The sequence below is a fragment of the Manis javanica genome, chromosome X (genome assembly GCF_040802235.1).
Source record: "Manis javanica isolate MJ-LG chromosome X, MJ_LKY, whole genome shotgun sequence".
Lineage (NCBI taxonomy): Eukaryota > Metazoa > Chordata > Mammalia > Pholidota > Manidae > Manis > Manis javanica.
Genome location: NC_133174.1, coordinates 82,066,931 through 82,211,109, shown reverse-complemented (window position 1 = coordinate 82,211,109; position 144,179 = coordinate 82,066,931). Strand labels below are relative to the sequence as shown.

Below are 144,179 nucleotides of genomic sequence, written 5' to 3'. Positions count from 1 at the left end.
TACAGTAAAATGTTAACTGAATGGATGTGGAAGTGGAGAGTCGGTGATGATACAGAATAAAGATGCACAGTGTATATTTCATTGATGGTTAGATTGAATAGAACTGGAGAAAGAGGTGCCAAGATGCACAGCTCACTTTACCAAGCATTCCCTTCATTTGGTCTCTTTCTACTTTAGATGTAATTTAACACAAAGATAGCTACAAAGTACAGGGAAACACAGGCTCCCTAAGCAAAATGAAACAATATTGACTAAGTGTTGTATCACTGGAAGCAGACATTCAGACTCCCCAATGTTTTAATTTTTGATTTAATTTTTTGATAGTGCACACAGTTGCATCTCTGTGTCTCAGACAGCAAAAAGAAAAAAATGATGAGCTAAACCATTAGGGGTTTATATCTACTTACCACGTTTTTTTTATACTTTCTCTATTTTTAATATTCCAAATCCAAAAGCCTCCCAGGATAATAAAAGAGATGTGATTGGGTTATTATCTGTCAAAGATAAAATACAGTGACTCATACAAGATTAAATCAAAGAGAATTATAAAGTCTAAAATGATATCGCTTTCTCCACATTCTCATAATCAAGTTCTCATTTACCTTGGATATATAAATATGCAGTTAGATGCTTCATGTTTTCCTATTTCCTCCTCTCTGATCAATATCTTTATGACCTGTTGCTATGTAGAACACTTCTCTTTGATAAGCACTTGTTTAGGTCATAAAATGAAATAAATAGAGAATACTTTTTGATCCTAAAAGCATCAATTCACCATATAAAAGTCAAGCTTAGAGAAAGTTTAACGATTGTTTGATTTCCAAAATAAGAGCAAAGGTTCAACTCCTCCACACTTTTAGCAGATTAGGAAGTTTTGTTTTGTCTGCATCAATTTGAATCACTTGATTTTATAATTCAGATTTTTAGGTTGGAAAATTGTGTTTTGCTATATTTACTTCAGCCAACACTAAGGCCTTTTAATAGCAAAATTGCTCTATTAGTTTTAGGATCAGAATTAAAGAGTGGTGAGGGAGAGACAAGAGCTAGAAGAGGGAGTAATAACAACTTCTGAAATTATCCATTTATACAAAAAATAGAAATAAGAAAAGTCTGTCATCATAGTCTTTCTGCTTACTGTGTGATGATGATGAACTTTAAGTGAATAACAAATTTTCTTTATTCAATGTTTATTATGTGCCTCAGTATCTACTATATATAGGTATTATTATTCATGTTTTACATACAGGTCACAGAAGTAAGTAGTTAGACCCCAAGTCTTTCAAATAATAACAGCTAAGATTAAACCCAATTCAGTTAGACATCAGGGCCCACTCTCATTGTTTCTGCACAGCATTGAAAGAATGGGGATTAAACTACTTTTCATGTACTAGTGAAATTCAACTTCCTCGTTTAGCACAAATCAGATAAATTTGTACTTTCTAGTAAAGGATTTTGCTTTATGAATCTGTTAACATGGCCAAATGAAGCTGTGTATTGTTAAACTTGGTGGAAACAATTCAAGGGATGACATAATTCTTCAGACACATAAATGTTTCTTACATGCAAGGTACTTTTTTTACTACCATAGCAAAGACTATAGAGTGTTAAAAACCAGTAGGAGGTGTGGGCGTGTGTGTGTGTCTGTGTGTATGCGAGTGAAACAGAAGAAATTTTGTGGTGATCAGGGTTAAAGATCCAGGAAGGAAAAATAATCCATTTAACAACACAAATGATCTCACAATAATGTTACAGGGAAGTGTTTGCAGGCAACACACTGAGAAGGCTGATTTTGACCTATCTTAACTGGATTTTGATAACTCCGTATTAACAAGTTTTGCTTTAGTAACTCCTTACAAACTGTTAGTGACTTTTGAGTAGCTGAAGTCCCAGTTTGCATAACATCTGTTATGAGAATTGTGGTGTTTATTGATTCTGCAAGTAGTGAAATATTAGGAGGCATAGAGTTGCCTAGAGACCTAGATAACTTCTTGCAGTGCATTCTGATGCTATAATTTCACAAGTCCGTGGTAGTGGTGATGAGGATGGTTTCTGTTCTTTTTAGCTTCCCAAACCTATTGCAGAACATATTCTTAAATTTTCCAGATGATGAAAGTTAAAGTTTGATTAAATTGAGAGTTGTGAAATAATGGCTAGAGGGCATCTTGCAAAGTTAGAGAAAGAATAAGTCTCAAGTGAGAGTTTATTGTCTTCCCCAAAAGAGGGCTTAGGGTATGGTTCTGTTTTTGCTCCACAAATACCTGTAGTGCCAGGTCTTTTTATTTTCCTGGCACCTGGTTAGCACCATAGAGTAAAATATAAAGATTATTGAACACAAAGTTCAAAGTCATGAAATGATTATATCTTCTAAACTTTTGACATTGGACTAATGTAAGGGAAAGAAATGATCCAGACAGCTCTTGAGAGAAGAACCTGTGAAATGTGTTGGTTTAATTTTTCTCTCATAAATTTTTCACCTTAAATTGACAAAAATGTATCTGAACAACAGAGAAAATAAACTTAATATAGCAAGCGTCTGAGTGCCTACTATGTTCCAGTGGGAGTGGAAGGAGGATGCAAATATTAATTAGAGGAGTTCTTTACCTTTGAGGACCTCATAGCACAGCCAGAATGACATTTAGCAAAAAATTCATATTCTTTTCAGTGGACATTCAATTACAGTATTTCAACATGTACTACCTGGGGATGACCTTGGAAAGCACAGTGAAACAATCTACTTTATTTCCAGCTTATTAACTAAAAACGACAGTCAGGAAAGGGATTCAATAGTCCTTTCTTTAAGGCACATGTAAAGTCTCCCTTCTTTCATAGAGTGTTCCCTATTTACTTCAAAGTACACACTTCTTTTTTAAATCCCATATTGCCTAAATAACATCTACATATATGCTATGGTATTTTGTGTCATTATTTACATCTTTACCAATGAAATTTCCTGCATTAGAATATAAGCTATTTGAGAGCAGGATTTTTATTTTGGTCTGTTTGGCACACTGCTGTGCCATGAGCATAGTAAATACTCAGCAACATTGGTTGAAAGAATGAATAAGCTAATTAAAGTCAGTGTTCTGTTACTCTTTAAGTAGCTTGACAAATAATTCATTCTGCTTATTTTATTTTTCTTATTTTTTTATTTTGTTATCATTAACCTACAATTACATGAAGAACATTATGTTTACTAGGTTCCCCCCTTCACCAAGTCCCCCCCCACACACCCCATTGCAGTCACTGTCCATCAGCATAGTAAAATGCTATAGAGTCACTACTTGTCTTCTCTGTGTTGCACAGCCCTCCCCATGGCCCCCCACATTTTACATGCTAATAATAATTCCCCCTTTCTTTTTCCCTGCCCTTATCCCTCCCGGAAACCCATCCTTGCCAGTCCCTTTCCCTTTGATAACTGTTAGTCCATTCCTGGGTTCTGTGATTCAGCTGCTGTTTTGTTCCTTCAGTTTTCCTTTGTTCTTATACTCCACATATGAATGAAATCATTTGGTACTTGTCTTTCTCTGCCTGACTTATTTCATTGAGCATAATACCCTCTAGCTCCATCCATGTTGTTGCAAATAGCAGGATTTGTTTTCTTCTTATGCCTGAATAATATTCCATTGTGTATATGTACCACATCTTCTTTATCCATTCACCTACTGATGGACACTTAGGTTGCTTCCATTTCTTGGCTATTTTAAATAGTGCTGCAACAAACATAGCAGTGCATCTGTCTTTTTCAAACTGGAGTGCTAGTGCTGCATTCTTCGGGTAAATTTCTAGAAGTGGATTCATTCTGTGTATTATAATGGCCAAGATACTTCTTATCATCAGCTAATTCTGTTTTTCTGTTCTGCCTCAAAGCAGTAGGATTCAAGCAGATGCTTATGACTTCCCCCATATGTTAGTGTGACTAACATAAAGAGCAGTGAAGTATCTTTCAAATCATGGCCCACTAAAATATTCCAAGAAATCTAAGAACAAATAGTTCCTAGAATCCACATCTGTTATTTTCTCCTTTTCTAATTGAGTATTTTTTATTTAAGGAATACTGTGTAAAGGATGATTATATATATATATATATGTATGTGTGTGTGTTTGTGTGTTCATTAAAAAATACATTTTTTCTATAATTATGTTTGACCCATGTTCTCAAATATTCTCTCAGTTAACTAGAATCCAAATATTGAAAAAGGCCATCAGTTCTTTGCTTAGTTTGCAAACTATTAAGAATATACCTTCAAGGAATGCATTATAAACCAAATATTACAAATCTAGATTTTAAAAATCAACTGTGTCCTGCCATGTTCCTTATTTTGAGTATTAAAAATCAAACTACAAAACTACAGAGAGGAGCCAAGATGGTGGCATGAGTAATTTAGTGGAAATCTCCTACCAAAAACATATATTTTTGAAAATAAAACAAATACAACTATTCCTGAAAGAGAGACCAGTGGGTACAGTACAACAGCCAGGCTGCATCTACCTCTGTGAGAACTCAAAATCACATTAAGGGGGTAAAATATAAGCCACAGCCCAGAGGGACCCAAGCACCCCCCCACCCCAGCTCCCCTGTGGGAAGAAAGGAGTTGGAGCGGGGAGGGAGTGAAAGCCCAGGACTGCCAAACAATCAGCTCTAGTAATCTGCACTGGGAGCACAGACACATGGTGCATGGTGTGCTGGATATTAGAGAAATGGAAAAGCAAAAGCTGTGATGAGTCGGTCATGCAACCGGCTCCCCTGGGACAAAAGAAAAGCGAGTGCTTTTTGAAAATCTGAAAGAGACAAGGACCTTACAGCTGGACGAAATTGTCCTAGCACACTCAGCCCAGCAGCTGGGAATTCCAGAGAACACTAGGCAATCTAACCCCCTGGGCTGAAGCACAGCTCAGAAGCCTCTCACAGTGATAAGCACCCTGCCAGTCATTCCCCCGGCTGGCGCAGACCCTGACACAATGGCTGCACGGTCCTGTGACAGAGGCGCCAGTGGGGTCCAGAGTGGCCTGTGTGCGCTGGTGGTGGCGGCAGTCGAGCAGCCCGGGATCGGCCCACAAGAGGCCGTGGCACTGGTGGTGGAGCGGCCTGGGAGCAGCCACAACCCCAGTAGCAGCACAGAATCTCTTCCCAGTGCACAGCCGCCCAGGCCAGACGCAAACGCTGCCACCAGCACGCAGTTGCCCGGCTGGCATGCCGCTCTCACAGGAGAGCACACCTGGTGCACCTGCTACTCCCCTCAGGGCTCTGGCCTACCCTAACAGAGACCCCACATACAGCAGCTTAGGGGATTAATGTGGGTAAACAACACAGGCAGTGGAGAGGGGCAAGGGAACCAGCAAGCAGGAAAGGACTTTGTTCTCCCAGCTGACACATGCACTAACTGCCTACAGCTACTGCTATCACCATGAAAAGGCAGAAGAATTTGGTCCAGTCCAGAATTACCCAGAAAACCCCTGAGAGAGGGCCTGGGGAGATACACTTACCCAATCTCCCTGAAAAAGAATTCAAAATAAAGTTCCTAACCATGCTGATGGATCTGCAGAGAAATATACAAGAGTTAAAGTATAAAGTTAGGAGGGAGAATACAGAAATAAAACCATCTCTGGAAGTACTTAAGAGCAGACTGGTTGAGGTGCAAGAGGCCATTAATGGAATAGAAATCAGAGAACAGGAATGCAGAGAAGCTGACAGAGACAGAGATAAAAGGATCTCCAGAAATGAAAGAATATTAAGAGAACTGTGTGACCAATCCAAACAGAATAATATTTGCATTTTAGGGGTACCAGAAGAGAGAGAAAAAGGGATAGAAAGTGTCTTTGAAGAAATAATTGCTGAAAAATTCACCAAACTGGGGGAGGAAATAGTCTTTCAGACCATGCAGGCCCACAGAACTCCCAATACAAGGGAGCCAAGGAGGACAACACCAAGACATATAATAATTAAAATTGCAAAGATCAAAGACAAGAACAGACTATTAAAGGGATCCAGAGAGAGAAAAAGGTTACCTACAAAGGAAAACCCATCAGGCTATCATCAGACTTCTCAACAGAAACCTTAGAGGCCAGAAGAGAATGCCATGATATATTTAATGCAATAAAACAGGAGAGCCTTGAACCAAAAATACTGTATCCAGCACGATTATCATTTAAATATGAAGGAGGGATTAAACAATTCCCAGACAAGCAAAAGTTGAGGGAATTTGCCTCCCAAAAACCGCCTCTACAGGATATTTTAAAAGGAGTGCTCTAGATGGAAGCACTCCTAAGGCTAAATAGATGTCACCAGAGAAAATACAATCACAGCAAAGAAAGCAGACCAACCAAATACTAACTAAAGGCAAAAAATAAAACAGACTACTCACAAAAGCAGTCAAAGGAAACACAAATAGCACAGAATAAAACACCCCACATATAAAGAATGGAGGAGGAGGAATAAGAAGGGAGAGAAATAAAGAATCATCAGATAGTGTCTATAATAGCTCAATAAGCAAGTTAAGTTAGGAAGTAAGATACTAAAGAAGCTAACCTTGAACTTTGGTAACCACAAATCTAAAGCCTGCAATGGCAATAAGTACATATCTTTGAATAATCACCCTAAATGTAAACAGACTGAATGCACTGATCAGAAGACACAGTAACAGAATGTATAAAAAAAGAAGACACATCTATATGCTGCTTACAAGAGACACACCTCAAACCAAAAGACATACACAGACTGAAAGTCAAGGGATAGAAAAAGATATTTCATGCAAACAATAGGGAGAAAAAAGCAGGTGCTGCAGTACTTGTATCAGATAAAATGGACTTCAAAACAAAGAAAGTAACAAGAGATAAAGAAGGACATTAAATAATGATAAAGGGGTCAGCCCAACAAGAGGATACAACCATTATAATTATATATGCACCCAATGCAGGAGCACCAACATATGTGGAGCAAATACTAACAGAATTAGAGGAGGAAATAGAATGCAATGCATTCCTTCTAGGAGACGTCAACACACCACTCACTCCAAAGGACAGATCCACCAGACAGAAAATAAGGAAGAACACAGAGACACTGTAGAACACATTAGAACATATGGACTTAACAAACACCTAGAGAACTCTACTCCCCAGAGCAGCAGGATGAACATTCTGCTAAAGTACACATGGAATATTCTCCAGAATAGACCACGTAATAGGCCACAAAAAGAGCCTCAATAAATTCAAAAAGACTGAAATCCTTCAGTCAAAAAGACTGAAGATCAACTTTTCAGAGCACAAAGGTATAAAACTAGAAATAAATTGTACAAAGAAAGCAAAAAGGCTCACAAACACATGGAGGCTTAATAACATGCTTCTAAGTAATCAATGGATCAATGACCAAATCAAAACAGAGGTCAGGCAATATATGGAGACAAATGACAGTGACAGCAAAAAGCCCCAACTTCTGTCGGACACAGCGAAGGCCATTCTAAGAGGGAAGTATATAGTAATCTAGACCTATGTATAGAAGGAAGAACATTCCAAAATGAATAGTCTGAAGTCAAAATTATTGAAACTGGAAAAAGAAGAACAAATGAGGTCCAAAGTCACCAGGAGGAGGGACATAATAAAGATCATAAAATAAATAAATAAAATTGACAACAATAAAACATAAAAAATCAATGAAACCAAGAACTGGTTCTTTGAAAAAATAAACAAAATAGATAAGTTCCTTGACATACTTATTAAGAGAAAAAGAAAATTTACAACAACAGAATCAGAAATGAGAAAGGAAAAATCATGATGGATCCCACAGAAATACAAAAAATTACTAAGGAACACTATGAAAATCTATATTCTAAGAAGCTGCAAAACCTAGAAGAAATAGACAACTTCCTAGAACAATACAACCTTCCAAGACTGACCAAGGAAGAAACAGAAAATCGAAACAGACCAATTACCTGCAAAGAAATTGAATTGGTAATCAAAAAAATACCCAAGAACAAAATCCCTGTGCCAGATGGATTCACTGCTGAATTTTATCAGACATATAGAGAAGACATAATACCCAATCTCCTTAAAATTTTCCAATAAGTAGAAGAGGAGGGAATACTTCCAAACTCATTCTATGAAGCCAGCATTACTCTAATATCAAAACCAGGCAAAGACCCAATGAAAAAAGCAAATTACAGACCAATATCCCTGATGAACATAGGTGCAATAATACTCAACAAAATATTAGCAAACCAAATTCACAAATACATCAAGAGGGTCATACACCATGGTCAAGTGGGATTCATCTCAGGGATGCAAGGGTGATACAACATTTAAAAATTCATCAACATCATCCACCACATCAACAAAAAGTAAGACAGGAACCACATGATCATATCGACAGATGCTGAGGAAGCATTCAATAGAATTCAACATCCATTCATGATAAAAACTCTCAACAAAATGGGTGTAGAGGGCAAGTACCTCAACATAATAAAGGCCATATATGACAAATCCAAGCCCACATCATACGTAACAGTGAGAAGCTGAAAGTTTTCCTCCAAGTTTGGGAACAGGACAGGGATGTCCACTCTCCCCACTGTTATTCAATATAGTACTGGAGGTTCTATCCAGGGCAATCAGAAAAAACAAAGAAATAAAAGGCATCCAGTTTGGTAAATAAGAAGTTAAACTGCCACTACTTGCAGATGACACGATATTGAACATAAAAAACCCTAAAGACTCCATTCCAAAACTACTAGGTCTAATATCTGAGTTCAGTAATATTTCAGGATACAAAATTAATACACAGAAATCTGTGGCTTTCCTGTATACTAAAAATGAGTTAACAGAAAGAGAAATCAGGAAAACAATTCCATTCACAATAACATCAAAAAGAATAAAATACCTAGGAATAAACCAAACCAAGGGAGTGAAAGACCTATACCCTGAAAACTACAAGACACTCTTAAGAGAAATTAGAGGACACTAACAAATGGAAACTCATCCCATGCTCTTGGCTAGGAAGATTTAATATTGTCAAAATGGCCATCCTGCCAAAAGCAATCTACAGATTCAATGCAATGACTGTCAAAATACCAACAATATTCTTCAACGAACTGGAACAAATAGTTTTAAACTTTATATGGAACCTCCAACGACCCTGAATTGCCAAAGCAATCCTGATAAGGAGGAATAAAGCAGGGGGCATCTCGCTTCCCAACTTCAAGCTGTACTACAAAGCCACAGTAATCAAGACAATTTGGTACTTGCACAAGAACAGAGCCACAGACTAGTGGAACAGAATAGAGATTCCAGATATTAACCCAAACATATATGGTCAATTAATATATGATAAAGGAGCCATGGACATACAATGGGGAAATGACAGCCTCTTCAACAGCTGGTGTTGGCAGAACTGGACAGCTACATGTAAGAGAATGAAACTGGATCATTTTCTAAGCCCATACCCAAAGTAAATTTGAAATTGATCAAAGACCTGAATGTAAGTCATGAAACCAGAAAACTCTTAGAGAAAAACATAGGCAAAAATCTCATGGACATAAACATGAGTGACTTCTTCATGAACCTATCTCCCCGGGCAAGGGAAACAAAAGCAAAAATGAACAAGTGGGACTATATCAAGCTGAAAAGCTTCTGTACCACAAAGGACACCCCAAAGAGAAGAAAAAGGCATCCTACAATATGGGAGAATATATTCATAAATGAGAGATCTGATAAAGGGTTGACATCCAAAATATATAAAGTGCTCATGCACCTCAACAAACAAAAAGCAAAAAATCCATTTAAAAAATGGCAGAGGAGCTGAATAGTTCTTCAAAGATGAAATTCAGATGGCCAACAGACACATGAAAAGATGCTCCACATTGCTAGTCATCAGAGAAATACAAATTAAAACCACAATGAGACATCACCTCACACCAGTAAGGATCGCCACCATCCAAAAGACAAACAACAACAAATGGTGAGGTTGTGGAGAAACGGGAACCCTCCTACACTGCTGGTGGGAATGCAAACTAGTTCAACCATTGTGGAAGGCAATATGGAGGTTCCTCAAAAATCCCAAAGTAGAAATAGCATTTGACCCAGGATTTCCACTTCTAGGAATTTACCCTAAGAATGCAGCACTCCAGTTTGAAAAAGACAGATGCACCCCTATGTTTATCACAGCACTAATTACAATAGCCAAAAAATGTAAACAACCTAAGTGTCCATCAGTAGGTGAATAGATAAAGAAGATATAGTGCATATACACAATGGAATATTATTCAGCTATAAGAACAAAACAAATCCTACCAGTAGGTGAATAGATAAAGAAGATATAGTGCATATACACAATGGAATATTATTCAGGCATAAGAAGAAAACAAATCCTACCATTCGCAACAACATGGATGGAGCTAGAGAGGGTATTATGCTCAGTGAAATAAGCCAGGTGGAGAAAGAAAAATAGCAAATGATTTCACTCATATGTGGAGTATAAGAACAAGGAAAAAACTGAAGGAACAAAACAACCACAGCAACACAGAACCCAAGAATGGACTAAGTTACCAAAGGGAAAGGGACTGGGGAGGATGGGTGGGAAGTGTGGGATAGGGGGTGGGGAAAACAAAGGGGGCATCATGAATAGCATGTACAATGTGTGTGGGGGGCATGGGGAGGGCTGTGCAACACAGAAGACAAGTAGTGATTCTACATCATCTTACTACACTGATGGACAGTGACTGTAATGGGGTTTGGGGGGAGCTTGGTGATGGGGGGAGCCTAGTAACCATAATGTTTCTCATGTAATTGTAGATTAATAATACCAAAAAAAAATCAAACTATACTAATGGGTATTCTTAATTTATGAAAAAAATGAATACTGCATTAAATAGAAGAGAATACATGGTTAAATTCAGTTCATTTCTGTGGAAAACAGCCCTGTATTTTTATTGTGTTCATCTCTCTTCTCTCATTTGCCATCATATTCAAAGAATTTAACATCTATACTGATGGGTCATTCATCTGCCCAGCCTCCCAATTATTTTACTTCAGCTCATCAACTCTTATACATATTATCTTAGAAGGTACCTGTCCCCAGATGCAACAATCACCTACCAACAAAATCATGTGGCATCCTATTTCTTCCATCTTTTATTTCCTGTGCTTAAACTTCCCCCTTTCTGACCATAAAGTGCTTATCGTTTACTATATCCTGCTCCACTCTAATTAATATATTGATATTTTTCTCCCTAGGTCCGCTTACTGCCTAATCTTACTAAACTACCATTTTATTAGCCTAACTTGTTAAATTAATCTTTTATTTTGAGATAATTGAAGATTCACAAACATTTGTAAGACATAATATAGATATATGCTGCATACCCATTGCAGTATTTTTAACTATAAGCAAAATGTTGTAGAGCATGTCGCTTGAACAATTTCATCTTGCATGGCTAAAATTTATACAATTTGAAAAGTAACTTCTGTCTTCCCCTTGCCCTCAACCTGTGGCAACCACTATGCTACACTCTGCTTCTATGAGTTTGACTATTTTAGTTCCTCATGTAAGTGTCATCAAGTAGTTACTTGTCTTGCTATGTATGGCTTATTTAACTAACTATCCCTCAGGTTTATCCACATTGTCACATATGGTAAGATTTCCATCTTTTGAAAGGCTGAATAATATTATACACATAACATGTTCTGTGTCCATTCATTTGTTGATGGACATTTAGGTTTCACCCATGTCTTACCTATCGTGAATAATGCTGCAATGAATGTAGTGAGACGCCCCTTCAAGATCCTGATTTTGATTCTTCTTTACATATACCCAAAAGTGAGATTACTGGATGATATAATAGTTCTATTTTTAATTTTTCAGACTCTCCATATTTTTTTCCATGGTGGCTGCACCAATTTACATCCCCAGCAACACTGTAAAAAGGTACCCTTTTCTGAACATCTTCACCAACACTTGATATATTTTGTTTTTTAGATAACAGCCAGCTTAACAAGTTGTGAGATGATATCTCATTGTGTTTTTGATTTGCTGATATCTCATTGTGTTTTTGATTTGCAGTTCCTTGGTTATTAACCATGTCAAGCTCCTTTTCATATACCTGTTGGCCATTTGGCTGTCTTCTTTAGAGAAATGTCTATTCACATCCTTATCTCATTTTTTAATGAGGTTATTTGATTTTTTGCCATTGAGTTGTAAAAAATCAATCTTAGGAGCCTACCACCAGTAGATTTATTTGGTGCTTCTGTTAGTTAGTTTGGTTCCTTCAAGAAACAGATGCTAAAATATGGTCAAACATGAGATTTATTAGGGTAAATTCCTGGAAGTAGGGAAGGAGCTTGGAAAGCTGGAAAAACCATTAGGCCATGATGCAGGCCTGATTGTTATAGAGGGGAGAAGGAAAGATGGAAGGTGTGTGAAAGTGTTTTAGCCTGCAGTGCACTTCTAACAATGTACATCATTTCCACTTCGTAGTACTCATGCCAAAGTTACCTGTCAGAGAAGTTACTCCCTTGAGGAGTCTGTTTTCCTAGGTCAAGTCTACCTTAGTAAGCCTACCTGTTAATTGACAGCAGTCCATGAAGAGTGTGGCTTCAGAGCACAGTAGTTGGAGCTCTGAGTCAATTATGTCCTATAGTTGGAACTCTGAGAGGTGCATTTTCATGTTGGCCATGATTTCTTTCATGCAAGTAATAAAAATGTATATGCAAACAGTGAAATATTTAAGCAAGAGGCATCCTTACTTTCCCACTTTATATTATTAATATCCCTTTATTTTATTAGAGGTTTTATAGTGAGATGTTGCATTTTTGTATATTGTTTTTGTTATCAGAAACATCAGTGTCCTTCAGTTTTGTGTGCTCTGTCCTGCACAGAAATAAGGATTACTAAAACATCAGTAATATTTTATATTTTCAGTAATTGTGTTTTCCTTTTTAATGGCAAATAAATACTTCATTTATTGCATTTTCAATTTGATTTTTAGTGAGCACTATATTTTATTTTGTTTATTTTGTACATGTGCTCCTTGATGGGAAGATGAGAGATTAACACTAATTTGAGCACTTGTTGAGACCAAGACTAAGATCTGTACTTTGCATATATAAGTGAAATGCTTCTCTTTAATGACTTTGAATTTTTGTAAATAGTATATAGGTGAATTTTCAGTTGATTCCTATAACACTTCACAAATATTTCTAATATAACAATTATCTAATTGTATTATGATACTTGTTTATATACATCTCTTACTATATTGTGAAACATCCAAAGTGTCACTGAAGTATATTTGTTATTTTCATTTATATCCTGAATGCCTAGCAGAGTCTCTAAGATAGAGTTGTTCTTCAAAAATGTTTATTGAATAAAAAGAATATTAAGCCTCAGTAATATCTAAATATTAAGATGAAGTCACCTTTAGAATGCCTAATACAGCATAAATGTTGGTAAGTTATAGAAACTGAGTTTGTATAAATTATTTTTCTTCTGAAAAACTGTTTAAATCTCATTTAAACATGTCAAAATATATGATTAAACTTATTACATATTGGCTTATCATCTTAGATAGTACTAGAAAACACATGTCCTTTAATTCCCATGTGTAAATATTCTTCCTTTTTACACTGCCCCCACACTCAAGGAAACATTCATCCTCAAAATTTAATTGTTTTCAATCAGTTCTATTCTTTTTACTCTTTTAAGATTAAAAAAAGGTAAATATTTTGCTGTTTCCTATGAGAAATAGGAATGCAAGATCCTAGGTTTAAATTTTTGTAATTAAAATTTTATAAGTCTATCCCTCTTGTCTCAACACCTTAAAGTATTTCATATATACCCCTTTCAACAAGAAATTAGTGATGAATAACAGATTGGTTATTTTATACTCTAATATATTAAATTATTTATTCCTTTCCAACTGGAGTGTCTGCTACTTACTTTTACTTCTTTATTGGGTGGCTAGAAAATCCAGTGCTATGTTGAATAAGAATAGTGATAACAGATACCCTTGACTTGTTTCTGAACGTTGAGGGAAAGCAGATATTCTTTCGCCATTAAGTATGGTGGTGCTTTATGTAATCTGTAGGGTTTTTTTAGTTGCTGTATATCAAGGTGAAGTAGGTCCCCTCTATTCCTAATTTTCTAATAATTTTTATGAAAAGTAGATTTTGTTAAATCATTTTTTGTGTCAATTGATACAATCATATGATTTATCTCTTTTAGCCATTTGAAATGCTGGATTACATTGGTTTTCAAATATTGAATGCACTTTACATAACTGGAATAATTCCCACTTGCTAGCAGTGTATTGTTCTTTTGATATATTGCTTTATTTGATTTGCTGATTTTTTTAGTGTGACTAGTGTGACTGCGGAACTAACATTTTGATTTAAATTGATTTAAATTTTTTAAAAAGTCACAAGTATCTTAGTGGCTTCCATTTTTGACAGTACAAGTAGCCCTTACCAGCTGATATTTTGCTTATTGACATATAATTTTCAGGTGTACAACAGTGATTTAATATTTATATATACTGTAAAATGATCAGCAGAATAAGTCTAGTTAACATACATCATCATACAGAGTTACAAAACGTTTTTTCTTGTGATGAGGACTGTAAATATCTACGCAATGTTGAAATTGCAATCCAGTAATATTAACTATAGTCACCATGCTTTATATTACATCTCCATGACTTTAAAAAAAAATTTATTAAGGTATTATTGATATACACTCTTATGAAGGTTTCACATGAAAAAACAATGTGGTTACTACATTTACCCATATTATCAAGTCCCCATCCATACCCCAATGCAGTCACTGTCCATCAGTGCAGCAAGATGCCAGAGATCCACTATGTGCTTTCTCTGTGCTACACTGTTCTCCTCGTGATCCCCAACACCATGTGTACTAACATAATACCCCTCAATCCCCTTCTCCGTCCCTCCCCATCCACCCTCCCACACCCCTCCCCTTTGGTAACCACTAGTTCCTTTTTGGAGTCTCTGAGTCTGCTGCTATTTTGTTCCTTCAGTTTTGCTTCATTGTTATACTCCACAAATGAGGGAAATCATTTGGCACTTGTCTTTCTCTGCCTGGCTTATTTCACTGAGCATAATGTCCTCCAGCTCCATCCAAGTTGTTGCCAATGGTAGGGTTTGTTTCTTTCTTATGGCTGAATAATATTCCATTGTGAATATATACTACATCTTCTTTATCTGTTCATCTACAGATGGACACTTAGGTCGCTTCCATATCTTGGCTATTGTAAAAAGTGCTGCGATAAATGTAGGGGTACATATGTCTTTTTGAATCTAAGAAGATGTACTCTTTGGGTAGATTTCAAGGAGTGGGATTCCTGGGTCAAACGGTATTTCTACTTTTAGTTTTTTGAGGAACCTCCATATTGCTTACTACAATGGTTGAACTAGCTTACATTCCCACCAGCAGTGTAGGAGGGTTCCCCTTTCTCCACAACCTCGCCAACATTTGTTGTTGTTTGTCTTTTGGATGGTAGCGATCCTTACTTGTGTGAAGTGATATCATTGTGGTTTCAGTTTGCATTTCCCTGATGATTAGTGATGATGAGCATCTTTTCATGTGTCTGTTGGCCATCTGAATTTCTTCTGTGGAGAACTGGCTCTTCATATCCTCTGCCCATTTTTAATAGGGTTATTTGATTTTTGGGTATTGAGGCATGCAAGTTCTTTATATATTTTGGATGATAACCCCTTGTTGGATATGTCATTTACAAATATATTCTCCCATACTGTAGGATACCTTTTTGTTCTGTTGATGCTGTGCTTTGCTGTACAGAAACTTGTTAGTTTGATGTAGTCCCATGAGTTCATTTTTGCGTTTTTTCCCTTGCTCAAGGAGATGCATTCTGGAAAAAGTTGCTCATACTTATATTCAGAAGATGTTTGCCTATGTTGTCTTCCAAGAGTTTTATGCTTTCATGACTTAACATTCAAGTCTTAATCCATTTTGAGTTTACTTTTGTGTGTGGGATTAAACAATAATCCAGTTTCACTCTCTTGCATGTTGCTGTCCAGTTTTGCCAACATCAACTGTTGAAGAGGCTGTCATTTCCCCATTGTATGTCCATGGCTCCTTTATCATATGTTAGTTGACCATATATGGTTGGGTTTATATCAGGGCTCTCTAGTCTGTTCCATTGGTCTGTGGGTCTATTCTTGTGCCAGTACAAAATTGTCTTGATTACTGTGGCTTTGTAGTAAAGTTTGAAGTTGGGGAGCATAATACCCCCAGCTTTACTCTTCCTTTATAGAATTCCATTGGATATTCGAGGTCTTTTGTGGTTCCCTATGAATTTTAGAATGATTTTCTGTAATTCATTGAGGAATACTGTTAGTATTTTTATAGGAATTCCATTGAATCTATAGATTGCTTTAGGCAGGATGGCCATTTTGACAATATTAATTATTCCTGTCCATGAGAACAAGATGTGTTTACATGTATTGGAATATTCTTTAATTTATTTTCTCGAAGAACCAGCTCTTGCTTTCATTGAACCTTTCTATTGTTTTATTCTTCTCAATTTTATTTATTTATGCTCTAATCTCTATCATATCCCTCCTTCTACTGACTTTGGGCCTCATTTGTTGTTCTTTTTCTAGTTTCATTAATTATGAGTTTAGACTGCTTATGGGATTGTTCTTTCTTGAGGTAGGGCTGTATTGCAGTATACTTTCCTCTCAGCACAGCCTAGGCTCCATCCCACAGATTTTTGTGGTGTTGAATTATTGTTGTCATTTGTCTCCATATATTGTTTGATCTCTTTTTATTTGGCCATTGATCCATTGGTTATTTAGGAGCATGTTGTGAAGCCTCCATCTGTTTGTGGGATTTTTCATTTTCTTTCCATAATTTATTTCTAGTTTCATACCTTTGTTTTCTGAGAAAATGGTTGTTACAATTTTAATCTTTTTGAATTTACTGAGGCTGATTTTGTGGGCTGTTATATGATCTATTCTTGAAAATGTTTCATGTGCCCTTGAGAAAAATGTGTATTCTGCTGCTTTTGGTAGTAGAGTTCTGTAGATATCTGTTAGGTCCATCTGTTCTAATGTGTTTTTCAGTGCCTCTGTGTCATTACTTATTTTCTGTCTGGTTGATCTGTCCTTCAGAGTGAGTGGAGTTTTGAAGTCTCCCAGAATGAATATTTTGCATTCTATTTCCCCTTTAAATTCAGTTAGTATTTGTTTCCAACATGTATGTACTCCTTTGTTGGGTGCATAGATATTTATAATGGTTATATTTTCTTGTTTGATTGACCCCTTTATCATTATGTAATGCCCTTCTTTGTCTCTTGTGACTTTCTTTGTTTTGAAGTCTATTTTGTATGATACAAGTACTGCAACTCCTGCTTTTTTCTCTTTATTAGTTTCATGAAATATTTTTTTCCATCCCTTCAATTTTAGTCTGTGTATATCTTTCGGTTTAAAATGAATCTCTTGTAGGTAGCATATAGATGGGTCTTGTTTTTATATCCATTCAGTGACTCTATGTCTTTTGACTGGTGCATTTAGTCCTTTTCCATTTAGGGTGATTATCGATAGGTATGTACTTATTGCCATTGCAGGCCTTAGGTTTGTTGTTACCAAAGGTTTAAGGTTAACTTCCTTACTATCTAAGAGTCTAACTAAACTCTCTTAATATTTTATTATAAACACAATCTAAGGGTTCTTTCCTTTTTTCCCTTTCTCTTCATCCTCCATTCTTTATATATTAGGTATTATATTCTGTACTCTCTGTCTATCCCTTGATTGACATTGGGGATAGTTAATTTAATTTTGCATTTGCTTAGTGATCAGCTGTTCTACTTTCTTTACTGTGGTTTTATTACCTCTGGTGACAGCTATTAAAACTTTGGAACACTTCCATCTATAGCAGTCCCTCCAAAATAGACTGTAGAGATGGTTTGTGGGAGGTAAATTCTTTCAGTCTTTGCTTATATGGAAATTGTTTAATCCCTCCTTAAAATTTAAATGTTAATCTTGCCAGATAAAGTAATCTTGGTTCCAGACCCTTTTGCTTCATTGCATTAAATACATCATGCCACTCCCTCTGGCCTGCAAGGTTTCTGCTGAGAAGTCTGATGATAGCCTGATGGGCTTTCCTTTGTATGTGATCTTACTTGTGTCTCTGGCTGCTTTTAGTAGTCTGTCCTTATCCTTGATCTTTGTCATTTTAATTACTATATATCTTGTTGTTGTCTTCCTTGGGTCCCTTGTGTTGGGAGATCTGTGGATCTCCATGGCCTGAGAGACTATCTCCTTCCCCAGTTTGAGTAAGTTTTCAGCAATTACCTCCTCAAAGATGCTTTTTATCCCTTTTACTCTCTCTTCTTCTTCTGGTACCCCTATAATGCATATATTGTTTCATTTGCATTGGTCACACAGTTCTCTCAGTATTCTTTCATTCTTTGAGATCTTTTCTTCTCTCTGTGCTTTAGCTTCTTTGTATTCCTCTTCTCTACTTTCTATTTTATTTATTGTGTCCACCACCATATTTAATCTGCTTTTAATACCCTCCACTGTGCTCTTCAATGATTAGATCTCTGACTGGATTTCATTCCTGAGTTCTTGAATATTTTTCTGTACCTCCATTAGCATGTTAATGATTTTTACTTTGTACTCCCTTTCAGGAAGAGTCATGAGGTCAATGTCATCTTCGTCAGGAATTAGATTAATTTTACTTTGAACCAGGTTCCTTTGGCATTTCATATTTGGCATCCTCTAGTGTCCAGAAGCTCTACTCTCTGGAGGTGCTCAGCCCCTTAAGCAATATCGGGGTTTTCAGGGGAGTGGTTTTGGTGCCTGGGTGGAGGAAAAAGCTGTTTCCTGCTTCCCGGCCACTATGCCTTTTTCCACTGCCTGAACCAGTGGGTCGAGCACACAGGTACAAGCCTTTATGCTTTGTGTTTGTAGTTGCTGTAGACTTATCTTCCCTCTGGTTGGCCTAACGTCAGGGTAGGATTTGCTATTTTTCTTAGCCAGTTAGGCGTGGCCGGGAGAAATGCACAGTAGGCTTCATATCATGTAGGGGGTACTTGGAGCTGTGTAGCCAGACAGGGAGCTGAAGCACCTGGAAATCATGAAAGCTCCCAACCTGCTGTGGAGAGTGCACCTGGACAATTTTGTCTACCTGTCCTTTCTCCTGAAGAGTAAGCTCTGTGCAATCCTTGCCCCATTAGCAGCCCTCTTCATAAGGGCTTCCTTGTTAGGAAGTCTCTCAGACTGCCCGCCTTTCTTTTTCCCAGAGCAGTTGGATATGGATCCCTGCTTTCCGCAAGTGGCTGGAATCTTAGTCTCTCCAGGAATTCTGCCTGTCTTAGCTTTCCAATTCCCTAATCATGAGAGTATCATGAAAGCACCATGAAATGTAGTTTTGTGCTCCCAGAGCAGATCTCCGAAGTTAGGTATTCACCGGTCCCATTCCTCCACTCTCTCTCTGCTCTGTTTCTGTTTCTCCCACCATTGAAGTGGGGTGGGGAAAGGCTTTGGTGCCCCTGGGCTACAGCTTTGGTATGTTACCCTGTTCTGTGTGGTCTTCTCTTTTCTCCAGGTGTATGCAGTCTGGCTCAGTCCTCTTTCCTCTTGCTCTTTCAGGATTAGTTGGATTAATTATATTTTTGTATTATGTGCTGTTTTACGATGAAGCCTCTGTCTCACCTCTCACACTGCCAGATTTAATCTGCCATGACTTTTTATTTTATAGCTGCAAGTTAATACTTTATGACCCAGAAATATTTTTGAAAATATATGAGTATAAACTTATGAGAGATCTTAATCTGTGATTTTCTATTATTTACCATCTCTGCTGTGTTTGGGAATCTAGATATTGGTAATGTCATAAGAAATGAGTGAAGAAGTACTCTTTTTCTATTTTTCTGTGCGATTGTGCAAATTTAGTACTAATTGTTCTGTCAGTAATGGTAAGATTATCCAGTGAAGCCATCTAACCCTGGAGATGCCTTTCTCAGGGGATTTTTAACAATGACTTCATTTTATTTAATATCTATAGTGTTATTCAGATTATTTATTTCATTGTGGTTGAATGTGGTTGGCTGTTGATTGTCAGGAACTTGGTCCATTTCTACTAACTTGAAGAATTTATGTGCATAATATGCCTGTAGAATTACCTTACTTTTATTTTTTTAAATAGTTGCAGTGTGTTTGGCAATATCTCCTGTTTCATTGTTCATACTTGTGATTTCTGTCTTTTTCCTAAAGGTATCTCAATTTTATCTATGTTTTGAGAGTAATCTTTTGTTACATTATTTTTGTTTTCTTATTTTAAATTTCATTGATTTCTATCTTTATTTTTTTAATCCTTAAAAATATTTTTATTGAGGGTATATACAATAAACTTCACAAACCTTAGTGTACAACTTGATGACTTTTGACATGTGTATACCCTCATGCAATCATCATCTAGATCAAGACATCAAACATTCTAATTTTTTAACCCTTCACCTGTTTCGCCCATCCTCTCTCCCCTATGGCAACCATCAGTCTGTCTGATCTTTTTATGAGTCTATTCTGTTTTTTTTGTTTTGTTTTTTAGATACCACATATAAATGAAATAATATGGTACTTGTCTTTTTCTTTCTGATTTACTTCACTTAGCATAACACCATCTAGGTCCGTCCATGATGTCTCAAATGGCAAGATTTTATTCTTTTTTATGGGGGAGTAATATCCCATTGTATATATGTACTACATCTTCTTTATCCACTTATGTATCAACAAACACTTCAGTTGCATACATATTTTGGCTTTTGAAAACAGCGCTGCAATAAACATAATAGTGCATATATTTTTTTGAATTAGTCATTTTGTTTTCTTCCAGTAAATTATCAAAAGTGTAATTGCTGGGCTGTATGGTATTTCTTTTTGTAGTTTTTTGAGAACCCTCCATACAGCTTTCCACAGTGGCTGCACCAATTTACATTCCCTGTAGCAGTGTGTGAGGGTTCCCTATTCTCCACATCCTCACCAACAGTTAATTTCTTTTGATGTTAATATTACCCACTCTGGTGTTAGGTTATATCTCATGGTTTTGATTTTCATTCCATGATGACTAGTGATTCCGAGCATCTTTTCATATGTTTGTTGACCATTTGTGTATCTTTGGGAAAATGTCTGTTCGGGTCCACTACCCATTATTTTCTTAATTTTTTAAAATTTTGTTATCATTAATCTACAGTTACATGAAGAGCATTATGTTTACTAGGCTCTACCCTACCCCAAGTCCCCCCCACAAACCCCATTACAGTCACTGTCCATCAGCATAGTAAGATGTTGTAGAATCACTACTTGTCCTCTCTGTGTTGCAAAGCCCTCCCCTTTCCCCCACCTCCCACATTATATATGCTAATCATAATACTCTCTTTCTTCTTCCCCACCCTTATCCCTCCCTACCCTCCCATTATCCCCAGTCTCTTTCCCTTTGGTAACTGTTAGTCCATTCTTGGGTTCTGTGATTCCACTGCTGTTTTGTTCCTTCAGTTTTTCTTTTGTTCTTATACTCCACAGATGAGTGAGATCATTTGGTATTTGTCTTTCTCCGCCTGGCTTATTGCACTGAGCATAATACCCCCTAGCTCCATCCATGTTGCTGCAAATGCTAGGATTTGTTTTCTTCTTATGGCTGAATAATATTCCATTGTGTATATGTACCACATCTTCTTTATCCATTCATCTACTGAGGGACACTTAGGTTGCTTCCATTTCTTGGCTATTGTAAATAGTGCTGCGATAAACATAGGGGTGCATCTGTCTTTTTCAAACTGGGCTACTGCATTCTTAGGGTAAATTCCTAGAAGTGGAATTCCTGGGTCAAATAGTAAGTCTATTTTGAGCATTTTTAGGAACCTCCATATTGCTTTCCACAATGGTTGAACTAATTTACATTCCCACCAGCTGTGTAGGAGGGTTCCCCTTTCTCCACAACCTCACCAACATTTGGTGTTGTTTGTCTTTTAGATAGTAGCCATCCTTACTGGTGTGAGGTGATATCTCATTGTGGTTTTAATTTGCATTTCTCTGATAACTAGCGATGTGGAGCATCTTTTCATGTGTCTGTTGGCCATCTGAATTTCTTCTTTGGAGAAATGTCTGTTCAGATCCTCTGCCCATTTTTTAATTGGATTATTTGCTTTTTGTTTGTTGAAGTGCGTGAGCTCTTTATATATTTTGTATGTCAAGTCTTTATTGGATCTGTCATTTACTAATATATTCTCCAATACTGTAGGATGCCTTTTGGTTATATTGATGGTGTCCTTTGCTGTACAGAAGATTTTCAGCTTGATATAGTCACACTTGTTCATTTTTGCTTTTGTTTTCCTTGCCCGGGAAGTATACTCATGAAGAAGTCACTCATGTTTATGTCCAAGAGATTTTTGCCTATGTTTTTTTCTAAGAGTTTCATAGGTTCATGACTTACATTCAGGTCTTTGATCCATTTTGAATTTACTTTTGTGTATGGGTTAGACAGTGATTCAGTTTCATTCTCTTACATGTAGCTGTCCAGTTTTGCCAGCACCATCTGTTGAAGAGGCTGTCACTTCCCCATTGTATGTCCATGGCTCCTTTATCATATATTAATTGACCATATATGTTTGGGTTAATGTCTGAAGTCTCTAACCTGTTCCACTGGTCTGTGGCTCTGTTCTTGTTCCAGTACCAAATTGTCTTGATTACTATGGCTTTGTAGTAGAGCTTGACATTGGGGAGTGAGATACCCGCCACTTTATTCTACTTTCTCAGGGTTGCTTTGGCTATTGATGCTCTTTGGTGGTTCCTTATGAATTTTTGAACTATTTGTTCCAGTTTCTTGAAGAATGTTGTTGGTAATTTGATAGGGATTGCATCAAATCTGTATATTGCTTTGGGCAGGATGGCCATTTTGACAATATTAATTCTTCCTAGCCAAGAGCATGGGATGAGTTTCCATTTGCTAGAGTCCTCTTTAATTTCTCTTAAGAGTGTCTTATACTTTTCAGGGTATAGGACTTTCTCTTCTTTGGTTGGTTTATTCCTAGATATTTTATTCTTTTTGATGCAATTGTGAGTGGAATTGTTTTCCTGATTTCTCTTTCTATTGGCTCATTGTTAGTATATAGGAAAGCCACAGATTTCTGTGTGTTAATTTTATATCCTGCAACTTTACTGTATTCTGATATCAGTTCTAGTAGTTTTGGAGTGGAGTCCTTAGGATTTTTTATGTACAATATCATGTCATCTGCAAATAGTAGCAGTTTAAATTCTTCTGTACTAATCTGGATTCCTTGTATTTTTTGTTTTGTCTAATTGTTGTGGCTAGGACCTCCAGTACTATGTTAAATAACAGAGGGGAGAGTGGGCATCCCTGTCTTGTTCCCAATTTCAGAGGAAAAGCTTTTAGCTTCTCGCTGTTCAGTATGATTTTGGCTGTGGGTTTATCATATATGGCCTGTATTATGTTGAAGTACTGGCCCTCTATACCCATTTTGCTGAGAGATTATCATGAATGCATGTTGAATTTTGTCGAATGCTTTTTCAGCATCTATGGAGATGATCATGTGGTTTTTGTCTTTCTTTTTGTTGAAGTGGTGGATGATGTTGATGGATTTTCGAATGTTGTACCCCTTGCATCCCTTGGATGAATCCCACTTGGTCATGGTGTATGATCCTATTCATGTATTTTTGAATTCGGTTTGCTAATATTTTGTTGAGTAATTTTGCATCTATGTTCATCAGGGATTTTGGTCTGTAGTTTTCTTTTTTGGTGGGGTCTTTGCCTGGTTTTGGTATTAGGGTGATGTTGGCTTCATAGAATGTGTTTGGGAGTATCCCCTCCTCTTCTATTTTTTGGAAAACTTTAAGGAGAATGGGTATTATGTCTTCCCTGTATGTCTGATAAAATTCCAAAGTGAATCCATCTGGCCTGGGGGTTTTGTTCTTGGGTAAGTTTTTGATTTCTGGTTCTATTTCATTGCTGGTAATTGGTCTGTTTAGATTTTCTGTTTCTTTCTGGGTCAGTCTTAGAAGGTTGTATTTTTCTAGGCAGTTGTCCATTTCTCTTAGGTTTCCCAGCTTGGTAGCATATAGGTTTTCATAGTACTCTCTACTAATTCTTTGTATTTCTATGGGGTCCGTCGTGATTTTTCCTTTCTCATTTCTGATTCTATTGATTTGTATTGACTCTCTTTTCCTCTTAATAAGTCTGACTAGAGGCTTATCTATTTTGTTTATTTTCTCGAAGAACCAGCTCTTGGTTTCATTGATTTTTGCTATTATTTTATTCTTCTCAATTTTATTTCTTCTCTGATCTTTATTATGTCCCTCCTACTGCTGACTTTAGGCCTTATTTCTTCTTCTTTTTCCAATTTCAATAGTTGTGACATTAGACCATTCATTTGGGATTGTTCTTACTTCTTTAAATATGCCTGGATTGCTTATACTTTCCTCTTAAGACTGCTTTTGCTGTGTCCCAACATATTTGGGGCTTTGTGTTGTTGTTATTGTTTGTTTCCATATATTGCTTTATCTCCATTTTGATTTGGTCATTGATCCATTGATTATTGAGGAGCATGTTGTTAAGCCTCCATGTGTTTGTGAGCCTTCTTGCTTTCTTTTTACAGTTTATTTCTAGTTTTATGCCTTTGTGGTCTGAAAAGTTGGTTGGTGGGATTTCAATCTTTTGGAATTTACTGAGGCTCTTTTAGTGGCCTAGTATGTGGTCTATTCTGGAGAATGCTCCATGTGCACTTGAGAAGAATGTGTATCCTGTTGCTTTTGGATGTAGAGTTCTATAGATTTCTATTAGGTCAGTCTGTTCTAGTGTGTTGTGCAGTACCTCTGTGTCCTTACTTATTTTCTGTCTGGTGGATCTGTCCTTTGGAGTGAGTGGTGTGTTGAAGTCTCCTAGAATGAATGCATTGCATTCTATTTCCTCCTTTAGTTCTGTTAGTATTTGTTTCAGATATGTTGGTGCTCCTGTATTGGGTGCATATATATTTATAATGGTTATATCTTCTTGTTGGACTGAGCCCTTTATCATTGTGTAATGTCCTTCTTTATCTTTTGTTACTTTCTTTATTTTGATGTCTGTTTTGTCTGATACTAGAATTGCAACACCTGCTTTCTTCTCTCTGTTGTTTGCATGAAATATCTTTTTTCATCCCTTGACTTTAAGTCTGTGCATGTCTTTGGGTTTAAGGTGAGTCTCTGTAAGCAGCATATGGATGGATCTTGGTTTTTTATCCATTCTATTACTCTGTGTCTTTTGATTGGTGCATTCTGTCCATTTACATCTAGTGTGATTATTGAAAGGTATGTACTTATTGCTATTGCAGGCTTAAAGTTTGTGTTTACCAAAGGTTCAGGGTTAGCTTCTTTACTATCTTACTGTCTAACTTACCTTGCCTGTTGAGCTATTATAAACGTGGTCTGATGATTCTTTCTTTCTCTCCCTTCTTATTCCTCCTCCTCCCTTCTTCATATGTTGGGTGTTTTGTTTTGTGCTCTTTTTAGGAGTGCTCCCATCTAGAGCATTCCCTGTGGGATGCCCTGTACAGGTGGTTTGTGGGAGGCAAATTCCCTCATCTTTTGCTTGTCTGGGAATGGTTTAATCCCTCCTTCATATTTGAATGATAATCATGCTGGATACAGTAGTCTTGGTTCGAGGCCCTTCTGTTTCATTGCATTAAGTATATCATGCCATTCTCTTCTGGCCTGTAGGGTTTCTGTTGAGAAGTCTGATTATAGCCTGATTGGTTTTCCTTTGTAGGTAACCTTTTTTTTGTCTCTGGCTGCCTTTAGTACTTTTCCTTGTCTTTGATCTTTGCCATTTTAATTATTATGTGTCTTGTTGTTGCCCTCCTTGGATTCCTTGTCATGGGTGTTCTGTGTACCTCTGTGGTCTGAGAGGCCATTTCTTCCCCTAGTTTGTGGAAGTTTTCAGCAATTATTTCTTCAAAGACACTTTCTATCCCTTTTTTTCTCTCTTCTTCTTCTGGTACCCCTATAATGTGGATATTGTTCCTTTTCGTTGGTCAGTCAGCTCTCTTAGAATTCTTTCATTCCTGAAGATCCTTTTATCTCTCCCTGCATCAGATTCTCTGCATTCCTGTTCTCTGTTTTCTAGTCCATTAATGGTCTCTTGCATCTCTTCCATTCTGTTTTGAAGTCCTTCCAGAGCTTGTTTTATTTCTGTATTCTCCTTCCTTATTTCTTGCATATTTATCTGCATGTCCATCAGCATGGTTATGACTTTTATTTTGAATTCTTTTTCATGATAACTGGTTAAATCTATCTCCCCAGGTTCCTTCTCAGGGGATGATGTAGCAGATGCCAAAGCTGTCTGGGTTAGTCTTGTCTGGATCATATTTTTTTGCCTTTTCATGTTGATAGGTGCTATTGACTGTCAGCTGGGGTGCCAAACTTTTCACTTGCTACTGGCCTTTCTTTACTCGGACAACTGCGGCCCCTACTGGCTTGTGTTGGGTAATTGCATGTAGACTGGGTCTTTGTGTATTGCCTGCTGTTGGGGAAGCTCCCTTTCTGAGTGCGGGGCCTGCCTTAGGCTGCCTCTCTGCTTTCACAGCTCCCAGAAGGCTAATGGATGGGGGGCTGTTTGGCTGTTTACCTCCATGAGGGGTCTCAGAGCTGTTGCCCAGGGGGTTAGTGTGCCCAGTTTTCCCTGTAATTTCGAGCCATTGCGCTGTTACCTGTGTTGTTTATGTCCAGCTCTTACATCCCTGTCCCTTTAAGACTTTCAAAAAGCACTCGCTTTTCTTTGGCACAATAGCATCAGCTTCGGAACCGTCTCAGAGGTCTTGCTGCCCTGTTTCCCCAGTTTCCAGACCTCCATGCATGCACTGTGTCTGCACTGTGGTGCGGGTGGCTGGGGCTGGGTGTTCAGCAGTCCTGGGCTCCCTCTCCCTCCCCACTGCGTCTCCTCTCCTCCCGCCGGGAGCTGGGGGGAGGCGTGCTCGGGTCCCGCCGGGCCGGAGGTTGTATCTTACCCCTTTCACCAGGCGCAGGGCTCTCGCATGTGTGGATGTTATCTGGCTCTTGTCCTGTGTCTTCTGTTCTCTCTTTTAGGATTAGTTGCATTTGTTGTATTTTCAAAAATATATATGTTTTTGGGAGGAGATTCCCACTGTCCTACTCATGTCGCCATGTTGGCTCCACCTCCTGTTCCGTGCTCTTTTGTGGAGTGCTCCCATCTAGAGCAGTCCCTGTAAGATGCCCTGTAGTAGTGGTTTGTGGGAAGCATATTCCCTCAGCTTTTGCTTGTCTCGGAATTGTTTAATCCTGCCATCATATTTAAATGAAAGTCGTGCTGGATACAGTATCCTTGGTTCAAGGCCCTTCTGTTTCATTGCATTAAATATATCATGTTATTCTCTTCTGGCCTGTAGGGTTTCTGTTTAGAAGTCTGATGATAGCCTGATGGGTTTTCCTTTATAGGTGACCTTTTTCTCTCTAGCTGCCTTTAAAACTCTTTCCTTGTCCTTGATCCTTGCCATTTTAATTATTGTGTGTCTTGGTGTTGTCCTCCTTGGATCACTTCTGTTGGGGGTTCTATGTATTTCCGTGGTCTGTTCGATTATTTCCTCCCCCAGTTTGGGGAAGTTTTCAGCAATTATTTCTTCAAAGACACTTTCTATCCCTTTTCCTCTCTCTTCTTCTTCTGGTACCCCTATAATACAGATATTGTTCTTTTTGGATTGGTCACACAGTTCTCTTAATATTGTTTCATTCCTGGATCCTTTTATCTCTCTCTATGTCAGCTTCTATGTGTTCCTGTTCTCTGGTTTCTATTCCTTCAATGGTCTCTTGCATCTTATCCATTTTGCTTATGAATCCTTCCAGAGTTTATTTCACTTCTGTAATCTCCTTCCTAGCATCTGTGATCTCCCTTTGGACTTCATCCCATTGCTTTTGCATTTTTCTCTCCATCTCCATCAGCATGTTTATAATTTTCAGTTTGAATTCTTTTTCAGGAAGACTTGTTTAGGTCTGTCTCCTCTGGTGTTGCCTCTGTGATCTTGGTTTGCCTGTAATTTTGCCTTTTCATGGTGATAGAATTAGTTTGCAGACCTGGAATGAATGACGGCTGGAAGAACTTTCCTCCTTTTTTGTTTGTGGCCTTCCTCTCCTGGGAGAACAGCGACCTCTAGTGGCTTGTGCTGGGCAGCTGCGTGCAGACAGGTCTTCTGCTTCCTGCCCGGCTGCTATGGAGTTTATCTCCGCTGTAGCTGTGGGTGTGGCCTGGCTCGGGCTGCTGCTCCAAAATGGTGGAGCACCATTGGATGGGGAGCGGCCAGGGGGCTATTTATCTCGGTAAGGGGCCTCCGTGTTCCCTGCTGCCCAGGGGGTTAGAGTGCCCAGAGATCCCCAGAGTCCCTACCTCTGGACTAATTGTACCACCCTGCCCCTTTAAGACTTCCAAAAAGCACTCACCAGAACAAAACAATAACAAAAAGAAAAAAGAAAAAACTCGCTTTTCTTTGTCCTCAGGCGCCGGCCTCAGTCAGCCGCTCACCGGTCTGGCTGCCCTGTTTCCCTAGTATCCAGGACCCCACGCATGCACTGTGTCTGCACTCTGGTCCGGATTGCTGGGGCTGGGTCTTCAACAGTCTTGAGCTCCCTCTCCTTCCCCGCTCTGACTCCTCTCCTCCCGCCGGAGCTGGGGGTAGGGGCGCTCAGGTCCCACGGAGCTGGGGCTTGTGTCTTACCCCCTTTGTGAGGCACTGTGTTCTCTCAGGTGTGGATGTGGTCTGGATGTTGTCCTGTGTCCTCTGGTCTCTGTTCTAGGAAGAGTTGTCTTTGTTCTATTTTCATAGATATATGTGGTTTTGGGAGGAGATTTCCACTGCTCTACTCATGCCGCCATCTTGGCTCCACCTCTCTAAATTCTTGAAGTAGGAATTTAGATCAATAATTTGAGCCCTTTTTTCTCAGATAAGCATGTAGTAATATGTTTCCTTCTCAACACTGTTTTATCTTCATCCTACATGTTTGATATTCACATTTTCATTTTCACTCAGTTGTATGTATTTTTAACATTTCATTAAATGTGCTAGTAAATGTGCTACTTAATTTCCATTTAGTAAATGTGCTACTTAATTTCCACATGTTTACTGATTTTACTCTTTTCTTTCCACTTTTAGTTTCTATTTTTATTCTATTATGGTCAGAAAACAAACTCTGTATAATTTCAAGTATTTTTAAATTTATTGAAGTTTGTTTTATTACCCATGACATTGTCTACCTTGGCAAATAGTCTATGGGTGCTTGATAAAAATATGAATTCTACTGTTCTTGGGTGGAGGAGTGTTCCATACATATCACTTAGAGGTTGTTGGTTAATGGTGTTAATTTGATATTCTATATCTTTGTTGATTTTCTGTCTAGTATTTCCATCAGTTACTAAGAAGGAGGTACTGTAGTCCCCCAACAATTATGGATTTATCTGTTTATGCATTTGCTTCATCTATTTTGAGGCCCTGTTCTTTGGTACATATACATTTGAGATCATTATAACTTCCTAGTGTGTTGACTTATCATTATGTAGTGATGTCTGTAGTAATTTTCCTCTTTGTAGTAATTTTCTTTGCTCTTAATTGGCAACTAGTTTCAAGTTAATCTGATGCTAATATAGCCACTTCTTCATTTGTTTGGTTATTGTTGACATGATATATCATTTTCTATGCTTTTATGCTAAAGCTATGTGTTGCTGAATTTGAAATGAGTTTCTTCTCATTTCTGATGCTTAAAATTCCTTCTCTTTTCATTTATTTAGTGTTTAAAGAACTTGCTTTAGCCTTTCTTTAAAGGTTTGCCTGCTACTTAATAATTGTTTTGATTTTCCTTAATCTGAGAATACATTTATTGTCCTGTGTCCTTATACCACCACATTAGTACTGAGAGTTTTGCTAGATACAGAATTTTGATATAGACAGTTCTCTTACTTTTTTTTAGCATTTGGAAATGGTGTGCCACTTCCTTCTGGTGTCCATTATTTCAAACTAGAAGTCCAAGGACAGTTAGTGTTCCCCTATGAGTAGTGTTGTTTGTCTCCCTATGCTCTTAATATTTTTTCTTTGTGTTTAGTTTTCAGAAATTCAGTACTGATGTATTGTGGCATGGGCATCTTTGGGTTTATCTTGTTTGGAATTCACTCAATTTACATCTATAGATTTATATCTTTAACTAAAAATGGGGAGGTATCAGAAATTTTTCAAATACTCTTTCACCTCACTTTATCCTCTCTTTATGAGACTTTGATGATACTAATGTTTGATATTTTAGTTGTTCCATAGGTTCCTGGGGCTATTTTTTTCAGTATAATTTCTTCAGATTAGGTGAATTCTGTTGATATGTTCTTCAATTCACTGATTTATCTTCTGTCATTTCTACTTTATTACTGAAGTGAGATTTGTATTTTCATTACACATTTTTATACATAGTTCTATAATTTACATCTGATATGATGAATAATTTTCAGTTGTATACTGGATATTGTGTCTGTTACTTTAGAAGAAAATTCCCAGGGCCAGGCTTCATGTTGTATTGTTTTCTCTCTTGCAGGTGCTACTCGGTCATCCTGGTGTGTCTTCTTTGGAGAGGAGAGTCTCAGGTTCACATGGGCAAAGTATTGACTAGGCTTTGCTGATTTTATAGTGGGATCTCTCTTGCTGGTGTCTCTTCACTCATCTGATGTATATTGTCTGAGGATTGGAATCTCAGGTTTACCGGGATAAAGGGACTACCAGGCCATTCCACTTCTTGTGGCAGAATCTTTCTTGCAGTTACCTCTGGTCTCCCGATACCTCTTAGTAGGAAATGGAACTCTCAGGTATGTGAGGACAAAGGAGCTATGCAGGCTTGGATGCTTTTTGTGGTGGAATCACTCTTGATGGTTCTACCCAGCCACGCTAATTCTTCTCAATGGGACTGTGAGAGTCTCAGATGGAGAAGAAGAGCACTTCCCTTGGCTGTTTACCATAAACAAAAATCTTGATCAATCACACTTGCTAATGGTATAAGTTCACCTGGGTTTCTTAGGAGTACTCACATTCATTTAGGTGGAAGAATCAGCATACTTGCGCTGCCTCTGTAGCTATGTCCAGGGGTCAGGAAATGTTGAGAGTGAATTCTGTCCCTTTTTCCTATGCTACTATAACAAATCCCCAAAAACTTGGTGTCTTAGAACAATACAAATTTATTTTCTCATAGTTCTGGAAGTCAAAAGTACAAAATTGCTTCACTGAACTAAAATCAAGATGTCATCAGGATTGTGTCTATTCTGGAGGCTTTAAAGGGAAAATCCATGTCCTTCCCTTTTCAGCCTCTAGAGGCTGCTCACATTCCCTGACTTACAACCTTACATCACCTTGACCTCTGCTTCCATTGTCATACCACCTCTTTCAATGACCCTGCCATCTCCCTCAAATAAGGACAACACTAGCAGTTATACTGGCTCACTGGATAATCCAGGATAATCTTGCCATCTCAAGAACCATAGGTTAATCACACCTGAAAACTCCCTTTGTACCATGTATAAGGTCTCAGGGATTTGTCTGTGAACTTCTTTGGGGGAGGGCTTTATTCTACCTACCACATTTGCCACCTTCCTCTATTGGGTGGAATTGTGATAAGATGCCCTGCCACAGTCCTAGAGTACATAACCAGTTTTCCTTCCTCCTTCTACCTTTCATAGTTCTCCTATGGTTTTCTTTGCATTATTTCTAGAGCTTATAGTTGTACTTAGAAGAGAGGAGCATAAAAAAAGATTATGCTATCTTGTCCTGATCTGAAAAGCCCTATTATCTTTTATCCATTCTGAACTGGATTTCTGATGATTTAAAAGCCCTAGAATTTGTGACCCTTGAATATTTCATTGTCTTCCTTAACAGTTCCTTAGCCTGAATCATGCCCACTTATACACTTGTCTGAATGTTCCCAGACCACGGGAGTGTTACTGAATAAAGTAATTCAATGAAACTAACATTAGCCATTACATGTTATGCTGAACTAAAAGTGTCTTTGTTGTTACAAGAAGGATTTATTGTTGAAGACCTAGAATAAGCCCCACAGTTTGCATTCTAAACTTGCTTTCTTTTTCTGTTACCCTAAAAATTTCCCTCTATACCTGGCAGGTATTATTTATGGTAGGTGGCATCAAGCTTAAGGATATCTGGCTTGTTCTTGTCCTCTTTACTTCCTCATATATTTATATTCATCATACCTTTTCTTCATGATTTCAGGGAACTGCATACCTCATCTCTAAAACTAATGTTATCTCACTTACTTAAGACACCATTTCTTATAACTTCCTTCAAATTTTCACTAACATAGTTCACTTTCTTGGCCTTACTACATGCATCTATTTTCTTATCTCAAAAATATTTTTATGGACAAACATAATTAAAGGGAGGTAGTATAAACACATATTATTCTTACACATGTGAGCTCTTCTTCTAAGACTCAGTTACTTCTTTATAAAATTATGATAGCAATAATATCTACCTCATAAAATTAAGACAAAACACTTATGTGTGTAAAGTACTTATCACAGTGTCTAGTGTATTGTTAGCATTCAAAAGTTGTGCCTATCATTATTATCATTTTCATAGCCTCTGTAAACCACTCTAGTTCTTTTCCTTATTTGACTTCTTTATTATCATCTCTTTCTCCTATTTCTCCCCAGGCATGGACATTACCCCTAAATTCAGTACCTAAGTTTTCTATTCTTATCTATCTATACTTTTTTGCATTGTATTGGATAACTACAGATGGCCTCAAGCTTTATCTTCAGCTGTGGCCTCTTTCATGAGCACCAATTACCAATTCCTTACTAATACTTCCTTTAAAAGTATGTCAGTCCATATAACTGAAGTTATTTCCACTCTCCACATTCCAAATCATTTAATGAGACTCCTAATGGACCTCCCTGCCATGACTCTTTCACTAGTAATGATATATACTATAGATAGCTTGGATCATGGCTGTTGTCTGTTCAAAAAACTCTAATGCCTACTTGTATAAGATAAATACACTACTTGGCTGACATTTAGAAACCTTCAGAATTTATCCCCATCTTCTTTTCCAGCCTTTTTCTCACAAATCCAATACCGGAGACTACCATTTCAACTAAACTGACTGACTACTTACTGCCCCCTGAATATACTGAGTGCTTTGAAATGCCCAAGATCTTATACTCACAAGTTGCCTCACCTTGAAATCCTCTTCTCCCTCCTTGTATTAAATTTTACAGATCCTTCAGGGCTCAACTTGTCACCTCAGTGAGGCTTTTCCTCAGTAGTTCTTTCTTTGTGATCTCAATCTCATCTGAACTGCAGTTGCCTTTAATATATGTTCATTCCTTTGCACTTGCAGTTAATTTGCTTGCATGCATGTTTATTAAGTGAGCTTTTCTTGAATATCTCCTACATGAAAGATGCTGTACTAGACCCTGGGGGGAAATAGTCCCAGTTCTTCAAGAATTTTCACATATCACCTTAATTTAATTGCACATTCGTGGTTGGCAAAGTTGTGTTTAATCTTTAGCTGGTCCACAGTACCAGGCCATATTGACATCTGTGGGTGTGGTAACAAGGTCCGGCATTCTAAAACATTCCTGGAAGTTGTTCTCACAGGTCAGCTGTTGGTAAGCCAGTGGCAGAAGTCTGCCTCCTACACCGCAGGCACGTGGCACAGTAAGAAATTAATGTGGGTCCTCTGAGCTTCCTGGGAAATGCTGAGGATAATAATATGGAAAGGTGGACTCTGTCTACCTACTCCCATATGGTGTTGGGTTTAGGCCTGGCTGTGAGTAGCCCTGATTGTGCCTGCTGTTGTCCTGGGTCTTGCCAGGAGGCAACATGCTGCTTCCTACCTTTGACATGCTCTGTATCAACTTCCAATAAAAAAGAAAGTCAAAAAATTTTAAATGAAAACTAAGTTAAAAATCACCTGTTGTTCTCAGTGCAGTGCCATGCACAGTACCCAGTGATCAATAAATATTTGTTGATTACTAAGATTTTGTTGAAAGTTTTATCTGGATAGGTTGGTATAGACAGAGTTTATTTTAGATATGTTAGAGTAAGCACCTTCAAATTGGAGAGATTTCAGCTATGTTGCTATATAGGGGCATGTTAGCCAGTACAGACAGTATAAAATGTCAGCTGGGTATGGTTATAAATGTATGAAAAAGTTTAATGAAGAAAGCAACAAGTTTTCCAATATAAACTTGCAGCACAGGCTAATTGGCCACATAAACTAAAAGACAATTTGTCTGTTGATACCTAGGGAGTCAATAACTAACATGACTGTCTTTCCGCTCCCTATTGGATTGCGCCTGTAGCATTTTCTCAGTTGTTCTTGCCATTTCAGTGTCAGACTATTGGACTACTGAATATACTGTATGATGCCAGCAACTGGACAACTGCTGGACTATTGTGTCTAATTATGGTAGCAGATGGCTTTGCCATGACAATTAGTCTTGAAATGTTCAACACAAGGATATGAATTTTATCTTATTTCTGCTCATAGCTTTAAGAATCATAAGGAACAGTACATACCAATAAATATTAAGATAAAACAAGTGCTGTTAGCTACGTATTTTTTTTTTTGAGAAGGCACCTCTCATATTTATTGATCAAATGGTTGTTTACAACAATAAAATTCTGTATAGGGGACTCAATGCACAATCATTAATCAACCCCAAGCCTAACTCTCAACAGTCTCCAATCTTCTGAAGCATAATGAACAAGTTCTTACATGGTGAATAAGTTTTTACATAGTGAATAAGTTCTTACATCGTGAACAGTGCAAGGGCAGTCATATCACAGCACTTAAAAAACCCTGATAATGAAGTCATCTCTTTAAATCCCAGCTTAACTAATAATACCAATGTTATAATGATAGTTCTAGCATATTGTCAAATTGACTTTTTTACCCCCAAAGGACTCTCAAGACAAGAACTTTATGGAGGAAGTAAGTAATTTACTTATATAATGAAAACTTCTCCCTTAATTAATAAACTTTTATACATACCTCTGTTTGACAAAAATCAGCCAATTCTTTAATGAGAAAATGCTTATAAAGAGAAAATTTCCAAAATATAAATAAGTTCAGGGAATTCTTCTTTTGATAAGACAGTTATTGCCAATGAAAGGCTTATTTGTATACTGATTTTACCTGAGTCATGGTGAAACTTTGTCTGATGGTATTAAACATCAATAAATCAAATAAATTCCATCAGGTACTGTGGATTTTCCTTTCTACGTTATTGAAAGGTCTTTTTCCACTATCATCACTCAACCTGTATCATTGAGTTCATGTTAACTTTTATGCCAAAACCTACCAATTAATATTGTAGGACAATATGTTTTAGTAGAAAGAAAAATAGATTAAGATTCAGAAAAAGTCATTTTTGTAATGTTTCTTGCTGGCTCACACCACTTTATTAAGAAATAAAATGAACAAATTTCAGTTTTCTAATCAGTAAAATAAGAAAAATAATATCAGTCTTGTTCTCCTCAGAGCTGTTTTGATTATCAAATGAACTCATGTCAATGAAAACATTTTAAAATATATAAGTAACAATATAGATATAAGAAGAAAATGCTAGTGTTACCTTATTTTGGCAATTTCTACCCAATTTCCCAGTGCCTAAAAACTCTTTTAACTACTGCTCCTTCTTTAGAAAGACTTAACAAAACAACTGAATCTTCAAAGAAGTTGATTCATGGCCTCTATATTCATTGGCAGTTTAAACATTGAAAAAATATCATCTTAAAATCTTTACAGGTGATTTGGATATACACATTTGACAGTCTTATAGATTTATAGATGTTAAAATATAGACTTTGACAAGAAGGGACCTTAAAAGTTATAGAATCCCTTCTATAGCACCTTTGATTTGTTTTCTTCCAGCCTGGGCTCAAACTTGGAATAAAAGAAATTTTACTTTATTAAGTAAATATTAGTAAAAAGCTTCTTTATATTGGCTCCAAACTCATCTATACATCTTTTGCCCACTGGGGTCCTACCTTTCTTGAAGAACATGCAAAATAATTTTGGTAACCTTTCTCTAGGACAGCTTTTCAGATATTTAAAGGTAGCTTCTAAGGCCACCTACTTTTCTTTCCCCAAATATTCCTTCAAATACTTTTCACATGGCACAGTTTTCTTTATAGGGAAGCTATTTCAGTTATCTACAGGAGAGGCAGTGAGGACCTAACATAGGGTACTTGCTCTGGGAATGAAGAAGAGAGATCAATACAAAAATATATTGTGGAGCTAGAACCACAGGACTTGAAGAATAATTGGTTTTGTGTGGCAAGGAAGGAATCAAAATGGCACTGAAGTTTCAAGCCTGAATCAATGGGAAGTTATGAAATGGAAAGATATTGCTATCAGCATAAATAATTAAAATTAGGGAGAGTATGAGAGAGGAGAAGTTAATCTGATGTTTAGAAATGGACTTTTAGATGCTAAAAGGATATAGAAATGGAAATGGGTAACAGTTAAAAATGTAGACTTAGAACTCAATAGAGTATTTAAAAGTAAAGATGTGAAAGACAGAATATCTGAGACAGGCTGGTAAAAATAAGTATGTGAAACAGGTCAGGTGTAACACAATGGTAAACTAGAGAACACACGTTCAATTTTAATGCTGATCAAAAAGTCATCTGTGAATCATGCTTGGTATGGAGACTTCCAGTTTATATCTTTGTTATGTGTAAGAGGAGAGTTAAGAAAAAAAATCCCAGGAAGCAGCATCCTTTCATAGGAAGAGGATATGGGACCAGAAAAGCAGGCTGCACAGGTCCATTAGACTGAGAAGGAATAATCAGAAGAAGACAAAAAGGAGAGCTAGGAGAGCATACAGAATTGCCACAGCCAGAAAGGAGTCAAGTAATTTAAACAAAAGTCAAGTAACAAAGAGAACTAAGGTGAAGAAAGAGAAAAGGCTATTAGGTTTTTTAGCTAGTGACTTTTGAGCGACCTTTAGTTAGAGTGGCATGGGAAGGATTTACAGAATGGTTTGGGTAATAAGGTTTTGGAAGTACAGATAAATTATTCTTTTAAGAATTTTTAAGTGAAAGAATTGAAAAAGGCATTGCAACTTCAGGGAGTATCAGGATTTATGGACTTTTTTTACCTTTCAATGGGGACATCTTGAATTTGATTTAATAATGAGGGAAATCATTTGGTGTCAAGTGAGAAATTGAAAATGAATGAAGGAAAAACCTGAGGAGAGGGAAGGGAAGAAGGAATATAGGGCCTTAGGGAAAAAAGAGACCAAATGTTTCCTCTGTTACAGGAGGATATACACATAAATTTTGAAACTGATAAGAGAGACATTGAGGAAACTCATATTGTGATGATGCTTCTATCCCAGATTAGATTCTGGTCCTGTTTGATAATATTTAATACAAGAAGAACTAGAAATACAATTAAATAAATTGAACATGTTCCATGTATATTTTTAATTACCTATGTTAACAATTAGTTTTCTAATTAAAAGGTAAAGTTAAATTTAACTTTTAATCATAATAACTAGAATTGTATTCAATATAATTCTCAATAGTGAGGTATATTTATAACTTACAGAAAGAAAGGCCATTAACCAAGGAAATAAATAATAAAGCAAAACTCCAAGATTTTAACTTATTTTGTACACAAACAATATTTTGCGTTGTAAAGTCTCTACTAAAATAAAATTCACCATGTTTTTATCCTTATGCTTTTCCTTAAAAGGAATCATGAAGTAGTACCATTACTAACAATTTTTGACATTGGTTCTTTTGGTTGATGCAATATACTCCTAATGAAAAAGCAATCAAACCCCAAAGAGGTATTGTTATCCGATGATACATCCATCTCTTAGGCATGACAGGGCAACCAGACAATGTATTCCTTTTCTCTCACAAGGTTCCTTAACAGCAATATTGATGTATAGTTGACACATGAACAGTGTATATGATTAAGGTATGCAGTTTGGCCTTTTGATACACATACATATTGAAACAATCACCACAAACTAATTAAATATATCTATCACCTCCACATGGATATAGATATCATTTTCTTGTGTGTGTATGTATGTGTTGAAGACTTAATATAATATCTACCTTTTTAGCAGATGTCAAGTATACAATATAATTTTGTTCACTGTAATCACCATGCAGTACATTAGGTCTCAACATACTCATCTTGTATAACTACAAATTTGGTGATATTGGTCAAAGGGTACAAAGTTTCACAAGACTTTTTATTAAAATTTCTTAATAACTCTGAACCCTAACTTTTCTTTTAAAGAGATGGATTCACAATGCTTTATGCCAATGGAAAATAAAATTTGCAGTTTATAAGTGTAAACATACTTTTCAACTCAACAAAGTGATTTTCTCCTTCTGTAGACATTTTTCCAAGTTTTCTTATGTCCATTAAAAAATGTTAAAAATCTGTGAATATGGCATCAATTTTATACTCTGTAGTTAAGAATTTGGTATTTAGGATAAAAAAATATTTTTGTTATACTTACTGTGTACCTTAGTGTGATGTTCACTTTATGGAACTCAAATCTTATGTTTCATTTCATAATACCAGGACTTGACAGGCTTTTGACAGTTGTGTTTATTATGTACTTCAAGACCTGTTTTAAACATTCTGATTTTTCTTCATGGGTCGAACCAAATATAATGTGGAAATGTAAACACTTCCACCAATCGATTTGTTTTCTCTATGAAAGAAAGAAGTAGATGCAAATTCATTTTTCTTAGCTCTTAAAAAAACCCATAGGTTCTCTAGAATTCACTTAGTAATTATATTCTATTAGTTAGGTAATATTCTTATAATGAAGAAGAATCTAGTTATAGGTATAAAACAATGATATCAGTGTGTATGAAATCTCTTGAAAGGAAAAGCTAAAGCTAAAGAACTGATCCCCTCAAACAATATTACTGAAAACTCTATGTAAGTAAGTTATACTGAAGACTTACAATCTTATTCATTAAAATGAAAGTGCTAGAATCATGCTGACATTATGGAGTGCTGCTGCTAAACACTGGAGCACTTGCATACAACACCCGAGTCATTAGAAGTCTCCAAACTGTTGTTCAAACAGGATGAGAGCAATGTACTATACATAGAAATATTTTGTACTGTAGTGCAAAATAACCTTTCCATAAAACGGTAATCACAAAAAAGCATTTTGTTGGAATATCTTTTTGATTGCAGAGAAGTAATAGAATATTTTGTGATAAAATCAAAAATTACAGAAAGGAAAGAAAAGATGTGCTTCTGGCTTCATACTACCCAAAGAGTACTTTTATAAACAAACCCCATGTACTTCAAAAGTTATCTGTTCCTGTTAACAGACTTCCTTTAGTAGCCATTTTAAGCTATAAGCTGCTTTATAAATATTTATCTGAATTAGAAGGTGCTTCATTTTCCAATCACTAATCATTTTTTAGATTTACATACCAAATGGATATCTAAAGCGCCTACATACTCAAATGTTCTAAAGTACAACTGGTTTACACAAACAACAGTCAAATTTTCAAGTACCTTACCTTTGTTTTTAGGTAGGATATTTACCCTAAATTGAATTTATTTCCTTAGTGATCTGTGCTGGCATTTGTTTCACTAAAGTTGAAGAAAACATGAAGCTCATTCATAAAAAACTTAGTGAGGTTCCAGTGATGACAGGTCATTTTGAGAATTAAAAATTATGCATTTTGAATCTGTGTACTTAGCTCTAATATATATGAATCTGAATTATTTAAACAATACTTTGAATAATATTTTGTGGAAAAGTCATAAAACATTATCACTTGGATCTGAGTCACAGAATTCTTGTTTTGAACTCAGAGCAAAAAAGAATGTTACTAACTTTTAAATTCCTGCTTGCTTTCAAATCTGCTGTCAGCACTTCTAAGTGGTATCTAGGCCTTCAATCCTATGGCCCTTAATTGGCATCTTAGTTGGTCAGTTAATAAAATTGTCTTATATCTTAATTGTAGAAGAAGCTCCTAATTTAGCATGTGATATCAAGAACTTATTGGGTGGCAGAGGTGAGCTTTATTTGACTCAGCACAATCTGCTTGAATTCTAAGCTCAACAAGAACAATGAGAAGTGGTAAGGAAAAGTTGTTATGCATTCACAGTACAGGGTAATACTTAAGGTTAAACTGAAGACATATTACTTGGGTTCAAATTCCAGCACCACCTCTTAATAGCTGTGTGGTCTTGGTCATATAAATAATATTTAATATGCATTGTTACCATCATCTGTAAAATGGCATCAGTCACAATGCCCTACTTATAGGATTAATAAGAGGACTAATGAAAATGTTTCATGCCAAATGCTTGCTATAGTAACTGACATATCATAAACTTCCAATATTTGAACTTTAGGTGTTAGTATGCATTAGATGATTGATATGTTCAACCTTATTATCATATTGATTATGTCACTGCATCTTAGCTGGTTTTGTCATTTCCTCTAGTAACTGATCTTAAGGTGATTTTTTTTTAAATTTTATTTTGGTATCATTAATCTACAAATACATGAAGGACATTACGTTTACTAGGCTCCCCCCTTCACCAAGTCCCCCCCACAACCTCATTCACAGTCACTGTCCATCAACATAGTAAAATCACTACTTGTCTTCTCTGTGTTGCACTTCCTTGGTTAGGCTTATTGCTAGGTATTTTATTCTTTTTGATGCTATTGTGAATGGAATTGTCTTCCTGATTTCTATTTCTATTAGTTTATTGTTAGTATATAGGAAAGCCACAGATTTCTGTGTGTTAATTTTGTATCCTGCAACTTGTTTGAATTCAGATATTAGTTCTAGTAGTTTTGGAGTTTAGTATGTGGTCTATTCTGGAAAATGCTCCATGTGCACTTGAGAAGAATGTGTATCCTGTTGCTTTTGGATGTAGAGTTCTATAGATTTCTATTAGGTCAGTCTGTTCTAGTGTGTTGTGCAGTACCTCTGTGTCCTTACGTATTTTCTGTCTGGTGGTTCTGTCCTCTGAAGTGAGTGGTGTGTTGAAGTCTCCTAGAACAAATGCATTGCATTCTATTTCCTCCTTTAATTCTGTTAGTATTTGTTTCACATATGTTGGCGCTCCTGTATTGGGTGCATATATATTCATAATCATTATATCCTCTTGTGGGACTGAGCCCTTTATCATTATGTAATGTCCTTCTTTATGTCTTGTTACTTTCTTTGTTTTGAAGTCTATTTTGTCTGATACTAGTATTGCAACACCTGCTTTTTTCTTGCTGTTGTTTGCATGAAATATCTTTTTCCATCCCTTGACTTTAAGTCTGTGCATGTCTTTGGGTTTGAGGTGAGTCTCTTGTATGGAGCTTATGGATCTGTCTTGCTTTTTTATGCATTCTATTACTCTGTGTCTTTTGATTGGTGCATTCAGTCCATTTACATTTAGGGTGATTATTAAAAGGTATGTACTTATTGCCATTGCAGGCTTTAAGTTTGTCGTTACCAAAGATTAAAGGTTAGCTTCTTTACTATCTTACTGTCTAACTTAACTCGCTTATTGAGCTATTATAAACACAGTCTGATGTTTCTTTCTTTCTCTCCCTTCTTAGTCCTCCTCCTCCCTTCTTCATATGTTGGGGGTTTTGTTCTGTGCTCTTTTTAGGAGTGCTCCCATCTAGAGAAGTCCCTGTAGGATGCCCTATAGAGGTGGTTTGTGGGAGGCAAATTCCCTCAACTTTTTCTTGTCTGGGAATTGTTTAATCCCTCCATATTTAAATGATAATCATGCTGGATACAGTAGTCTTGGTTCGAGGCCCTTCTGTTTCATTGCATTAAGTATATCATGCCATTCTCTTCTGGCCTGTAGGGTTTCTGTTGAGAAGTCTGATGATAGCCTGATGGGTTTTCCTTTGTAGGTCACCGTTTTTTTCTTTCTGGCTGCCTTTAGTACTCTGTCCTTGTCTTTGATCTTTGCCATTTTAATTTTTATGTGTCTTGGTGTTGCCCTCCTTGGGTCCCTTGTCATGGGAGTTCTCTTTGCTTCTGTGGTCTGAGAAGGCATATCCTCTCCCAGTTTTGGGAAGTTTTCTACCATTATTTCTTCAAAGACATTTTCTATCCCTTTTTCTCTCTCTTCTTCTTCTGGTACCCCTATGATGTGAATATTTTTCCGTTTCAGTTGGTCACACAGTTCTCTTAAAATTCTTTCATTCCTGGAGATCCTCTGCATTAGCTTCTCTGCATTCCTGTTCTCTGATTTCTAGTCCATTAATTGTCTCTTGTATCTCTTCCATTTTGCTTTGAAGTCTTTGCAGAGATTGTTTTATTTCTGTATTCTCCCTCTTTAACTTTTGCATATTTCTCTGCAAGTCCATCAGCATGGTTATGACTTTTATTTTGAATTCTTTTTGAAGAAGATTGGTTAAATCTATCTCCCCAGATTCCGTCTCATGAGGGGATGTGGAGGATGTCTGGGTCAGTCTATTCTGTATCAAATTTTTCTGCCTTTTCATGTTGATAGATGCACTGGTATGCTGTTGCCTCGTCTGTCAGCTTGGAAACCAAGACCCTTTCCACATGCTCCTGGCCTTTCTTTCCTGGGAAAATGGCTATCCCTAGCAACTTGTGTTGGGCAGTTGCACATGGACTGGGTCTCTCTTTCTTGCCCAGCCGCTATGGAGGAAGTGTCCTTGCTGTGGGCGTGGCCAGCCTCAGGCTGCTGCTCTGCTATGGCAGGGCCATGCCTAAGGAGGAACAGGCGGGGGGCTCTTTATCACCATGAGGGTTCTCAGAGCTGTGCTGCTCAGGGTGATAGGGCACCCTGAGTTACCCGGGATTCCTAGCTGCTGGGCTAAGTGTCCCGGGATGTTTCCATCCAGCTGTGGGTTCCTTGTCTCTTTAAGTCTTTCTAAAAGCACTCTCTTTTCTTTGTCCCAGGGGCGCCACTGCAGGGATCCACTCACAGGTTTTACTGTCCTGTTTCTAGTTTCCCTCACTCTTCACACTGTGTGTCTATGCTCTGGGTGAAGATGCCTAGGACTGGGTATTTAGCAGTCCTGGGCTCCCTCTCCCTCCCTTCTCTGACTCCTCTCCTCCCACCAGAAGCTGTGGTGAGGGGCGCTCATGTCCCGCCAAGCCAGCACTTGTATCTTACCCCGTTTGCGAGGCGCTGGGTTCTTGCGGGTGTGGATGTAGTCTGGCTGTTTTCCTTTATCTTCTGGTCTCTCTTTTAGGGATAGTTGTGTTTGTTGTATTTTCAAAAATATATGTTTTTGGAAGGAGATTCCCACTGTCCTACTACACCGCCATCTTCACTCCTCTACTTTTCGGAAAATTTTGATGGGTATTAAGTCTTCTCTTAATGTCTGATAAAATTCAGTGGTGAAGCCATCTGGTTGGGTTTTTGGTTCTGTGTTAGTTTTTTAATTACCAATTCAATTTCATTGCTGATAGTTGGTCTTTTCAGATTTTCTCTTTCTTCCTGGGTCAGTCTTGGTTGGTTGTATTTTTCTAGAAAGTTGTCCATTTCTTCTAGATTATCCAGTTTATTAGCATATGATTTTTCATAGTATTCCCTAATAATTTTTTGTATTTATGTGGTGTCCATAGTGATTTTTCCTTTCTCATTTCTGAATCTGTTTATATGTGTAGATTCTCTTTTTCTATTCGTAAATGTGGCTAGGGGAGTATCTATTTTGTTTATTTTCTTGAAAAACCAGCTCCTGCTTTCATTGATTCTATTGTTTTATTCTTCTTGAGTTTATTTATTTCTGCTCTAATATTTATTATGTCCCTCCTTCAACAGACTTTGGGCCTCTTTTGTTCATATTTTTCTGGTTTCATTTATTGTGAGTTTAGACTGTTCATTTGGTATTGTTGTTTGCTGAGGTAAGTCTGTATTGCAATATACTTCCCTTTTAGCATGGCCTTTTCTGTATCCCACAGATTTTGTGTTGATGAATTATTGTTTTCATTTGTCTCCATATATTGCTTGATATATGTTTTTATTTGGTCATTGATCCATGATTATTTAGGAGCACATTGTTAAGCCTCCATGTGTTTGTGGGACTTTTTGTTTTCTTTGCAAAATTTTTTTCTAGTTTCATACCTTTGTGATCTTAGAAGTTAGTACAATTTCAATCTTTTTGAATTTACTGAGGCTCCTTTTGTGGCCTAGTATGTGGCCTATAGAAAATGTTCTATGTGCACTTGAGAAAAATGTGTATCCTCTTGTTTTTGGGTGGTGTGTTCTGTAAATTTCTGTTAGGTCCATCTGTTCTAATATGTTGTTTAGTGCCTCTGTATCCTTACTTATTTTCTGTCTGGTTGATTTGTCCTTTGGAGTGAGTGGTATGTTGAAGTCTCCTAAAATGAATGCATTGCATTCTTTTTCCTCCTTTAATTCTGTTTTTAGTTTTTGCACATACTTGGGTCCTCCTATGTTGGGTGCACAGATATTTTAGTGGTTGCATCCTCTGTTGGAGTGACCCCTTTATCATCATATAATGTCCTTCTTCTTTTCTTGTTATTTTCTTTGTTTTGAAGTTTATTTTATGTGATACAAGTATTGCAACACCTGCTTTTATTTCCCTGTTGTTTACATGAAATATCTTTTTTCCATGCTTTACTTTTAGTCTGTGCATATCTTTGGGTTTGAAGTGAGTCCCTTGTAGGCAGCATATAGATGGGTCTTGTTTTTTATACATTCAGTGACTCTATGTGCTTTGATTGGTGCATTCAGACCATTTACATTTAGGGTGATTATCAATAGGTATGTACTGATTGCCATTGCAGGCTTTGAATTCATGTTTATCCAAGGTTCAAGGATAGCTTCTTTACTATCTAACAGTCTAATTTAACTCACTTATTATGCTATTATAAACACAATCTGAAGATTCTTTTTTTATCCCTTCTTTTTCTTCCTCATCCACTCTTTATATGTTAGGTGTCATATTCTATACTTTTTGTTTAGCCCTTGACTGACTTTCTGGTAGCTGATTTAATTTTGCATTTGATTAGTAATTAATCAGTCTACTTCCTTTATTGTGGTTTTATTTTCACTGGTGGCAGCTATTTAGCCTTAGGAGCACTTCCACCTAGAGCAGTCCCTTTCAAATACACTTTAGAGTTGGTTTGTGGAAGGTAAATTCCCTTAACTTTTTCTTATCTGGAAATTGTTTAATCACACCTTCAAATTTAAATAATAATCTTGCTCGGTATAGTATTCTTGGTTTGAGACCCTTCTGTTTCATTTGCATTGAATATATCATGCCACTTCCTTCTTGCCTGCAAGGTTTCTTCTGAGAAGTCTGATGATAGCCTGATGGGTTTTACTTTCTAGGTATCTTCTGCCTTTTCATAATCCTGCAGCAATGGTGGGGGTCACAGACAAGCCACACCTGCTGGGAAGATAGAGTTATTTCCTGATTCCTGGCCACAGGGAGCAGCTTCTGCGTTAATCCCATAAGCTGCCATAGGTGGCACTGCTCTCTGGCTGGCCTGCAGTGATGGCAGGGGCAGCAGGTTTGTGTGCAGGTGCCAGCTGGGTCTAAGGAGTAGCAGCGTGCTACTTGCAGTGTGGAGTCTCGGGGCTGTGTTGCCTGCCAGGAGGATGGATTACCTGAAGCTCCTGAAAGTTTCCACCCTGTTGGTCTGAATGTTATGGGATGATTTTGTCTACCTGTTCCTTCTCCTGAGCAGCAATCTCTGTGTAATCCTTGCCACTTTAGCAGCCCTCTCACTCTTGGGATGTCTTCCAAAGTGCATGCCTTTGTTTTGTCCCCGAGCAGCCGCTTGTTGGAGCCTGTTCTCCACAAGTATTTCAGTCTCTCCCTGTCTTCCACATGACTTTGCTTTCCAAACCCTCTAATCTCCAGAGCGCCATGCAATGTGGATTTGTGCTCCCAAAGTAGATCTCCAGGGGTAGGTATTTAGCAGTCCAGGGATTCTACTCCCTCCCCGCTCTGTTTCTCTTCCTCCCGCCAGTGAGCTGGGGTGGGGGCATGGCTCATGTCCCACCAGGTCACCACTTTGTTACTTTATACTTTTCCATGAGCTGTTTTCTTTTCCCACATGTATACTGGCTGGTGCAATATTATTTCTGGTCACTCTTTTAGGTTTAGTTGTATTTGTTTTATTTTTGTATTATATGTGTTTTTTTGAAAGAGATTTCTGCCTCACTTCTCATGCCACCATCTTTTTTCCCCCATTTCCCCAAGGCTACTCTTGTATGACCATACAAGTACTGACAAACTACAATGACTGACTTTCTCAACAGAGGAATTTTTTCTTTAGATGGGAAATATCAGACTGTGTTGTTGATTTTGCTGAGAAAGGAAGAATTACTATGTAAGATTCAGTGAACAAGTAGAGTCATTCAATTATGACAAGTACAAGGCAACATATATGGGTTCTAGGGAAAATAGAATAGTTAGTACAGTAGGGAAAAATGAAGACAATCTCTTCTCTAGTTATTATCTCAGTAAAACAAGAACATTAGCCTAGAATAAGAAGAGGGAAGGGTTATCAGATGTTTGACGAGTAATAAGGTAAAAAGTCATTGCCTCAGTGTATGTGTGTAATGCATATGTGTATATGTGTGCCTTTATTTTTACTAATTTGCAGTAATATATATAATATATATTATATTCATTATATATTCATTATATATATTCATTAATTGAGGGAGTTGAAATTTCTGAGCTCTTTTCTAACCCTTGATTTTAAAATAATACTAATAATGACAATAACAATAACTCCATTTATTATTTAGTGCATCTCAGGATTTTCACATTTTATATTTTATATTTATATTTTATCACTTCACAATAACTTTGAATGTTTAATATTACTTATCCCCATTGTACAGATAACAGAACTCAAAGCTCAGACAGGCTCAGTAATTTGCCCAAGTCCACACAGCTAGTAAATAGAGGAAAAAATTAAGTTTCTTTAAGTTGTGCTTTTTAATGGTGTAATATTTTTATTCCAAGATAAAATTTACATACCACAAAATTCACCTTTTTGAAGTATACAATTCAGTAGCTTTTTAGTATATTCACAAAGTTGTACATCCATCACCACTGAGTCCTGAAGATTTTCATAACAAACTCTGTACTCATTATAATCATTTTCCATTTCCTCCTCCCCTCAGTCCCTGTCAACCACAAATTTACTTTCTTTCTCTATAGCTTTGCTTATCCTGGATGTTTCATATAAATTGTATCAAACAATGTGAGACGTTTTCAAGGTTCATCCATGTTATAGCATGTATCAGTAGTTCATTCCTTTTTAATGTCAAATGATATTCATTGCATGTAGGTTACTTTCATCAGTTGATGGATATTTAGTTTTCTCTACTTTTGAATTATTATGAATAATACTGCTATGAACATTTGTGTGCAAGTTGTTGTGTAAACTTATGTCTTCTGTTCTCTTGGGTGTATATCTAGAGTCAAATTCCTTCATTATGTTGTAGTTCTCTGTTTAGCTTTTTGAAGAACAAACTGCCAAATCCCAACTGACTTTTTAAAACAATTTAATACTTAAGAAGTAGTACTCAAAGTAGCCTCCAACATTTATAAAGAGGTGAAAGAAAACTTTATGGTTCTCCGTTTTTATAAGGGAAAATGCCCAAAGGTAGCTTAATGGATTGAATGATATATTTTTATTCTAGCCACTAGTATAAATATTGACCAAGTAGCCTTGGGAATTTGAGGATTCAGAGCAGTGCAAGAAACAAAAAACCTTTAGTGGATCTAGAAATCTCTACTGAAGATCTGCTTATTTTTCTATTATGTTGTTTCATTTATTGTTTTGCTTTGCACTTTTAATTTAAATGGTCATGCTATCTTAAATAGGTGTACGTAGAGCATTAAAAATCTGCATTAACTCAGTTACTGATTACTCTCTATATTTAAAACTGTGTGTTTGAAAACCCAGTATTACTTTGCAACATCCATTAATGGAAAATCTATATTCTGTTACTTACTTGTATAAAGTCAAAGGAAGGAAAGTCATTAGAAAAGGGATTTATAACTGAGTTGTCTGCAGACTTCAGTACACTTGTGTAGTTTTGTGAGTGTGCTGTTCATTGTTTCTGAATGGCAGAGAGATTTGTTTTCTCTATAAGTCCCTTTGTTTACTATGATTTCTCTTAAAATTTGCCAAGTGGAAACAGTAACCTCTATAGTAACCTCTATTTCTTCTCTCTGTGCTTTTACTAACTGGGACCATGATGTTAAAGAATTGGTAGTTAAGTGACTAACCCAAAATCCCAAAGCTGATAAGATGGATGAAGAACTTGAAGTTATTCGTTTATATAGATATATGGACATCCATGCTTTTAAAAAATTATTTATTTTTGGTAAGTGGTTTGGACTGGTGGTTGGGAGCAATAATCAGAAGGAAAGCAAAATATTTAATATTCCTAATACTAGAATGTTAAAGACAGGTAAGAATAGGTATGTTGGTACCTGAAATGACTCTCTGGGAAATCAAACTAGTCTTGGAGTTGAAGTCTCCTCATTTGGAGGATGTAGAGAATGTGTGCTTTGAGTGGATTTGAGAATTTTATTCTCTTTCCCTTCTAGTTGTTTTAAACCAAATTGAAAATACCAATATGCTGTGCTCAGTATGGTTTACCATATACACTTATACAATTGAACTGAAAAATATGTTTACAAGTAAAAGAAAGTGGATGAATTAACATTAAAGGTAATGTTCGAGAGAAGGATGTTAAATTCACAATTGGATGAGATACAGAAGAAAGGGAAAATAATTTATCCCAACATTATGAACACTCCTGACTGTGATAATCTATCTTCAAGTGTTAATGAGAAGAATTTCAAGTTAAGTATGAATAACAAATAGGACTCCATGAATTATTGTAAGTTATGTAGGGCAATCTCAAACACTGACCTTTTTAGAGTCCTCCTTTATTAGAACTTACTCAGTGAAAAGGGAACTTTCACAGTGATATGTCTTGTCAGATACTATCATTGGATGGCATATGCAAGCTACTTCCAAGTGTCTTTTATTGCAATGCTACAATAACAAATACTTAACATTGAAAAATAACAATTTCTTCCTGAGGAAATTGAAAGTATAAACGATTCAATTTTAGTGAAACCATTTCCTTGGTATATATTCTCATTACTTTTTAGGAACTATATGAGTAGAATGTAAGCTCCATTGAGGGCAGTTTTGTTTTGTTTTGTTTTGTTTTGTTTTGTTTTTCCCTCTTTTGCTTACTGCTAGATTCCAAGCAACTGAAACAGTGTCTGACTGTTGCTCTGGGAGGAAGAGGGTTCCTCACTGTGGACAAGTTCGCTATGAACCTGATGAGAGCCAAGGTAAGGGTTGGGGATTCAAGAGATTTTTATTATCACTTCTCAGTGTCTCATTGCTCCACATCCTGGCTGCTTGGCCATGTCTCTCTCTCTCTCTCTCTCTCTCTCTCTCTCTCTCTCTCTCTCTCTCCCTCTCTCTCTCTCTGTGTGTGTGTGTGTGTGCGCGCGTGCACTCCACCCCCTCTCACTTGGCTCTGCAACCAAGCTCTCCCTCTTCTGCCACACCTTGCTTCACTTTCCCACATCCCTTTTCCTGGGAGGAACTCTGTGAGCAGGTCCCTGATGAATGACAGTCACCTGCCATTCAAGAACTCAGGAGAGGACAGCCTCTCCAACTACCCCCAGGGCCAGAACTGCTGTGACTAACTAGAAGCTCTGCCACTGATAAACATCCCATTGAGGTGGAAACAGGCTCTTATGTGTATATACAATGGTCACTATCAAGGCCAGGAGGAATTCTGGTTGAGAATTTCAAATTACCCCACACTGACACATGGTCAGTGCTTGATAAATATCTTTTGAATAAATGGTTTAATGGCTAATTAATCAAAAAATTATCAAGATTTAATTTTAGTCTGAAATATTTGTAGAATTGTAATTGAAAATCAAGATTCCTGGCAGGATGAAAATGTCCATTTTTCTAAAATGTGAATTGAACTAAAATTAGGTAGAATTATGCCAAGGGTACTTACTTTTGAATTGAACTGAAAAATGTATCTACAAAAAAAGAAAGTGGATAAATTAATGTAAAAGGTTCTGTTAGAGTTAGGAATTAGGCAATAATCAAGACAACATCTAAATACAAAAATACATTACTACTCTAGGATGCAAAGATCTGAATTAAATTCCCAAGATGGATTAGTGAAAGTAAGAATCACTGCTATTATCAAGGCCAATACTGTTGGAGAATTTTATTCTTTGCATTCATCTAAATACATTTTGCTTAGTTTACTTGTTTTTGGATTGCACCTCTAAACCAAATGCCTATGATCTGTGTGGGCTTCATACATTTTGAGTTTCCTTTGTATATTTGGCTGTTTCTCCCTATTATGTCTCTTCTTTTCCTAGAAAAACAGCTTAGATATCTTCAAATAATGTTGATTTTCCATATAATGTCAAATTAGTACATTATTAGGAATTTTCTTTTCACAGAGTAATTTTTATCCTTTGGGAAAAATGGGGTTTTTCATTTATAAGAGTTTTTCTTATAAAAGGCTATCTTAGCTCATTTGAGCTATGATAACAAAATATCACAGAGTGCATAATTTATAAACAATAGAAATTTATTTCTCACAGTTCTGGAGACTAGGAAGTCTGAGATCAAAGCACCAGTATTGTCTAGTTTTCTGGTGAGAGCCCTCTTCTTGTTTCATACCTGAATGATGCTGGCTTCATGGAATGAGTTTGGAAGTATTCCCTTCTCTTCTATTTTTTGGAAAACTTTAAGGAGAATGGATATTAGGTCTTCACTAAACGTTTGATAAAATGCAGTGGTGAAGCCATCTGGTCCAAGGGTTTTGCTCTTAGGTATTTTTTTGAATATCAGTTCAATTTCATCGCTGGTGATTTGTCTGTTCAGATTTTCTGTTTCTTTCATTGTCAGTCATGGAAAGTTGTATTTATCTAGAAAGTTGTCCATTTCTTCTAGGTTATCCAGTTTGTTACCATACAATTTTTTCATAGCATTCTCTAATAATTCTTTGTATTTCTGTGGTGTCCATAGTGATTTTTCATTTCTCATTTCTGATTCTGTTTATGTGTGTAGACTCTTTTTTTTCTTGATAAGTCTGGATCGGGGTTTATCTATTTTGCTTATTTTCTCTAAAAACCAACTCCTGCTTTCATTGATTCTTTCTGTTGTTTTATTCTTCTCGATTTTATTTCTGCTCTAATCTTTATTATGTCCCTCCTTCTACTTACTTTGGGCCTCATTTGTTCTTCTTTTTCTGGTTTCATTAATGGTGAGTTTAGAGTGTTTATGTGGGATTGTTTTTCTTTCCTGATATAGGCCTGTATTGCAATATGCTTCCCTCATTGCATGGCCTTTTCTGCATCCCACAGATTTTGCAGTGTTGAATTATTGTTGTCACTTGTCTCCATATATTGCTTGATCTATGTTTTTATTTGGTCATTGATCCACTGATTATTTAGGAGCATGTTGTTAAGTCTCCATGTGTTTGTGGGATTTTTCATTTTCTTTGCATAATTTATTTCTAGTTTCATACGTTTGTTGTCTGAGAAGCTGTTTCATACAATTTCAGTCTTTTTGAATTTACTGAGACTCTTTTTGTGGCCTAGTATATGATCTATTCTTGAAAATGTTCCATGTGCACTTGAGAAGGAGGTATGTCCTGCTGCTTTGGGGTGGAGAGTTTTATTAATGTCTGTTAGGTCCATCTATTTTAATGTGTTGTTGAATGCCTCTGTCTCCTTACTTATTTTCTGTCTTGTTGATTCTATCCTTTGGAATGAGTGGAGTGTTGAAGTCTCCTAGAATGAATGCATTGCATTCTATTTCCCCATTAAATTCTGTTAGTATTTGTTTCACATATGTAGGTGCTCCTGTGTTGGGTGCTTAGATATTTATAATGGTTAAATCCTCTTGTTGGATTGACCCCTGTATCATTATATAATCTCCTTCTTTTTATCTTGTGACTTTCTTTGTTTTAAAATCTATTTTGTCTGATACAAGTACTGCAACTCCTTTTTCCTCCTTATTAGTTTCATGAAATATCTTTTTCCATCCCTTCACTTTTAGTCTGTGTATGTCTTTGGATTAGAAGTGAGTGTCTTGTAGTCAGCATATAGTTGGGTCTGGTTTTTATCCTTTCAGTGGCTCTATGTTTTTTTATTGGTGCATTCAAACCATTTACATTTAGGGTGATTCTTGATAGGTATGTATTTATTGCCATTGCAGGCTTTAGATTTGTGAATACCAAAGTATCAAGGGTAACTTCCTTACTATCTAAGAGTCTAACTTAACTCATTTAGTATGCTATTACAAACATAATCTAAAGGTTCTTTCAGTTCCCTCCTTTTTTTCCTCCTCCATTCTTTATATATTAGGTATCATTTTCTGTACTCTTTGTCTATCCCTTTTTATTACCTCTGGTGAAAGCTATTTAACCTTAGTAACACTTCCATCTATAGCTGTCCCTCCAAAATACACTGTAGAGATGGTTTGTGGGAGCTAAATTCTCTCAGTTTTTATGTATCTGGAAATTGTTTAATCCCTCCTTTAAATTTAAATGATGATCTTGCTGGATAAAGTATTCTTGGTTTGAGGCCCTTCTGCCTCATTGCATTAAGTATGTCATGCCACTACCTTCTGGCCTGTAAGATTTCTGCTGAGAAGTCTGATCATAGCTTAATGGGTTTTCCTTTGTTTGTGATCTTTTTTATCTCCCTGGCTGCTTTTAATAATCTGTCCTTGTCCTTGATCTTTGCCATTTTACTTATTATGTGTCTTGTTGTTGTGTTCTTTAGGTCCCTTATTTTGGTAGATCTGTGTACCTCCATGGCCTGAGAGACTATCTCCTTCCCCAGATTGGGGAAGTTTTCAGCAATTACTTCCTCAAAGACACTTTCTATCCCTTTTTCTCTCTCTTCTTCTTCTGGTACCCCTATAATATGAATATTGTTCTGTTTGGATTGGTCACACTGTTTTCTCAGTATTTTTTCATTCCTAGAGATCCTTTTTTATCTCTTTGCTTCAGCTTCTTTGTATTCCTCTTCTCTAATTTCTATTTCAATTATCGTGTCCTCCACCATTATCTAATCTGCTTTTAATACCCTCCATTTTCTTCCTCAATGATTGGATCTCTGTCTGAAATTTGTTCCTGAGTTCCTGAATATTTTTCTGTACCACTATGAGCATGTTTATGATTTTTATTTTAAAATCTCTTTCAGGAAGATTGATTAGTTCAGTCTCACTCAACCCTTTTTCTGGTGTTGAGATTTTGCTTTGAACCAGGTTCCTTTGATATTTCACATTTGTATATGGCAGCCTCTAGTGCACGGAAGCTCTACTCTCTCAAGCTGCTCAGCCCCTGGAGCAATATGAAGTTTGTCTGGGGAGTGGTGCTGGTGCCTGGAGGGAGGAAAGAGCTGTTTCCTGCTTCCTGGCCTCTATGTCTGTCTCTACTGCTAGAACCAGTGTGCCGAATACACAGGTGTAAGCCTCCATGCTTTGCTTTGTAGCTGCTATAGGGAGGGCTCCCCTCTGGCTGGCCTGAGTCAGGGAAGGGTTTGCCAGTCTGTGAACCAGGTTGGGCTGGCCTGGAGGAAGGGGCAGCAGGCTGCATATCATGGTGGTGGGCCTTGGAGCTGCGTAGCCAGCCAGGGGGATGGAGCACCTGAGGATCGTGAATGTTCCCAACCTGCTGGGCAGAGTGTACCTGAACAATTTTCTATACCTGTCCTTTCTCCTGAGCAGTAAGCTCTGTGCAATCTTTGCCTCTTTAGCATCCCTCTCACTTTTAGGAATTCTCTCAGACTGCCCACCCAGATCAGCTGAATATGGATCCTTGTTTTCCACAAGCAGCTGGAACTTCAGTTTCTCCAGGTATTCCTCCTGTCTTAGCCTTCAAATCCCCCTAATCACGAGAACACCATGCAATGTAGGTTTGTGCTCCCAGAGAAGATCTCCAGGGCTAGGTGTTCAACAGTCCCAGGCCTCCAATCCCTCCCTGCTCTATTTCTCTTTCTCCCGTCAGTGAGCTGGTGTGGATGACAATTTGGTACGTTACCCTGTTCCATGAGGTCTGTTCTTTTCTCTAGGTGTATGCAGTCTGGCGCAGCCTTTTTTCCAGTATCTCTTTCAGGATTAGTTGTATTATATTTTTGTATTATATATGGTTTTAGGTGGATGTCTCTGTCTCACCTCTCATGCAGCCATCTTTAATCCCTCTCCAGAACAGAGAATATTATCTAGAATTCTGCAGCTTTCATTACCCTGGACCCTGGCCCATCGATTTTCTCTGTAGATTTCAATTTAATTGCAACATTCTTGTTTTTCCTTATAATTTCTTAGTTCAAGGATGAATATGCTGATTTTTTATCGATTTGTCTTCAAGTACTAGTCAAGATATCCCATCACTGCTGAGTAGCCATCAAACTTGTTCTTAGAGGAAAAACTAGACTATGATGGTATACTGATTAAAATTCCAAAGTTTGCAAGGTTCGTTAGGAAAGATTATAATATTCTTCACTTTTTCTGCCAACTCAGTGGATTTATCTTTGTACATTGAAAAGAGTGGTTTCTAGGAGAGGACATAGGAATCTGAGATGAATAACAAAGTCTATTATATCTACAACAGTTAAAAATCTCTACCAGAGCAGGCATAACTTTAAATAACCCACACGTTTCCTCTGATGTTTAATGCACTTTGGGACTCTCTTTTTAAAATGTAATGCTGTATTAACATTTTGGGGACCAGCTGTCTCATTGTATTCCAGTTATTCAGACTCTTTTCAATCCAGTAAATACCACCTGTAAGAAATGATAATGTATCTGTCCTTTCAAACTCTAATTTTTTTTTTTGAGAGGGCATCTCTCATATTTATTGATCAAATGGTTGTTAACAACAAAAAAAATCAGTATAGGGGGGTCAATGCTCAATGTACAATCAATAATCCATCTCAAGCCTAATTCTCTTCAGTCTCCAATCTTCTGAAGCATAACGAACAAGTTCTTACATGGTGAACGAATTCTTACAGAGTGAATAAATTCTTACATGGTGAACAGTACAAGGGCATTCATCACAGAAACTTTCGGTTTTGATCATGCATTATGACCTATAAACAATCAGGTCAAATATGAATATTCGTTTGATTTTTGTACTTGATTTCTATGTTGATCCCACATTTCTCCTATTATTATTATTATTTTTATTTTTAATAAAATGCTGAAGTGGTAGGTAGATGCAAGATAAAGGTAGAAAACATAGTTTAGTGCTGTAAGAGGGCAAATGTAGATGATCAGATGATCAGGTGTGTGCCTATGGACTAAGTATTAATCCAGGCTAGACAAGGGCAGCAAAACATCCACGGATGCAGAAGATTTCTCTCAAAGCAGGGGGGGTGAGGTTCAGAGCCTCACCTCTGTTGATCCCCAACTTCTCACCTGATGGCCCCCCTGCGACTGTGCCTGTCTTATGTTGTTCCTCCCTTGAGGAATCTTACCCGTCTCTGGCTAACCAGTCATCTTCCGGGGCCATACAGGGAAATGTAAAGTTGGTAAGTGAGAGAGAAGCCATATTGTTTGAAAAGGTTAGCTTTTTACTTCTTTGCAGATTTATACCCTGTGGCTTCTATGCCCAGCACTTGTCTCGAGGTATCTTTACCACCTGGAGGAATTACGATACTCGGTAAATTCGATATGAGGCACGAATTCTATTTAAAGGTTGTAATTAGGAAGGAAGAAGAAAAGCTATAGAGGTAGCATATGGAAGAAAACATGGGAGGATTGATTATTTCTTTGACATATCTTCATGTAAAGTACCTTAAGCATGTATAGGTTTTAAACTACCAACTAACTTGCGCTCACATATTAACATAATAGGAATATGGTGACATAAACAAAGCAAATCTATAATTACCATCCATCTCCAGTGAAGCCAAGAAAACCATTTAGGCACCCTAGGCATTTGTGAAAATTTGTCTATGATATGATGGATATTGTCCAACTGTACTTGAACCGTCAGACAAATTAAAGCAGCCCATTTCTGGGATCTGTTCACATCCCATATGTTCTTTTAACCATAGATAATCTATAGTCATGAGATTTTGGAGTGCTACAACTTGCACCCCTCCCAACTCCTGGTTGAGTTCCAACAGAACAGATCCGGTCAAATTCGTTGTCTCACTGTATGCACATGCCAGCCTAAACATCTCCCTCCTCATTCCAATGGCAAGTCCAGGAAATGGTGGGGTGGATGCAGCCACAACCGCAGCATCATCTGGATCCCTGTGGAGGCTTTTTGATGATCATCCCCTGACACAAGTCTTCCAGAGAGTGCTAATGCCAGAGGCTCCTCCTCATATCGTATCTTAGTTCATTTTCTGGGTATCCAAGCTAGGCCTTGATCTTCTGCATAGAAACAAACAGACCCTTTGCCCACACTTTGACATGCCCTCTATACCACTGTGCAGAACTCATTGGAGGTCAGCACACAGGAACTGCATTTTTTTTTATTAAGAGAAAGGAATATTATCAGAAAAGATACCTCCATAGCTGATCATCTGACACCCTTTAAGTGATCAACACTAAGGATATTTAAAGTATGCGTTGATCTTCGATTTACCAATAGTTTTATCCTATCAAGGAGTAATCCCTCTTTTCTTTCTTTCTTTCTCTTTTTTTTTAATCTTTAATCTACACTTACATGAAGAATACTATGTTTACTATGCTCTCCCCTATATCAGGTCCCCCCTAAAAACCACGTTATGGTTACTGTCCATCAGCTTAGCAAAATGTTGTAGAATCACTACTTGTCCTCTCTGTGTTGTACAGCCCACCCTCCCCTTTCTCCCTCTCCCCCACGCATGCTAATCTTAATACTCCCCTTCTTCTCCCCCCCCCCTTATCCCTCCCTGCCCACCCATCCTCCCCAATTCCTTTCCCTTTGGTACCTGTTAGTCCATTTTAGGGTTCTGTAATTCAGCTGCTGTTTTGTTCTTTCAGTTTTTCCTTTGTTCTTATACTCCTCAGATGAGTGAAATCATTTGGTATTTCTCTTTCTCTGCTTGGCTTATTTCACTAAGCATAATACTCTCCAGCTCCATCCATGTTGCTGCAAATGGTTGGATTTTTCCACTTCTTATGGCTGAGTAGTATTCCATTGTGTATATGTACCACATCTTCTTTATCCATTCATCTACCGATGGACATTTAGGTTGCTTCCAATTCTTGGCTATTGTAAATAGTGCTGCGATAAACATAGGGGTGCATCTGTCTTTCTCAAACTTGATTGCTGCGTTCTTAGCGTAAATTCATAGGAGTGGAATTCCTGGGTCAAATGGCAGGTCTGTTTTGAGCATTTTGATGAACCTCCATACTGCTTTCCACAATGGTTGAACTAATTTGCATTCCCAGCAGTGTAGGAGGGTTCCCCTTTCTCCACAGCCTCGCCAACATTTGTTGTTGTTTTTCTTTTGGATGGCAGCTATCCTTACTGGTGTGAGGTGATACCACATTGTAGTTCTAATTTGCATTTCTCTGATAATTAGCGATGTGGAGCATCTTTTCATGTGTCTGTTGGCCATCTCTATTTCTTTTTTGGAGAACTGTCTGTTCAGTTCCTCTGCCCTTTTTTTAATTGGGTTATTTGTTTTTTGTTTGTTGAGGCGTGTGAGCTCTTTATATATTCTGGACGTCAAGCCTTTATCGGATCTCTCATTTTCAAATATATTCTCCCATACTGTATGGTTCCTTTTTGTTCTATTGATGGTGTCTTTTGCTGTACAGAAGCTTTTCAGCTTAATGTAGTCCCACTTGCTCATTTTTGCTGTTGTTTTCCTTGCCCAGGGAGATATGTTCAAGAAGAGGTCACTCATGTTTATGTCTAAGAGGTTTTTGCCTATGTTTTTTTCCAAGAGTTTAATGGTTTCATGACTTACATTCAGGTCTTTGATCCATTTTGAGTTTACCTTTGTATATGGGGTTAGACAATGGTCCAGTTTCATTCTCCTACATGTAGCTGTCCAGTTTTGCCAGCACCATCTGTTGAAGAGACTGTCATTTTGCCATTGTATGTCCATGGCTACTTTATCAAATATTAATTGACCATATATGTTTGGGTTAATTTCTGGAGTCTCTAATCTGTTCCACTGTTCTGTGGCTCTGTTCTTGTGCCAGTACCAAATTGTCTTGATTACTATGGCTTTGTAGTAGAGCTTGAAGTTGGGGAGTGAGATCCCCCCTACTTTATTCTTCTTTTTCAGGATTGCTTTGGCTATTTGGGGTCTTTGGTGTTTCCGTATGAATTTTTGAATTATTTGTCCCAGTTCATTGAAGAATGTTGCTGGTAAATTGAGAGGGATTGCATCAAATCTGTATATTGCTTTGGGCAGGATGGCCGTTTTGACAATATTAATTCTTCCTAGCCATGAGCATGGGATGAGTTTCCATTTATTAGTGTCCCCTTTAATTTCTCTTAAGAGTGACTTGTAGTTTTCAGAGTATAAGTCTTACACTTCTTTGGTTAGGTTTATTCCTAGGTATTTTATTCTTTTTGATGCAATGGTGAATGGAATTGTTTTCCTGATTTCTCTTTCTATTGATTCATTGTTAGTGTATAGTAAAGCTACAGATTTCTGTATGTTAATTTTGTATCCTGCAACTTTGCTGTATTACGATATCAGTTCTAGTAGTTTTGGAGTGTAGTCTTTAGTGTTTTTTATGTACAGTATCATGTCATCTGCAAATAGTGACAGTTTAACTTCTTCTTTACCAATCTGGATTCCTTGTATTTCTTTGTTATGTCTGATTGCCGTGGATAGGACTTCCAGTACTATGTTAAATAACAGTGGGGAGAGTGAGCATCCCTGTCTGGTTCCCGATCTCAGAGGAAATGCTTTCAGCTTCTCGCTGTTCAGTATAATGCTGGCTGTGGGTTTATCATATATGGCCTTTATTATGTTGAGGTACTTGCCCTCTATTCCCATTTTGCTGAGAGTTTTTATCATGAATGGATGTTGAATTTTGTCAAATGCTTTTTCAGCATCTATGGAGATGATCATGTGGTTTTTGTCTTTCTTTTTGTTGATGTGCTGGATGATGTTGATGGATTTTCGAATGTTGTACCATCCTTGCATCCCTGGGATGAAACCCACTTGGTCATGGTGTATAATCCTTTTGATATACTGTTGAATTCTGTTTCCTAATATTTTATTGAGTATTTTTGCATCTACATTCATCAGGGATATTGGTCTGTAATTTTCTTTTTTGTTGGGGTCTTTGCCTGGTTTTGGTATTAGGGTGATGTTGGCTTCATAGAATGAGTTTGGGAGTATTCCCTCTTCTTCTTTTTTGTGGAACACCTTAAGGAGAATGGGTATTATGTCTTCTCTGTGTGTCTGATAAAATTCAGACATAAATCCGTCTGGCCTGGGGGTTTTGTTCTTGGGTAGTTTTTTGATTACCGTTTCAATTTCTTTGCTCGTAATTGGTTTCTTTAACTTTTGTGTTTCTTCCTTGGTCAGTCTTGGGAGGTTGTATTTTTCTAGGAAGTTTTCCATTTCTTCTAGGTTTTCCAGCTTGTTGGCATATAGGTTTTCATAGTAGTCTTTAATAATTCTTTGTATTTCTGTGGAGTCTGTCGTGATTTTTCCATTCCCATTTCCATTCTCATTTCTGATTATGTTGATTTGTGTTGATTCTCTTTTTCTCTTAATAATTTGGACTGGAGGCTTATCTATTTTGTTTATTTTCTCGAAGAACCAGCTCTTGGTTTCGTTGATTTTTGTTGTTTTATTCTTCTCAATTTTTTTTATTTCTTCTCTGATCTTTATTATGTCCCTCCTTCTGCTGACTTTAGGCCTCATTTGTTCTTCTTTTTCCAGTTTTGATAATTGTGATGTTAGACTATTCATTTGGGATTGTTCTTCCTTCTTCAAGTGTGCCTGGATTGCTATATACTTTCCTCTTAAGACTGCTTTCGCTGCGTCCCACAGAAGTTGGGGCTTAGTGTTGTTGTTGTCATTTGTTTCTATATATTCCTTGATCTCTATTTTGATTTGTTCATTGATCCATTGATTATTTAGTAGCATGTTGTTAAGCCTCCATGTGTTTGTGAGCCGTTTTGTTTTCTTTGTAGAATTTATTTCTACTTTTATACCTTTGTGGTCTGAAAAACTGGTTGGTAGAATTTCAGTATTTTGGAATTTACTGAGGCTCTTTTTGTGAGCTAGTATGTGGTCTATTCTGGAGAATGTTCCATGTGCACTTGAGAAGAATGTATATCCTGTTGCTTTTGGATGTAGAGTTCTATAGATGTCTATTAGGTCCATCTGTTCTAATATGTTTTTTAGTGCCTGTGTGTCCTTACTTATTTTCTGCCTGGTGGATCTATCCTTTCGGGTGAGTGGTGTTTTGAAGTCTCCTAAAATGAATGCATTGCAGTCTATTTCCATCTTTAGTTCTGTTAGTATTTGTTTCACATATGCTGGTGCTCCTGTATTGGGTGCATATATATTTAGAATGGTTATATCCTCTTGTCGGACTGAGCCCTTTATCATTATGTAGTGTCCTTCTTTATCTCTTGTTACTTTCTTTGTTTTGAAGTCTATTCTGTCTGATATTAGTTCTGCAACCCCTGCTTTCTTCTCACTGTTGTTTGCCTGAAATATGTTTTTCCATCCCTTGACTTTTAGTCTGTGCTTGTCTTTGGGTTTAAGGTGAGTTTCTTGTAAGCAGCATATAGATGGGTCTTGTTTTTTATCCATTCTATTACTCTATGTCTTTTTATTGGTGCATTAAGTCCATTTACATTTAGGGTGACTATTCAGAGATATGTACTTATTGCCATTGCAGGCTTTAGATTCGTGGTTACCAAAGGTTCAAGGTTAGCTTCTTTAGTATCTCATTGCCTAACTTAGCTCGCTTATTGAGCTGTTATATACACTGTCTGGAGATTCTTTTCTTCTCTCCCTTCTTATTCCTCCTCCTCCATTCTTCATATGTTGTGTGTTTTGTTCTGTGCTCTTTTTAGGAGTGCTCCTATCTAGAGCAGTCCCTGTAGGATGCCCTGTAGAGGTGGTTTGTGGGAAGCAAATTCCCTCAACTTTTGCTTGTCTGGTAATCGTTTAATCCCGCCATCATATTTAAATGATAGTCGTGCTGGATACAGTATCCTTGGTTCAAGGCCCTTCTGTTTCATTGCATTAAGTATATCATGCCATTCTCTTCTGGCCTGTAGGGTTTCTGTCGAGACGTGTGATGTTAGCCTGATGGGTTTTCCTTTATAGGTGACCTTTTTCTCTCTAGCTGCCTTTAAAACTCTTTCCTTGTCCTTGATCCTTGCCATTTTAATTACTATGTGTCTTGGTGTTGTCCTCCTTGGGTCCTTTCTGTTGGGCGTTCTGTGTAATTCCATGGTCTGTTCGATTATTTCCTCCCCCAGTTTGGGGATTTTTTCAGCAATTATTCCTTCAAAGAGACTTTCTATCCCTTTTCCTCTTTCTTCTTCTTCTGGTATCCCTATAATACGAATATTATTCCTTTTGGCTTGGTCACATAGTTCTCTTAGTGTTGTTTCATTCCTGGAGATCCTTTTATCTCTCTCTATGTCAGCTTCTATACATTCCTGTTCTCTGGCTTCTATTCAATGGCCTCTTGCGTCTTATCCATTCTGCTTATAAATCCTTCCAGGGATTGTTTTTCACTTCTGTGATCTCTTTCCTGACATCTGTGTTCTCCCTCCGGACTTCATCTCACTGCTCTTGCATTTTTCTCTGCATCTCATCCCATTGCTCTTGCATTTTTCTCTGCATCTTTGTCAGCATGTTCATGATTTTTAGTTTGAATTCTTTTTCAGGAGGACTGGTTAGGTCTGTCTCCTTCTCAGGTGTTGTCTCTGTGATCTTTGTCTGCTTGTAGTTTTGCCTTTTCATGGTGATAGAGATAGTTTGCAGAGCTGGTATGAGTGACCGCTGGAAGAGCTTCCCTTCTTGTTGGTTTGTGGCCTTCCTCTCCTGGGAGAATAGCGACCTCTAGTGGCTTGTGCTGGGCAGCTGTGCGCAGACAGGGCTTCTGCTACCTGCCCATTTGCTATGGAGTTTATCTCCGCTGTTGCTGTGGGCATGCCCTGGCTGGGGCTGCTCCTCCAAAAATGGTGGAGCCCCATTGGAGGGGGAGCGACCAGGAGGCTATGTATCTCCGTAAGGGGTATCTGTGCTCCCTGCAGCCCAGGGGGTTAGAGTGCTGAGAGATCCCCAGATTCCCTGCCTCTGGTCTAAGTGTCCTGTCCTGCCCCTTTAAGAGTTCCAAAAAGCACTCTCCAAACCAAAACAACAACAGTAACAATGAAAGAGGAAACAGAGAAAAAAAAAATGAAAAAAACACGCAATTTTTTTTGTCCTCAGGCGCCGGTCCCAGGCACCCGCTCACCGGTCCTGCTGCCCTGTCTCCCTATCCCCGGGATCCCTGTCCCTTCAGACTTCCAAAAAGCACCCGCCAAAAAAAAAAAAAGAAAAGGGAAAACACACGATATTGTTTGTCCTCAGGCGCCGGTCCCAGGCACCCGCCCAGCGGTCCTGCCTCCCTGCCTCCCTAGCACTGGGGTCCCTGTCCATCCAAGGCCTCCAAAAAACACTCACCAAAAATCAAGGGAAAAACGCGCGACCCTCTCCGTCCCCAGGTGCCAGTCCCAGGCACCTGCTCACCGGCCCTGCCGCCCTGCTGCCCTGCCTCCCTGGCACTGGGGTCCCTGTCCCCCTAAGGCCAACAAAAAGCACTTGCCAAAAAGAAAAAAATGGGAGAAAAGCGCGATTTTCTTTGTCCTCACGCGCTGGTCCCAGGCACCCACCCACCAGTCTTGCTGCCCTGCCTCCCTGGTATTGGGGTTCCCGTCCCTCCAGGGCTTCCAAAAAGCACTCCCCCCCCCCAAAAAAAAGGGAAAAACTCGCAATTTTCTTTGTCCTCAGGCGCCGGCCCCAGGCCCCCGCCCACCGGTCCCACCGCCCTGCCTCCGTAGTATTGGGAAAAATGCACGATTTTCTTTGTCCCCAGGTGCCCGTCTCAGGCACCCGCTCACCAGTCTTGCTACCCTGTTTTGCTGGTATTGCGGTCCCTGTCCCTTTAAGGCTTCCAAAAAGCACTCGGCGAAAAGAGAAAAAAACAAGGGGAAAAACGCGCGATTTCCTCCATCCTCAGGCGCCGGTCTCAGGCACCCGCCCACCGGTCCCGCAGGGAAAAACGCATGATATTCTTTGTCCTCGGGTGCCGATCCCAGGCACCCGCTCACCGGTCCTGCTGCCCTGCCTCCCTAGCACCGGGGTCCCTGTCCCTTTAAGGCTTCCAAAAAGCACTCGCCAAAAAAAAAACCGCTCCAGTTTCTTTCCACCCGCCGGGAGCCGGGGGGAGGGGTGCTCGGGTCCCGCCGGGCTGGGGCTTGTATCTTACCCCCTTCACAAGGCGCTGGGTTCTTGCAGGTGTGGATGTGGTCTGGATGTTGTCCTGTGTTCTCTGGTCTCTATTTTAGGAAGAGTTTTCTTTGTTATATTTTCATAGATCTATGTGTTTTGGGGAGGAGATTTCCACTGCTCTACTCACGCCGCCATCCTGGCTCCGACCCCCTCAAACTCTAATTTTTTTATTTGGAAGACAGTAACATTTTCCTTCTAATCCTTTGTATTTCCGATTATTGGTATACCATAATGCTGTATATGAAAATTCTCTTCATTTAAGCTATAATCAAAATGAAGGTTTCAAAGTAGACTGGAGTTGAGGTCCAGTGACTTATGTTAATTCATCCCTTGTCAGGAAATGGAGGAAAAACAAAATGCCTCTGAAAAAGAAAGGTTTAAAATTGACACTGGATGTGACTAGCTAAAAGAAAATTTGTGGGAAACACAATTCTAAATTGGAGATTTATGTGATGGGAAAAGCTGAGTGCCCCTTTAAAACAGACAACTACAATGATTTGTTTTGGAAATTTCCCTTTTTAAAAAACCTCTTACATTATGTAAATGGTAAAAATGATCCATTTGTTCAATATGATCCTAAAATACTATGAGAAGGGAACTTTGTTTTTTAATTTGAACTAAGAGAAAAATCTTTTTTCCTAAAACATGTTCATAAAGCACTCTCAGTGTGTGTGTATCTTCATTTTCACTACAGCAGCAAAATGTTTCATTGCAAACTGAGCCAAAGCATATTTACAGCTTTTAAGATCAAATTCTCCACTTGAATACATTCATGAAATTTGAGGAAAGGAACTTTCTTAACCTCTGAACATAGTTTGACTGTTCTTTAAACATTTCATAATAGCAAATTATTGAATTTTTCAATTGGCACTTACTTTCTGTACAGAAGAAGAAAGGTGTCATTATTGTGCAGGACACTGACTTTTTCACTACTCTCATTAAAGCACAGTCTATATAATTTGAATTAATTGACTGGTAGTCATTTGTCAAAATAGTCACTCCAAAATGTTTACATATATCCCTTTCAAGGACTTCCCAACTGCTTCCCTCTCTCCCAACTAAAATAGTTACAGAAAGTATAATGCTTGTTAGTCCATTTTTCAAACACTAAATAATTTCAGGTTTGATTTTCAGAATTGCACTATGTCTTCTGAGAACTCTTTTTCAAGAGTGAACACAAGGAGAAAGATGGTGGAGTAAGAAGACAAGGCAGAAAATTCCTCCCATACACACATTGAGGAAGCAACTACAGCAAATACAACTAACCCTGGAAACAATATGAAGACTGCAGAACAGACCATCTACACCTGGTGAAGTAGAGACCACACAGAAAAGGGTAAAGTGTAAGAGCCGTGATCGATGGGACCCAAGCCCTTCCCCCATCCCAGGCCTAAAGCAGGAGAGAGAGTAAAAGAGTGGGGAGGGGAATAAGCATTCAGGAACTCTGTACACCTGGCCCTGGGGAACTGCTGTAGGAACATGAGTCCACATTGAAATGGGCTCTGGTGATTAACAGGGCTGAACACCAGGGAGAGTTGGAACACTCTTGGAGGCTTGGCCACTTATGGAGTGCAGGCACACTATCTTGCTCCCACTGAGACCCAAACAAAGGTAGCAATTTGTAAGATTTAAAAACAGGACTAGGGTGCTGGACAGATGGGAGTTAGAGGGAGCTCTCTCTAGAGGAGCAATGGCAGATGGATGATGTTTCCCCAGTTGTCCCTCTGCCCAACTGGTTGGGTGCTTATTGGAGCCACCCCAAATGCTCCATTGTCCTTTCTAGCTGTTCAGCCCTGAGGGACTTCCCTGTGCACCCGCCAGCCCACAGTGCTCAGACTCTGTTGCCTGGCAGGCAGACAGAAGCTGTCCCAGCTTTAATGGGCCTCTCTCAGCCCGACTAGGGAGGAGCCTGAGGGAGCCACTTCCAAATACTCCTTCCTCCTTGCTGGTGGCCCAGTCCCATGCCATACTCACCTGTGTGCCCACCTGGCCTACTCCATAAGCTCAACAGTGCCACCATCACTGCAAGACAGGCAGAGGGTGGCCCTGTGCACAATGATCTCAGCAAGAGCACTGATGCATGACTCACAAAGGGTCAGCTGAGGCAAGCTGTCAGCTTGGTGAATTGAGATCAGCCACTGCTCATAGGCAGGCAGAAAGATGTCACTGCCCACAATGATCTCTGCAGAAATGCCAGCTTCACAGGTCATAAAGGGACACTGTTGAGAAATCAACCAATGCTGTCACACAAGCATAAAGGCAGCCCATAGCCCATCAACAGCAATTGGGGTTACACCGCAAAGGAGGACCAAGCACAGGTGTGTAAAGAGTCTTGGGCTTCTGGGCATAACAGGATGCATTCTTCATAAACTCATTACTCTCTAGACCAGGAGACATAGAGGATCTACTTAATACAAAGACAGAAACACAGAAACCTGGACAAAATGAAGATGCAGAGGAATGTGTTCCAAACAAAAGTACAGTATAAGATACCAGAAAGATGGCTGAATGAAATGGATATCCCCAATCTTCTTAATGAATACTGCAATGTAATAGTCATAAATATGCTCACTGATCTGTGGAAAAGTACTAATGATCTCTGGGAGAACTTCAACAAAGAGATAGAAGACTTGAAAAAGAGCCACCCAGAGATGAAAATACAGTAACTGAAATTAAAAATACACTGGAGGGAATGAATAATTGATTGCTCCCAGTAGAGCACGTAATTATATGGAAACTAGAGAACAGGAAAACAACAAAGCTCAAGAATAGAGAGAAAAAAATCTCTAAGAATGAAAGAATGATAAGAGTTGTGTAACAACTACAAATGAAACAATATTTGCATAATAAGAGTACCAGAAGGAGAAGAGAGAGACAAAGTCATAGAAAGTCTCTCTAAATAAATAATTGCTGAAAACATTCTAAAACTGGGGAAGGAAATAGACACCCAGGTACTCTAAGCTCAGAGAGCCCCCTAACAAAAAGAACCCCAGGAAGACAACACCAAGTCATATAGTAATTGAAATGTCAGAAATTAAGAATAAGAAGAGAGTATTGAGAGCAGCCAGAGAGACAAAAAAAAAATTACTTATAAAGCAAACCTCATCAAGCTACCAGCAGATTTCTCAGCAGAAACTTTACATGCCAGAAGGGAGTGGCATGAAATATTTAATGTATTGAAACAGAAGGACCTTCAATAAAGAATACTCTATTCAGCATGTTTATCATTCAGAATTGAAGGATTAAAAATATCCCAGATAGATAAGATGGCGGTGTGAGAGGTGAGACAGACGCTTGCTCCTAAAACCACATATAATATGAAAATATAATTAATACAACTAATCCTGAAAGAGCAACAGGAAAGAGAACTGTGGCAGACTGCATACACCCGCAGAAAAGAGCAGACCTCACAAAACAAGGTAATATACCAAAGCTGGGGCTGGTGGGAACCAAGCCCTTCCTCCACCCCAGCTCACCAGCAGGAGGAAGAGAAATGGAGCTGGGAGGGAGTGGAGGCCTGGGACTGCTGAATACCTAACTCCATAGATCTGCTCTGGGAGTACAAACCTACATTTTATGGTGCTTTCATGATACTCTTGTGTTTAGGGGATTGGAAAGCTAAGACAAGCAGAATTCCTGGAGAGACTTAAATTCCAGCTGCTTGTGGAAAGCAGGGATCCATATCTGGCTGCTCTGGGACAAAAGAAAGGTGGGCAGTCTGAGAGACTTCCTAACAAGAAAGCACTTATCAAGAGGGCTGATAAAGGGGCAAGGATTGCACAGAGCTTATACCTCAGGAGAAAGGACAGGTAGACAAAATTGTCCAGGTGCACTCTGCTCAGCAGGTTGGGAGCTTTCATGATTTCCAGGTGCTCCAGCTCCCTGGCTAGCTACAGAGCTCCACAGAACCCCTCCGTGATATGCAGCCTACTGCGCCTTTCTCCCGGCCAGCCCCAACTGGCTCGGAAAACTGGCAAAACCTACCCTGGCATTAGGCCAGCCAGAGGGAAGATCAGTCTACAGCAACTACAAACACAAAGCATAAAGGCTTGTACCTGTGTGCTTGACCCACTCGTTCAGGCAGTGGAGACAGGAATATCAGCTGGGAAGCAGGGAACAGCTCTTTCCTCCACACAGGCACCAATACCACTCTCCTGTGATCCCCGACATTGTTTCAGAAGCTAAGCAGCTCCAAAGAGTAGAGATTCTGGACACTAGAGGGCGCCATATACAAACATGAAATGCCAAAGGAACCTGGTTCAAAGTAAAATTAATACAACTCCTGACAAAGATGACATGGACCTCATTATTCTTCCTGAAAGGGGGTTCAAAATAAAAATCATTAACATGCTCATGGAGGTATGGAAAGACACTCAAGAACTCAGGAATGAGTTCCGGTCGGATATCCAATCATTAAAGAGCACAATGGAGGGTATTAAGAGCAGATTACATACGGGGGAGGAGATGATAAATGAAATAGAAACCAGAGAAGAGGAAGACAAAGAAGCTGAGGCACAGAGACAAAATAGGATATCTAAGAATGAAAGTATATTGGGAGAACTGTGTGACCAATCCAAACAGAATTATATTAGCATTACAAGGGTACCAAAAGAAGAAGAGAGAGGAAAAGGGAAAGAAAGTGTCTTTGAGGAGGAAATTGCTAAAAACTTCCCCAATCTGGGGAATCAGATAGTCTCCCAGGCCATGGAGATCCACAGATCTCCCAATGCAAGTGACCCAGGGAAGACAACACAAAGACACATAGTAATTAAAATGGCAAAAATCAAGGATGAGGACAGACTACTAAAGGCAGCCAGATAGAGAAATAAGATCACATACAAAGGAAAGCCCATCAAGCTAACATCAGACTACTCAGCACAAACCTTACTGGCTTGAAGGAGTGGCATGATGTATATAATGCAATGAAGCAGAGGGGCCTGGAACCAAGATTACTTTATCTGGCAAGATTATCATTTAAATTTGAAGGAGGGATTAAACAATTTCCATATAAGCAATAGCTGAGAGAATTTACCTCCCACAAACCACCTCTATAGTATATTTTGGAGGGACTGATATAGATGGCAGTGTTCCTTAGTTTTAATAGCTGTCACCAGAGGTAATAAAACAACAGTAAAGAAATTAGAACAGCTAATTACTAAGCAAAAGCAAAATTAAATTAACTATCCCCAAAGTCAATAAAGGGATAGACAAAGAGTACAGAATATGATACCTAATATATAAAGAATGGAGGAGGAAGAAAAAGGAAGAGAAAAATAATAGAACCTTTATATTGTGTTTGCAATAGCCTATTAAGTGAGATAAGTTAGACTCTTAGATAGTAAGGAAATTACCCTTGAACATTTGGTAACCATGAATCTAAAGTCTACAATGGCAATAAGTACATATGCATCCATAATAACTTAAAATGCAAATGAACTGAATGCACCAATCAAAAGACATAGAGTCACTGAGTGGATAAAAAAACAAGACCCATCTATATGCTACCTACAAGAGACTCACTTTAAACCCAAAGACATACACAGACCTAAAGTGAAGGGTGGAAAAATACACTTCATGCAACTAGTAGAGAGAAAAAAGCAGGAGTTGCAGTACTTGTATCAGACAAAATAGACTTCAAAACAAAACAAGGCACAAGAGAAAAAGCAGGACATTACATAATGATAAAGAGGTCAATCCAGCAAGAAGATATAACCATTGTAAATATCTAACCTCCCAACACAGGAGCACCTACATATGTGAAACAAATACTAACTAAATTTAAAGGGGAAATGGAATGCAATGTATTCATTCTAGGAGACTTCAACACTCCACTCAATCTGAAGGACAGTTTAACCAGACAGAAAGTAAGTAAGAGCACAAAGGCACTGAGAGACACATTAGAAGAGGTGAACCTAACAGACATCTACAGAACTCTACACCGAAAAGGAACAGAATACACATTCTTCTCAAGTGCACATGCAACATTTTCAAGAATAGATCATATACCAGCCCACAAAACAGCCTCAGTAAATTCAAAAAGATTAAAATTGTACCAACCAGTTTCTCAGTTCACAAAGGTATGAAACTAGATATAAATTATGCAAAGAAATTGAAATATCCCACAAACACATGGAGGCTTCACAACATGCTCCTAAATAACCAATGGATCAATGGCCAAATAAAAACATAGATCAAGCAATATATGGAGACAAATGACAACAATAATTCAACACTGCAAAATCTGTGGGATGCAGAAAAGGCCATGCAATGAGGGAAGCATATTTCAATACAGGCCTACATCAGGAAAGAAAAACAATCCCACATAAACACTCTAAACTCACCATTAATGAAACCAGAAAAAGAAGAACAAATGAGGTCCAAAGTCAGTAGAAGGAGGGACATAATAAAGATTAGAGCAGAAATAAATAAAATCGAGAAGAATAAAACAACAGAAAGAATCAATGAAAGCAGGAGTTGGTTTTTAGAGAAAATAAGCAAAATAGATAAACCTCAAGCAAGACTAATCAAGAAAAAGAGTCTAGATCATACACCATGATCAAGTGAAATTCATCTCAGGGAAGCAAGGATGGTACAACATTAGAAAATCAATCAATGTCATCCACCACATCAACAAAAAGAAGGACAAAAATCACATAATCATCTCCATAGACACTGAAAAAGCATTTAACAAAATTCAACATCCATTCATGAAAAAAACTCTCAGCAAAATGGGTATAGAGGGCAAGCATCTCAACATAATAAAGGCTATATATGAAAAACACACTGCCAACATCATACTGAGCAGTGAGAAGCTGAAAGCTTTTCCTCTAAGATTGGGAACACGACAGGGATGCCCACTCTCCCCACTGTTATTCAACATAGTACTAGAGGTCCTAGCCACGGGAATTAGATAAAACAAAGAAATAAAAAAGAATCCAGATTGGTAAAGAAGAAGTCAAACTGTCACTATTTGCAGATGACATGATAATGTACATAAAAAACCCTAAATACTCCACTCCAAAACTACTAGAACTGATAGCAGAATACAGCAAAGTTGCAGGATACAAAATTAATACAAAAAAATCTGAGGCTTTCCTATACACTAACAATGAACTAATAGAAAGAGAAATCAGGAAAATAATTTCATTCACAATAGCATCAAAAAGAATAAAATACCTAGGAATAAACCTAACCAAGGAAGTTAAAGACCTATATCCTGAAAACTACAAGACAATCTTGAGAGAAATTAAAGAGGATGCTAACAAATGGAAACTTATCCATGCTCTTTGCTAGGAAACATTAATATTGTCAAAATGTCTATCCTGCATAAAGCAGTCTACAGATTCAGTGCAATCCCTATCAAATTATCAACATCATTCTTCAACAAACTGGAACAAATAGTTCTAAAATTCATATGGAACCACCAAAGACCATGAATAGTCAAAGAAATCTTGAGAAAGAAGAATAAAGTTGGGGGGATCTCGCTCCCCAACTTCAAGCTGTACTATAAAGTCACAGTAATCAAGACAATTTGGTACTGGCACAAGAACAGAGCCACAGACCAGTAGAACAGAATAGAGTCTCTGGACATTAACCCAAACATGTATGGTCCATTAATACATGATAAAGGAGCCATGGACATACAATGGGGAAATGGAAATGACAGTCTCTTCAAAAAATGGTGCTGGCAAAACTGGACAGCTACATGTAAGAGAATGAAACTGCATCACTGTCTAACCCCATACACAAAAGTAAATTTGAAATTGATCAAAGATTTGAATGTAAGTCATGAAACCATAAAACTCTTAGAAAAAACATAGGCAAAAATCTCATGGACATGAACATAAGTGACTTCTTCATGAACATATCTCCCTGTGCAAGGGAAACAAAGGCAAAATGAACAAGTAGGACTATATCAAGCTGAAAGGCTTCTGTACAGCAAAGGACACCATCAATAGAACAAAAAGGTATCCTGCAGTATGGGAGAATATATTCATAAATGACAGATCCAATAAAGGCTTGACACCCAAAATATATAAAGATCTCACACACCTTAACAAACAAAAAGTGAATCATCCAATTAAAAAATGGGCAGAGGAGCTGAACACACAGTTCTCCAAAGAAGATATTCAGATGGCCAACAGACACATGAAAAGAGGCTCCACATCGCTAGTCATCAGAGAAATGCAAATTAAAAGCACAATAAGATATCACCTCACATCAGTAAGGATCGCCACCATCCAAAAGACAAACAACAACAAAAGTTGGTGAGGTTATGGAGAAAGAGGAACCCTCCTACACTGCTTGTGGGAATGTAAATTAGTTCAACCATTGTGGAAAGCAATATGGGGTTTTGTGATAAAAAGAACACTAAAGAGCATAAGTTTGCAAACATAAAAATGATTAATGTTTTCTCAAGGGTTAAAACATAAATTCATAATTTTTTATATTAAATTCTTTAGATAACTGCATCACCTAGACAACATAGTTCAATTTCTCCTGATATGCTCTGATATGGCACAACTCCTAAAATCTAATCCAAGTCAAATCCAATTTTAATTAATTAAAAGAATGGATATTTTCAGAGATTAAAGAATGTATAGGAAATCTACATTATAGCTTCTATTCTTATTTCCCCCTAATGATGATAAATGTTTATGATATGGCAAAGTGATACATTTGTCTTTACTATTTGGGAGCTTCCATGATTTGTAGGAAAGTTTTGTTTTTAATTAAAGTGTATTATACTGCAAAAAATATATATATAAAGAGAGTCTACACACATAAACAGAATAAGAAACGAGAAAGGAAAAATCACCACGGACACCACAGAAATACAAAGAATTATGAGAGAATATTATGAAAAATCATATGGTAAAAAACTGGGTAACCTAAAAAGTGGACAACTTTCTAGAAAAATACAACCTTCCAAAGTTGACCCACTAAGAAACAGAAAATCTGAATAGACCAATTACCAGCAAAGAAATTGAACTGGTAATCAAAAAATTGCCGAAGAACAAAACTCCTAGAACAGGTGGTTTCAGTGCAGAATTTTATCAAACATTTAGTGAAGAACTAATACCCATCCTCCTTAAACTTTTCCAAGAAGTAGAAGAGGAAGTAATACTCCCAAACTCATTCTAAGAGACTAACATCACTCTAATACCAAAACCAGGCAAAGAAACCACACACAAAAAAATTACAGACCAGTATCCCTGATGAACATAGATGAAAAAATACTCAACAAAGTATTAGCAAATTGAATTAAAAAGTACATCAAAAAGATCATCCATCAAATTAGATTCATCCCAGGGATGCAAGGATGGTACAACATACGAAAATCCATCAACATCATCTACTACATCAACAAAAAGAAGGTTAAAAACCACATAATCATCTCCATAGATGCTGAAAAACCATTTGACAAAATTCAACATTGATTCATGATAAAAACTCTCAGCAAAATGGGTATAGAGGGCAAGTACCTCAACATAATAAAGGCCATATGTGACAAAACCACAGCCAATATTATACTTAACAGTGATAAGCTGAAAGCTTTTCCTTTAAGATTGGAAACAAGACAGGGATGCCCACAATCCCACTTTTATTCAGTATTGTTTTGGATGTCCTAGGTACAGCAATCAGACAACACAAAGAAATAAAAGGCATCCAGATTGGCAAGGAAGAAGTCAAACTGTTCCTGTTTGGAGATGACATGATATTGTACATAACAAACCCTGAAGAATCCACTCCAAAACTACTAGATCTAATATCTGAATTCAGCAAAGTTACGGGATACAAAATTCATACAGAGAAATCTGTTGCATTCCTATACACTAACTATGAACTAGCAGAAATGAAATAAGGAAAACTATTCCATTCATAATTGCATCAAAAATAATAAAAGACCTAGGAAGAAACCTAACCAAGGAAGTGAAAGACATATACTCTGAAAACTATGGGACACTCTTAAAAGAAATTAAAGAACACACTAATCAATGGAAATTCATCCCATGCTCTTGGCTAGGAGGAATTAATATTGTCAAAATGGCCATTCTTCCTAGAGCAATCTGTAGATTCAATGAAAACCCTATCAAAATACCTACAGCATTGTTCAATGAAGTAGAGCAAATAGTTCTAAAATTCATATTGTATAACAAAAGACCCAGAATAGCCAAAGCAATCCTGAGTAGGAAGAATAAAGCAGGGGGAATTAAGCTTGCAGACTTCAATCTCTACAACAAAGCCACAGTAATGAAGACAATTTGGTACTGGCACAAGAACAGACCCACAGAACAGTGGAACAGACTAGTGAGTCCAGATATAAACACAAGAATATATGGTCAATTAATATATGATAAAATAGCCATGAATATACAATGGGGAATTGACAGCCCCTTCAACAGCTCATGTTGGCAATATTAGACAACCACATGTAAGAGAATGAAAGTGGATTATTGTCTAACCTCATACACAAAAGTAAACTTGAAATGGATCAAAGATCTGAATGTTAGTCATGAAACCATAAAACTCTTAGAAAAAAACAGGCAAAAATCTCTTAGACAAAAAAACATGAGCGAATTCTTCATGGACATATCTCCCCAAGCAAGGGAAACAAAAGCAAAATGAACAAGTGGAACTATATCAATCTGAAAAGCTTCTGTCCAGCAAAGGACACCATCAATAGAACAGAAAGCTGTCCTACAGTATGGTAGAATATATTCATAAATGACAGATCCGATAAAGGGCTGACATCCAAAATATATAAAGAGCTCATGCAACTCAATAAATAAAAAGAAAATAATCCAATTAAAAAATGGGCAGAGGAGCTGAATAGGCAGTTCTCTAAAGAAGAAATTCAGATGGCCAACAAACACATGAAAAGATGCTCCACATCACTAATCATCAGAGAAATGCAAATTAAAACCACAATGAGATATCACCTCACACCAGTAAGAATCACCGCCATCCAAAAGTCAATCAACAATAAATGTTGGTGAGGTTGTGGAGAAAGGGGAACCCTCCTACATTGCTGGTGGGAATGTAAATTAGTACAACCATTGTTGAAAGCAGTATGAAGATTCCTAAAAATGCCCAAAATAGACATACCATTTGACTCAGGAATTCCACTCCTAGGAATTTACCCTAAGAATGCTGCAACCCAGTTTGAAAAAGACATATGCGCCCCTATGTTTATCACAGCACTATTTACAATAGCCAAGAAATGGAAACAACCTAAGTGTCCATCAGTAGATGAATGGATAAAGAAGATGTGGTACACATACACAATGGAATATTATTCAGCCATAAGAAGAAAGCAAATCCTACCATTTGCAACAGCATGGATGGAGCTAGAGGGTATTATTCTCAGTGAAATAAGTCAGGCAGAGAAAGGCAAGTATCAAATGATTTCACTCATCTGTGGGGTACAAACAAAGCAAAAACTGAAGGAACAATACAGCAGCAGACTCACAGAAACCAAGAATGGACTAACAGTTACCAAAGGAAAAGGGACTGTGGAGCATAGGTGGGAAGGGAGGGCTTAGGAGGAAAACAGATCATTACCATTAGCACACATAATGTAGGGGGGTTGGGACATGGGGAATGCATTATATACAGAAAAGACAATTAATGATTCTGTAGCATCTTCCTATGCTGATGGACAGTGACTGTAATGGAGTATGTGGGGGGACTTGATATTAGGGGAAGTCTAGTCACCACTGTGTTGTTCGAGTAATTGTACATTAATGATATCAAAATATAAATAAATAAATAATGAATAAATGAATAAACAAAAAACCTGAAAAAAATTATGAAAAATTTAGAAGTTGAAAAAAAAAGAATCAATGAAAGGAAGAGCTAGTTCTTTGAGAAAATAAAACAAAATTGATAAACTCCCCACAGAAATACAAAGAGTTATTAGAGATTACTGTGAAAAATTATGTGCTAACATACTGAATAACCCAGGAGAAATGGACAACTTTCTAGAAAAATTCAACCTTCCAAGGCTGACCAAGAAAGAAACAGAAAATCTGAATAGACCAATTACCAGCAGCAAAATTGAACTGGTAATCAAAAAACTGCCTAAGAGTAAAACCCTTAAACCAGATGGTATCACCACTGAATTTTATCAAACATTTAGCGAATACCTAATACTCATGCTCTTTAAAGTTTTACAAAGAGTAGAAGAAGAGGGAATACTTCAAATTCATTGTATGAGGCCAGCATCACTCTAATACCAAAATCAGGCAAAGGCCCAACACAAAAAGAAAATTACAGACCAATATCCCTGATGAATATAGATGTAAAAATACTCAACAACACATTAGCAAACTGAATTCAAAAATACATCAAAAAGATCATTCATCATGATGAAGTAGGATTTATTCCAGGGATGCAAGGATGGTAAAACAGTCGAAAATCTATCAACGCTATCCACCACATCATCAAAAGTAGGACAGAAACCACATGATCATCTCCATAGATACTGAAAAAGCATTTGACAAAATTCAACATCCATTTATGATGAAAACTCTCAACAAAATGGGTATAGAGGGCAAGTACCTCAACATAATAAGGAGCAAATATGACAAACCCACTGCCAACATCATACTTAACAGCAAGAAGCTGAAATCTTTTCCTTAAAATAGGGAACAAGACAAGGATGCCCACTTTCCCCATGGTTACTCAGCATAGTACTGGAGGTCCTAGCCATGGCAATCAGATGACACAAAGAAATGAAATGCATCCGGATTTGCAAGGAAGAAGTTAAACTGTCCCTGTTTGCAGGTGACATGATATTGTTCATAAAAAACCCAGGGAATCCATTCCAAAACTACTAGATCTAATATCTGAATTCAGCAAAGTTGAAGTATATAAAATTAATACACAAAAATCTGTGGCACTTCTATACACTCACAATGAACTAGCAGAAAGAGAAATCAGGAAAACTATTCCATTCAAAATTGCATCAAAAAGAATAAAATACCTAGGAATAAACCTAACCAAGGAAGTGAAAGACCTATACCCTGAAAACTACAAAACACTCATGACAGAAGTGAAAGAAGATGCCAATAAATGGAAACACATCTGGTACTCATGGATAGGAAGAATTAATATTGTCAAAATTGCCATCCTGCCTAAAGCAATCTATAGATTCAATGCAATTTCTATCAAAATAACAGTAGCATTCTTCTATGAACTAGAGAAAATCATTCTAAATTCATATGGAACTACAAAAGACCTTGAATAGCCAAATGAATTCTGAGAAGGAAGAATAAATCTTGAAGGATTATGCTCCCCAACTTCAAGCTGTACTACAAAGCCACCGTAATCAAGATAATTTGGTACTGGCACAAGAACAGACCCATAGATCAATGGAACAGACTAGAGAACCCTGATATAAACCCAACCATAAATGGTCAACTAATATATGATAAAGGAGCCATGGACATACCATGGAGAAATGACAGCGTCTTCAACAGCTAGTGTTGGCAAAACTGGACAGCTACATGCAAGAAAATGAAACTGGATTATTGTTTAACCCCATACACAGGAGTAAACTCAAAATGGATTAAAGACTTGAATGTAAGTCATGAAACCATAAAACTCTTAGAAGACAACACAGGCAAACATCTCCTGAATATCAGCATGGCAACTTCTTCCTGAATGCATCTCCTCGAGCAAGGGAAACAAAAGCATAAATGAATTCATGGGACTACATCAAACTAAAAAGTTTCTGTATGGCAAAGGACACCATCAACAGAACAAAAAGGCATCCTACAGTATTGGAGATTATATGTGTAAATGATATATCTGACAAGGGGTTAACATCCAAAATATATAAAGAAGTTACATGCATCAACACCCAAAAAGCAAATAACATGATTAACAAATGGGCAGAGGATATGAAGAGCCAGTTTTCCACAGAAGAAATTCAGATAGCCAACAGACACATGATAAGATGCTCAACATCACTAATAATCAGGGAAATGCAAATTAAAACCACAATGAGATATCACCTCACACCCGTAAGAATGGATATCATCGAAAAGACTAAGAACAACAAATGCTGGTGAGGATTCGGAGAAAGGGGCACTCTCCTACTCTGCTGATGGGAATGTAAGCTAGTTAAACCATTGTAGGAAGCAATATGGAGGTTCCTCAAAAAACTAAATATAGAAATAACATTTGACCCGGGAATCACCCTCCTTGGAATTTACCCATAGAATACAGCCTCTCTCATTCAAAAATACATATGCTCCCCTATGTTTATCGCAGCACTTTTTACAATAGCTAAGACATGAAAGCAGCCTAAGTGCCCATTAGTTGATGAATGAATAAAGATGATGTGGTACATATATACAATGGAATACTATTCCGCCATAGGAAGGAAACAAATCCTAACATTTGCCACAACATGGATGGAGCTGGGGGACATTATGCTTAGTGGAGAAATACAAGTGCCAGATGATTTCCCTCATTTGTGGAGTATAACAATGGAGTAAAACTGAAGGAACAACATAACAGACTCAGAGACTCCAAGAATGAACTAGTGGTTACCAAACGGGTGGGATGTGGAAGGGCGGGTGGTGAGGGAGGGAGAAGGGGATTAAGAGGTATTATGTTTAGTACACACGGTGTGGTGGATCATGGGGAGAACAGTGTAGCACAGAGAAGGCACATAGTGGATCTGTGGCATCTTGCTGCACTGATGGACAGTACCTGCATTGGGGTATGGGTGGGGACTTGATAATAAGGATAAATGTAGTAACCACATTGTTTTTTCATGTGAAACCTTCATAAGAGTGTGTATCAATCATACCTTAATAAAAAAAATTTTTAAATTTCTTGATAAAGGAAGCCTGAAGAAGGAATTTAACACCACAAACTGGCATTACAGGGTATGCTAAATGGACTTCTGTAGATGTATATGTTAAGCCTAAATAGTTTTCACCAGTAAAGTTAAACCCACAGTAATGGTAATAGACCAATTACTTACCAAGAAGTTATGAAGTTTAAACAAAAGTAGTTAAACCAAATATATACAAAATCAGTCAAGGGATATACAAAAAATGCAGATTATGGTATCTAACACCTGAAATGTGAAGGAGGAAGAATAATAAAATATTGGTACATTTAGATTGTCTTTGAAATAGAGTGATCATCAGCATAATATAGACTTATAAATTTAAGAAACTATCCATGATCCTTATGGTAACCACAGTCATAGCCTATAATAGTAATACAAAAAATTTTTTTTTAAGAAATCCAGTCACTACACTAAGGAAAACCATCAAATTACAAGAGGAAAGTATAAGAAAGGAAGAAAGGATCCGAGTGGAACTATAAAAACAATCAGAAAGCAATTAATAAAATGGCAATAAGTACACATGAATCAATAGCCAATTTTAAATGCACATGGTCTGAATGCACCAACTAAAAGACAGGTTGGAAACAAAATGGATAAAGATACAATGCCCATCTATTTGTTACCTACCAGAGACTCATTTCACACCTAAAGACATACATAGAATGAAAGTGAGTGAATGGAAAAAGATATTTCATGCAAATAATAGGGAATAAATAGAAGTATTTATATCAGGCAAAATAGACTTCAAAACAAAATAGCAAGAGGCAAAGAAGGACATTACATATTGGTAAAGGAATCAGGCCAGCAAGAGGATGTAACTGTTAGGAAGATCTATTCACCCACCATAGGAGCACCTAAATATGTAAAACAAATACTAATAGAAGCAAAGGGAGGAATAGACTGCAACCCAGTCATATTAGGAGATGTTAACACCCCTCTTACATCAATGGAAAGATCAACCCAACAGAATATAAATAAAGAAATAGAGGCACTGAGCAACACATTAGACCATGATGGACTTGACAAATGTATAGAGAACATTACACACAAAAGCAGCATATACATATTTTTCTCAACTGCACATGGAATGTTCTTCAAAATAGATCATGTACTAGGCCACAAAAAGAGCCTCAATAAATCAAAAAAGATTGAAATTTTATAAAGCAACTTCTGAGACCACAGTGGTATGGAACTAGAAATAAGTTACATGAAGAAAATAGAAAAAAGCCCACAAACACATGGAGGCTAAACAACATAGTTATAACAACCAATGAATCAATGAACAAATCAAAACAAATCTAGCAATACATGGAGACAAATTAAAACCAAAACTCCACAGTCCAAAATTTGTGGCATGCCACAAAAGCAGTCCTAAGAGAGAAATACATAGCTAGCAATACAAGGTTATCTCAGGAAACAACATTCCCTAATAAACTGCCTTAACTCACGATTAAAAAACCAGAAAATGAGGAACAAATGAAACCCAAAGTTAGTAGAAGTGGTATAATTAAGTTCAGAGCAAAAATAAACAAAATAGAGAAGAATAAAACAACAGAAAAAATCAATGAAACCAAGAGCTCATTGCTTGAGAAGATAAACAAAATAGATATCACCTAGCCAGACTTACCAAGGAAAAAAGAGAGAGAGAACACAAATAAACAAAATCAGAAATGAAAAAGGAATAAAGCTGATACCACAGAAATACAAAGAATTATTAGAGAATATTATGAAAAGTTATGTTAATAAATGGAGCAACCTAGAAGAAACAGACAAATTCCTAGAAAAGTACAACCTTCCAAGACTGACCCAGGAAGAAGCAGAAAATCTCAACAGACCAATTACCAGTAATGAAATTGAATTGTAAACAAAAAACACCCAACAAACAAAACTCAGGACCAGATGACTTCATAGCTAAATTCTACCAAACATTTAAAGAACTAATACTCATCCTTCTTAAAGTATTCCAAAAAGTACAAGAGGAGGGAATACTTCCAAACTCATTTTATGAAGCCAGTATCACTCTAATAACAAAAACAGATGAAGACACTACAAAAAAAAGAAAATTATAGACCAATATCCCTGGTTACCATAGACACAAAAACCCTCAACAAAATATTAATAAACCAAAGTAAAAAAAATACATAAAAAGGATCATTCACCATGACAAAGAAGGATTTATTCCAAGGATGCAAGAATGGTACAATATTCATAAATCTGTCAATGTGATACACCACATTAACAAAAAGGCTCAAAAGCACATGATCATCTCAATAGATTCTGAAAGAGTGTACGACAAAATTCAACATCTATTCATGACAGAAACTCTTAACAAAATGGGTATAGAGGGAATATACCTCAGCATAATAAAAACCATAAATGACAATCACAGCTAATATCATACTCAATGGCAAATGCTGCAAGATTTTCCTCTAAGTTCAGGAACAAGACAAGGATGTCCACTCTTACCACTTTTATTCAGCACAGTATTGGGTATCCTAGCCACAGCAGTCAGAAAAGATTAAGAACTAAAATGCATCCAAAATGATAAGGAATAATTAAAACTCACTATTTGCAAATGACATGATACTATATGTAGAAAACTCTAAAGACTTCACCATAAAATTATTAGAACTAATAACTGGATTCAGAAAAGTTACAGGATACAAAATTAATACACAGAAATCTTCTGCATTCCTACACACTTCCATTTACAGTTGCATAAAAGGAACTAGTAATAAACCTTAACAAGGAGGTGAAAGACCTGTACTCTGAAAATTACAATACACTCCTGAGGGAAATTAAAGAAGACACAAATAAATGGAAATCTATCTCATGCTCATGGATAGGAATAATTAATATTGCCCAAATGGCCATCTTGCCCAAAGAAATTTATAGATTCAATGCAATCTCTATCAAAATACCAACAGCATTTTTTAATGAACTAGAGCAAATAAGCTTAAAATTCATATGGAAGTACAAAAGACCCCAAATAGCCAAAGCAATCCTGAGAAAAAACAAAGCTGGTGGGATTATGCTCCCAGACTTCAATCTATGCCACAAACCTACAGTGATTAAAACAGTATGGTACTGATCCAAGAACAGACACATAGATCAATAGAACAGAAAAGGTCTCTGATATAAATCTATGCATGTATGGTCAATTAATATATGATAAAATGGCCATGAATATACAATAAGGAAAAGATAGTTTCTTTAATAACCGGTGTATGGAAAACTGGACAGCTACATGCAACAGAATGAAACTGGATTACTATCTAATTTCGTATACAAAAGTAAACTCAAAATGGATTAAAGACCTCAATTTAAGACATAAAACCATAAGACTCTTAGAAGAAAACATAAGCAAATATCTCTTGAACACAGGCATGAGCAAATTTTTCTGGACACATCTCCTTGGGCAGGGGAAACAAAATAAAATATGAAACAGTGGCACTACACCAAACTAAAAATCTTCTGTACAGCAAAGGATACCATCAGCAGAGAAAAGAGGCAACCTACAGTATGGGATAATGTATTCATACATGATTTATCTGATAAGGGGTTAACATCAAAAAACAAAAAGAACTCATATGAGTCAACATCAAAAAGAAAAATAACATGATGAAAAAATGAGCAGAGGACCTAAACATTTTTCCAAAGAGGGCATACAGATAGCCAACAGGCACATGAAAAGATGCTCCACATCACCAATTATCAGGGAAATGCAAATCAAAACCACAGTGGGATATTACCTCATACCTGTTAGGATGGCTACTTTCCAAATACAAGACATAAGAAATATTGGTGAGGATGTGGAGAAAAGGGAATAATCCTACATTGTTGGTGGGAATTTCAGTTGGTGCAGCTGTTGTAGAAAGTAGTATGGAGGTCCCTCAAAAAACTAAAAAGTAGAAATACCACACAACCAAGTAATTCCACTTCTAGGAATTTACCTGAAGAAACTGAAATCCCTGATTCGAAAAGATATATGCACCCCTATGCTTATTACCGTATTATTTTCAATAGCCAGGATATTGAAGCAACCAAAGTGTCCATCAATAGATGAATGAGTAAAGAAGAGGTGGTACATATATTCAATGGAATATTATTCAGCTGTAAAAAAGAAAGACATCCTGCCATTTGCAACAACATGGATGGACCTAGAGGGTATTATGCTAAATAAAATAAGTCAGGAAAAGGAAAACAAATATCATATGATTTCACTCATATGTGGACTCTAAAAGCAAAACAAGACAAAATGAACAAAGTAACAGTAATCTCATAGACACTGAGAGGTGACTGGTGGTTACCATGAGAGAGGGGTTGGGATGGGTGTTTGAGGGTGGTGAGGGGGATGAAGGGGCACAAAAATTCTCAGTCATAATATAAGTTACTCATGGGATGGTAGTACAGCATGGAAAATATAGCCAATTATTCTGTAACATCTACCTATGTTGACAAATAGTAACTGCTCTAGTTAGGTTGAGGATTTAATTATGTGGGCAACTGTTGAGCCATCAATGTGTTGTGTACTTGAAACCAATATAAAATTGTATCTCAACTATACTTAAATAAAAAGAAAGTGAACACAAAGTGCTTAGGTGGGGGATTATATATGAGAAGTGTGAAATGAATCATGTCATAAATTAGGAGTTATCTAGTGGTTATCTAGTCTACATACTGATAAAATTAATTATGCTAATTTTCATTTATTCCATTTCTGGTCATTGCATTAGCATTCTGTGAGATAGGAGATAAAATTCAGTGTTGTTACATACATTTTAATTTCATATGATTTCTTATGAAGGTAATAGAGGATCTTCTGTACATAGGCCAGGGAGTTGGCTAGAGGTCATGTTTAACTTTCACCTGCCTACCGTTGGCTAGCAGAGAAAATTAAGATTAATCTATACAGGAAAAATACCTCTCAGTGTTTACTTACCACCACCATATTAAGTCATGTCAGATAATGGGTTAAAGTATTAACTAGAGCTCTGTTTCCTGGCGTTTTCCTTGAATTGATAATTAATTTGGAGACAAACATGAGGCATTTGTAAGTCCTAGATTATATATATATATATATATATATATATATATATATATATACATATATTCTTTAAAACAACAATTTACATCTTTGATAAAACATGGCACAATAGATGAAATTTCCATTTTTAATAAGTTGTTCCCTCGAGTCAAAAAAATGTATTATATTACAAGTATATTTTTATAAAATAGCAATCTTTCTTGACTTCAATTTTTGAGTTACAAATGGTCCACTTTTCTTTTTTCTGTTAGATATTATGGCTTTTCATGATGTCTGAGCCTTTAATATGATTAAATGACAACATGTGAAGTTAATCTAATATGGAACCAAAATAGAAATATCCAAAAGAAACTTAGAGCAGTAGAGAAAAAATAAAGGTGCACTAACACCCCATAAAGGTATTTCAACATCTTTGTGCTCCGTATTTTTGTTACCTTTACCAGAAGCCATATTTACATATAAAAGGACAAAATAATGAAGTCATAGACTAAAAATGAAATTAACATGCCATATATATGCTAATAATAGTTCTTTGAATTTCAGTGAAGATATGCTAAATCCAGGAGCAAATTACTGTACTTGTAGGTACCAATCATAAAATTGAGTAGAAGAATCACTGGAAAAAAAAGAGAGCTCATTCTTTTTTTTGAAAGAAGAAAAGGAGCAAAGAGAAAATACTGAAAATTCCAGGACTTATACAGATTAAAAATAAATATGTTTAAGCATTAGTAGAGAAATCATAGTTTGTGGCACAGTTGAAATTTTACCTTCCTTAGGACAATATAGTGTGCAAATTGCTTTATTTAGAATGCATTTGAAAACAATATATTTGTAATAGCTTGCACACAGTTTAATTAAAATGTTTCTTCTTCCTCATTATCTTTTCATTTGAAGGAACTGTAGCCACTGCTAAATTGAAGCTCAGTTGTTAATATATTGTCTCAGTGATTTATAAGTCCTGTCACAGTACTCAATTACCATTAGATGGAGTAAAAAAAGGGGCACATAATCTGAGAAATAGAACACAAAGTAATACCATAGTACTATTATAAAAGGAGATAAGATTTTATTATGAAAGGAGATACGATTCAGGCTCTCCAGTGTTTCAAGAAGAAATACAGGTGTTGCTGAAAATTGTTACTCCTGTTTTAGGATGTTAAGTTTGGGATTCTCTTTGCTCAAGTTGCCTTCATGTTGGTCTATGCTGTACTTCTCCCAGAAGTAACACATGGTTTTGAACTGCTTGTGAATCACTGAGTGAATTTCCTCAGTCTAGATTTATGCAGAGGGAATTTATTGAATTTTAGTGATAATTGGATTTTCATCTATTTTTAAGTCACTAGATAGTGGTATCAAGTTTTCATTTTTAAATTTTTAGAGATGATTATTTTATTTAAACATGACCAAGAGTCCCCATTACATTTGAAATGATGGGAAATATGTACCATTTTACATTAAGTGTCTCTGAGGAAAACAAGAGAAATTTAATAGCCACATGAGAGACTGTAAACAGCAGCACCCCCCTCACACACACACACACACATACACACACATATTTTGTGGTTATAAATATTTGAGACTATGGATAAGTTTGTGTTATGACATATATATTGTTTGGAAGTTTTTAAATGTTTGTTTAATAAGTGGTTGATTATTTCTTACAACATAAAATCAAGACTATGTGCATAATCAATTAGGTATCAAGAATAAAAGACACACTGATTTCAGTGAAGTTTAATAAAATTAAATTGTTTTGTGTCTTGTATATCAGAATAGTGTAATTAATACTTTCTCCAAGTGGCTATTTTTCTTTTTATATACTCTTAGTCTGTTAGGAGCTTGTGTGAACCTTTGCAATATTTTAATTTAAAACTCAGACATTTCTTTGAGAACTGTAAAACAAGCAACCAGTTAATTACCCAATAAAGATTAAAGGAGGCATGCAGTACAAAATTCAATTAAATTGTATATGATCACTTAATATGTTGAGAGTTGTTTCTACAGGCAACCAAAATTATAATTATGTGTAACTAACAAAGTATTGTTTTATCTTCCATATCTGTATTTCCCATTGACTCACAAAGCTTTTGCGCCATTTTAATGTGATCTCAGCTGCCCTAAAAGGCTCTTGCTATAATCATCCTCTTCCTTTTTTTTATTGAAGTATAGTTCATATACAGTATTACATTGATTTTAAGTAGTCATCCTCTTATGTTACTACAATACTGGTGCTGGTAGTTTTATTGAATCAGAGGTAACTGGATGTTTAAACATCAGGATATTTCTAAGGCAATTTAATTACCAACATTGAAGAAGACGACCAAGCTACACACAAGTCGTGTTTATGCCCCTGTTTAATTGAGCACCCACACATTTCAGACACAGACTACTTAGTTCTCCAGTGAAGCTCATGGTTTCTCTGCATACTCTGCCTATTTAAAAGCATATGAGTACTAGATTTTAGCTTTTTACTGATTTTAAAGGTTTTGGGTTTCCTGCCTGTGATGAAAGGATAGAAATTGTGCATAATGCTAATTATCTAGGTAGAATGATCATTAGGCAGTTGTGTAAGTGCAGGAGTCCTTCCTTAACAAGATTCTGTACAGATAAATTCAATAGTCTAGTAGCTGAAATACTACAAACTATAAAAGATGGCAGGTACCTCCTGAGGATAGACTTAAGAGGGGGAATAGTGCCTTGGGGATTTCATTCTTTTACACTTTGCTGCATTGTTATAAATTATTACAATGAACACATTATGTAATGATTCACTTGTAAAAAGAAAACCAACCAAAGGTGTTGCTAGTCACCAAATTTCACTCTCTGCCAAATTTAGCCTAGTCAATGTTTACTGGTTTTCACTTTTCCATACTTCCCTTCCCCATAGTCTCTACACTTCTCCAGAATTCACCTACCTACAGTTATATTTCTGCTAAATTAGCAATTTATACTTTTGCGTTAATCTGGTAAATTAATCCTTGTTATTGTATTACTAGTGTTGTGTTATAGTCTCTAAACCCCTCTGACATATTAGCTCAGGTAACTTACCACCTAAAAAAAAGCATTAAGGTGCCAGAATTTTTTAGTCAGGAGGAAAGCATAGGTGGTGAACTATTTGGTAATTCCTAATAAAACTATCTAATTACCCATTTCTTTGGCTGCCTGAAAGGCTAGCCTTGATAGTATGCTGCTGTAGCATTTTGGAATGCAGGATCATGGTTATGAACTTCATTTTTATTACAATTAAAAAATATACCAAATTACAAAAAACTGCCAAAAATATAAAATCTCTTATGAACCCACTTGTGAGTTGGATTTTTACTTTTCCTCTTAAATGATTTTCTAATGTATAGGATTTTCATCCATGCATGATTGAAATACTAGTTTTGATGGTTTTGGACAAATCCATGCCTGATTGCTTCTTGGGAAGGGCAGAATCCCATTATACCAAATACCAAAGGAGCAATTTTCAAATGCAATTACTGAAGGAAGAGATAACATACTGGGTCATTAACAATTTAGTGAAGATTAGGTTTTATTAGCTCAAAGAGTTTGGTGAAGACAAAAAGTGAATGTTTGTCTGATATATTAATTGATTCTGATTTGTAGAAAAGTACTATGTGTTCCTGTCTTTTCTAAACTATGGATTTGATTTTATATTTTGAAAAAAAGCCCTTTGGTACTAAATAATCACAGTTACTAATTACTCAATTAAAAGTTACTCTATCTTGAGAAAGCTTGTTACAAGTACCTTCATGCCTTTTCATACACTCTTTGACAAAGGAGAGTTAACACAGTACAAGTTTTTTTAAGTAATAGTACTCTATGAAGCTTTAGGAATATTTGAAAGAAGCCAACCATGATTTAGTTACAGTGTTGAAGACTTGTTTTTCTTATCAACATATTTTTGTTCAATAGAAAAGTTATAAATTTTCTAATAAAAACTGATGCTGGCATTGGTGCTTTATACTAGCTTCTGTTTTTCAATAGCTAAGCAGTATCTCCAAGTTGTTATTTGTGCCTTTAGATGTATCACATTGAATTTTGGAAAACACCTTGCAACAGTAATATGGAGAAATATCAGTGGCAAATGGCACAATCATCACTATTTTCTCAAGGATAAATGGCACTGCTAATAAACATGGGTGGTTTTTTTTTTTTACACTGACCTTCTTGCTGCTCCCTGTCTTCTCAGCTATCCAAGATCATGTTTCTATTTTGCTTATTTGTGTTTACCTTGCCCCAAATTTTCCTGAACTTTCACAGGAAAACATCCGAATTTCCTGATTCCTCAGCTAGTACTCTTTCCACTAAACCATGCTGTTGTTCTCAATTCTTGGCTCATAACTTTTATATCAGGAAGGGTTACTTTGCCATTTGTTAACTCTCTAAACAGCTCTCTTAGAGCTGGAATTTAAGTGATTTGAATCCGGCTATTTTTCTCCTTCCATATTCAATCATGAAGAAGATGAAAAGAAGTGGTTTTGAATAAACTAAAATTATCTTTGATTTTTAGATTTATATATCACAAAGCATATAATCACCCTTGTCTCTATTCTATATTATTTAGTCCCAGCCATCTCTCAATTAGACTGTTATGAGTTAGAACGATTAGAATTTAGGGTGGAAAGGGATTTTCCTGGCTCAAATCCATGTTTCAATACTGTCCTCCCCTAATAGGTTCTTAATGGTATTGGTAAAATTGCCTTTTCTGCCTGAGTGGGCTTTTGCCTAGAATCATAGCAATTCAGCATTTTGGAAACATTCCTTTTGTCTAGTCATAGACTTTAATCATGAAAATGTTCACATTTCCCCCACATTTCTTCTTGAGTTATGGGGGAGAGGGGAGAATAAAGAAAGCAAATTAAACAGAAGATAAAGATTAAAATGAATGTTTCAGAGTGATCTGTACATAATGACAATTGGGGAAGCAGAGTTAAATTTGACAAAAGAATAACTAAGTTATACTACCTTTTCCTATTGTTTCCAGCATTGGCTGTTTCCTTAATGATTTTCATAAAATTTTAGATAAGAAAAGGACTTTTTCCACTATTTAATATAATACCGCAGAAGCAGTATTACATTTATAAATTGATTACCAAACCCAAAGTCAGGTAGAATTGCGGTTGAGTCCTAAACCCTCCACTGCTGGTTTTGTGAGCTAATACGAATCACTGCACCTCTCAAAGCATACATTTCCTAATCTTTATGCATGCATGAAAAGAAACCACCTGCCCATAATAATGTGGGGATTGTGTCAGATAATCTATGTGAAAATGCTTCTTAAACTATAAAAAGCTATTCAAAGGTAAGGTATCCAATCCAGCATGCTCTGGACCTCTGTGTACTATCTAAGCATATCCTATTACCCTTCCTTGCTAATTTTTCTCCTTTTTTTACTGGCTTTTCTTCTGTTCCTTAAATCCACTAAGTTCATTTTTGCCCCAAGGGTTTTGCACAAGCTGTTTCCTTTTCCTGCAGTGTTCTCTCTGATCTTTATATGGCTGGAGCCTTCTTGCTTTAGATGTCAGTTCGATCAGAATTATAATCAACAATCCTGTATTATTAATGTCAAAGTTGCTAAGAGACTACATCTTAATTGTTCCCACCACACAAAAGAAATTATAATTATGTGATGTGATAGAGATATTAGCTAAGACTAGGGCAGTAATCATACTGCAATATATAAATGTGTCCAATCAGCATGTTGTACACCTTAAACTTATGCAATGTTGTCTGTCAATTATATTTCAGTGGAAAAAAAAAGCAACAGAGCATTGATTTTGGGTGTGTGCAATCTGGGTTCAGAACTCTTGATACTTCCTTAGCTACATGACCTGGATGGGGCAGTGCAGTTCTATGCATTTTACTTTCTTCCTGTATAAAAATCTCTGCAAAAGTATGTACCAAATGCAGTTGTTTTGTGGATTACATTTGATAGTATTAGAATTCATAAAATGTATATATAAATGGTTGTCATTTTTTAATGTCAATTCCTCAGAGAGACCTTCCCCTGACCACCCAATCTAGACTAGCAACCCATTCAATCCCTTAGCAAGATTTTAAGTTATTGACATAGTACTTCTTATTCAACAATATATTTTGTGTACCTGTCTGTCTACTTATTTATTTACTGTCTGTTGATCTCTTCTCCCCACTAAGAACTACGTTCCATGAAGTTGTGGGCAATGTGCCTCTTATTTAATGCTATAATTACAGTCCTGAATTTCCTGATACATAATATGTGCTCAGTAAATATTTTTGGCTGAAGTTATGACTCTTTTGGAACTGGAATCCCACTGTTTTGAGCTTCCAGTTTTATGCTTGAGACTCAAAGTAAGGAAATAACAGCCAAGAGTAATAGGTTAGTTAATGTCAGAATTGAATTGCTTGATTCACTCACTGACCAAGCCCAGGGCTAGAAGTAAGGAGTCTTATGTTCAAGTCCCATTTCTCATTTTCATTTATCTACATGAAAAATAGAAAAGTAATTTAATTACACTAAGCCTCATTTTCCTCATTTGTAAAACTAGAGAAGAGGTATGAGATGACACCTCATGATTAAAATCAAAGAGGGCCTTTGATTTCCAATTTAGCAAGGCAGTTAGAAGCTTTAGACCATAGACACAACTGTAAGGACTTTGGAAGTTCCCTTTGAACTATTAAGGATCCTTAATCTAGTCTTTACACTTAGGAGAAATCATGGAGTATCATCACACTCTGAAGCAGTACTAAAGTCATCTCATGGTATGTTTAGACATTTCTCTCTAGGACAGTCTTAAAAATATTTTATTTTTTTAATCCAATTGTGTTCCTTCCAGTCATTTTAATCTCACATGATTAATGGCCCCTTGTCCAATCATTGTATCTATTAAACTGTCATTTAAATTAAAAATATTATGACCATGAAAATTTGAATTATTAGACTATTGAAGCACCTCTTTGATATTTTAGGCAGCTATTGATATTCTAGCTTTTCTTCGAATCCTTCAAAGTACACTATGCCTTAATTCCTGGAATGCATCTATTGCAGTTAAGGATTAATAGATAATGTGTATGTTGAATTATCTGTGTAGTTTTTTTTTCCAGGCTGTATATCATCTACATGTTTGGTACAGTCATCTTTTCCTGTCTGGAAATGCAGTACATTTGGCTACTCTGTGATTGGCCTGAGCCCTTTTTTATAATGATCTTTATTTCCTTCTCTATAGAGCTTAGAAGCCATAACACTTAGGTGTTGTATAAATTAAAGGTGGAATGGAGTGTTTGTAAAGGTAATTACTCATTTTATTCACTAGTCTGCATGCTGAAGGAAAAAAGTCTATAAATTAAAAATAAACATCATGTGGTTTTTCCTTCCTGCTTCCAGTATTGGAAACATTTCTTACCTACATTCAAAGGTAAAGGACACATTTCCAAGTGGTCAGAGAAATAAAAGTTAGGGAACTTACTGCCTCTGTAAGAAATGTAAAATCAATGTCCTCTTGGATATTATTAAATCAAACTCAGGCAGTTTGTATGTGCTTGGCAGTGTCAGGGAATGAGGTATCTGAGCAAAAGGCCTGGTCAGAATAAATCTTGGAACAAATATCAAAACATTTGGCCTCCATGTGAATATTGTCTTGTCCTAAAACAAGAGGAAACCAGGTTACTAGGTCAGCAAGCTCGGAAATAATTCCAAATTCTGGAACACAGTGTTATAAAATATTGAAAGGGTTAAGTTTTCTCTTGTGCTGTGGATTCCTGTCAGCCAAGGATTGTTTTCTTAACCCCATTAGATATAGTGAAATATTTTTGAATGACAATAAATTGTGAGGACAGTGGTACACAGTAAGGAAGTGACTTTGAAGTCTCAACTGCTGATTTTTTATTATTTTGTGCTCCATTGAGGAAGATGACGCATGAACACATTGACTTGTTATTTTTAATCATGATTCCAAAGATTGTACCAACCAACTGGGGAAATGCAGTTTAAGTGTAAATGTATTTTTCAGATAAGTGAAAGAGATAATCATATCCACTTTCCAGTTATAACCATAAGAAAGCAAAGATGAACAGTAGGGAAAATAACAATATGTAGCAAATTTCCTAATTCTTTAGCACTAATGGTAAAAACACTTGAAAAAATAAAATCATTTATAATATTACAGAATAAACCTATGATGTCGAGTTAAAAATGAGAAATTATATATCAGTGTGTATATGGAATATATATAGATAAACCCATATGTAAAGAACACATAACTGTAGATAAGGTGTGCACAGAAAAAAGATGCACCATATATTTATGTTACTAAAACTAACAATTTGTGGACAGTGTTTAAAAATTATCTTCATCTTATTTTTTCTAAAATAAACACCATTGTTGTGATAAGGTAAAAAGTTACGACAAACAACAAAAGCTACTGGCTGCTTTTAAAATTAAGAAGAATAAAGTCCTAAAAGCCAGAAAGTATTAACTTTAAACATTACTGAAATGTTCCTTCTACTTTAGCATTTTTTGTCATTTCCAGACACTCTTTCTTCACAATTTGCTTGAAATTTCAAAGCTGAGAAGGCCTATCACAAGCTAAGTGAGAAAACTTGAATGCTAGCTCCAACCCATGTCACTAAACTAGCTGCATAACCTTTAGTACTTGATAATTTCTAAGTGAAAGTAATTGTTTTTATAACCAGAAAATTGAAATTATACACATTATGTGTACTACGCAAGGCTAGAATAAAATACTATCCATTTGCAATTATATGAGGGAAAATGATTCATTATTACTACTAACAAATACATTTCCAAGTATGGTATAAATATGTTAGTAATACTTACAATCAAAATAAAATGAATATTTCTTGTCTGAAAAAAAAGAACATGTAACTTTTTTTTAAGCAGTAGACCCTTAACAAGTTTTAAATAAGCAACTGACCAACTCTGAAGGATCATTAGCAAATGTTAGATAAGTAAATTCCTGCTTCATGTACCAGTGAATTACATGAAGGAGACATCAAGCATTTGTGAACATTGAAGATCAATCTAGAATGTAACTGTCTGCTATTTTGAAAGCTTCCATAGGGTGGTTTCCCAAGGGAATCCCACATGCATTTGGGGAGATTTGGTGAATTGTCTAGTTTTTTTAAGGTGATGTGGTATAAATAGAAATTTGTAGTACAAATAGAAACTTAAATTTTCAAGTTAAATAATAATAATGAGGCCTAATTTCTACTATGGTGAGTTTCTCTTCTTGGATTTTAATCTTTGGAGGGGCATTCTGAGAATCTGATGAAAGCTATGGTCCACATCTCTAGAAAAATTAGAGATACATAGACATATACTTTTACACATACTTTCAAGTGCCTGCAGGGCCCTCTTAATACTCATCTGTAGATTCCTAGGGCAGAAATAGACTCAAGTTAAGAAATCCTTCAGTAAAGTGACTGAATATCTTTGTCTAGTTAAGATAAAGAACATTTTTGAAACTATCAAGTGAAAATTTGTCCTGGGTAATGCCTTCAGCCAAACAGGTTGAGCTTTAGTTTCCACTATAGTTCAGGGGTGAGATGTTGTAGATAACGTTCTGTAAGTTACTTGGAGAAATATTAATTCACAAAGTCATCCCCAAGCCATGCCACAGCTTGAAATTCCAACTCAGATCTTTTTCAGTATAGAGACTGAAAGGCTCTGAGTTTGTTTTAGTAGTGAAGAAATACTTATCCAGGGAATATATGAGGCTACAGAAACTCTGGGAAGATGTTCCTCAACCTCCCTTCATCATGCTTCAGTGAAAAGGCCACATGAGGATCTGAGTGGTATAGTGTAGAGGACCCTGGATTATATGTTAAAAGACCTGTGGTCAAGCCCTGTTCCTTAGCTTAGCTTGGTAAGTCACCTAATTTTGCTAAGGCTTACTTTCTCTTTTTGGTAAACTAGACATATCAATGCATGTTCTATTTTTTACAGGCCTTTTTAAGAATTAGTTGAAAGTAATATATGTGATATTTTTATATGGAAACTCATTGATTAAAAGATAAAGGGTGACACAGCATAATAGCTATGAAAAAAATGGAAACTTCATTCACCATGCATTTATTCATTAGTAAATACCTATAATCTAATATGCATAGGGCAACTTTATTTCCTCATGCTTCTAGTTGGAAATATGACCCTTCTATCTCAAATGATTTTTAGAATCTATATATCTTTTTTGGAAAAAAGAAGAAAAGGCATTTTAATGATGAAGAGGAAGTTAAATTATTTGTGTAATATTTAAATTAGAAAAATCAGTAACTGAGTAGTCTGTATTAGCTCTTAAAATAATAGTCAAAAAGAGACAGGATAATTTTAGGCTATTCTGAAAGTAGGTTTCATCCTGCCCCACATCCTCTCCTAGAAATGACTTAGTGGTGGGGAAATACCATTTTCTTTGAGCTTTCCTATCTTTACATACATCCTATCGTATTTAATCATCACTTGCTCAAGATCACACCAAGGTTGCTTCCAGAGGTGGAATCTCAACCTGGGTCCTTTTACATGCACAGTCCATGCTCATAGCTATCTAGAAGCAGAAAGGTGGGCTGAATTAAAGTGAGCTGTACTGGCATTTGCCTTTTCTAAGGTTCATGGGAATCAGTGTTAATTCACATTCTTTAGCTATGAAAGTTTAGAATAATCTTTGAGCCTGCTCTTCAGGACTTAGAGGTAGTGGCAATTGCCAACTGAAAGCTGGGTGGGACTCAGGTGGAATTAAGTTTTAGCTTTAAGAAATGAGGTTCTCACACACAACTTTAAGTGGAAAGTTTATAGTATGAAACTAATTCCTATGGAATAGACTATAATTTTGGGGAAGTTGATGATCGAATAAGGTACTGCATTCTTGAAACTGTTTTCACAGTGCATAACAGAGATGCACTGAATGCATATTTTGGCTGAATCCCAAATGGCCAGATACTGAAGTCAGTGTTTGGTCAGTGTTGAATATTTGCATCATTGAATGAATGTCTTAAATACATGAATAAAAGATTTTATATTTTCAAGTATTACTAATGGGCCAGAATTCTGTTGCAATATGGTATGCTTTATTTTCTGAATACACAGCTGAAGGGTGTGAATAAAACATTATGTTTATAATTTCCTAATCACTTAAGTCTTCACAGTGTTTACTCTGTCATTGATGGAAATTACATAACTTAAAAAATTGGCATTCAACATTCTATGAATATTTCTTACCATACAGATGCTTGTGGCAAAAGCAACAACTGAGTTCCATGTTGAATTTCTGCCTGTTTCAAAATACACTAGGGATCGCTATAGGAAAAGGCACGTGCTCTCTTGCATGAGCTTTCTCTCCTCTTTCTCTGTCTCTCCTCCCTTCTATCCATGGTAGTGATATCATTTAGTGCTTTTTATGCTTTAGTATGGGTACTTAGACTAAGCCAAACTGAAACCAAAAGACTAAAAAGCAGATATTTCTAAATTAGTACTGAAATTGAAATTTTATGGAAAGTAACAGTCATATTACACATTCATGCACATACACACATACACATGCACACAGAAAACCAATGAATAGTCATCTAACCCCTCTTGTAATGGAATCAGTAACCTGCAGAAAGAAGTTTGCATTGCATTTAATGAGAGAGAGATACATGATGTTAACTTTTTGTGGGAGAATCAGTGTTCAACTTGACCAAAGGAAATTTTACTTTAACAACTTATATGATTTACTTCATAAACCATAGTTATATTATCTTGGGAGATTAATAGGGAATAGTAACTGATGCTAGTCATTAATAATATGTCTAATAGTATTGGACAACTTCCAAAAAGAATTTTTGCACTGAAAAAGTAAATATAGCAGAGCTGAAATTGTGAGAAGAAAACATTTCAGAAATTGAACTAGAAAAAGTAATTTAGAAAAGTACAAAGACCAGCAAAGAGAAGTAGCAGAAGAATGACTGAAAAATAATTCATGATAGTACCTTTTAAAGCTGATACTTTGTGACACATACAAAATACATTTTAAAAAACACTTTAAAGAAAAGCAAGAAAAGGCTTTTTCTACTTCACCTGGAAAGTGTGTTCCAAATCTATGTAAAAATTGAAATAGAAATAAATAAACATTTACATGTAGGTACATGATAAGTAAATTCATTCTGCATTCTACTAAGAGAAGAAAGAAATCTATACAAACAAAATGCCTGCATTGAAGTTGTTTGTTAGACAATTTTTTCAGAGTATTCTATTAGGCTAAATTTTATTAGTGAAATTGGAATAGAGGGCACCTGATTTGGTCATCAGAGGGCAAGATTGCCCTATTCAAAAAAGAATTTTACTTTCAATTTTGTATTTATATATAGTCCCAGCCTCAGCTTGTAGCCTTCATGAAATTAAGTCTTTCAAAATATCAGGATATCTATATAGTAATATTCCAACAAAAAACTGAAAGAATGAAAAAGGTAGTGTATCTCTAAATCTATACTTGTCATATTTAGTTCTTCTGAATAACTAATTTAAAAAAGCACCCTTTTTAAAAGTTGAAGTGTCATTGGTGTGTAACTGTGTAAGTTTAAGGTATACAACGTATTGATTTAATACACATATATTACAATATGTTTACCACTGTAACCTCCATCCTGTCACATAACTATTATTTCTTTTTTGTGATGAGAACATTTAAGATCTAGTCTCCTAGCAACTTTCAAGTATCCAATACAGTATTGCTAACTATAATCACAATGCTGTGCATAGCTCTCCAGAACTTACTAATGTTCTAATTGTAGGTTTTCACCCTTTGACCAACAACTCACCAATTCCCCCACCCCCTAGTCTCTGGTAAACACCATTCTACTAATGAGTTCTGTATTTTTTTTTTTCTGTTTTTGTTTCTGGGAGTTTCTATTTTCTGTTTCTCTGTGAGTTTAGCTTTTTTCAGATTCTACTTGCTGGTTTTTGCTTCTGTTGCTTGTACTTTTGTCATATCCAAACAATAATTGCCCAGTTTATTGTCAAGGAGTTTCTTTCCTATGTTTCCTTCTAAGGGTTTTATGGTATCAGATCTTATGTTTAAGTCTTTAACTCATTTCAAGTTAATTTTTGTGAGTTGTGTAAGATAGGCGTCCAATTTAAATTTTTCTACATGTGATTGTTTCCCAGCACTGTTTTTAAAGAGATTATCCTTACCCTATTGAGTATTCTTGGCTCCCCTGTTAAATACTAGTTGGCCATATATAAATGGGTTTATTTCTGGGCTTTTCATTGCATTCTATTAGTCTATGTGTCTACTTTTATGCCAATACCATATTGTCTTAATTACTATAGCTTTGTAGTATGGTTTGAAATCAAGAAGTGTGATACTTTTGGCCTTGTTCTTTGTCAGGATTACTTTGACTCTTTGGCATCTTTTGTGGTTACATACAAATTTTAGAGTTTTTTTCCTGTTTCTGTAAAATATACCATTGAAATTGTGAAGGAATTGCATTGGATCTATGTATGACTTGGTTAGTATGGACATTTTAACAATATTAAACCTTATGATCCATTAACATGGGGTATTTTTCCATTTGTGCCTCTTCAGTTTATTTATTTAATGTCTTATAGTTTTCATTGTACAGATCATTCACTTACTTGATTAAATATATTATTGTTTTTGTTGCTACTTTGAATGGGCAACTGAATTTGTTGATTAATTCTAACAGCTTTTTGGTTGAGTCTTTAGGACTTTTTTCTATATAAAATCATACCATTTGCAAATAATTAAAATTTTACTTTTTCCTTTCTGATTTGCATGCCTTTTATTTTTTTTCCTAAATTGCTCTAGCTAGGATGTCCAGTGCTATGTTGAATAGGAGTGGTGGGAATGAAACCCTTGTCTTGTTTCTGATCTCAGAGGAAAAGCTTTCAGTTTTTTACTGTTGAGTCTAATGTTAACTGTGGATTAATCATATATAGTTTTTATTATCCTATGTTCCATCTATACCCAATTTATTGAGGGTTTTAACATGAAAGAAGCTTGTATTTTATCTGAATTTATCAGACAGTGCTTTTTCTGCATCTGTCATAAAATCATATGATTTTTATCTTTAAGTTTATTAATATTGTATATTACATTTATTGATTTGCATATCTTAAACTCTCCTTGCATCTGAGGGATAAATCCCTCTTGGCCATGATGTATAATCCTTTCAACATGTTGAATTTAGTTTCCTAATATTTTGTTGACAATTTTTGCATCTATGTTCTTGAGAGATTTTGGTCTATAAATTTATTTTATTGTAATGTCTTTATCGGGCTTTGAGATTAGGATAATCCTGGCCACAAAAAATGAGTTTGGGAGTGTTCCCATCTCTTCAGTTTCTTGGAAGAGTTTGAGGAATGGCATAAGTTTTCTTTAAATGTTTAGTAGAATTCACCATTAAAGCCATCTGATCATGGAATACTGTGTTGGGAGGTTTTTAATTACTGAGTCAACCGTCTTACTCATTTTTAGTCTATTCAGATTTTCTATTTCTTCCTTATTCAGTGTTGGTAAGTTGTATGCTTCTGGAAATTTATCTGTTTCTTCTAGGTTTTCGAATTTGTTAGCATATCATTTTGCATAGTAATCTCCTATAATCCTATGCATTTACGTGGAATAACTTGTAATGTTTCCTCTTTCATTTCTGCTTTTGAGTCTTCTTTCTTTTTTTAAATAATAGCTTAAGTTTTGTCAATTTTGCTTATCTCTTCTAAAAGCCAGGTCTTTGTTTCCTTGATCTTTTCTATTGTTCTATTTTCTTCAGTCTCTATTTCATTTATTTCTGTTCTGATTTTTGTTATTTCCTTTCTTCTGCCACCTTTTGGTTTAGTATATTCTTTTTTTAGTTTCTTGAGTTGTAAAGTTAGATTGTGTATTTAAGATATTTCTACTTTCTTAATATATATGTTTATCATTATAAACTTTCCTTGCAAAACTTTTTGCATCATCCCATAGGTTTTGATATGTTGTGGTTCCATTTTCATTTGTTTTAAGATATTTATTTCATTTTTTATTTTTTCTTTGACTCATTGGTTGCTCAGGAATGTGTTGTTTAATTTCCACATATTTTTAGGTTTTCCAGGTTTCCTTTTTTTGTTGATTTATATTTAAATACTAATGTGGTTGGAAAAGATACTTTGTATGCTTTCAGTCTTCTAAAATTTGATGAAACATGTTTTGTGTACTATCATGTGGTCTATCCTGGAGAATGTTCTGTGTGTACTTGAAAAGATGTACTCTTCTTCTGTTGGATGGAATGTTCTATAAATGTCTGTATGCCCATTTGATTTAATGTATGGTTCAAATATATCATTTCCTTGTTGATTTTCTGTCTGGATGGTCTATTCATTGTTGAAAGTAGAGTATTGAACTCTCTGACAATTATTATATAGTTGGCTGTTGCACCTTCATATCTGTTAGTATTTCCTTAATACATTTAGGTGTCCCAATGTTGGGTACATTAATATTTATGATTGCTGTATCTGCTTGATGAATTGACTACTTTACTACTGTATAGTGACTTTCTTTGCCTCTTGTTAACACTTTTCGCTTAAAGTTTATTTAATCTTTTTTCTCTCATTTTTTAAAAAATTTTTTTATCATTAATCTACAATTACATTAGGAACATTATGTTTACTAGGCTCCCCCCTTCACCAATGCCCCCCCACAAACCCCATTACAGTCAATGTCCATCAGCATAGTAGGGTACTTTAGAGTCACTACTTGTTTTCTCTGTGTTGCACAGCCCTCACCATGCCTCTCACCAGATTATACACTAATCATAAGGCCCCCTTTCTTTTTTACCCTCCTTATCCTTCCCTTCCCACCTATCCTCCCCAGTCCCTTTTCCTTTGGTAACGGTTAGTTCATTCTTGGGTTCTGTGATTCTGCTGCTGTTTTGTTCCATCAGTTTTTTTTGTGTGTGTGCTTATGCATCACATATGACTGAAATCATTTGATATTTGTCTTTCTCCACGTGACTTATTTCACTGAGCATAATACCCTCTAGCTCCATCCATGTTGTTGCAAATGGTAGGATTTGTTTTCTTCTTATGGTTGAATAATATTCCACTGTGTATATGTACCACATCTTCTTTATCCATTCATCTACTGATGGACATTATAAGGTTGCTTCCATATCTGGGCTATTGTAAATAGTGCAGTGATAAACATAGGGGTGCATCTGTCTTTTTCAAACTGGGATACTGTATTCTTAGGGTAAATTCCTACAAGGGGAATTCCTGGTTCAAATGGTATTTCTATTTTGAGTGTTTTGAGGAACCTCCATATTGCTTTCCACAATGGTTGAACTAATTTACATTCCCACCAGCAGTGGAGGAAGGTTCCCCTTTCTCCACAACCTCACTAACATTTGTTGTTGTTTATCATTTGGATGGTGGCGATCCTTACTGGTGTGAGGTGATATCTCATTGTGGTTTTAATTTGCATTTCTCTGATGACAAGAGATGTGGAGCACCTTTTCATGTGTCTGTTGGCAATCTGAATTTCTCCTTTGGAGAACTGTCTGTTCAGCTCCTCTGCCCATTTTTTAATTGGATTGTTTGCTTTTTGATTGTTGAGGTACACGAGCTCTTTATATATTATGGATGTCAACCCTTTATCGGATCTGTCATTTTCGAATATATTCTCCCATACTCTAGGATACCTTTTTGTTCTATTGATGGTGTCCTTTGCTGTACAGAAGCTTTTCAGCTTGATATAGTCCCACTTGTTCATTTTTGCTTTTGTATCCCTTGCCCGGGGAGATATGTTCATGAAGAAGTCGCTCATGTTTATGTCCCAAGAGATTTTTGCCTACATCTTTTTCTAAGAGTTTTATGGTTTCATGACTCACATTCAAGTCTTTGATCCATTTCTAATTTACTTTTGTGTATGGGATTAGACAATGATCCATGTTCATTCTCTCACATGTAGCTGTCCAATTTTGCCAACACCAACTGTTGAAGAGGCTGTCATTTCCCCATTGTATGTCTGTGGCTCCTTTATCATATATTAATTGACCATATATGTTTGGGTTAATGTCTGGAGACTCTCTTCTGTTCCACTGGTCTGTGGCTCTGTTCTTGTGCCAGTACCAAATTGTCTTGATTACTGTGGCTTTGTAGTAGAGCTTGAAGTTGGGGAGTGAGATGCCCCCACTTTATTCTTCCTTTGCAGGATTGCTTCGGCTATTCGGGGACTTTGGCAGTACCATATGAAATTTTGTACTATTTGTTTCAGTTTGTTGAAGAATGCTGTTGGTAACTTGATATGGATTGCATTGAATCTGTAGATTGTTTTCAGCAGGATGGCCATTTTGATGATATTGAGTCTTTCTAGCCAAGAGCATGGGATGAGTTTCCATTTGTAAGTGTCCTCTTTAATTTCTTTTAAGGGTGTCTTGTAGTTTTCAGGGTATAGGTTTTTCATTTCCTTGGTTAGGTTTATTCCTAGGTATTTTATTCTTTTTGATGCAATTGTGAATGGAATTGTTTTCGTGATTTCTCTTTCTGTTAGTTCATTGTTAGTGTATAGGAAAGCAAGAGATTTCTGTGTATTAATTTTGTATCCTGCAACTTTGCTGAATTCCAATACCAGTTCTAGTGGTTTTGGAATGGAGTCTTTAGGGTTTTATATGTACAATATCATGTCATCTACAAATAGGGACAGTTTAACTCTTTACCAATCTGGATTCCTTGTAGTTCTTTGTTTTGTCTAATTGCCATGGCTGGACCTCTGGTACTATGTTGAATAACAGTGGGGAAAGTGGGCATCCCTGCCTTGTTCCCGATCTCAGAGAAAAATCTTTCAACTTCTCACTGTTCAGTATGATGTTGGCTGTGTGTTTATCATATATGGCCTTTATTATGTTGGAGCACTTGCCCTCTGTACCCATTTTGTTGAGAGTTTTTTTCATGAATGGATGTTGAATTTTTGTCGAATGCTTTTTCGGCATCTGTGGAGATGATAATGTGGTTTTTGTCCTTCTTTTTGTTGATGTGGTAAATAATGTTGATGGAATTTCAAATGTTGTACCATCCTTGCATCCCTGAGATGAATCCCACTTGGTTATGGTGTATGATCCCCTTGATGTATTTTTGAATTCGATTTTCTAATATTTTGTTGATTATTTTTGCATATTTATTCATCAGAAATATTGGTCTGTAATTTTCTTTTTTGGTCAGTTGTTTGACTGGTTTTGGTATTAGGGTGATGTTGGCTTCATAGAAAGAGTTTGGGAGTATTCCCACCTCTTCTATTCTTTGGAAAACTTAAGGGAGAATGGGTATTATATCTTCCCTGTATGTCTGTCAAAATTCTGCTGTAAATCCATCTGGCTCAGGGGTTTTGCTCTTGGGTCGTTTTTTGATTACCACTTCAATTTTGTTGCTGGTAATTGGTCTGTTTAGATTTTCTGTTTCTTGCTTGTTCAGTCTTGGAAGGTTGTTTTTTTCTAGGAAGTTGTCCATTTCTTCTAGGTTTTCCAGCTTGTTAGCATATAGGTTTTCATAGTATTCTCTAATCATTCTTTGTATTTCTGTGGGTTCCTTCGTGATTTTTCCTTTCTCGTTTCTTATTCTGTTGATGTGTGTTGATTTTCTTTTTCTCTTAATAAGTCTGGCTAGAGGCTTATCTATTTTGTTTATTTTCTCAAAGAACCAGTTCTTGGTTTCATTAATTTTTTCATACTGCTTTATTCTTCTTTATTTTATTTATTTCTTCTCTTATCTTTAATATGTCCCTCCTTCTGCTGAATTTAGCTCTCATTTGTTTTTCTTTTTCCAATCTCTATAATTGTGACCATAGACTGTTCATTTGGGATTGTTCTTCCTTCTTTAAATATGCCTGGATTGCTATATACTTTCCTCTTAAAACTGCATTCACTATGTTCCACAGAAGTTTGGGCTTTGTGCTGTTGTTGTCATTTGTTTCCATATATTGCTTGATGTCTATTTTAATTTGGTTGTTGATGCATTGATTATTTAGGAGCATGTTGTTAAGCCTACATCTGTTAGTGAGCCTTTTTGTTCTCTTTGTACAATTTATTTCTAGTTTTATACCTTTGTGGTCTGAGAAGTTGGTTGGTAGAATTTCAATCTTCTTGAAATTACTGAGGCTCTTTTTGTGGCCTAGTATGTGGTCTATTCTGGAGAATGTTTGATGTGCACTTGAGAAGAATGTGTATCCTGTCGCTTTTGGGTGTGGAGTTCTATAGAAGTCTATTAGGTCCATCTGTTATAGTATGTTGTTCAGTACCTCTGTGTCCTTACTCATTTTCTGTCTGGTGGATCTGTCCTTTGGAATGAGTGGTGTGTTGAAGTCTCCTAAAATGAAAGCATTGCGTTCTATTTCCTCCTTTAATGCTGTTAGTATTTGTTTCACATATGTTGGTGCTCCTGTATTGGGTGCATATATGTTTATAATGATAGTCCTCTTGTTGGACTGACCCCTTTATCATTATGTAATGTCCTTCTTTATCTCTTGTTACTTTCTTTGTTTTGAAGTCTATTTTGTCTCTTACTAGTACTGCAACACCTGCTTTTTTCTCGCTGTTGTTTGCATCAAATATCTTTTTCCATCCCTTGACTTTTAGTCTGTGCATGTCTTTGGGTTTGAGGTGCATCTCTTGTAAGCAGCATATAGATTGGTCTTGCTTTTTTATCCATTCTATTACTCTATGTCTTTTGATTGGTGCATTCAGTACATTTACATTTAGGGTGATTATTGAAAGACATGTACTTATTACCATTGCAGGCTTTAGATTCGTGTTTATCAAAGGTTCAAGGTTTGCTTCTTTACTATCTTACTGTCTAACTTAATTCACTTATTGACCTATTATAAACACTGTCTGATGATTCTTTATTTCTCTCCCTTCTTATTCTTCCTCCTCCATTCTTTATATGTTGGTTGTTTTATTCTGTGCTCTTTTGTGTTTCCTTTGACTGCTTTTGGGGTAGCTGATTTTATTTTTTGCTTTTAGTTAGTATTTTTTTGGTGTGCTTTCTTTTCTGTGATTTTATTTTCTCTGGTGACATCTATTTAGCCTTAGGAGTTCTTCCATCCAGAGCAGTCCCTCTAGAATACTCTGTAGAGGTGGTTTTTGGGAGGCAAATTCCCTCAACTTCTGTTTGTCTGGGAATTGTTTAATCCCTCCTTAATATTTAAATGATAATCATGCTGGTTACAGTATTCTTGGTACAAGGCCCTTCTGTTTCATTGCATTAAATATATCATGCCATTCTCTTCTGGCCTATAAGGTTTCTGCTGAGAAGTCTGATATAGCCTGATGGGTTTTCCTTTGTAGCTGATCTTTTTTCTCTCTCTGGCTGCCTTTAATACTCTGTCCTTTTCCTTGATATTTGCCATTTTAGTTGTTATGTGTCTTGGTGTTGTCGTCCTTGGGTCTTTTGTGTTTGGAGATCTGTGGGTTTCCATGGTCTGAGAGACTATTTCCTCCCCCAGCTTGTGGAAGTTTTCTGCTATTATTTCTTCAAATACACTTTCTATCCTTTTCTCTCTCTTCTTCTTCTGGTATCCCTATAATATGGATATTTTTCCTTTTGGATTGGTCACACAGTTCTTTTAATATTCTTTCATTCCTGGAGATTGTTTTATCTCTCTTTGCATCAGCTTCTCTGAGTTCCTGTCCTCTGTTTTCTATTCCATTATCAGCCTCTTGCATCTAGTCCATTCTGCTTTTAAGTTCTTCCAGAGATTGCTTTATTTTTGTATTCTCCCTCCCAACTTTATCCATTAGCTCTTGCATTTTTTCTCTGCAACTCCATCAGCTTAGTTATGACCTTTATTTTGAATTCTTTTTCAGGAAGATTGGTTAAATCTATCTCCCCAGGTTCCCTCTCAGGGGATGTCTGGGATATTCTTGTCTGTATCAAATTCTTATGTCTTTTCATGGTGATAGAGGTATTTGTAGGCAATTGGCTCATGTGTCAGCTGGGAGAACAAAGTCCCTTCTTCCTTGCCTGTCCCCTTTCCTTCCTGTGAGAATGGTGATCCCTAGAGGCTTGTGCTGGGCAGCCACGCACTGATGGGGCCTCTGAGTCTGGCCCGGATGGCTCCCGAGGCAGCTCTGCGTGGCCGCTGTGGGCATGGCCAGTCTCAGGCTGCTGCTCCACCAAGGTGTGGCCACGCCAGAGGAAGAATGGGCGGGAGGCTGTTTATCGCTGTGAGGGGCCTCAGAGCTGCACTGTTGCCCAGGGGGTTAGGGCGCCCATAGTTCCACGGGATTCCCAGCTGCTGGGCTGAGTGTGCTGGGACGCTTCTGTCCAGCTGTGAGGCTTCTGCTCCTTTAAGACTTTCAAAAATCACTTGCTTTTCTTTTATCCCAGGGGCACCGGCCGTGGGGACCCGCTCGCAGATTTAGTGTTCCATTTCCCTTGTATCCATCGCAACACACACTGTGTGTCTGTGCTCCCAGTGCAGATGAGTAGGGCTGGGTATTTAGCAGTCCTGTGCTCCTTCTCCTTCCCCACTCCAACTCCTCTCCTCCCCCTGGTAAGCTGGGGTTGGGGGCTCACTTGGGTCCTGCCAGGCTGTGGCTTTTATCTTATCCCCTTCTTGAGGCATTGGGTTCTCGCAGGTGTAAATGTAGCCTGGCTGTTGTGCAGTATCTTCTGGTCACTCTTCTAGGAATAGTTGTATTTGTTGTATTTTCAAAGATACATATGGTTTTGAGAGGAGATTTCCACCTCCCTACTCATGCCACCATCTTGGTTCCTCCCTTATTTGAGCTTTTATAAGTATAGGTACCCCCACTTTCTTTTGGTTTCCACTTGTATGGGATACCTTTTTCCATCTTGTCACTTTGAAACTATGTGTGTTTTTATAGCTGAAGTAAGTATCTTGTAGGCAGAGTATAGTTGCAACCTGTTTTTTAATCCATCCAGCCATTTAGTACCTTTTGATGGTGAGTTCAGTCCATTTATATTTAGAGTTATTATTGATATGTGAGGACTTACAAATGCCAGCTCATTAATTTCTGGTTGTTTTGTACTTCAGCTGTCTCTTTTTCCCTATGTTTCTACTTACCTTTATAAAGTAATGATTTTCTGTAGTGGTATGCTCTGTTTCCCCTTACTTTATCTTTTGCAGGTCTGCCCTAGTTTTCTACTTTGTGGTTCCTGTGAAGCCCACATACAATATCTCATAGATAAAACAATGATTTTTTACCTGATAATTTAACTCTGGTCATCTATAATAGCTTCACCCTTTTACTTTCCCATTTGATGTCATCATTTACCTCTTTTCATATTGTTTATTCATTAACACATTCTAAGAGCTATAATTATTTTTAATACTTTTTTCTTTGATGTCTACACTATTGTTAAGTAGTTTGCACACCTTCATATTATAGATATAGAATGTTCTAAATCTGAGTATATATTTACCTTTACCACTATGTTGTATACTTTTGTATTATTTTATGTCACTAATTAGTATCTTTTCATTTTATTCTGAAGAACTCTTTTCACCATTTCTTGCAAGGCAGGCCAAGTGGTGATGATATCCTTCAGATTTTGTTTATCTCAGAAATTCTAATTCTCCTCCATATCTGGAGAATAACTTTACAATGCAGAGTATTCTTGGCTGGCAAATTTTTCTTTCAACAATTTGCATGGGTCATTTTACTATCTCCTGGCTTTTAAATTTTCTACTGAGAAAACTGCTGATAACCTAATAGGGTTTCCTTTCTACGTAACATTTATTTTCCCTGTGTAGAATCTCTTTATTCTTGATTTTTTACTGATTCATTATATGTGACTTGGAGAAAGTTTTTTTCACATTGAAATAAGAGTTATATGTTAGTTTTCTGAATTTCAATATCCAACTTCTCTCCTCACACTTGGGAAGTTCTTTGCTCTTATTTATTTAAATTGTCTGCTCCCTTATCCCACTCCTCCCCTTCTGGAATCCACATTATTATAATTCATATCCAATATTATTCTAATATTTGTTCTTTGAATGAAATCTCATGGATTGTAGACTAAAGAAAATCTCACAGACTTTGCTCTTTTCATTCTTTTTCTTTCTTCTCTTCCAACAGTGTTATTTGAAATTCGTATCCACTAATGTATTTATTCTGTCTTCCATTTTCTCTACTCTATGCAGATGTTCTCTATTGCGTTTTTCATTTTAGTCACTGAGTTTTTCAACACTGCACTGCCTTTTTGGTTCCTTTTTATAATTTCTTTCTTTGTTAAAAAGATGATTTTGAGGATTCAAGATGGCAGCATGAGAAGTGAGACAGAGAATTCCTCCCAAAACCACAAATAGTACAAAAATATAGTTAATTAATACAACTAACCCTAAAACAGCAACAAGAAAGAAGGCTGCACCAGGCTGCATACAGACATCATTAACAGAGCAGACCTCATGAAACAGGGTAACATATGAAAGACGTAATTGTGTGGGACCCAAGCCCTTCCCCCACCCGAGCTTACTGGTGAGAGGAAGAGAAACAGAATTGGGAGGGGGTGGAAGCTAGGGACTGCTGATGACCTGGCCCCGAAGATCTGCTTTCTAAGCAGAAACCTACATTGTGTGGTGCTCTGGACGTTGGGGAGCTTGGACAGATGGAGTGCTTGAGAGACTGAGATGACAGCTGTTTGTGGAGGAGGGGATGCACATCCAGTTGCTCTGTGTCAGAGGAAAGGCAGGCAGTCTGAGAGGTTTCCTAGCAGTCAGAGGGCTGCTGAAAGGGTGGGGTTTTCACGGAGCTGACTGCACGGGGGAGGGGAGAGCTGGACAAGGTTCTCTGGATGCACTTTGCCCAGCTGGTTGGGAAATTGCAGAGCTTCAGGTGCTCCTTTCCCCTGGCTGCCTACTCAGCTTCAAGGTCCCTGACTGTGACACACAGCCTGCTGCACCTTCCTCCTGGCCTGCCAACATGAGTTCGCAAAACAGCAATCACTGTGCTGGCATCAGGCCAGTCACAGGTAGGCACTGCCTACAACAGCTAGATATGCAAAGCACAGAGGCTTACACTTGTGTGCTCGCCACATTGGCTCTGACACTGGAGACAGGCAACACAGACGGGAATCAGGAACCAGGTCTTTCCTCCCCCCAGGAACCAGCTCTGCTCCCATATGACCCCCAACCTCACTCTAAGGGCTCAGCAGCTCCAGAGACTGGAGCTTCTGGGGACTGGTGGGCACCACACAGAAATATGAAACATCAAAAGAACATGGTTCATACCAAAATCTCACAAGCCCCAGAAAAAGGTCCAAATGAAACTGAACTCACCAATCTGCCTGAGAGTTCAAAATAAAAATCATAAACATACTTATGGAGGTACAGAAAAATATTCAAGAACTCAGGAATGAATTTAAGTTGGGAGATTCAATCATTAAGAAATTCCATATGTGAAATGAAACATACAATGGAGGGATTTAAAAGCAGATTAGATGTAGGAGACAAGACTGTAAATGGAAGAGAAATTACAGAAGAGGAATACAAAGAAGCTTAGGCACAGAGAGAAAAAAGTATCTCTAAAAGTGAAAGAATACTGAGAGAAATGTGTGACCAATCCAAACGGAACAATATTCACATTATAGGGATACAAGAAGAAGAAGAAGAGAGAAAAACAGATAACAAGTGTCACTAAGGAGGGAATTGCTGGAAACTTCCCAACCTGGGGAAGGAGATAGCCTCTCAAGCTATGGAGGTGCACAGATCTCCTAACACGAGGGACCCAAGGAAGACAACAACAAGACATATAATAATTAAAATGGAAAATGGCAAAGATCAAGGATAAAAGACAGACTTAAAAAAGCAGCTACAGAGAGGAAAAAGATCGCATACAAAGGAAGACCCATCAGGCTATCATCAGATTTCTCAACAGAAACCTTACAGGCCAGAAGGAAGTGGCAAGATATATTTAATGCAAGAAGCAGAAGGGCCTCTACCTGGCAAAGTTATCATTTGAATTTGAAGGAGGGATTAAACAATTTTCAGAAAAGCAAAAGCTCAGAGAATTTACAGCCCACAAACCACCTCTACAGTGCATTTTGGAGGGACTACTACAGATGGAAGGATTCCTAAGGCTAAATAGATGTAATCCAAGGGATAGACAAAGAGTACAGAATATGATTCATAACATACAAAGAATGGAGGAGGAAGAAAAAGGAGGAAAAGGAAAAAAAACCTTTAAGTTGTGTTTGTAATAACATATGAAGTGAGTTAAATTAGACTGTTAGGTAGTAAGGGAATTACCCTTGAACCTTTGGTAATCATGAACCTAAGGCCTGCAATGGCAATGACTACATACCTTTGATAATCACCCTGAATGTAAATGGTCTGAATGCACCAACCAAAAGGCATACAGTTACTGAATGGATAAAAAATCAAGACCCATCTATATGTTGCCTGCAAGAGACTCTCTTCAAACCCAAAGACATACACAGACTGAAAGTAAAGGGATGGAAAAATATATTCCATGCAATTAATAGTGAGAAAAAAGCAGGAGTTACAGTACTTGTATCAGACAAAATAGACTTCAAAATAAAGAAAGTCACAAGAGACAAAGAAGGACATTATATAATGATAAAAGGCTCAGTCCAACAACAGGATTTAACTATTATAAATATCTATGCACCCAACACAGGATTACTTACATATGGTAAAGAAATATGAACAGGATTAAAGGAGGAAATAGAATTCAATGCACTCATTTTAGGAAACTTCAACACACCACTCACTCCAAAAGACAGATCAACCAGACAGAAAATAAGTGAAGAGACAGAAGCACTGAAGAACATATTACAACAGATGTACCTAATAGACATCTACAGAACACTCCATCCAAAAGCAGCAGGATACACATTGTTCTCAAGTGCACATGGAACATTTAAAGAATTGATCATATACTAGGCAACAAAAAGAACCTCAGTAAATTCAAAAAGATTGAAATTGTACCAACCAGTTTCTCAGATCACAAAGGTATGAAACTAGAAATAAATTACACAAAGAAAACTATAAAGCCCACAAACACATGGAAGCTTAATAACATGCTCCTAAATAATCAATGCATAAATGACCAAATAAAAACAGAGATCAAGCAATATATGGAGACAAATGACAAAAATAATTCAACACCACAAAATCTGTGTTGTACAGCGAAGGCTGTGCTAAGAGGGAAATATATTTCAATACAGGCATACCTCAGGAAAGAAGAACAATCCCAAATGAACAGTCTAAACTCACAATTAATGAAACTGCAGAAGGAAGAACAAAGGAGGTCCAACATCAGTAGAAGGTGGGACATAATAAACATTGAAGCAGAAATAAATAAAATTGAGAAGAATAAAACAAGAGAAAGAATCAATGAAAGCAGGAGTTGGTTCTTTGAGAAAATAAACAAAATAGATAAACCCCGAGCCAGAGTTATCAAGAAAAAAGAGTCTACACACATAAACAGAATCAGAAATGAGAAAGGAAAAATCATTATGGACACCACAGAAATACAAAGAATTTTGAGAGAATACTATGAAAAATTGTATGATAACAAACTGCATAACCTAGAAAAAATGGAGAACTTTCTAGAAAAATACAACCTTCCATGGCTGACCCAGGAAGACACAGAAAATCTGAACAGACCAACTATCAGCAATGAAATTGAATTGGTAATCAAAAAACTAAGCAAGGACCAAACCCCCGACCAGATGGCTTCACCACTGAATTTTATCGGACATTTAGAGAAGACTTAATACCCATCCTCCTTAAAGTTTTCCCAAAAGTAGAAGAGGAGGGAATACTCCCAAACTCATTCTATGATGCCAAAATCACCCTAATACCAAAAACAGGCAAAGACAGGACAAAAAAAGAAAATTGCATACCAAAGTCCCTGATGAACATATATTCAAAAATACTCAACAAAATGTTAGCAAACAAATTCAAAAATACATCAGAAAAATCGTCCATCATGATCAAGTGGGATTCACCCCAGGGATGCAAGGATGGCACAACATTCGAAAATCCATCAACATCATCCACCACATCAACAAAAAGGACAAAAACCACATGATCATCTCTGTAGATGCTGAAAAAGCATTCAACAAAATTCAAAATCCATTCGTGATAAAAACTCTCAACAAAATGTGTATAGAGGGCAAGTACCTGAGCATAATAAAGGCCATATATGACAAACCCACAGCCAATGTTATTCTTAACAGCGAGGAGCTGAAAGCTTTCCACCTAAGACCAGGAAGAAGACAAGGATGCCCACTCTCCATACTTTTATTCAACATAGTCCTGGCAGTCCTAGCCATGGCAATCAGACAACACAAAGAAATAAAAGGCATCCAGACTGACAAGGAAGAAGTCAAATTGTCTCTGTTTGCAGATGACATGATATTGTATATAAAAAATCCTAAAGAATCCACTCCAAAATTACTAGATCTAATACCTGAATTCAGCAAAGTTGCATACAAAATTAATACACAGAAATTTGTTGCATTCCTTTACACTAATGATGAACTAATAGAAAGAGAAATCAGGAAAACAATTCCATTCACAATTGCATCAAAAATAATAAAATACCTAGGAATAAACCTAACTAAGGAAGTGATACACCTATACCCTGAGCACTACAAGACACTCTTAAGAGAAATTAAAGAGAACACTAATAAATGGAATTTCATCCCATGCTCTGCTAGGAAGAATTAATATTGTCAAAATGGCCATCTTGCCTAAAGCAATCTATAGATTCAATGCAATCCCTATCAAAATACCAATAGCATTCTTCAATGAACTAGAGAAAATCATTCTAAAATTCATATGGAATGACAAAAGACCCCAAATAGCCAAAGCAATCCTGAGAAGGAAGAATAAAGCAGGGGGAATTATGCTCCCTGACTTCAAGCTCTACTACAAAGCCACAGCAATCAAGACAATTTGGTACTGGCACAAGATCAGGCCCATAGACCAGTTGAACAAATAGAGAGCCCAGATATGAGCCCAGGCATATATGGTCAAATAATATATGATAGGTGCTATGGATATACAATGGGGAAATGACAGCCTCTTCAATAGCTGGTGTTGGCGAAACTGGACAGCTACATGCAAGAGAATGAAACTGGATTATTGTCTAACTCCATACACAAAAGTAAACTCAAAATGGATCAAAGACCTGAATGTAAGTCATGAAACCATAAAACTCTTAGAAAAAACATAGGCAAAAATCTCTTGGACACAAACATGAGCAACTTCTTCATGAACATATCTCCCTGGGCAAGGGAAACAATATAAAAAATGAGCAAATAGGACTATATCACACTAAAAAGCCTCTGTACAGCAAAGGATACCATCTGTAGAACAAAAAGACATCCTACAGTATGGGAGAATATATTCATAAATGACATACTCAATAAGGGGTTTACATCCAAATTATATAAACAGCTCACACACCTCAACAAACAAAAATCAAATAAGCCAATTAAAAAATGGGCAGAGGAGCTGAAAAGACAGTTCTCCAAAGAAGAAATTCAGATGGCCAATAGGCACATGAAAAGATGCTCCACATCACTAATCATCAGAGAAATGCAAATTAATACTACAATTTGATATCACCTGACACCAGTTAGGATGGCTGCCATCCAAATGACAAACAACAACAAATGTTGGTGAGAATCTGGAGAAAGGGAACCCTACTACACCGCTGGTGGGAGTGTAAATTAGTTCAACCATTGTAGAAAGCAGTATGAAAGTTCCTCAAAAAGCTCAAAATAGAAATACCATTTGACCCAGGAATTCCACTCATAAGAATTTACGCTAAGAATGCAGCAGCCCGGTTTGAAAAAGACATATGCATCCCTATGTTTATCGCAGCACTGTTTACAATAGCCAAGAAATGGAAGCAACCTAAGTGTCCATCAGTAGATGAATGGAAAAGAAGTTGTGGTACATATGCACAATGGAATATTATTCAGTCATAATAGGACAACAAATCCTGCCATTTGCAACAACATGGATGGAGGTAGAAGGTATTACGCTCACTGAAATAAGTCAGGTGGAGAAACACAAGTATCAAATGATTTCACTCATGTGTGGAGTATAAGAACAAAGAAAAAACTGAAAGAACGAAACTGCAGCAGGCTCACAGAACCCAAGAATGGACTAATAGTTACCATAAGGAAAGGAACTGGGGAAGTTGGGTGGGTAGGGAGGGATAAGGGGGAAAGGGGGGTATTATGAGTAGCATACATAATGTAGCAGGGGGGGATATGGGGAAGGCAGTATAACAGAGAAGACAAGTAGTGATTCTATAGCATCTTACTACACTGATGGACAGTGACTGTAATCGGGTATGTGGTGGGGACTTGATAATAGGGGGAATCTAGTAACCATAGTATTGCTCATGTAACTGTACATTAATATTAGCAAAATAAAAAGTGTATATATTATTTTGATGATATAGTTTTCACGATTTTATTCAATTGTCTTTCTGAGTGTTCTTGTAGCTACTTGAGTTTCTTCAAATCAGTTTTATTTTAGTTCTTTATTAACCAGATCACAAAATTCAGTGCCTTTGAGTTCAGTTATTGGAGAATTATTATATTCTTTTTATGATGGCATATTTCCTTGATTTTTCATGTTCCTTGTTTTGTGTTGCTTTCACATTTCAAGTAGCAGACACCTCAAATATTTGGTAGTTACCTACAGACAGAGCTTTTTGTTCAATGCTGTTATTATAATTTGAGTTTTCTCTGTCTTTGTATGACACATGTGTTCCACTCTCCTTGCTCTTTTTTGTAGTAGAATTGTTAAACTTTTGTCTTCTTTCATTCTTAAAATTAAGCAGACTGTCTACTGGAAACCTTTTTTCTGTTTTCCAGAAGGTGGCACTATACTTCAAATTTGTGGTTGCCTCTTTGCCCAGAGACCTTGGCCTGTTTCCTGAGCATGCTCTTTGTTTGCCAGAGTGCTCTTACCACCATAAATAGAAATGTGCACATTTAACTGGAAGTAGAGTGGAAAGAAGTATGGGTTTAGCACCTGGGGCATTGGTGGTGCCTGTGGAGCTGGTAGGGATAGTCCTCAAGTGGGTTACATCAAGAGGCTATATTGTATAACCACAATATTGTACAGTATAGGTGGACTTCCTCCTGCACACAATCACCTTAATTCCCTTTGAAATTCTAATCTGCCTCTTTCTCAGTTTTCCTCTCTGAATTGTGGAAAGCCTGCCTAAGTACCCTCGGTGCTGATGGACAGAAACAGTTTTCTCCAGCTACATCTCACCTTATTGCCGTAGCCAGGCACTCACCTCTATCTTTTTCCCCATGGAAGAGATCACTGCCACTCGATAACTCAGCCCCATGTAGTGTTTCCTTGGCAAGGAGAGTTCAGTATCAGGGAAGTTTTTCTCGCCATCACATCTGCTGCTGCCAAATTCTTATTTTATTTATTCATTATTTTGTTTCAGTACCATGCTATAATCTTCCTTCAGGAAAGCTGGGCTTCTATAATTTTTCTCAGTCACAAGTGTTTGCTCAGGTCAATGCTCTGCAGGTTCCAAACCATGTCAAGAGTGGGTCTGGGCAGATTTTCTGGCTCTATGGGTTCTGGAACTTATACCAATGTCTGTCTGCCTTTCACTGGATGCACAGGTGCCAGAGACTCCTCCTGAGTCCCTTGGCATATGATGCTATATTTCAGAACACCCACAAAGGTGCTCTTACTTGTGAATGTGTGTCTATTCATTGTTTGAAAAGGAGGAACATTTTATGCCATGATGATGCTGATAGTACTCCTTGTTGATTGTTTCTTTTGCTGTGCAGTTTTGTTTGATGGTCTCCCACTTGATTTTTGCTTTTGCTTCTGAGTTAAATTATCACATTATTAATTTTTTGTGGTTGTACAATATAGTGGTTTATAAAATAAAATATTGTCTTCGTTATTGTCACCAAAACAGTATTAAATATACTATGTATTGCCAATGTACAGTTAAAATATTTATAAAAAATGTTACAAATTGCTTTAAGCTGACATCTTTAAATCTGATTAAGAAAATAATTTTTCTCATAGTGTTCCTAAGCCAACATATTTTGGCTTTCTCCTTTGCTTTCCTCTTTATTCTTCTTTTCTCTTTCCCTCTCTTCCTTTCTCCTTTTTGTGCTTCATTCTTTTCCTATCTTGTATTTTGGTCTACCAAATTGCTGTTTGCCACATAAGAACATTTTTGAAAAAGTAGAATAAATAAATGTTTCTTTTTCATGAAACAATCCGCTAATCAGCTGGAGACAGATAGTTTGAATTACAGGATATTGTTTTTAATCATATCATATATGCATATGGGAAAACTTTTCTTTAAAATGAATGTGTGTGTAGTTCAGAAAATGTATACTTCTCAGTATAATCTGAAAAAGAAATATATGTTTTTCCCTAAAAGCTCAAACACTGAGTTTATAGTAAATTAATATAAATGGCCACAAAACTTACCAAAATAAAGTTATTTTATATACTTTATTGATTATAAATGGCATTTATAGTAATAAAAGAAACTGAACAGTTTCAACAATAATTATGACAGGAAAATTACAACAGAAATTGTTTTCCAAAATATGATTTCATTGGAAGTTCTGTTCGAGACCTTGGTAAAGGAAGGAATAGAAGATCAAAAGTCTCCTTGGTTATAACAGATGATCTAGAACCTATGCCATTAATGAAAGTGTTAACTAAATAATATGTCTCTTTTGTTCTTACAGCATTTTCTTTTACTCATTTTATTGCTATAGATCTAGTCTAAAGGGAAAATCTTTGAAAATACAAAAAAACTGAGATTGAATCAAGATATTTAAGAATCATATTCCAAGAATGAATTTTACATTTGTTACTAAGCCTAAGATGAAATATTTTGGATGATATAGAGGCCCTTTCCTCCAAACTTACTCCTGGCTTATTCCTTGGGCTTCTGCTTTAAATATCTAAAATCTATCTTCCCAAAAATATACTATGTGTAAATTAAATAATATGGTTAAATATAATCAAATCATGTCATTTTAATGTTGCATAATTTTAACATACTGACATACTAAGCAAAATATGAATGGAAAGATTGCTTATGCATTTCATATGCTTGCATATATTGAACTCATACATGTAAATAAATGTTTTTTTAAGTCATACAGAAATATTTTCTATGCATTTCACAAGAAGGTTGCTAAGGTTACATCACAGTGCAAATAAAGCACTTATGTATTCTCATGCTAAATGTTAGTAGGGTCATTGTATGCTTGATCAAGACATATATGGCACAAGTAGGAAACTAATATGTACACTAAAATCATTTTAAGGGAGTATTATAACACGTTTACCATGAAGAACAGCAAGTATATTATTCATCTTACCATTTTAAACAGAGTGATAGTGAAGTTTATGAAAATGTCATCTCTCTAACCAAAATCCGTAACAGTAGCTCATGAACTCTATTTGGCAGGGTAATAGCAGTTTCAATTACTTGCCTTTTAAATGTCGAATGTCAGTGAAACTGTCAAACTGTCAAAAATATATATCATAAGCATTTCTTTCTTACCACTGTTAAGAAGTATGCAAATATAGCATAGCAATTCTCTTCACAGAGCTAACACTATTTCTTCCTCCTGAGTAATAACATTTCTCAGAGTGAAAGTTGCTGAAATAAATTCTGTACATAAATGCATTATTTCTGGGATTTGTGCAAAGAAGAATCTCAGGTCTGATGGTGAATTTATTTATTGATTTGGTATTTCTTTTTCTAACATAGGAAGTTGGAAAGTGTTCACTTTGTTAATATTGTGAGACAAAAATGAACATAAGAAAAATTATTCAAGTCTATAAATACAAATTTCCTTATGTAGCACGTGTTATGTCCTAGAATTAACATATCACATGTCTCAGATAATAATTATGTGAAAAGAAATTATATGAATATCTAACTTATTTTAGGCTAGGAACATGAGATGAGGCCTGTTTCATTACCAATGGGACTACTTCAATTTTCATATTTCTGAGCTAACAAATGAAAATATTTCATTGTTTTAATAACATTAATAGGCATAGAAATGGAGAGAAATCAGAAAGAGCTGGGATTCCCGTGCTTGTTTATTTGCTAGTTGCTACTCTTAGAGTCATGTTAGTATCATTAAAATATTTTTGCAATTTGTAGCATATAATATATGTGGGCTTCTGCATGGAATTTTGGTGCTATCAAAGAACGTCTCTCCTCAAAGAACTTATCTCCAGGCAATTATGACTTTGATCCAAATTACTTATGTGAATAACATGTAATAAATTATAAGAACCTACCCAGTACTACAAGCTACTTTCTTGCATATAACCATCAGAGAATGCTACAAATGAAAGCTCCACTGCCACTGGAGCCAAGAACAGACTCCACTTAACAGTAAATAGACCAGTTTTATGATTGCTGTGAGTGGGCTGGACTTAGAAACTTGTAAATGAACATTTGAAGATTGTTAATGTTCATGTTATGAGAACTATGCCCAAGGCCAGAATATTTAACTTTAATCCTATCATTAGACTCTCAATCAAATGGCTTTTATTATCCTTTCTTTGTAAAAAGTGATAGTTCTTTGCTTCTCTGTCTCCTAATTTATCTTCTTGTCATCCTAATTCATCCTGCTTGCTCAGGACGTTATGTTATAATACTCAGTGTGTGACATTCTTTTTGCTATAGCTCTCATAATTATAATCCTGTAAGCTGAGATTTATGAACAGTGATCAGTGTAGTGTTCAGGATGAAAAGATGAATTAGCAAATGCAATTTTAAAAAGTCATCAATAAGAGTTCTATAATCGTGAAATTAAATTAAGCATAATTAACATATTTGACATTATGTAATTTTTTCATGTTAAAGAGAAAAGTCCTTGAGCATCTATAGCTTTTCTAACTAAGATATTGACTAGCTCTAAAATAGTACCTGTTAGCTTTAGAAATTTCCCATTGTTAAAGAGTTGCAATAGTCTGCTTGGAAGCATTTTTGTGGGTCAGTCCTAGACCAATCCTTATTTTAAAAGTATCAACAGGTAGAAATGATAAGGTCGTTTAGACACTTATTCTTAAGTATCTTCTTTGACTGTATGAAATTCTTAGGCATTTTTTTGTTTTTGATTTTTACTTGACCATACTTAAAGAAATAAGTAAACAAAAATATATATGCATGCATTATATCTAGCAAAAATCTATTTTTTTCTAAATTTGACAATGGCTTTGTCCTTTCTGTGCATTTCCATGAAATAGAAGATAAAACAAGAATATCAGTGATTATTCAAATGAGAAACCTAGGAATCATAATCCTCTCTTCTCAGGACAGTTTCCTGCTCAGATAATCCATCTCATACACAAAACCCCAAAAGAGATCCAATTACATTTGTATCAAAGGACTATAATTTACATATTTAAAGTAACTAAGGCACCATATACTTCAATCTGTTTAGAAAACTAGAGAAGCCAAGATGGCAGTGTGAGTAGAGCAGCAGAAATCTCCTCCCAAAACCACATATATCTATAAAAATATAACAAAGACAACTCTTCCTGAGGACAGAGATCAGAGGACACAGGACAACATCCAAACCACATCCACACCTGCGAGAACCCAGCACCTCGTGACGGGGGTAAGATACAAGCCCCAGAACCGCGGCACCCGATCGCCCCTCCCCCCAGCTCCCAGAGGGAGGAGAGGAGTCGGAGCAGGGAGGGAGAGGGAGCCCAGGGCTGCTGAACACCCAGCCACAGCCATCTGGACCAGAGCACAGACACAGTGCATGCTTGGGGTCCTGGATACCAGGGAAACAGGCCAGCAAAACCGGTGAGCGGGTGCCTGAGGCTTGCGCCAGAGAAGAAAGAAACGCGAGCGGTATCATAATTCTTCCAAGTGGTAAAGATACCTCAAGACAAATGCTGGGCATAAAACCCACAGGGCATAAATCTGCAAAGAAGTAAAAAGCTAACGTTTTCAAACAATATTGCTTCTCTCTCACTCACCAACTTTACATTTCCCTGTATGGCCCCGGAAGATGACTGGTTAGCCAGAGATGGGTAAGATTCCTCAAGGGAGGAACAGCCTAAGACAGGCACAGTTGCAGGGGGGCCATCAGGTGAGAAATTGAGGATCAACAGAGGTGAGGCTTAGAACCTAACCCCCCCTGTTTTGAGAGAAATCTGCATCTGTGGATGTTTTGTTACCCTTGTCTAGCTTGGATTAATACTTAGCTTATAGGCACACACCTGATCATCTACATTTGCTTTCTTACAGCACTAAACTATGTTTTCTACCTTTATCTTGCATCTACCTACCACTTCAGCATTTTATTAAAAATAATAATAATAATAATAATAATAATAATAATAATAATAAGGGAGAAATGTGGGATTCACATATAAATCAAGTATAAAAATCAAACGAATATTCATATTTGACCTGATTGTTTATAGTTCATAATGTGTGATCAAAACCAAAAGTTTCTGTGATGACTGCCCTTGTACTGTTCACCATGTAAGATCTTATTCACTATGTAAGAATTTGTACACCATGTAAGAACTTCTTTGTTGTGCTTCAGAAGATCCAAGACTGATGAGAATTAGAATTGGGGTGGATAAATGATTGTGCATTGAGTCCCCTGTACAGAATTTTATTGTTGTTAACTGTTAACAACCATTTGATCAATAAATATGAGAGATGCCCTCTCAAAAAAAAAAAAAAAAAGAAAAGTAAACCAGAAGAACCATTGATAGGATTATTAATGCTGTGCTATTAGGTGAAGCAAGTTTTACTACCAGTGGGACTACTTCAAATATTATATTTCTCAGCTAAAAAAAATGAAAATAGTCCACTGATTTAAATAAAAAATTTTAGGCAATTATTAAACAAGTAATTCAGGAAATTGTTAAATAAAATAGCTGTCATAAGACTGTTGGCTCTTCTGGCTTGAACAGATTTGATACATAATCAGGGAACCTATTTTTTACTACTTTAATCAACTTCACTGGCATACTCTGGATGATCTCAGAATTATCAAACTGTCTACATATGTCAAACGGTATTACCTTAAATCAGGCACAAAAGCTTATTCTGGTGAGAACTTAAGAGGTCTTGGGTGAAAGCCACTTTGCAAAATAGTATAGCCAAGTTTAGGGGCTGACCAAACAATATGGAAAATATTTCAATGTGCTAATTTATCAACACACACTCATACATGAGTGTGCATGTGTGTGTACCCCTATACGCAAGAATGACTTGAGAAAACATTTAGTCTCTGCCCAACCTCAGGACTGCACTTGAAATCCAAATGACTGAAAAAAATTAATCTGTTTTCAAAAACATTAGAGATGTATATATTTGAGAAGAAATGCTGGTCAGTTTAGATTTCATGCTACAGTTGGATAGCTGGAGTCTTAAACTATTTTTCTAATCACATTGAAATTAAGAAGATTATACCATATTTCTTCTGATGATCATTTTTCATTTGGTGATGATAATCAATATTATCTCTGTCTTTTTTTATACCAAGGCTGAATGAATGCAAATTTCTAAACATACTGTGATTTCTCTATTTTTCCATTTCTTTCCTCAGATATTTGACTCATCTCTGAACTGTTTCCAAATCTTCTTTTTCCTTAAAGAATCTTAGTTCTTGGTTATCTCTTCAGGGCTTGACAATGAATGAAAAAAATAGAGGGTTAGCTAGTATGGATTCTTTAATTTTTCCAATGAGTACATAAAATCTACTGTATGCCGGGAACTATTCCAGGGGCTGGGGATGCAATAGTAAACAAGACAAGCACACACATGGAGTTTACAATTGACTGAGACTTACATGTATTCTAGGTCTTAAAAATTCTTTATTAAAAACACAAAGTTGGTAATTACAATCCAGGTTTTATCCATATGATCTCCTATGAATGCCATTCCCTATCTTGATCTGTGATGGTAGCTAACTGAAGGGAGAGAAAGGTGACATCAGTAAGTTTACAAAGTGATGGATGGAAATAGACTGGTAATAATAGAAAATTAGTATTATGGGAAGCCTGAGGATCATATTCCTGTATGCTTGTCAGCTATTGCCAATCTTTTTTCATCAGCTGAATTTAAATAATGGTCTGTGATCTCCAAAACCATGGCCAACACAGGTAGGGAGGAAAACATTTATTCCAAAGGCATAAAAACTAGCATCCAGATACTTTTTCTACATGATTTAAAACTGCTGCCTGAAATGATTGCTACAAGCTACTCGAAGACACCATCCTGAGCATCTCAGTGAAGGCTAGGGTAAAACAACATGTATTTCAAAAATGTTATTTTGCATATGTCAGTATCTTTATAAAATAGAAGTACCAAGAACAATAGTCCTTTAGTAAAGGCTTTTAAGAATAAAATAAATTTCAAATGCACTCAGATAGCAAACATTCGATTTTAAAACTTTATTTATTACTGAAAAATAAATTAAGGGAAGTATATATATATATGAAAAGAAATATGACTTAAACATAATGTAGAAAACCAACTTCTCATATTCTCTAATATAGGCCAGGGGATGGGGGTATTTGAGAGGAGGAGAATGGGAAATAATATCTATAAATACCTAGCTTAAATAGTAACTGTGAGAGAAAACTAGAGATCAAAAGACTCATATAAAAGTTTGTTTTCAGTGGATTGGATTAAAAATGGTGGCATGAGATGAGAGACAGAGGGTTCCTCCTAAAACTGGATACAATTAGAAAATTTAATTGGCACAACTAATCCTGAGAGAGCAACAGGAAAGAGGACACGTGAGACTGCACACACCTGGAGTAAAGAGCAGACCTCAGCGAATGGGGTAACATACCAGAGCTGTGGCTCCACGGGACCCGAGGCCCTCCCCCACCCCAGCTAAACAGCGGGAGGAAGGGAAACGGAGCGGGGAGGGAGTGGAAGGCTTGGGACTGCTGAATACCTAGCTCTGCAGATCTGTGCTGGGACCACAAACCTACATTTCAAGGTGCTTTCATGAGACTCACATGACTACCGGGTTGGAAAGTAAATACAGGCAGAGTTCCTGGGGAGACTGGGATTTCAGCTGCTTGTGGAAAGCAGGGATCCATATATGGCAGCGCTGGGATAAAAACGTATACATGTGTGCCCGGTCCACTGGCTCAGGCAGTGGAGACAGGCACAGGAGCCAGGAGGCGGGGAACAGCTCTTTCCTACCCCCAGTACCACTCCCCTGGAACCCCTGACATTGCTTTAGGGGCTCAGCAGCTCCAGAATAGAGCTTCTGGACACTGGAGGGTGCCATATACAAACATGAAACGCCAAAGGAACCTTGTCCAGAGTAAAATTGTTAATACAACTCCTGAGAAAGATTTAAATGATATGTACCTCGTGAGTCTTCCTGAAAGGGAGTTCAAAATAAAAATAATCAACATCCTAATGGAGGTATGGAAAGACATCCAAGAACTCAGGAATGAATTCAGGTCATAGATCCAATCATTAAAGAGCACAATGGAGGGTATTAAAAGCAGGTTGGATACAGTGGAGGAGACAATAAATGAAATAGAAACTAGAGAAGAGGAATACAAAGAAGCTGAGGCACAGAGAGAAGAAAGGATCTCTAAAAATGAAAGAATATTGAGAGAACTGTGTGACCAAACCAAGCAGAACAATATTCGCATTATAGGGATACCAGAAGAAGAAGAGAGAGAGAAAGGGATAGAAAGTGTCTTTGAGGAGGTAGTTGCTGAAAACTTCCCCAATCTGGGGAAGGACATAGTCTCTCAGGCCATGGAGATCCACAGATCCCCCTACACAAGGGACCCAAGGAAGACGACAGCAAGACACATAGTCATTAAAATGGGAAAGCTCAAGGATAAGGACAGACTGTTACAGGCAGCCAGAGGCAGAAATAAGATCACATACAAAGGAAAGCCCATCAGAGTAACAACAGACTTCTCAGCAGAAACCTTACAGGCCAGAAGGGAGTGGCATGATGTATTTAATGCCATGAAGCAGAAGGGCCTGGAACCAAGATTACTTTATCCGACAAGGTTATCATTTAAATATGAAGGATGGATTAAACAATTTCCAGATAAGCAAAAGCTGAGAGAGTTTGCCTCTCACAAACCATCTGTGCAGTATATTTTGGAGGGACTGCTATAGACGGAAGTGTTCCTGGGTTGAATAGCTGTCACCAGAGGTAGTAAAATCATGTTAGGGAGGGTGGAGCAACTGAGTGTGAGGCAAATGCAAAATTAAATTGACTCTCCCCAAAGCCAATCAAGGGATAGAGAAAAAGTATAGAATCTGATACCTAATATATAAAGAATGAAGGAGGAAGAAAAAGGTGGAGAAATAGAAAAGAACCTTTAGATTGTGTTTGTAACAGCATACTAAGTGAGTTAAGCTACACTCTTAGATAGTAAGGAAAGTAACCTGGAACCTTTGGTAACCACGAATCTAAAGCCTGAAATGGAAATAAGTACATACCTATTGATAATCACCCTAAATGTAAATGGACTGAATGCACCAATCAAAAGACATAGAGTAATAGAATGGATAAAAAAAAAAGACCCATCTATATGCTGATTACAAGAGACACACCTCAAACCCAAAGACATGCACAGACTAAAAGTCAAGGGATGGAAAAAGATATTCCATGCAAACAAGAGGGAGAAAAAAGCAGGAGTTGCAGTACTAGTATCAGACAAAATAGACTTCGAAATAAAGAAAGTAACAAGAGATAAATAAAGACATTACATAATGATAAAGGGCTCAGTACAACAAGAGTATATAACCATTATAAATATATATGCACCCAACACAGGAGCACCAGCATACGTGAAACAAATACTAACAGAACTAAAGGAGGAAATAGACTGCAAGGCATTCATTTTAGGAAACTTCAACACACCATTCACTCCAAAGGACAGATCCACCAGACAGAAAATAAGTAATGACACAGAGGCACTGAATAACATACTAGAACAGATGGACCTAATGGACATTTACAGAGCTCTACACCCAAAAGCAACAGTATACACATTCTTCTCAAGTGCACATGGAACATTCTCCAGAATAGACCACATACTAGGCCACAAAAAGAGCCTCAGTAAATTCAAAAAGATTGAAATCCTACCAACCAACTTTTCAGACCACAAAGGTATGAAACTAGAAATAAATTGTACCAAGAAAGCAAAAAGGCTCCAAAAACATATGGAGGCTTAACAACATACTTCTAAATAGTCAGTGGATCAACGATCAAATTAAAATGGAGAACCAGCAATATATGGACATAGATGACAACAACACAAAACCCCAACTTCTGTGGGACGCAGCAAAAGCAGTCTTAAGAGGAAAGTGTATAGCAATCCAGGCATAGTTAAAAAAGGAAGAACAAACCCAAATGAATAGTCTAATGTCACAGTTATCAAAATTGGAAAAAGAAGAACAAATGAGGCCTAAGGTCAGCAGAAGGAGGGACATAATAAAGATCAGAGAAGAAATAAATAAAATTGAGAAGAATAAAACAATAGAAAAAATCAATGAAACCAAGAGCTGGTTCTGCAAGAAAATAAACAAAATAGATAAGCCTCTAGCCAGACTTATTAAGAGAAAAAGAGAATCAACACACATCAACAGAATCAGAAATGTGAAAGGAAACATCACAATGGACCCAACAGAAATAGAAAGAACTATTAGAGACTACTATGAAAACCTATATGCTAAGAAGCTGGAAAACCTAGAAGAAATGGACAACTTCCTAGAAAAATACAACCTTCCAAGACTGACCAAGGAAGAAACACAAAATCTAAAAAAACCAATTACCAGCAAAGAAATTGAGGCAGTAATCAAAAAACTACCCAAGAAAAAAAAACCCTGGGCCAGATGGATTTACCTCAGAATTTTATCAGACATATAGAGAAGATATAATACCCATTCTCCTTAAAGTTTTCCAAAAAATAGAAGAGGAGGGAATACTCCCAAACTCATTCTATGAAGCCAACATCATGCTAATACCAAAATCAGGCAAAGACCCCACCAAAAAAGAAAATTACAAACCAATATCCCTGATGAACGTAGATGCAAAAATACTCAATAAAATATTAGCAAACCGAATTCAAAACTATTTCAAAACGATCATACACCACGACCAAGTGGGATTCATCCCAGGGATGCAAGGATGGTACAACATTCGAAAATCCATCAACATCATCCACCACATCAACAAAAAGAGAGACAAAAACCATATGATCATCTCCATAGATGCTGAAAAAGCATTCAACAAAATTCAACATCCATTCATGATAAAAACTCTCAGCAAAATGGGTATACAGGGCCAGTCCCTCAACATAATAAAGGCCATATACGATAAACCCACAGCCAACATCATACTTAACAGCAAGAAGGTGAAAGCTTTTCCTCTAAGATTGGGAACAAGACAGGGATGCCCACTCTCCCCACTGTTATTTAACATAGTACTGGAGGTCCTAGCCATGGCAATTAGACAAAACAAAGAAATACAAGGAATCCAGATTGGTAAAGAAGAAGTTAAACTATCACTATTTGCAGATGACATGATGTTGTACATAAAAATCCTAAAGACTCCACTCCAAATCTATTAGAACTAATATCGGAATACAGCAAAGTTGCAGGATACAAAATTAACACACAGAAATCTGTGGCTCTCCTATACACTAACAATGAGCCAACAGAAAGAAGAGTCAGAGAAACAATTCCATTCACAATTGCATCAAAAAGAATAAAATACCTATGAATAAACCTAACCAAAGAAGTGAAAGACCTATACCCTGAAAACTATAAGACATTCTTAAGAGAAGTTAAAGAGGACACTAACAAATGGAAACTCATCCCATGCTCTTGGCTAGGAATAATTAATATCTTCAAAATGGCCATCCTGCCCAAAGCAATATACAGGTTTGATGCAATCCCTATGAAACTACCAGCAACATTCTTCAATGAACTGGAACAAATAATTCAAAAATTCATATGGAAACACCAGAGACCCCGAATAGCCACAGCAAACCTGAGAAAGAAGAATAAAGTGGCGGGGATCTCACTCCCCAACTGCAAGCTCTACTACAAAGCCATGGTAATCAAGACAATTTGGTACTGGCACAAGAAGAGAGCCACAGACCAGTGGAACAGATTAGAGACTCCACACATTAACCCAAACATATATGGTCAATTAATATTCCATAAAGGAGCCATGGACATACAATGGGGAAATGACAGTCTCTTCAACAGATGGTGCTGGTAGAACTGGACAGCTACATGTAAGAGAATGAAACTGGATCACTGTCTAACCCCATACACAAAAGTAAATTCAAAATGGATCAGAGACCTGAATGTAAGTCATGAAACCATAAAACTCTTAGAATAAAACATAGGCAAAAATCTCTTGGATGTGACATTAGCGACTTCTTCATGAATATATCTCCCTGGGCAAGGAAAACAAAAGCAGAAATGAACCAGTGGGACTATGTCAAGCTTAAAAGCTTATGTACAGCAAAGGACACCATCAATAGGACATAAAGGTACCCTACAGTATGGGAAAATTTATCATAAATGACAGATCCAATAAAGGCTTGACATCCAAAATATATAAAGAGCTCACGCTCCACAACAAACATAAAGCAAATAATCCAATTAAAAGATGGACTGAGGAGCTGAACAGACAGTTCTCCAAAGAAGAAATTCAGATTGCCAACAGACATATGAAAAGATGCTCCACATTGCTAGTTATCAGAGAAATGCAAATTAAAACCACAATGAGATATCATCTCACACCAGTAAGGATGGCTACCATCCAAATGATAAACAACAACAAATGTTGGTGAGGTTGCGGAGAAAGGGGAACCCTCCTACACTGCTGGTGGGAATGTAAATTAGTTCAACCATTGTGGAAAGCAATATGGAGGCTCCTCAAAATGCTCAAAATAGACTTACCATTTGACCCAGGAATTCCACTTTTAGGAATTTACCCTAAGGATGCAGCACTCCAGTTTGAAAAAGACAGATGCACCCCTATGTTTATCACAGCACTATTTACAATAGCCATGAAATGGAAGCATCCTAAGTGTCCATCAGTAGATGAATGGATAAAGAAGATGTAGTACATATACACAATGGAATATTATTCAGCCATAAGAAGAAAGCAAATCCTACCATTTGCAACAACATGGATGGAGCTAGAGGATATTCTGCTCAGTGAAATAAGCCAAGCAGAGAAATACAAATACCAAATGATTTCACTCATCTGTGGAGTATAAGAGCAAAGGAAAAACTGAAGGAACAAAACAGCAGCAGAATCACAGAACCCAAGAATGGAGTAACAGTTACCAAAGGGAAAGAGACTGGGGAGAATGGGAGGTTAGGGAGGGATAAGGGTGGGGAAGAAGAAAGGGGCTATTATGATTAGCATGTATAATGTGGGGGGTGGGGGAAAGGGGAGATCTTTGCAACACAGAGAAGACAAGTAGTGATTCTACAACATCTTAGTATGCTGATGGACAGTGATTGTAATGGGGTTTGTGGGGGGGACTTGGGGTAGGGGAGAGCCTAGTATACATAATGTTCTTCAAAAAAAAAAAGAAAAGTTTGTTTTCTCTCTATATAGTCTATATCACAACAAATCTAATATGTTGAAATAAAATACATGTAATATTCCCAAATGTGTCATCAAGCATAAAGAGTAAGAAATGTGAACTATTGGGACATAAACCATTGTAAAGCAGAAAAAAACATGATCATGATCAGTTTAGCTATGAATTCTTTCAAGAAAATAAAGGAAGGCAAGGAATAAACTTTAGTAAATAAGGTATTTATAGAGCAAAGGCCACAATCAAATGAGGGCATAAGTCATGAAATTACGTGGAGGAAAGTGCTCATGCACTGAAGTAGTTTTAATACAGTTGACTTGGTAAAGCATAAGTCAAATAATGATGTAAACCATTAATTCACAAGGCTGTGAATACCTGGCCTAATACATTTTGGTTTTTATTGCAATCATCTAGAAAGGAAGAATTCCTTGAAATAAGAAAAGAAAAATCATAATGTGCAGCCTAGTCTTTAGATTCTCAGCCTGAGCCTCAAAGAATACCAGATTGAGCTTGAAGTAGACATCTCAGAAGTATTGAATTCAAACCTAACATTCATACTCATCCATTTTGCTTTGTTTCTGTCTTTCCTGTTAATACCTTTAGTCTTTCTCTGACTCCTCTATTGTCAAGATCCCTGGTGTTAGTATTTGTGCTCTAAAAATTCCAGTATCTTTATTTAGCTGAAGTCCTGTTAATTTAAACTTATCTTATTAATACTAATGTAAATAATAATATTAACAGGTACTGACATTTACTAGATGGCTATTTTATGTCAAGGACTCTACTAGGCAGACACATTTACCCATATTATTTCATTTAATCCTTACAACTTTCATGCAAAAATAGGTACTATCATCACAATTTTACAGGTGTTAATACTGAGATGCTCAGAGATTAATTTATCCCAAAGCCAAACAGCTAGTAAGTGAAAGTGTATAAGTCACCTTGACTCCAAAACCCATGTTCTTCTATACCACCCTTTTGTCTTTTGTTCAGTTTAGTTCTGTCAAACTCTAACATCTTTGTACCACCCCACTGACAAATAGGTCTGGCCTATTCACATGGATTTATCTAAGAAATATACAAGATAAATACCCTTGAAGGGTGGGTATGATTTTGATAAAGGGAACAATGAAGTGAAGGGGAAGGATATAGTAGAGACAAATTATGGAGGCTCTATAATGTGCGAATAGGAGCTTACATGTTTTCCAAAAGGCAACCAGAAACAATGGAAAAACTTCAGTGCATGTGGCACAATAAAATTTTATGCTAGTGTTTCTATTAGATGAATTATAGGAAGTAGGGTAGAAAGAAGTTAGGATGCAGAAAGAATAGTTGGGAATCTGCTAAGAAAATATAGTGATGGGCCTGATCTAAAATAATACTAGTGGGATAACTATATAATGAATAATGAATAAACTGAACAATGAAAGAAAACATGAGAGATATTTTGAAAAAACAATCAAAAAGGTTTGATGATGGGATATTTTTTATAGTTTTCTCAGTAGCATAAAACAATTGTGACTTTTTGTTGAAAAGGGGTAAGGGAAAAGGACAGATTGGAGAACATTTTAAGATATTTAGCCCAAATAACTTTGTTTAGAGTAACAACATTCCCAAGATATTGTGGGATTGTACTTAATAACTAACAAGTATTGATTTAGTCACAGTAAATTCATTTTTCATTCAGTTATTTTCAAATTAGCTACAAGTCTTCATTATTAGTTCTTAATTATTCAATATTCTGACTGAGTAATTTTACAAAGTAGAGCCAAAACATTCTTCTTAGATTTTCCATATATGTAGATAATTATCCTTTTCAATCTATTCACTCTTTGCCCATGAAACATTGGAGTAATAGGAATTCTGCAATATTTGAGTATTTGTCATGAAAATCCATATGTAGACATAATACCTTTATAAAACCATAATGTTTTACATTGTTCCCAAATTTCTTTTTCTTTCTTTAAGGATTTTCATTGTTTTTTATAAATACTTTTTCTTGCCAGTGATTCCAGCTGCTTGCCTAAGAAAAATGGAATAATTTCTCAAAGCAACTACCTTCTACTCATTATTGTAATGGAGGTTTTAGCCAGGGAAATTTGGGAAAAAATAGAAATAAAAGGAATACAGATTGAAAAAGAAGAACTATCTCTATTAAAAGATAACAGGAAAATCCTAAAGAATCCACAAAAATTTATTAAAAATGAGTAACAAATAATTATTAGCTAATAAATGAGTTTGGCATGGTTGAAAGATACAAGATAACTATACAAAATAAATCTAATTTCTATATACTTGTAATGTACAATTGGAAAATTAAGAAAAAATTTCATTCAAAATAGCATCAAAAGGAATAAAATATTTAGGAATAAATCTAACAAAAGAAGCAAAACTTATATTCTGAAAACTATAAAATATTGTTGAAAGAAGTTGAAGATCTAAATAAATGAATAAATATCCTATATTTATAGTTCAGAAAACTGAACATACCCAAACTGATCTGCAGATTCAAAGCACTGGAACCCCAACTGACCTATTTGTAAAAAATGACAGGCTGACTCCAGAATTCATGTAAAATTACAATAGAATGGACAAACTGATCCTAAAAAAAGAAAGAAAGAACGAAAACAGAGTAGGAGGGCTCACTATTCCCATTTCAAAACTTATTACCAAAGCAGTGGTAATCAAGACTGTGGTACTGGCACAAGGATAGATTTATAGATAATGGAATAAAATTAAGCATCCAGAAATAAGCCCATGCATCTATGATCAACTGATTTTAATGTATGTGAAGACCATTCAATAGGGAAAAAATAGTCTTTTCAATTAATGGTAATGATATAACTTAATAGCCACATATAAAAGAACAAAGTTGGACCTTTATCTTATACCATAAAAAATTTAACTTAAGAGTGGATCAAACCATAAGTCTAAGAGCAAAAATACAGAGGTCTCAAAAGAATAATTTCTGTTCTGTTGTTGTTTGGTAATCTACAGATGTCTGTTAGGTCTAGCTGATTCCCAATGCACATGCAAATATATGTTCAGAATTGTGTGTTAAGCTCACTCAAAATCCCAGGCCTATGAGACTGTCAATTTACAAATGCTGAATTTCAGTTCTCTTGCTCAGAAAACGGGAGAAGCTTGCATCACCAGCCATGCCTTTCTTTAACCAAATATTAACTGCAAGTAGCTCAGAAAAGGACCGTGAGATTCAATCAGGGGATGGCAAAATTAAGACTCCCGTAAGTGTTTTTACATTGAGAATAGCCAATGAAAAGCCTGTGGGTTCTCAAGATAGAAGGTCTGCTCTTAGTGAGACTGAGTAACATTTGAGGCCACTACCTCATTACAAAAGTCCTCACCTCAAATTTGTTTGGTGAGTTAGAAGGAACTGCCTGTCTTTTGGTAGATGTCTCCCTTTTTCTCTTTAAAAATGACAGTAGTTACTGTGTTCAACCTATCATCAGGCAATACAGGAAGCACGTGGAAGGCATCTCAAGCCACAGCTACCAGGACTGTGACTGAATGCCAACAGGCAAAAGCAAATCTCAGTATTTGTCTTAATACTTTCATAGTGAGCTTCTAATTGCAAGGCATAACGTCTACTGAAATCGATGGGACTTCCCCTCCCGGTCCCTGAAAGAAGAATCCTACCTGAATATATACTATAGGACAAGGATATGGTGGGAGCTGGGAATTTTATCCGTGTATTCTTCCAAAATTCAACTTGAAAATCTGCTAAAATGACCCAGAAAAGTGATACCTGAAACAGATGTTATCAAGGAGGCTAGTCAAATGTCACCCTTCCAATCTAGATTAACCCAAGCAGAAACCTTGATGCCAAAGCCAAGTGGAGGGCAGCCAGTTTTAAAGCAGAAGGATGTGTTTGGAATTGTAATAGTGATGTCTCCCTAGCTTTAACTTATAGATAATAGTCCCCTAAGAAAGCACTTGCCATACCCAAGCCTGTGCCAACCTGAGCACCCAGGTAAATAAAGAGCCTATGGAATAACTGTAACTAGCAAGTATCTGTGCCCTGCATGCTCTGGGCCTTGGCCAGACGGTATCTGTTCCTGGCATCTTTTCTAGGTTCCTATAGTCCCCTTTCTGATGTTTATTAATTACAAAGCAATACTGTAACAATATCAAGGAACATTTTAAAAGCAAAAAAAAAAAATTCACATTATCCCACCACCCTAACACAACTGATTTCAGTTATCTGTGTTCCCAGTCTTTGTCCATATGCACACTTATTTTACATGGTTGTAGCCCCTGTTTATGTTATTTAAAAATGATTTTATAGATGCTCTCTGAGAACTGGCAGCCTCATTAGAAATGAACAACCCATTGAGCAAAGGAATATAATTATTTACATGATCTTTGAGCTGAGAAATATCCTTTATAGACAAACATCTCAATCTATCAAAACAGTTATACAGACGACAGGAAGCAATTTCATATTTCTTTTTCCCTTAGCAATGGAATATGCTTCACAGGGGAGGGATAGATGTGGGGATCAAGTGGTTAAACTCAAACACTGGGGTGAAATTCACAAGCCTAAAAGAAATCTGAATACCACAATTAAGGAATAAATACTTGAGTTAAGTCTTCTTACATGACTTTGCTATCCAGTGGCCAAAATGAAACATGGACAACCAAAAATTTACGATGACCCACACACAAGATGAGCAAGAACAAAGTCATTACCCAACATGGTGACTGATTTGAGGGGATTATGTCATCCAAAAATCCTCATGGGATTATGACAATGCACCAGATCCTTACTAGAACATTAATGTTCTTTTCTTCATTAATAAGTAATCTCTACTGTGCTTCCCACCCTTCCCTGACTTTCCCATGGCCCTATCCCTATCTCAGGACGTTTCAGAATCAAAATTCGACGATGTGCCCCTGTTATATCAGGGCACACTAACAACTTTAAAGATCTGGGTAGACTCACCTGTGTCAAGATGAGCTTACAAAAAATCCAGGGAAAGGGAATAAATTATTAACCATGGTGGGGGAGGGGAGAGAATGAAGGAATGCAAAGTGACCTGATGAAACTCTTGGGAGGAATGATTATATTCATTATTTTGGAACTTCTCTGTATCTTTTTTTTGTTATCATTAATATACAATTACATGAGCAACATTGTGGTTACTAGATTTCCCTCCATTATCAAGTCCCCACCATATACCCATTACAGTCACTGTCCATCAGCGTAGTAAGATGCTATAGAGTCACTACTTGTCTTCTCTGTGCTATACTGCCTTCTCTGAGCCCCTCCCCCCACCACTACATTTTGTGTGCTAATCGTAATGACCCTTACTCTCCTTGTCCCTCCCTTCCAACCACCCCAGTCCCTTTCCCTTTGGCAACTGTTAGTCCATTCTTGGGTTCTGTGAGTCTGCTGAAACCTCTCTGTATCTTGATTGTCAACTTGGTTACACAGCTGTGTGCATTTTTCCAAACTCAATTAAGTTTCCTGTTAATAAATTTTTAAGGGGTGAGGCCTTATAAGCACTTTGCCATCCTCCTCTAATCTTCTAAAGTTTTCATAGGTATCATATCTGAATGCATTAAAACCGCCTCAAGACCATGTTATACTTTTTGCTATTAGCAGTCATACATATTTTAAAGAACTTAAGGGAAGGAAAATAGTCTTTTATATTTACTATTTCTGTTTTTCTTTATTACTCAAGTTCCAAGGTTCTCTCTGGTGTCATGTATGTTTACCAGAACTTTCTGTAGTATTGCTTGGAGAGCTGTTGATGAATTCTCTTAAGTTTTTCTTCATTTAAGAATGTCTTTACTTTGCCTTCATTCCTGAAGGATATTTTTTTTTACTGGATATAGAATTCTGGTCTGGCAGTTCTCTCTTTTCAGCAATTTAAAGACATTGTTCTCTGTCTTCTGCTCTCCATGGTTTCTGTTCAGAAACCCACAGTATTTCATATTGTTATCATATATATTATGTATTATTTTCCTCTAGCTTCTTTCAAGATTTTTCCTTATCTGGTGTTAAGCAGTTTTATTATCTGTCTAGGGGTGATTGTCTTTAAATTCATGGAGTTTGGAGTTCTTGAATCTGTAAGTTTATGTTTATGATAAAATTTTGGGAAGCTTTCACAATTATTTATTCCTAAATGGCTTTCTGTAGCAATCCCTTTTTCTGCTCCCTCTGGGCCTTTAATGACATGAATTTTCTACCTTTTGACATTGTCCCAGAGATCTTAGAGGCTCTGCTCAAGTCCTTTTTTTCATTTGAGAGTTGGTGTACACTTTTTTAATTTTTAATTTTTAAAATTAACATGCAGGGAATGATTTGATAAAAATAAGCACACAGAGCTATAAGACACCAAGGATGTACACCAAATCCCAGGGGTCAGGAAAGCTGGTGGAGGTGATACTAAGCCAATTGTGATGGATGAATACAGTTAATCAAGTGAAGAATGGAGGGACCAGCAACTGCAGGCCTGAAAATGATGAGTGCAAGTGTACAGACTTGTAAGAGAGCGTGGAATGTTTGGAGAGAAACGACTGGTTTGTTGGAGTTGAGACATATGGTGCCAATGCGAGAATGATGAAAGGTGGTGAAGTAAATGAAACAAATCATGAGATTTTTACATGTCAGGATGAAGATTTTTGACTTAATCAATCCTGAGGGCAATTGGGAAACAGTGTTTTTTGAAAATGTGAACTTTTTGTCTTTTTGACTCTTCTAAGTTTTCTCGTTTTTATAATGAATACATACCACTTTTTTCTTAGAAAAGCTTTAGCAAAATATAATTCACATGCCATACAGTTCATCATTTTCAAGTGTTCAATCCAATAGTTTTTTAGTGTATTTACAGAGTTGAACAACCATCACCACAATCGATTTTACAATTTTATCACTTCGCCCCCCCCAAAAAAAATTCCCTGTGCCCTTAAGCGATTACTCCCCACTTCCTCCCAGCTCTTTTCCCTTTCACCCTTGGAAACCACTAATCTGCTTTCCGTGTGTATGGATTTGCCAATTCTGTACATTTCATATGAATGGAATCATAAAATACCTGGCCTTTTGTGTCCGGTTTCATTCATTTAGCAGAACATTTTCAAGATTCATTCATATTGTAGCATGAATCAGTACTTCATTCCTGTTCACTGCCAAATAATATAACATTGTGTAACTATACTACATTTTATTTCTTCACCCGGCAATTGATGGAATCTTGTGTTGTTTCTGTTTTTTTGGCTGTTTTGAATAATGCTGCTGTGAACATTTGTGTACAAACTTTTGTGTGGACATAATTTTCAGTTCTCTTGGGTGTATGCCTAGCAGTGGAATTGTGGGATCACATGGTAACTATGATTAACTGAGTAACTGACAGATTATGTTCCAAAGCAGTTGTACCACTTGCATTCTCACTAGCAGTATATAAGGGTTCCAAATTCTCCACATCCTTGCCAATACTTGTTACTATGTGTCTTCTCTGCTTCCCAATTTTATTGAGAAATAACTGACATGCATCACTGTATAAGTTTACGATATACAACATGATGGCTTGATTTACATATATTATGGGAATGATTACCACATTAGGTGTAGCTAGTATCAGTCATCTCATATAGATATGGTAAAAAGAAAAAAGTTTTTCCTTGTGATGAAAACTCTCAGGATCTATTCTTAACAACTTTTGTATGTATCATATGGCAGTGTTCACTATAGTCATCATGTTGTACATTTCATCCCTTGTACTGATTTAACATAACTGAAAGTTGTATCTTTTGACCACCTGCCTCCAATTTTTCCTACCCTCAGCCCCATCCTACCCCAAGCCTCTGGTAACCACAATTCTGATCTCTTTGTCTATGAGATCTGCCTTTTTGATTATTTCCATCCTATTGGGTGTGAAGTGATATCTCATTTTGGTTTTGATTTGCATTTCTCTGATGGATAATTATGTCGAGCTTCTCTCTATTTGCTTATTAGCTATTTGTACATCTCATTTGGAAAAATGTCTATTTGGATACTTTCCATTTTTTAATTGGGCTATTTGTCCTTTTATTATTGAATTATAGGGGTTCTTTATATACTATGGATCGAAGTCATTTAACAAATATGTGATTTGTAAATATTTTCTCCCATTCTGTGGGGTATCTTTTCTATTTCCTGATGGTGTCCTTTGAAGCACAGAAGTTTTTCATTTTGATGATCTCCAATTTATCTTTTCATTTGTTTGTTCTTTTATGGTTTTGGTGTGATATCTAAGAAACCATTGCCTAGTCCAAAGTCATAAGATTTATATCCTATGTGTTTTCCTAAGATTCTTGTAGTTTTAGTTCTTATGTGCAGATCTTTGATCACTTTTGAGTTAATATTTTGTTAACTATGTCAATATGTTATTATTGTTATGTGTATAAGGCAAGGGTACAAATTCTTCTGTTTGCATGTGGGTATCTAGTTATCCCAGTACCATTTGTTGGAAATACTCTCCTTTTCCCTCTAAATGGTCTTGACACTCTTGTTGAAAACCAATGCACTGCAAATGTACAAGTTGATTTCCAGCCTCTCAGTTCTATTCCATTGATCTATAAGTCACTGCTCATGCCAATATCACACTGCCTTAACTACTGTAGCTTTGTAATGAGTTTTGAAATCAGGATGTGTGAGACTTCAACTTTTGTTGTTCTCTTTCAAAATCGTTTTAGCTATTCTGAGTCTCTTCTGCTTCCATATAAATTTTAGGATAAGCTAACAACTTCTGCAAAGAAGCCACCTAGAAGTTTGGTAGGATTACATTGAACATGTAGATCAATTTGGGAAATATTGCCATTTTAGCAATACTAAATAGCATTTAACTTAACATCAAAATGAAAATGGAACATATATTACTTTTTTAAATTTATTTTTTATTTTTCTTAAAACGCTTTATTGAAGGTCAATGACTTTGCCCAAAGCACCAGCCAGTTTGGGACTGTGCCAGTTGTGACAGGGTCTGGTGCCGGTCGGCCGAGGCCCAGGGACCCAGGTCATGTTGAGAAAGCTACTGCCAGGCCAGGGCCACCTGGGAGATGGTACTTACCCCAAAGAAGCTGCTGAGCAGCGGGTTGTTGTGCACCACCAAGTCCACAAGCTCTGGGGTGATGCACCTCCTGCCTGCCATATTTCTGGGCCTCGTTGCGTGCCAGCCCCAAGACCTTGGCCATCAGGTACTGGGTGATGGCCTCTAGGAAGGTCGCCTCTACCACAGGCGCTGGGTATAGTGGCCCTCCCACAGGAGGCACTACATATGGCTCACCTATAACAGAAGCTCGGCTTGGGTGGTGCGGGAGCGGGTCCTCCTGTGGCCACCAGACGACTCTCAACGGCTGCTATCCCGGGGCGTGTTGGGTGCTGGGTGTGTTTTCTCAAACCGGCGTAGCCCTGTGGTGTGGTGCGGTGCGGTCTGGTGCAGTGGGATGCGCTGCGGGGTGATGAGGTGCGGTGGCATGCAGTGCAGTGCGCCACTTGGCCCCAACCTCTCAGGACAGTCGGCACCCATGCCACTTCTCCATGTCCTAGCGACCACGGACAGGCCCTCATAGGTCGAGGCGCATGCTTTGTGACGTACATCCGGTGAGCTCTCTGCTTTTGCATTGGCCCCTGGTGGGCCTGGGCCTGCAAGGAAGAGGTGCCGGCAGTAGCCTGTGCACCCTGCACTCTGGCACCTTTCTTTGAGGGGACTCTCACTTCTCACTGGACAGGAGAAATGACAAACAGATACGATCCAGTGGCACCAAGTATACACCCACAATGTTGGGCATCCATCACAGCAATCTAGTCCCGAGACATTGGCACCACTGCAAAAAGAAACCCCCGAACTCCTCAGGCACTCCCCCCACTGCCGTCTCTGCCCTGAGGCTGCTCCGAATCTGCTCCTTGTCCATGGAGGCTTGCCTATTCTGGGGACTTCCTACAAATGGCGTCACACCAGTAAACAGGCTGCCTGCTGTCTCTGGCCCCTTTCACTCAGCATAATGTTTGCCTTGTGGCTCGTGCACACTGTAGCATGAATCAGCTCTCCGTCCCTTTTCATGGCTGAATAACATTCTCTAGACCAGGGGTCAACCTCATGTTGTGTATCCGTTCATCGGCTGGTGACGTTTGGGTGATTCCCACCTTGTAGCCATCGTGAACAGCGCTGCGGTGATGATTCCTGTACAAGGTTCTGTTCCAACACCAGTTTTCAATTCTTGTGGGTATACAGCTAGGGCTGGCATAGCGGGGTCATATGGTATTTCCATGATTACCTGAATGAGGAGCCCCCCAACTGATTCCCCACAGCACCAGGACAATTTGGCATTCCTTGTAGCAGTGAATGCGGGTCCCAGTTTCTCCATATCCTCCCCCAAACTTGTTATTTTCCGCTTGCTTTGCCTTCTTTTGCCTTGTCTTGACTATAAGAGCCCTCCCACAGGGTGTGAATAGCCATCTCATGGTGATTTTGGTTTGCATTGCCCTATCCACTAATGATTTTGAGCATCTTTTCATGTGCCTCTTGGCCATTTATAACTGCTTTGCAAGAACACCTTTTCAAAATCTTTGTCTGCTGTTTCACTGGGTTGCTTGCCTTTTTTTACTTTTTATTTATTTCTGGTGTTGAGTTGTAAGAGTTCTTCATGCATTCTGGAAGATAGACCCTTATCAGATACATGATTTGCAAAAGTTTGTCCCATCCTTTAGGCTGTCCTTTCACTTTCTAGGTAGAATCCTTGGTTGCACCAAAGTTTTTGATTTGGGAGGCATACAAATCATCTTTTTTGTTTGTTTGTTTGCCTTTGGCAGCTGTTCTTTTGCTGTCATAGTCAAGTAACTTTGGTTTAATCTGAGGTCATGGGGAGTAAACCTAGGTATTATTCCAAAAGTTTTATACTTTCAGCCCTTACATTTACCTCTGTGATCCACTTTAGAGTTAATTTTTGTACATGGTGTGAGACTGGGGACCAAATTTCTTCTTTTGTCTGTGGATACCCAGTTGTGCCTGCACCATTTGTTGAAGAGGCTATTCGCTCCTCCATTGAATGGCCTTGGCACCCTTATTGAAAATCAACTGTTGATAGACATATGGGCTTATTTCTGGCGCTAATTCTAAAGCATTGACCTATATGTCTATCATAACGCCAGTACCATGCTTTTTAGGATTGCAGTACCTCTACAGTAAGTTTTAAAACTGGGAAGTGTGGTGGATCCTCTGACTTTTTCTTTTTCAAGATTCTTTTGGCCATCTGTGCCCCTTGCATTTCCATATGAGTTTTAGGATCGGTTTGTCCATTCTTACAGAGAAGCCAGGTTATATTCTAAGAGGCATGTCATTGAATCTGCGCATATTGCCCTGGGGATTATGGACTACTTAACGATATGAAATCTTCAATCCGCTAACATGGGGTGCCTTTCCATTAATTTAGGTCCTCTTTAATTTCTTTCAGTTTTCAGAGTACAAGTCTTACACATCTCTTCTTAAATTTATTTCCCAGTATTTTGTTCTTTTTGATGATTTGTTAAAAGGAGTTATTGTCTTAACCTCAGTTTTGGATTGATCACTGCTAGTGCTCAGAAATACAACTGACTGGTGAAGGAACCACAGAGCAGTAGACTCATAGACACTGAGAACTAACTAATGGTTATCAAGGGGGAGGGGTTGGGGCAGGTGTTTGGGGGAAGGTGAGGGGGATAAAGAGGCACAATAATTCTCATTCTCAATATAAGTTGGTCATGGTCATGGTAGTACAGCATGGAGAATGCAGTCAATAATTCTGTAACATCTTCTCTGAGTTGATAGATAGTAACTGCACTATGGCGGGGGGTCTGGGTGGTGAGGATTTAATAATATGAATAAATATTGAACCAGTGTGTTGTATACTTGAAACCAATAGAAGATTGTGTATCAATGATACTTCAAGTAAAAAAAAAAAGACATACAGCTGGTTGGAGCACACTGATCTGGGATCCTGCAGATTTGCTGAGCTCATCCACTGCATACTCAAACAGATTTTTGCGCTTTTTGGTGGATTATTTAACTGTTTTAAATATACAAGAACATGTCATCTACCCATATAGTTTTACTTGTTCCTTCCCAATCTGGATGCCTTTTCTTTATTTTTCCTGCCTCATTGCCCCGACTAGGACTTTTTAGTACAATGCTGCATAGAAGTGGCAAGAACAGACATCCTCGTCTTGTTCCTTATGTGAGGGGGAAAGCACCCACTCTTTTACTGTTAAGTGTGATGTTATCCGTGGGTTTTTCATAAGGGCTCTCTATCAGGTTGAGGAAGTTCCCTTCTATTCCTATTTGATTAAATTTATTTTCATGAAATGGTGTTGGATTTTGTCAAATGCTTCCCTCTTACCCCCCATCTATGAAATGGTCCTGAGGTTCCCCCATTCCCCTACATTCTATTTATATGGTGTACTACATTAATTGATTTCCATATGTTCAACCAAGCTAACATTCATGGGCTAAATGCCACTTGGTTGTGGTATATAATGAATGATCAATAAACATTTTATTGAAAGCATAGGAGTGAATCAGGCAAGCCACTTGAGGACAATGTGCATTTGTGGAGGGATCTGTAGCATGATGAGAATCCAAGGCCTTTGGGGGGGACCTCCAATTTACTCATTGAGGCTGGAGAGCTGGATGCCTGTGAGAGTTGTAGTTGATGTGGCTGGAGAAGAGGCAGGCAGGAGTGAAGACATAGAGGTTCTGTTCTTTTATGCTCAGGTTTTGGAATAGCTTGTCGGCTATAGTGAACCCACTATGGCCGTTCAACTCGGGACTGACATCTGATTTGTTTCCAGAAAGATCATCCTGGCAGCTGTGTGGAGAATAGAGCAGAAAGGATTGAAATTGGAGCTAGAGAGCTGCCTCAGTATACCAGTCAAGGAATGACAGATATCTCAACCAATTATTGCATTGGTAGACAACACTGGAGGACACAAATTTTTTAATTTAGGTAATTAAATAATACATAATAGGTGTTCACTACATATTTCTGATACTGTTGAACCTAGCTGGAGACTTGATGATTCATTTGTTTATTCCTTCAACAAATATTTATCAAGTGCCTACTGTAGCCTGGGACTGTGGTAGGCATAGAGGAAATACCAATGAGCAATGTAGATCAGGTCCCTGTGTGTAATCTGGTGGAAGATACAGACAAAGAACCTGACAATTACAACACTATGCTGTGATAAGTTCTATGAAAGGGAAAGTTCAATGTGCTATAGGAACACCTAGGAGGAATAACTTACATGGACTTGTGGGGTTGAAGAAATATTCCTGCAGAAATTGGTGTCCAAGCTGAAACTTGAAGGATGAATAAAAGTTAGCCAAGCATAAAAGCAGGGTATTGGTGGGGGAAGGAAAGGGGAGGCTCTGGCATGAGTCCCTAAGGGCACAGTGAGGGAATTATGGACTTCAGAGCCATTTGTGGAGATAATGGGCTGAAGGAGAAGGTCCAGGTATTGATAGGAATATGAGTTCAGTTTGGCGTATGTGAGATTTGAGAGGTCTGTAAGCTATCCAGACAGAGATGAAGGATAAATGGCTTGGGATGTCAAGAGCATGGTCAGGGCTGGAGACACAAATTTGGTTGTCATCGGGATAGTTCTTTAGGACAAGGATGTAGTGAGATCATGCAGGGAGAGCGCACAGAGAGAACACAGAAGGGAATGAAGGGCAAGTTCTTGTAAGGGGTGGGTGAAAGAAGAAAATTCTGTGAGGAGATAGGAGGAATGTCTTCACAGAAAAAAGAGAGAGAGAGAGAGGAGAGAGAGAGAGGGAGGGAGGGAGGGAGGGGAGAGAATCAGACGAAAGGAGAAGAGAGTGAGGGGTCAGAAGGAAAACAGAAGGAGAACAGAGCAAGAAGTGACAAACTCAAGAACAGTTTTTAAGTTCCAAAATGATAAACAAAAGACATATTCATTGAATTAGACAATGTGAGTGTTGCTGGGGGCCTTGGCAGGAGCAGTCTTAGTGGAGGGACTGGAGGCAGCAGCCAGCCCAGACTTGTACTTTGGGCTGATGGGGAATTCTGAGATGTATTCTTCCATTATTTAGCAGTATGATAAATATGCATATTAGAGGGCACAGGTGAGCACATCACTCAGCCAATGTTTTCTACATGCCCAGTGGATTCTTACATGGGAAAATTCTTTCAATGGGATAAGGGTAGGTCTGGTGGCAACAAATTCTCCTAATTGTCCCTCATCTGAGAATGTCTTGATTTCTTTTGCATTTGTGAAGGGTAATTTCACTTAGTAGAGGATTCTGGTTCTTTCTTTCACCACTGAAAAGTGTCGTGCCACTTCCTTCTGGTCTCCATGGTTTCTGATGAGAAATCCGCTGCCATTCTACTTGCTTTTCCTGTACAGGTAAGGTGTTGTTTCTCTCTTGTTGCTTTCAAGATTTTTTTCTAGGTTTTTAGTTTTCCAGAGTTTGACTGAGATGTATGTTCGTGTTCATTTCTTTAGGCTTATTCTCTTTGTGGTTCTCTCACCTTTTTAAATCTATAGGTTTATGTCTTTTGCCACACTTGAAAAACTTTCAGGTGTTATTTCTTTGAATGCCTTTTCAGCCCCACCCTCTTTTTCCTCTCCTCTAGCACTTCAGTGAGACAAATGTTGGCTCTTTCATTATATTCCCACAAATCCCTGAGGCTCTGTTCATTTCTTCCCCAACTCATTTGGGTTCAGGCCACATGTTCTGACCAGCCCTCTATGATTTGTGGTTTTAATGTCAGTTCTATTTTCAAAGACTTTGCAATGCTATGTGGTTCTGTGAAACATGAACTGGTATGGCCTATCCCTTAGTTCAGTCTCCAAAGTCTTTGTTATGTTGCATAGGATCACATCCATGAATACACAACTTAGGAGTCATCCAGAAGTTCACACGCAGCTTTATGGGTTTCTTTTTCTGAGCTCCTCCCTCTCTGAAATGTCTCCAGTACTTTTTGGTTCCCTCAATCTTTTAGTTAGAAAGCTGTGACTTTAGTTACCCTGTCTGCCACACACTTACTGTGCCTTTGCCTTCTTCTGGTGCCACATAGCAAGAAGACCAAGGCAGGGGAAGTGGGTAGGGGGTTGGGTAGGCAGGGGAGTCATCTGTGTGTGCCTCCACCCTCTTGGGATGACAGTTCTTGCAATCACAGAAGAAGGTTACCTTCCTTCGGAGTTTAGGCACTTCAAATCCCCCACAGCTGCCATTCTCACTGCTGCCTCTGTTAGCACTGCTGCTTCTGTAGGATTCCTTGTGGATTAGAATGTGTAAGAATGGAGGAAAAAAGAAAGAAAAACTGGGGATTTCCTTCAGTCTCTCTGAGAGTTACTATTCCCTTTCCCTCTCCTCAAGTTAGAACTAGAGCTCTCTATGTCTACACCATTGCCCACTTCTAACTTTCATGCTACACTGAACTGAGGATATGGAAGGGGGAAAATTGGTAAAATCACCACTGCTTCAGTGGTACTTCAGATTGCAGTGTTCTTCCCCAATCTTGCTTGTCAGAGTCCTCAAATAGCTGCTCCATGCACCATGTCCACATTTTATGTCTACATCCTGCATCTTGCCCAGAACTATAACCATTCTAGAGATGTCACCCTTTACTTTTACATTGAAACGGAAACAATTTGTTCCCATGCAAGTTATTGCTTTTGTGTGTGTGTGCCTAGGTTCCTGAAGAATTCTTTCTTAAAGTACCATAACACATCTTGAAGATATCTCAGTATTGATTGCCCTGTATCAATTTTTCCTTGTAGAGAGTGTGTTCTTTTAAGGGGGGTGATTCAATTTTCCTTTATTTCTGGAAACTTTTGTCGTATTGCATCTGTAGATATTTTTCTATTATACTTATTAGGTTCCTTATTTTTAGAAAGTGTTTTGTTTTTGTTTTTGTTTCTGTTTTCGGTGGATGTTCACAAACTATTTGTAGTACTAATCCAGGTAGTCTTGTGGTTCTTTTATGGAAATCCCAACTTCTTGGAGGTTTTTCCTCCAATTGTCAACCAAACTCCTCCATAGGGAAGATTACGGAGAATGCAGAGAAGCCTCCTATATCCCTGACTTGTGGAGGAGAAGAGCAGCCACTGTTGAAATTAACCCAGACATGTCCCCCATATCTCTTTCTAAACAAGAAGCTTTACCTGTGGAGGGAACCTCATCAACATGTATGTCTTAAAAGCACTGGTAGATTTCCATTGTAGCTGGTGAAAGAACACAGACACACCAATAAAACTCTACTCAGGCCCAACTTCTTTATCTCTCCTATGTTATAAAAGCTTTAATATGCAGGGAGAGTTTTAATAGTGTAGCCTGGGAACACTAGAGGATGCCCGTGCAGCTTGGGAAAAGGAAGAGGGGAGTCTTTACCTATGGAGAAGAAGTAAGAAATATCTGTGAAAGCCATACTCCCAGGTACAGGTGCACAGCTCCTATGGAAGCCCGAGGCTTAATTAGAACCTTAGAGAATGCCCTCTCCACTACATCCAACAAGTACAATAACATATACCAAGCAAAGGTAACAGTAGAATGTAGCTGAGACAACTGTAAGATAAAAAAACTCTTTAGGATCAGCACAAACAGAATACTCACAGCCAAGGAAGAAGACAAAAACAAAGCATGTCAGTAGAGAGATATGATATCTCTGATGCCCTGAGGAACAACAAACTTCATCTCTGGTAACAAGACCAATAACAAATTATAAACATACAAACACAGCCCAACTCCTGACTAAATGAACACAAATCCCCACTCTAAATGCCTGACAGTATAAAAGGCATGCTCCGCTCAAAACATATAAAAACTAAGAATAGAAATACCATATGACCCAGCAAATCCACTTCTGGGAATTTACCCAAAGAAAACAACATCACTAACTCAAAAAGATATATGCACCCCTACGTTTATTTCCACATTATTTACAATAGCCAAGATAGGGAAGCAACCCAAGTGCCCATCGATAAGATGAATGGGTAGAGAAGATGTGGTACATATACACAATGGAATGTTACTCAACCATAAAAAAGAAGGAAACCCTGCCATTTGAAACAACATGGATGGACCTACAGGGTATCATGCTAAGTGATGTAAGTCAGATAAA

The 144,179-nt window shown here is 37.1% G+C and overlaps 1 long non-coding RNA gene across 1 annotated transcript; it reads right to left on the bottom strand.

Moving 5' to 3' along the window:
- Nucleotides 1–38,309: 38,309 nt before the first annotated feature.
- LOC140847390 (uncharacterized) lies at nt 38,310–136,604 on the bottom strand. Its single transcript, XR_012127373.1, has 3 exons — nt 136,346–136,604; nt 50,074–50,098; nt 38,310–38,758 (listed from the first exon to the last, which is right to left on the bottom strand). It is a non-coding gene; the product is annotated as an uncharacterized lncRNA (long non-coding RNA).
- Nucleotides 136,605–144,179: the final 7,575 nt, after the last annotated feature.